Source organism: Corvus cornix, chromosome 3 (assembly GCF_000738735.6).
Source record: "Corvus cornix cornix isolate S_Up_H32 chromosome 3, ASM73873v5, whole genome shotgun sequence".
NCBI classification, from domain to species: Eukaryota; Metazoa; Chordata; class Aves; order Passeriformes; family Corvidae; genus Corvus; species Corvus cornix.
Genome location: NC_047056.1, coordinates 58,855,721 through 58,977,502, shown reverse-complemented (window position 1 = coordinate 58,977,502; position 121,782 = coordinate 58,855,721). Strand labels below are relative to the sequence as shown.

Here is a 121,782-nt window from a genome sequence, read left to right as displayed (position 1 = left end):
TTTTGCTGCAGGAATGCTGAATACATAGTCAATCTATTTTTAAAAGGCTATTTTTATTAGTGATTTATTTTAGCATTGCTACATGTGCAGGTGTTTCCCCCACGATCCCACTAGATGGTGCACTAATAAGAGTATAATGCAAATCCCTTCCAAATGAAGGCCCCGCCTTGATTATCTCTGTTTGTCATGTAAACTCCATTGACTGACCCAGTCACTCCTGCTTTATAAAACTTTAGCTGAGATCATTGTCAGTTTTCCTCCAGAAAACAGTACATCGCCTGCTATGTAATTTCCAAAGTGTATTTCCCATTAAAAAAGTGACCATTCATCAATGAGAAAACTTTTCCTGCAGATCACCACTTGGGTACTTTTCCTTTAGGCTTAGAGGTAAGACACAATCATAACTGATCAATGTGCATTCTCATTTTATGAAAACAAGGTATCAAAATGCTTTCCTAATGAAGCTGTGTGCTTTATGAAGAAAATCCTGGTCCTCACCTGCTGTTAGCTCACTTACCAGAAGCATGCACCTTTTATTGTTAAATATCTAAAAGTCCTTGTGATAGGATTATTTAAAGTAACCAGTTGAAGAATGATGTTACAGCCTAAGAGTGAAAAATGGATTATAAAATAAGCTTTTCATTGAAGTGTCTGTTCTATAAAAATGCTTACATAGCCTTTTTAATAGAATCATAAAATAATTATGAAGGTACAGTTACTAGACTATTGATCATATTTATTGATCAGAACTGCTAAGAGCATGGTACACCCTCAGAATATTTTTGTTAACTCCTATAGATAAGCCATTGAGTGGGAGAACATGCACTGTTTCACCCTTTTAAATAAAACAGCAAGATTCCTGCAGTTTCCTCTACTAGCAATGGTGCATGGACAGGAGTTGTAAAGAAGCCATCTCTAAGTGTTCTCATCAGAGATGCTGATGGAATGATGCTATGCATTTGTGTCCCTAAATGCGTTTCACTGGCTCCTCTCCAGAGCTCTCACACCAGCATTACCTGGGGATTGAGTTCAGAATCATCATTCACCTACCTTTGCTGTTTCTTGTTGAGCATGATCAGATTTCAAATGACTGAATTAAATGGGGAAAGCTCTGGGTGAAGAAAAGGGGAAATGGTTGAGCCCCTGCTATGCACAGTCACTGCATACCATGGAGGATGCTCTGGATATTTACTGATTGAAGGTCAGAGTATTTGTCATTTATATTCTTGTCGTGTGTGTAAAACTGAAATGAAAGGGATGTCACTTCAACCATGTCCTGTTTGAGGATCCAGGCCCAGTGTGGTGTAAAATGTCTGAAAGAGATGGAAGTTAAGCCACACCAGCATAGTGCAATTTTGAAAAAGCACACCTTCCTCCTAGCCCAGTATCCACATCAGGACCCACTTTCCTGACTGTATTTCTGCCTCCCAGCTCCTGCTCCTGCCCTGGCCCCTAACCAGCAAACACACAGGCCCAGCAGCATGGGTGGCACAAGCTCCAGGGCCCCAGTGACGCAGAAACGAGTCACTCATTTCTGTGCAGCTCCCTGGGCCTGCACAGTGTATGATGAAATGAAGGGGAGCAGCCCAACAGTGGCCTCATATTCCTGATGAGTGTCCTCTTTTCAAGGCATGAGCAGTGTGTAAGTGGTGTGTAATTTACCCTATGGGCCAATTTCATTCTCTGCTATCACAACCTCACTTGCGCACATTTAGCTTTACATAGGAAGAGTAATGTTGCCAGTATTTGGCAAAGAGTCTGGCAGAGCTTCCCAGACAGTTATTACTGATGCATTCCACCATCAGCAAGAATTCCTGTTACTATAGCTGTCATCTCTGTTTGCTAATGTAATAAAAATATCCGCTCCAGAACCTGAAATGAGATTAGGTTCCTATTATACCCAGTGCTGTACATAATTATGATGGATGATGATTTCCAGCTTGAACAAATTTATGGGTTAATTATTCTGCAGAATGACCAGTAAAACCTATTTATTTAAAAAAAAGAAAAGCATTGACTGTTTGCATGTTATTTAGGCTGGTACTTGCTCTGCAGCAAGAGTAATTAGCAAAGTATCATATGTTTTAAATAAACAGAGAATTCTATTCTCAATATTGATAATGTTTCCTACAAAAAAGGAAAAAACTCACTAGCAACTTATTTTCAAATCTTTCTTTGCCTTTCGGTTTAATTTTCAAAGACATGTTATACTTTCATCTGCAGTAGTGAAATGAGCTGGCATTATTTTTTCAAAGCCCAAGGTTTAATTAAGTAGTACCTGAAAATACATAATTCCTGTAGCTTCAGACAGACCGTTTTGAAATAACACACATTTATAAAAGGCATAAAATGAAACAGCATTACTTTGTTCAGATATAGAAATACAAACCTACAGAAGAAAAAATAATAAAAATAAAAGAATCTATGGATTGTTGACATCATGGCATCACTGTAAGTTCAGCAGCTAGCTCTGATAGAATCCAGTAGGTCTTTATTTGGAAAATGAGGTCATTGTTGAGCAATCAATATTCATTATTTTACAGCTCATCATCATCTTCATCTCATCATCATCTTTGTCCTCCTCTTCATTTTCAATTCATAATTAACTTAATCTCTTTCTGGAACTATGCAAAATAGAAGAAGAAACTCACACAAAGGGATCCTGACAGATTTTGGCTAGGTAAACCAAGCAGACATCAAATGTAAGGAGGCACAGGGCAGAGTTATAAAGATGAGGAAAAGGTTGTTTCATGATATTTCCAAAATGTAGTGCCAGAAAATTGGGAAAGTGATCTTGGCTACTCCCAGAATTTTAGCAGCATTTCCTCCTTGCTTGTCTGCTTTACCATTGCTATTGTACACATCATTACTCTGAGTTCTGCTTTTCCCTTTCTCCATCACTCCAGCCTGCAGCTTAGCCAAAAAGGAGATCTAGCAACAATCACAAGATGTTATGGCACAGTCCTTACATGGCAGCACAGATGGTGGTCACCCACTGAGGGGCTAAAGCTCATCCACAGAAGAAACCTATAAAGACAGGTTATTCAACAGGACTCAAAAAAAAAAAAAAAAAAAAAAAAAAAAAAAAAAAAGTGACTAATTGAATGCATTCATGGCATATACCCTCTGTAATCCATTGAGAACTGGTAGAAAATATCTCAAAAACCAACCAGCAACTTGGTGGACGTTCCCTTTCTCTAAAACCTTGGCTGCAGTGAGTTCAGAGTAAAAGGTGTCAATGTAAGATGTTGTTAAGTTGCCTCTAGGACAGGACTCAGTTTGAGGCTTGCAGATTTCTACACAGCTAAATGTCAAAACTTCTGTTAGTGCCTCGATTAAGTCTGATGACCCACAGATAAGCATCTAGTGCCATTTTAGATGTCCAGATGTGTCCCATCAGGCTCCCAGCTACTGCTTCACTGGTGCAGGATGCACCAGTGTAGGCATCTCAGGTTCCTAATGACATCTTAGGTGGCATTTGGCAAATGATTCATACCTTCTGCATAGTCACTGACCACTACACCCTGAACTTAAACAGCCATTCCAACTGTAGCTGTAATCAGGACTTAGACACTTACCAGAATTATAAACACCTACCTATAAATTTAAGAGTCTTAATCTCAAAACTCAGCTAATGGTCTAGGTCTTCCACAGCTTTCCTATGTCTTTCTGTGATAATTTGGCACCAGAACTTTTATAAGAATCCTATTCTGCCCTTCACTCTTTAACCTGATCCTGTGGGTTTGGTAACCTTATTATAGAAAATCTGCAAATATGTGCAGAGGGGGCAGGTTTTTACCTTCTGCTACAGCATGAATAGACAGAGGAACAGTAGAAGCAGCTTTGGCTTCTGTTCCAAGAAACAATGTATATTAATTTAGCAAACTGGGGAGACATCAGACACTGGGAGAATGAAGCAAGATTAAATTACATTGCAACTCCAAGCACAAGGCTTCCTATATGTTGCAGTTTAAAACCACCAAAATTTTATGATCATTCTCTATTCAGGAAATCTCCCAAAATATCACATAAGCGTTCTTTCTTGTCTCCTTCCTCCAGATATTTTCTTTAGTTTCAAATATTTTGAATACCCATATTTTCTCTCTCACCATTGTCGTAACCTTATGGACAAAACCAAAAAGGACTTGAAATAAACAAATGTGAGAACATATTACATCATCTCAATGTAACTAAATTGTACTAGGAAAGGAAACTGTTCTTGCCATTCAAAAAAAAAGAAAAAAAAAAGAGAGTTTTACCATTTTTCTTATTGCATATATTAAAACATGTAGCAGCTACAACAATCACTGTATTGCACTGGTGTCCTACAGAATATCTACTGTGCCATTCCTTTTTCTTATTCTTACACATGTAGAGCCTGATTCAATTGCCTGCTGCATGTAGTGAAAAACTGACCACTTTTCAACAAGTTGTCAGGCATCTGTATGTCTCTTACTGTTAGCTGCATGCTTCCTATAGCTGTTTTTCTTCTAGTGTTAGTATTTTTTCCCCTCTCTTCTTATCTGGCCATGGAAAAAGAGACCAGTTCATGATTAAGAGAAGGCTCAAATAATGACAATTTACGTCTTTCTACTTTGGAGCAAGAAGAGCTTTTTAACACATATTAACTTACAAAGTTAAGAATTCTATCACAAAATTTAAAAATGCCCATCATACTGTTCCTTCTCTTTACCCTTCCTTCTTCAGAAAAAATTGCTGTCTTAAACTGAACTTTTGTTGAGTGTGCTATGCAGCCCCGCAATCCACAGGAAAACCCCCAAAAACAGGGTGTGTTATCTGATATGGCTCAATCTGCAGTGAAGTCATGCATAGCCAATGTCTTTTTTTATTGAAACTGCTGCACATAACATCTAAGATCTAAATATCTCTAAGTAACCTCTGAATCTGAGTTCCTTAAAATAGAACAAGACAATTTCAGAGGATTATTGATTTTCTAAAAGGGCCATCATCTGTGCCCCTTTGCTGTGAATATTTTTCCTCACAGCTACCAAAAGAGCTGATTTGGGATCTTTAAACAGAATATAATATTTTGAGAAGGCTATGGGCTTATTAAAATTACCTAAACGGAGCTAGAACACTCATATCTCAAATCTTCTGTCATGTGTATTACAGCCCTATAGCCCATAGTGCTGGCTTTTTCTCTCCCTAAGCAGTGAGCACCTCTGAAGTAGTTAGTTGAGTATTTTATCATTAATGCAGAGTGGTGGGAATGTTTGTAGAGTAAACACTCTCTCAGTTCCATTTAAAATCCTGCTATGTGTAGCACACTCCTCCTCCAAGACAGGGGGTCTCCATAGGGTGTGCTGTGTAATTTCTCTTCATACTTCTTGCACAAATGGCAAGATTTAACCTTAAGCTTTGTAACTGGAAAATTCTGGTCTAAAGTACTCGCAACAAATTCCTCCACCTGCTGCATCCTATTTTTATGTAACTTTTTCTTTTATGTTTTCCTGCTTTTAGTTACATTGGTCTGTGTTCTATCCATTTAAGTACTCATGTAGGACACACCTGTATGATCAGCTTCAGAAGCAGCACCTCGGTAAGCGAACTGTAGAAACTTAAACCATATTTAAAGGTGAATATGGAGAGAAAAGAAATCACTGCCTTCCCCATCTGTAGCATCTTTGTCCAAATTAGTCAGCTGAGAAACTAGAGGACTAAAACCAGAATAATTTAGTTCAGAAAGTCGATAAAAAGAATAAATTCAGATATTTTGTCTCTTATCTTTGAAATTAAGAACTCTTATATTTACTTCACTCTAGGGTTGTCTTGATACAAAAGAAGTGTTCTTTCTTTCAATTTATTGATCTTGTTATCCATTGTCTCTTTTTTAATTTATGACAAATTTGCAGGTATTAATCCCATAATAAAGTGAAAAATCCCAATAGTTCATCATATTCAAAACATTCTATTTCATAATTTTTTTCTGTCCAGACTTTTTTTCTGATTGTGGCCCCAAAGTGCAGTTTTTAGTGGTTAGTGATGAAGTACACGAATTGCAAAATATTGACAGAAAATGCCAAAATACACATAGAAAAGAGTTGAATAGTTGAACGTGACAGCCTCTGGTTCAATAGTTCCCTGCAGAAGAATTAATTAATAGCAGGTGTTAAAAGTAATCCCAAAACTCCACAAGAGTTCTGCAGGTACAACCAATACAGCCCTTCTCCAGAGTTCCCAATTTCCTTTGCTGTTGTTTGCAGTGAGCAAAACATAAGTAAACTGGGAATAATCAAACCAAAATAAGCAAGGTGTTAATAGGACTTGTTAATTCACATTTCAGAACAAAAGGATATTTTGAGCTGACAGAAAAGGAAGGGAGAGGGGAAGGTAAGGTGGTGTGCTTCACAGCACCGGCAGAACAAAATAAATACAAGCCATCAAGTAGTCCAGCCTGTGGAAAGCACCATATACCAAAACATAGCTACCTGGACATGGCCCATGCAAAGCTGCCTTTTTACACTGAGCAGTGTTTTAGTGGTAGAAAAAGGGCAGAGGTAGCTGAACTGGCCTGGGAAAGGGGCAGGAGAGAGCAAGGCAGGTTGAAGCAGACCTCCCCACCACCCATATTCTGCTGGTTCCAGGCACCTGCACAGCCCTGACCTGCAGCCAGACCACTGGTCCCAGGCTGTGCAGATATCACTCACTCCCTGCAATTTCCATCAAAGGAAGCAGAAATGGCCAATATAATTGCCTGCAATTCCTTCCTTGCTTGTCTGATTGTGAGTCTGCGAGATTAGAGGTGATGTTCTGGTCCAGTGCTGCTCCACAGACTTTAAACATAATTTTCAAACTCTGTAGAAACGTATCTTCTTCCTCCCTGAGTGGACCATGCTGCACTGCTGGTGGCATTGCTTGAATGAGATGTTGATTTCTGCTAAATTGTCACAATGAGAAATAAAAATCACTATCACTATTCTTATGGGCTGATAAAAAATGATCAGCCCACAATATCAGAAAAGCCAGATGCACCAGAATGTCCTACGTCACCGAACAGGGTCATCTTCCTTCTCTACTCACACGCTAGAGGAGCTGCATGGCAGCACCCAGCCGTCACTTTGGCATCTTTTCAGTGGGAAAGGGGCACAGTGCAGTAACCACTGGGAAGACAGAGCTGAAGCTTTGCCCATGCAACATTTGACAAGTATGATAGGGTTTTTATTTATATTTCATTTACTCCCTTTTTGAAAATCTAACCTTTAATTCCTCTGAGGGAATGTACCTACCTTCCTAATGATAACATTTGCAGAAGCAGCACAGCGCAGCACATGGAGAGGCAGGCAGTTTTTCAGAAAGTAGACCATCATACCATAAATCAACCCACATTTAAAATATTTTTCAGCTACAGAATGAAAAGTTACATTTATAAAAGCAGACTGAGGTAGGTTTACCATGTCTGCAGTCCTGTGAGTCGGTAAAGATGATGGAGTATTTTCAATTGGAAAAAGTTTTGGCTCCATTCTCCTCCCCTAGTTTGTTTGGAAAGATTGGTGTGACTAGGGTGCTAATTTTCAGGCAATGATAACTAAATAACTACCTCATATGACTTAAGCATGAGTGTTTCCACTGACTCATGGATACAATGGTTCTTCAGTGTCTTGGCCATGTAACTTGTGACTCTGTACGCACAGCAAAGAATCTGGATAATATATCCTGTACATGTTTCAGTGTGCTGGGTCATTTCCTGGAATCTGGCAAGACACTTCTTAGGTTATTATCTTGCTGTATCTAAGTCCACTCATAGGTTACCTGTTACTGTATGTGGCAAATATTTGTATAAATGCAAATACTGAAAACTTAGAAGAACCTATATAAGTATTTGCAAAGTTTTCTGAAAGTAATTCCAGAAGTTGCTAATTAATTTATAATGAATACAACAGGAAGGCAGTAAAGTACACAGAAAATAGCAGTCTGAGTATTGCAACTGCAATGACTATTTTCAAAGTTTTTTTTAATCAAATGATAAAGCATAAATTATAGACCTGCAGGCAGAACTGAAATAACCCGTCCAGAAGGTGGCATTGCACAAGTCCTTAGGTGCTGAGGAGTTAATAAAAATATCAGCTATTGGAGAAAGGCAGTCAAGAACAACAACAAAACCAACCAACAAACCAACAACAACAGCAAAAAAGCCAAACCAGTTAGTGTTTAACCCTGAGAAAACCAAGCTAAAGGTGAGCAAGAATAAAATTGACAGGCTAAGAAAATTCTTTCATAGGGACGTCAGTTTTGGTGATCTAATGCAATGGGTGAAAGATGGTATAATTACAGTCAAGAGAGAGAAATCCAGCAGGAAGGTGAGGTGCTACACACAACTGCATCACAAGATGTGCAGGGTTTGCAGGAGGAAGCCCCAAGGTACCAGCTGGATTTTATGGAGCCGGCTGTGCTGTGGGCCATAGCATAACACTGAGGAAATGTCAGTTTTGACAATGGAGCAGGCCAGAAACTTGGTGGGAGAGTGGATTTCTGGAGATGATGGATGGAAGCACCCACAGACATATTTCCCACCATTTTGGACAGGATGGTTCCCCACCTCTACGTGCACACAGCACAGGGACTAAACCCATGCTTTGCATTTCTGGGCCCTGAAATCTTAACAAAGTCAGACCAATACTACACCAGGTGTGAGGTCCAGAGGCTGGATGAAGTAATGATTTGGCAGCTTGCGATATTCAACAAAGTACTGCAACACAATCAGTCCTTGGGAAGAAAACCAGATAAAACAATTACTTACACATTGAAGAAAAAGATCTGTTGGGGAAAGTTTTCTTGGGAAAAATAGGTCCATTAGTACACTATCCCTTCTTTGAGTCAAATCTTGCCTCTCCTGATTTATTTAGAACATATCTCTATGCCTTCAGAAGATCTTTTAAACCATCATGATTACAGTGTTACATCAGGTCTACCGACAAATATGACAGTCACACGTGCTGTGACAGTTCTGTCAATCAACATCTGATCTGAAGGATGAGGGGACAAAACCTGGCTCTTGGCTCTGCTGGTGTTGGGTACCTGCAGTGTCAGTACACTTCAGTCATGCACAGGCTCTGAAACTAAAGTGTCTGGGGGTAGTATCCCAAGTGCGGGATGGAGGGCAGTCCTGATGGGGGCTGGTGGCTGAGGCCAGCTGCCTCCCTCCCAACTGGTGTCACCTGCAACCTGCTGCAGTGACAGCCTCTGCATGCTGGCACAGAGCAAGAGAAAGCTGTGCTAAATCAGAGTAAAAAACCCTATTTGCCTGTTTTTATTTCCTCTCGTGCTTCAAAAGGCTCCCTTTCTCTTCTTCTCCATCTTGGTCTAGTCTGCACCTCAAAGCACTAACAGATTGCTTTTTTGTGTGTGTTTAACTATCCTTTCTCTTATTAAATAAAACCCAAAGCAGCTTGGACTCCTCTTTTTTCTCCATCCTTCATTTTGGTAGAAATGAGTAATTAAAAATAAAAGTGAAAACATTCCTCCTTTCTTACAGGGAAAACTGGAATGTTCTTGGTTTACGTACAGATAAAAAGATTCATGGCTGTCTTTTGAGAAACTGCACATCTTTTTTTATGTCAGTGTTCCCTGCAAAATCTCATAAATGCTCTGTTGCTGCTGCAGCCATGAAGGCTGACACGCAACTGATCCAGAAGGAAGATAATTTGATTAGGCTATGTAAACAGAAGAATAAATAAATTACTGTAATATATTACTTTTATAGCTATATATGGATTTGTCAGGAACTTCTTGGAGCAGTTACTTTCATTTGCTTAATTTTCACTAAAGCTGATTAAAATGTTGTAGGGTTTTTTGTTAAAAAACATTGTAACTGAAAAATGGATGCTATTAAGTACTGATTCACCTGAACTTTTCTGACTTCTTTGGCATATTTTAGTTTTGAGTAGAAAAATTAATGCCTGTAAACCAAAATTTTTAATTTAAATATTGTATAATTAATTTTGGAGCTTGTAAAATAAAAATAAACACAGAGCTTGCAAAAGTAAACCAATCTATTTCTCAGTTTTCAGATGATGTTTTTGCAACCCAAGGATATAACCTTTTTTTTTTTTACCCTTGTTTTGTTACAAGGTGTTGCTGACCCTTTTTGTTAAAGCTGCTTTTGCCTGTGGATTCCACAAGAGGGTAGGAAATCCTTCCTCAATATTTAGGCTGTGACAAAAAAAGATTAAAAGAAAAGAATAGAATTTAACTCTTCTGACCACAAGCAGGCACTGCAGATATACCTACAAGTTCCTGAGCTGCAAATCATTTGAGAATAAAAATATAGCACTTTTTTGAATAAAAATCACTGGCTTTGAAGAGAACTCTGAATGTTGTTGTTTGAGGCGTTGTAAGAGGGAGGCTGAGTGCAGATTTCCTGGTTGGGATGATTTTAACCACATCTAGCTGTTCTGCATGTTCAGACTGGGATGTACCAGAAAGGAAAAGGATCATCGAACTGCTCTCAGACTGTTGCCCTCGCCTGGATGTGGAAGCTTGAACTTCCTCCTGAAGCCAGAATTGCCCTTCCTCTGAGGGCAACATCAGCTCTTGCTGGAATCAAGACATCCTAACCCTTCTGGCTGTTTCCCTGAGGAATAAGAACACCATCTACATTTGATATAGACCAGAATTAATGCTAAAACAGTCCACTGTGTAGTCTGGAAAAATACATTACTGTATGAGTATGTGTTTCAAGAAAAAAAACCCCAACCACCCCAACAAAAAACCCCAACAAAAAACAAAAAAACCAACACAAACACTCAGGTTCTCCAGTGTACCAGAGGGTGTGGTTCACAGAAAAAAAATCCCTTTTATTCTGGTGTGCTAGGTTTTGTGCCAAGCAGTGGAGTATTTTTTAGCAGCAAGTTTTGCACCATCAAGCTTAACAGCAGGGAGAACAACATGGCATGCCACAGAGTCACTCAGGAGCCAAATTACACTGATCTGACAGATCTGAAAGAGCCCTTGGCCAGAAGAATTACTAAAGACCTACTGACAGGTTACAAGTTGTTTAGCAAAACTAGCTAAGTAGATACTCATTTAACATCCAAGGGCACACAGTGAATGCACAGAAGGACATGACACACTGAAACCTCACAGACAGGTCACTATTGCTCCCTGAAGATGTGCTGTCTGAGACAAAAGTTGTCATTGTAGGAGATGTAATGTATTGGGTTGATTCTAAATTATTTATGCTGTATGTTAATGGAGTAATTTAATCATTACTTAAATGTCTCCAATTGCACTGTGTGTCACCGGCTAGACATTTAATACTTAGAAGAGCTTTTGGAAATACCTGTGTATTTAGAGACTTTAGACACATAACATTAATGCAGCACATTCTTGTGCAACTAACAGAATGGATTTAAACTCTGCAAAATAGTTTTACAGTGGAAAATACTGCTGGCAGCAAACATGAAGACACTTAAAAAGGACCTGTAGTTGTGTCTGAGATTAGTGTTATATATAATTTTTAGTGATCCATCATTTGACTCATGATCTCACTGCTGGGAGGATATCAGGGACCATATATAATTTGTTAACTTTCAATAAAAACCCATCATGGAGCAGTTTTAACACAAAGACAAATCTATTGGCATGTAAATTTCTCTGAAGAAGCCAGGTTGAGCTCCTTGCAAACAATACCTGGCACAGCTGGCTGCAATACCATCTCTGCTGCAGAGAGCTCACCTCTCCCTGCCATAGCTGACACACTGCAGGCTCTATGTATCACCTCCAAACACTCTGTATTTCACATGGCTCAGCTCCAAAAGGGGAACCAGAAAGTTCCTGGTGATATCTCAGATGGTACCCTGGCCCCTATAGTGTTGTGTGAAAGGTGTTTTATGCAAAGGTTGCCCTCTGCTTCTCCAGAGAGCTGGCCTCCAGGAACACACTGCAGGAGCAAAAACAGATTAAGAAGAGTTTAGGCAAACCTGAGGCAACAACACAGGCTCTGAAAGTCAGGGCTAGGCTGTGTTGGAGATCGAGCTCTCCAGGGCTGAGTCACTGGCTGCAAACAACCTGCTTCTCAGTTTTCTTGCTCTCTCTGAGCATGGCTCCAGCAGCCCTCATGTTTAATCCAGAGGTCCTCTTGGGCATGCATGGAGCAATGGTATGGGACAACATATTATCCACCTTCCAGCTGCCTAAAGACTTTATTACATCCAGCCCTGCTCTGTTCCCTGGTCTGGCTGTTCAGCTAGTGACAATTGTGCACAAAGAAAGTATTTGTGTCAACTTAAAGACCTCGGGGGTTATGTTTCTATTGGGAAAGGTGAGAGCCTTACATAACACTTCAGACAAGTCTGTGACCTTTCAGATCCTTCCTGTCTTAAGTGTTTCAAGGTTGGCATGAAACTGGAACTCTTCAGATCCTAAATAGCATGTGTTCGTGTTATCATAGATCTATTAAAAAGTTTTCAGCAAACAAAACAAGCAGCCATCACTGGCATGGCATGGCAGAATAGATGTGATAAGCCAACAAGTGGATAAACATGGATGGCTTTTTGGTACTCACTCTTTAATAAGAGTAGAGTATACACTGTATGCATAGAGAAAAAGGTAAGTTAGAGGTACAACTCGCAATAAAAATGTTGTCATGGCTGTATTCAGTAAAGGAAACTCAATTAAGCTTATTTTAAACGTGTAACTGATGTGAATGTTGACAGTACCTCTTTCTTCTGACTTCAGAGGGAGCTCAGCATGGCAAGGAGCTAAATTAGAGGTCCCAGTTCAGTGTGAAGGTGTGGTGAGCTCTCACCAAGCATATTTTATAACATCTGGAGCCTGACATCTAAACAAAGACAAGCACGGAGCTGAGTGTGAGCCATGCTCTGGTTCCTGAGTACTCCTTCCCAAGTATGAAGCACATGGAAGATAAAGGGTGAAAATCTGATTCAGGGTTTTCAGGGGAAAAGATCAACTTCAAGCCAAAATAACTCTCCCATTCGATTTGCTTGGGAACAGCAGGAGACTATACATCTGCTAATGCCCCCTTCATAAAAGGGTGACAAATACTCACTATGTGTGCCTGGGATATGTTCAGTTTAGGGTTATTAAGAGTGAACCCTAAGAAAGATTAGCTGTATAACTACAAGATTAGGTGAAATATTGAGTTTATGGGCTGTATGTAAATATTTCTGAAATTAAAAAGAAAAACTAATGCATTAAGAGATTCTAGAAGGACTTACATTTCTGAAACACTATCAAGGCATCAAGAGTGAAAACAAGTGATAAATAAAGATCATATGAGTCTAATTTATTAAAGAATTATTAGATGAGATAATTCTACAGGACTGACTCATAAAATCCATATTGCACTCATACGGAAACATGACTATTCAGTAATTGACTGTTTCTTCTTCATTTCTGGAGCTACTCTCACTAGTAGAATCTATTACTGTGACTGATCTTCAGATAAAATTTTTATTGTAGGAAAATGTGGATTAAATATTTTGCCTCTTAAGATATATTTAAGTGTTTTCTGAAACCACTGATAGAAAAATCCATGTAGTAATGGATTGCAGAAAGAATTTAGATACCCAAGCCAGTTTAGAGAATCAAACAGATGTAAAGGAGTAGAAAAAATTAAAAATGGATCAATTAAGATTGCAAAAAACTAGAGAAACCAACATATTAAGAAACCCAACATAACAATAGTCAAAGTCTTAACAGCTTTCCCGTCTTTATTCTTAGAAAGCTCATATTTCTTATTATTTTTTGAGAGCCTGTGTTCCAGGTTCAACTCTGATGTGTGCCTTTGGGAGACTGTAAAAATTTTAACATAAATCCCTATCATAATGCAAGCAGGAGCAAATAAACCAACTATAAACAAAAAAGCCCCCCAGTTAGTTGAACACAATCAGGCACAAGCCCGAGCATTTAATCAGCAATTCATAACCCTCAATTCCAGAAGCGTGAGCTTCTGAGAAAACCACACCAAAAGCAAAAGCAGCGGGCACTGGCCAGCACACGGCTACAATTTGCCTTAAGGCCATGGGAGTCATGGTGCTGGAGTCATGCAGAGGGTGGCACATTGCGTAAAACCAATCCACACCAATTCAACAAAGATGCAAAATGGAAGCTAAACTGAGCCTCGGGTCAAAACTGTAATGAACCCTGCAGAATATAATCCCAAAATCCCAGCAGTTCTCTACAGACCTCACCATACTGTAGGGCATAATGGCAAAGCCCAGTAGGAAATCTGTGACAGCCATGGATAAGATGAGGAAATTGGTTGGAGAATGAAGCTGCTTGAAATATGAAATGGAAATTATTATGGCCAGATTCCCAAAGATGGTGAAAATGAAGACTGCTGTTATGAATAGATACATTACCCCTCGTACTCCCACTGACCTACAGTTCTCAGGACAGGATCTGATTCCAAACTCAGAGCAATCAGTCAAATCCTTTGAGATATTTGGAGAAATCATAATCAATCCTTTATTAGATTTTTCTTTTGGAAGTGCAGTTCCATTCAGCAGATTTAATTTTCATAAGTTTCCAAAATATTCCAAATCCTAACACGAGAATACAAGATAAGGGAAGTCAAGCGCATGAATTTTATTACTAAATGAAATGCAGTAATTCAGAGGAAAATTTTCTCTTGGCTTAAATAGGGACCAACTACAACTAATTATTCTTCTAAAATGGTACCTGAAATTTAGTAACTGGAAGCTATTATAAAACTAATTGCAAATAATACTTAAAACAAAGCAGTTGAAAGTTGAAAGAGTTAAGTTGAAAACTTAATTACCTCTTAAATTAACTAAGCCATATGATAATATACATTTTAATTTGTATCTGGAGAATTTTGTAAAATATGGTTCTTGTATTTTGTATGCATCATAATAATAGTAAATTTAAAGTGATAGAAGAAAAACATACATAGAAAAAGAAACCCCTTAAGTGACTTCGGTCTGTAAATACTACACAGGATTTCTGTGTGTCTTAGAATACTGATTTTTTTCCACAGGAGAAATGTTATGCAAGGTGGTATACCTCAGCTTTCTTGAGATTTCAGTTAACGAGCTACTCACCTAGATGCTCATCTTAAGGGTCAAAAATCAGTTGCCAAACACCCACTTACCAAATTATTTATGCTGCTAAACTCACCTGCTGTGCACTACAAAGTACCAGCAATGAAGGCATTTGATGGAAATCAGTTGTAAAATTGGTATGATAACCAATATTCTTTTCTGTCCCTACATATACACTTGTTTTCTATCATTATAATCCCACTGACTAAAAGGGTGTGGAGACAGGTTGAGGTTTATCTCCTGTAATAGACTGTGGTCCGGCTGCAGAAATTATAAAGGAATACACTAGTGAATAATTTCAAGGGGCAAAAAATTCCTTTCATTTTTTCTGGGAAGAACTGGACCCATTTCTTCCACCTCTTTTCCTGATAACTTGTTTTGGACAAAGAGCAAATTTAGAAGCAGAAAGAAATACTCTTCTCCACAGAAGTTTGACCACTTAAAAGGAACATAGGATGCAGCTCAGACCACTGATCTTTTTTTCCAATAGGTATCACCCTGGAAGGAAGAAAATACAGAAATTGTGCATCAAAAGATTAAAAACAGATATGGGCAGCCAGTTTTATAGGCTAATCCTCCCTGCATCTCTTAATAATACCATAAATAAATTCTTTAAGTAGATATTTTTCTGATCTGCTATTGTACTGCAAAACTGCAATGTGGATAACAGGCAGATCCCCTCAATAATCTGGCTCAGATTAATGAAAGATGGGGATTTATTTTTCTTTTATGACATTACATTTAATTCCCAGTAGATTTTGACTTAAACATATGTATGCAATTTAAGGATTTACACCAACAGGAGATAAAGAAAGCCAACTGTCTGTGTTCCCAACACCATTATTTTTGTTTGCTGTATTAATTCCTTTACCCTCATGTATAGGGGAGCTCTTTTGGTGACTTAAGGTAGACACAAGTCATATTTTGCCTCATTATTTCCATGGTGGGCTTAAATACTGATTGAAGAGAACTATTGGATTATTTTTTACTAAGTACTTTTATTTCTCTGGGCTACTTTCAGTAAAACAACAGTAGCAAAAGACAAGCTCAAGTTTTCTCAAAGATTTGTTTTCTCCTCTTGTAACTAAGGAAGTCCAAAGGGTATGGCATGCACTCTATTTTCAGCGATCCCTCTCTAACTGATAGCTTTTAGTCCGTGTGCTATGAGCACCCAGTGTTGAAGGAAATTGACTTTTCCTATACCTATGGGAAATAAGAAGTCGAGACATCTAGGAGCATGCTGTGGAGTTCCCGTTGTCTAAGTTACGTGTGGATCCAGTCTCTTAAGAAATTAATTTGTTTTACAAAGGCTGTTGCACAATCATTTCATAGAAACATTTTCAATTACCCATGGAGCTAGGATTTAAAGTGGCAGCATGAAGGTGAAAAGATCTTATTAAAAAACCTACAAAGTAGGGAATTAAATGCAACTGGTTATGCAAGACCATGTAACATTATGCAAGACTCAGTAAATATTATGGGAATTGAATTTCACAGAATCACAAAGTCACAGAATTGTTGAGGTTGAAAGGGTATGTCCTGCCCCATCATCCAGATTATTAATGAAGATGTTGAACAGGACTGGACCTAGCATTAACCCTTAGGGTATATCACCAGTTGCTGGCCTTCAATCAGACTTCATGACAATGATCAGCACCCTCTGGACCTGGCCAGTTTTCAATCCACTTCACTGTCTTCTCATCTAGCCCATACTTCATTACTTTCTTTCTGAAAATCTTATGAGAGAAAGTGTTGAAAGCCCTCCTGAAGACTAGGTAGATAATAAGAACTGCTCTTCCTTTGTCTACCACGCCAGTCATTTCATCACAGAAGTTAATAAACTTTAGTCTATGTCTAATGAAAAGAGATTAGTCAAAAAGTGCTTACAAGTAGACAGTCTTTTTCTGAATTAAGTCTTTAAGTGCAGTGTGTGGAAGTAGCATCGTAGGTAATGAAGATGACCAGAAAATCTGCAGAAGTAGAAGAATTTTGTAGAACACTCTGTCTTATGTTTGACTGCATCCAGTATTTTCTCCCTTGTTGAATGGATATTAATGCATTGTAGAGGACAGAGAGTGCACAGTGTGCACTGCCTGAATGAGTTAATGATCTAAGAAAATCCACACATTTTTCAATATTTACACATCTTGACAGCTCAGTTTTTCTGTTTGGACACTACACTAATGTATTTTTTTATCTAGGAGTTTGAAATACTCCATTTTGGAGTGACACTCTCCTTTGTGAGGTTTCCAGAAGGGTCCTGCTTGGACAGTTGGTGCGCTTCTTTTCCCATCCTCTTGCCTCTGGTATCGGAGAGACCATGAGATTTGGACACAGGTGGCACCACCATGCATGAGGCACTACACCAAAACATCAGGCACTAAGGCAGGATACAGGCAGCAGTTCAGGACTCTGGAACTTGCTGTCAGTTTTGTACAAAGTGTGAAGGTGACATTGCAAATGGTCCTCACTGGTGACAAAAGGAACAGACATAAGTTTACTGGTGAAACAGAGCCTTTCATCATACTGGAGAAATTGCTTTGCACAAGTTTTCAGGGAAGTTAAAACATCTGAAATTACCCACAGGGGAATAATTTGTTTTGCAAAACGTAGCCATGTGGAAAGTGTTTAACAAGGTCACTAATTAAACGTGTTGATAAGGAATTTGACAATACCCTTTGCATTTCATTTGCATTATGATACTTTGAGCTTTCAGTGAGGTATATTCTGCTCCACCAGACCTAACTCATAAACTGATTGGACAAAAGCATGAGGCATTTTTCTTATGCTTTCCTAATTTACCCATGTCTTGGGTTCAAATAGAGTCCCTGTGGCCTCATTAACACATCTCATTTGCACATCACCCTCCCACTGAGAAATAGCTTTTCACCATCTGTGATTAGAGCTAATGAGAGAAAGTAACCTGGGACTTCATTACAGCCACTGTGCTAGAGAAGGTTCTCTGTAAATAGAAGGCAAGGAGGCTCTTTGGGAAAGTGCCACCTTTAGGTAATAGGACACCAGAGGAAAAGTTATTTCTGAAACTTTCCGAGTTGGGCCATGCACAAAGCTGGCTTATATTTTAGTTTATTAAGAACAAGGAGGGTGACCTTCTGGGTGTGGGTGAATGTCACCAGCAATGTGTGTGTGGAAACTCCTTCTTAATTCTGCAGAGAATAAATATTGCTGACACCTTGCCTAGACTGGTTTGCCCAGAGAGTTGTTGATCTGTACACTGAAATTTTTTTACTATTTCTATTAACACTAAATAGATTATGGTGATCTCATGCAGCTACAATGTTTGGATGCCCTCTCTACTGGTTTTGGTTTGGATAGGGTTAATTTTCTTTGTAGTAGTTTGTGTGGTGTTATGTTTTGGATTAGTGATGAAAACAATGTTGATAACGCATACACAACCCCCATTTAAGAAAGACTGAGCTGTGCTTACACAGTATTGAGGCCTTCTCTTTGAGTAGCCTGGGGGTGTGCAAGAGTTTGGGAGGGGACATCTGACCCCAGCTGACCAGAGAGATACTCCACACCATAAAATGTTGTGCTCAGCAGTAAAAACCTTACCGGAAGAAGGAGGAACTGGAGAATTGGAAGTTACAGTGTTTGTTTTTCCAAATAACCATTACACATGGTGGAGCCCAGCTTTCCTTGAAATGGCTGAAGATCTGCTTTGCAGACCGGAAGAAGTGATGAATTCTTTAATTTGCTTTACTTGCATGCATGGCTTCTGGCCTACCTATTAGAATGTCTTTATTCACAATTTTTCTCACTTCAGGAATCGGGCTCTGGTTTCTATGGGTTTATAAAAATTAGCTTTGCAGTAGGGTCTAGGCACTGTCTGCAGGGACATGCTCTGTTTGAACTGCAGTCTGTCCTGCAAGCAAGTTGGAATCCTACTAATTTAGAAACTCCTCCTACAAACAGAAAACAATGCCTGAGAGATGCCAGAACAAGTTATGAAAAGAAAATTACCAAATGTAGACTCTGGTAGAGCTGGAATTGTCTGGAAACACAGTAATGTTTCCAGATTTTCAGGGAGATAGACAGGGATATAAGGAATGAGGGAAAAGAAACAACTTCATTGACTTCCTGAAGGGACTACGTTAATATGTGCTGACCTTACTAAATATACTTTAAATGCCTTAGATGGGCATCATTTGTCATAGAGGATCTATCTTTCCTTCAATCTAAAATACGACCAGACGAAAAGAGGTATCACCTGGCAGCGCTTCTGAAATTGTTACTTCAAGTGAGATCAAAGTGTCTAAGTGATCATGCATTTTATTTCAGAAAGTAACACTGAGCATGAGAATATTACCTACATCAGGGCCAGACTCACTGGAGATGAAGGAAGAAAATTATGTACCAGATACATACCCATTATGTATCAGAAAGAGATTTTTTAAATTTTTATCTTGCTTTATTTTTGTAAGATTAAGTATTAAAGTAGTCATATTGTCATTAGCAAAGATCCACAGTAGAAGTGCTGATGTGTAGGTTTCATTGCTCCTTTTCACGTCATTTTTAGGACTGCAAACTTTACAAGATGGCAATGAAACAGTAAAAGAGACAATTTCAGATCCTGATACTTTGCCCTGCTGAAATGTATCATCATTCAACTTTTAAGCTTTTTGGCACAGAGTGCTTCAGTGCTCTACAAAGTACAGAAAACAAAGACAAGACACACATATGATGCACTTTTACAAGCAACACGAATGGAGGATATGCTGCTGAATATAGCTCTTACTTCAGTACAGAGCCAAAAATTTCTTTCCATGGTCTCTTCTGAGAAACTAATAATTTCCCACCCACTCCCAGTACTGTTCCTTCATAATGCAGCTGAGTTCAACCACAGGATTTCTTCACAATTATCTATATGCTTTCCTTGAAAGCTGTCACAGCATTGCCATGAGACAAAATAACGGTATGTCCAAGCAAAAAAAAAGTTCTCTAAGACGCAAAGTAGCAAATAATGTTTTGCATCTAAACATTCATTAGATAGACGTAATTTTCTGGCATTCTCAGGTGCAATGCAGCTTTTTTGCAATTGCTTTTCACTTCATATTTTTTCTTGTCTTTGATCTCATTAAACATGCTTTTGATCTCACCAAGCAGCAAAGCCTTTAAGTGACAAATTTGTAAGTGACAAGTACTAGTTGAAATGGAAACAGAAAGAGCAGCACAACTTTTCTCTGCCTCACCTTCCCTCCATGGAAGCTCATAGGGCTGGTTATTGGCCTGTTTTGAGCTCTGCACACATATGGAAGGGGAAGGACAAAACTTAGAGAGCTTTGGGTTATTAGTCAAAGATGCCAAGAAATTCAAAGGAAAATGTTTTTCTGCTCTTTCTAAAGGAGAACACAAATGAACACAAATACTGTGATATAAACACACCTTGTTCAAGAAATTAATCTGTTGTGTCAGAACAGGTTTTTAATTATGAAGATCAGCGATATAAACTACTGTAAGTTTTTTAAATGGAGGTCTTGCTCTTCTGTGCATTGCAAATAAATAGATATAATCAAAACACCACATGCAAAACCCAGTCTGGAATGAAAGAATATGTAAAGCACAATGGTTGTTTATCTGCTTGAACTACATTTGGTAAATAGGCAAACAAATAGGTGTTTCCTTCCTCCACAGCTCTTATGTCTGGCAGTTGAGCCTCCAGAAAGTGATGAATCCAACCATTTAAAGCATGTTAGTCTGAAAACAAATGAGTCCTGGAAGAGTCCTGTTGAAAAACTTTTCCAAACAGAATAATCTTCAATGCCCTGCGAAACCACATGTAAAAAAATGCATAAACAATTGGGTTAAGTGTAGAATTTAAATAGCCAAACCAAACCAAAGCATCAATGAGAACAGGAGGTATCACATAATTCATAAGTGGATTGGTAGCTGTAAAGAAGAAGAATGGAGTCCAGCAGATGAGAAACGCTCCCATTATTATGCCTAATGTCTTAGCAGCTTTCCTTTCTCTGCAGAATGAAGTGTGGTGCTTCATTTCAAATTGCATCTTTTTTTTGCTAATTGCATCAATGGATCTTGCCTGCTTCTTGGCTACAGAGTATATTTTCCTATATATATACAGCATAACAAATCCAGGGATGTAAAAAGACACTACAGAGGCCACAATACCTGAAGTTTCACTAAAAATGAGAAAGCATCCTCCTGCACAATGGACATGGTTATAAATCTTTTCTGCGCCTCTCAAGTTAAGGTCTAGAAAGATCATCCCAAAAGCAAAAGCAGCAGGGATCATCCAGCTTATGAACACCATGACCACGATGACAAAAGTATTTATCTTTGATTTGTATCTTAAAGGGTCACACACAGCATAGTAACGGTCAATGGATATGAAGGAAAGATGGAAGATAGAAGCTGTGCTCAGCATAATGTCCGTGCTCGTGTGGATCTTGCAGAAGAACTCCCCAAAATACCAGCAGTGCTCAACAGAGCGCACCATACTGCAAGGCATGACGAAGAATCCCAGCAGGAAGTCTACGGTAGCCATTGAAAGTATCAGGAAATTCGTAGGTGTGTGGAGCTGCTTGAAATGTGATATTGAGATGATAACTGTCAAATTTCCAACCACTGTGGCCAGAATAATGCAAACCATGAAGATGTACATGGAAATACGGACACTGTTTGACCAGCTGCTCCTTATGCAAGAGCTATTTACGGATTCACAGCACAGTTGCATCCTTACTGGGGTCCCAAATCCACATAGGTATGCAGCACAGGTACTGTTTTTCCTAATTCTGAGGTACATTTACAATGGGTTTTCCATTTTCTAGATGGGAAGAGCTGCAGAGAGGAAAATGAAAGGGCACTGTAAACACCTTCATTTAGTTGGATGCATAGGAAATTCACATTTCATTATTTATGAAGGATGAAACCATTTTATAATTACATTTAGTAGAATGACATTTTCATCATCTGACTTCCCTAGAAATGGGAATCTCCTTTGATGAAATAAACTGTTTAACGGGGTGTCCTCACATCAGGACAGCAGTGAATCTTAGAGGCCTGCACTGGGCAATGCCTTGTCCAGTGGACAGAGGAGAAGCCCTTTTCAATATTTCCTCTTTCTGCTTTCAGTCCTGGTCTTCTTCATCAATATTGGCTGGAATCCTGTATCTCATGTTGCACTTGAAAATCAGTCATTTTAAATTCTGAAGCTCCCTCAACTTATTTTTTTTTTTTTGATACGTGAGTCTAAAACCTACAAGTCTAAAACAGAAGGCTAAAGCTGAGGAATCCATGCTCGACCTCTCCTCCAGCCCTGTCCTGATAGTGATGACCGAGCAGTTCCAGTTTTACTGGAAAATCTTTGCAGACTCTAGCTGTAAATAGAGATGTAAGGAAAAGATCTAAGAGGAGAAAAAAAATTTCTGCTCTTTTGCTGACAAAATAAAGTGGAAGAATCTGAATAATCCGAAACATTATCTGCTGTATAAGCAAATTTTTTTTTCAGTACTAGTAGTTTAGCATTGCTATGAGTATTGATTATATTAATCTGTTTTTAGATAAGGCACAAACATGGAGAGAAACATTTTCAGAACTTAGGTTTAGGTTGCATCTAAGGCCACAAATATCACTGTCCTCTTGTGGAAGAAGTAGCGTGTCCCTTTTGCAAGTTGCTCTTTTTATGAAAAGTTTTAATGAAAGCAAGCAATGGAAAGCAATATTTATTTTTGAAAAATCTCTTTTCCTTTAAATAACAGAAAGATAGTGTTATTGTGAAAAATAATGATGATTTGCATATGCTATTCGGTAGTACTATCATTATGGTTTAAAATGGTTGTCAAAAAAATATAGACATGGCAATTCAGCCAGTACTGATTTAAGCCATTTGCTTTGGGATTTAGTTGCCTCTGGTTATTCTGGATAGAATACAATAAAAAGAAATAATTTCTTTCCCATATGAAACCAAGTGTTATTACAAACACACCATGGCACTGGAAGCTAAATGAACGTAGATGATAAAAACTGCAGCTTGCAAAACCCTGACAGCTACAACCAGCACCCTGGGTTATGCAGAGGGATTTTGCAAGTGGGGCCAGGCAGTGGCACCCGAGTGCCAGGGACAAGGTGCACCCAAAGGCACTCTCAGCAGTAAGGGACATAGGGAGTCTACTTACGTACTGTTTGGGGTGCTTTTTGCTTCCCCTTTTTTTTTTTCTGCCTACTAATATTTAACACCATCTCTGCTCTTTTCACCTCATTTTAATTATCACTTCATATATCTTTTCCTTCAATTTTTGTCAGTCTCTTCAGGTTTCTTTTCCTGCCTGTCATTCCTTCTTTCAGCACATTTACACCTAAGGCAGAGAAAGCACAGCCAGATGAATATTAATTAACTCAAATTTTCAATTTTCACAGTAGAAAGAATTAAACACCAATTTAAATGTGTATTCTGGGCATCATTATAAAGGTTTTAATCCCATTCAGGTTGTAAATGTGTCACATCTTGAATTTTGTTCGTATAAAAATATAAATAAATTAAACAATTGTGGTAAAGCAGTCTATAAAGCCAATAAAAATGAATTAACATCCTATCTCTAGTTTTCCTTAAGATTTAAAAGATTAATAACTTCTCTGTTGTTTTCTGATAGATAAACTGCTTAGCCTAAAGAAACATGATCTCCTCTGAAAACAGGTTTTCTTAAAAAAACCCAAAAATTCAGGATTTTTTTTTTGTAATAAAAGTAAGTAAGAAACTCCAACCAAAGGATGGAGCACACTGAGATCAAGTGTGTGGCATTGCATTACAGGGAAATAAATACGTCAAAACACGTGGCAAAAAGTGAGCTGAACTCTGAAGAAGTTTTCAAGATGAAAGCAGAATGCTTCCCTTCCATAAATAATTACAAAGGTTAAAATGTAATAAAATGGAAATATGAAGAAGCATACTCTTAAAAACCTGTTCTCCTACCGTTGTCCCTTCACGCTGTGTAGAAGTCTGCTCTTGACACTCATTTGTTTTCTGCTGGTTGAGTGGCACTTCTTCCTTTTAAAGATCATCTCAAAAAGCATCTGAGCCTCTTCACCACCATTACAGTTCTGGGTAACACAAATTTTGAGAGAACAGGCTTTTAATCCACAGCTGGAGCAGCCTCCAGAAACCCCCACGTATTACTGGGGGATGTTGGTGTGCTGAATAGCATTCTTGGCTGTTTGATTCAGTATCAGCTGTTGATGTGAATTTTAGCTCACACTGTTTATTTTGTCACCTACGTAGAGAACAAAATCATGGCTGTAGCACTCATACTTGTTTAATGGGCCTTATTTATAGGTAAATTGAATTAATGTGAAGTATGTTTACTTGTTTGATTAAATGTTACAGTCATATTGTGAGCAGCCCAGTATTATCTAAGCAAAGAACAAAAGACACCCTGCAGTCTACCTCCTGTAAGCCTTCAAAACATGGCAAAATACATAAGTATAGGTTGGTTACAGCAGCATGTATGATTTCCTTGGAAAGGTGTACTGTGAACAGAGTGACACAATGTGTCTTTACGAGACTAGTTATGATTGCTGAACAAACAGGTTTAATCTAACAGCCTCACCAGTTAACAGCTATTTGCAAGATATAGCTACTGAATAATTGTTCTAAGTAAACACCTATTATTGGCTGTACCAGAGTCACAGATGAGGAAGATCAATTTTTTACTCCACTAGGGACCATGCAGCCTTTGAAAACAGTGATACTGCTGAATGTAAAAGACTGGTATTGTGGTTACTATCAGCTAAACCCCAGTTAAGCTGGGTGCCTCAGGGGCATATGCAACAAGGTGGGTTAAGATACTACTTCTTGCAAACTGTTCTGATGACCTGGGTTAGCTACTTTATTATGTTATGTGCACAAAAATCAAAATGAATGCATACAATTCAGTTCTTTTCTTTTTCTTGAGGCTACACTCATAGACAGATGGGGGTCTGTGTTGCACTAAAAGGTTCTCCTTGCTGTAGCAAGAGAGTTTGATGACTAAAAAATGTGCAGAAACAATGATCAGGCTGAATGGAAACCACTGGAGAGAGTTGAGAGGATATGTTGAGAAGTGAGGTTCGATTGCTCAGATTTGGGGAAATGTGAAAAAGACATATTTAGGTACCCAAATACTGGTCTGTGAAGGAGTCCTTCACCCTTCTGAGATGTTGTGTTCTTCCTTGGAGCCAGGCACTTCTCTTTGAGGAGTGAAGGTTTAACCCTTGGTAATTACTCTCTTGGCACATATACATTTTATATGAAGTTAAAATTTAGGGGAACAAAGCTGTGTTACCTTACTCTGTACAGCTCATTGTTACAAAGAAGTCTGGCAGCGACCTCATTATGAGCACTCAGTCCAAGGCCATCCATGCATGCACACACTGCTCTCCCACCATGCTCCATGCTCTCTCCCTCGAGTAACACAGTGACCAAAACTCAAGGGGATGATCTGGAAAGGCAGCTCTGCTTCAAGTGTTGTTCCAGAGGCAGCTCCCTGGCAGCAACGTGAAAACCTCTTGGGGAACCGCTGGGGCTGGGGAGCCTTCCCCTGCCCTGAGCAGGTCTGCCCTGCTGTAGAGGGGCAGGCAGCAGCCAGCTGTGTAGTGTGGGTTTTGCTTTCCTTCCTCTTGTGCCCAGGCTGTGCATCTGGTCAGGAACCGTTTCCTTCCAGCTGCCGGCTTGCAATAAAATTGTACTGCAAGACCCACACACATTGGAAAGGAGTGAATCACAGATGTAGGGGAAGCTGTGAGCATGGGGAGGGTGGTATTTAATGGTGTGTTTGCTGAGAAGAAAGTAAAGCAGGAGGTTTTGAGATATCAAGATAATTAAGTAATTAAGCAGGCCAAATTGTCAACTAATTTAGAGCAAGAAGGAACACTTTTTTAACAAGCTTTCACTGTGTTGGTGCAGACACTTCAAACAGGCATTTTCTTGTGCCTTAATGCTCATGTGGATCATGAAAATATTCTCAGACTTGCTACTTATAATATCAAAGAGAAATATGTCAAACTCTATTTTTGTGAGAACTCAAAGCACACTGTCAGTGTTTAACAGTCTTTTGAGTCTGTAGTATAGTAAAACAAAGTAAAACAAAAATTCAAAGCAAAAACCTTTCTATAAAATTACTGCTGTGGTTTTTTTTTCTGAAAAAATTTTTATTTCTGCAGTAAGTAGTTTTCAGGTTTTGGAAAACCAAGAAAGAGAGCTGTCACAGTGTCTAGAATACTTTGGGTCACCTACTCTCCTTGTTTGTCTTTAAAACATAAAGTAAATAAAATGGAAAACAGCAGAAGGGAATGGAAATAGCCCTTTTGTCAGACATCAAACCTATTTGAAAAATGTGTTGAAAAGTTACTCTGTCCTTCTTACACAGGATTGTGGAAGGGACGCTGGAAATTGGAAGCAACAGAAAAGGACTCGAGAATGAGAACTGTTACTATGAAAAAAAAATGTCAGGACAGCACTGATTTCTACCATGGTTCTTTTAGCTTGCTTTTCTATGGGTACAGTTTGGTCATTCAGCAGAAAGTTTCTCATTTTCACACAGTTCATTTTAAAAACTGTTTCTGTGTGAGGGGAACCATGGATTTATAAGTACTGGAGGCTGCATGGTGACCCCATGGCTGGAGAGGAATTTTGAAAGTGTCTAACTCCACTTATCATTTATGCAGTTCTCAGGAAAAAAAAACCCACAATATTACAAAAAAAACTAACTTCTTAAGTTTCCATTCATATGTTTGACATGTAGGGGGAAATGCCCAAATTCCCAATAAGCTATTAGTACAAAATAATTATTTCTTTGTAGGAGAAAATCAAGAAGAACAAGATCTGGCAACTACTAATCTCAATGCTATTTCTGCAATTCCACCAGTGCAATTCCACTGAAGACAGTCTGAAATTAGCCCAGATTTTTACCAGAGGAATTTAGAGAATATATGAGATAATTGAGCTCTAGATCTTTTCCCATGGTTTCTATTCCTAGTTTTTAGTGGAAAACATCTCTTTTCCTTGCCAAGTAAAACCAGCTGTTTATACAGAGTAATGCAATGTCTGAGTGCTTTCTACAAGTATAGTGCTTAGGATAAACACATATAAATCCAAACCCCAATGTAAATTCAAATCTCGGAGATGCACAGAGGAGTAAGAGATTCCACAGCAAAGCAAAACACATCCATCCAAAGCTGAGAAACTCTCTCTGTACAGGGTGGGGAGATTCTACATATTTGGTAGCCTTGCTGAGGAGTGCCATAACATGGTCCATTGCCTTCACTCAGTAGCAAAAGCTTCTCCCGAGGGCAGGAGCAGTCCCTTGCCTCTCGCTCCAGCAGGGTGAGTAAATCCTTGTGGCTGCTGAGCAGAGGCACGGGCACAGCAGGGCAGGTGCCTTGTGCCTTTCCAGTGCTTCTCTGCACCCACCAATCCAACAGGAATTAATTTAGGACTGTAACTGCTTCGTTGATATTTGCTGGCATCTGATCAACACCTCCAAAAAGAAGGCAAACACAGAGGAGGGAAGCACGAGTAGTAAAAAAGTACAATCCCATTCTGCATCCTTATAGCCATCTAATACTTTCACAGAAAGGAAAGAGCTTTACTCTGAATTCATAGCTGTGTGTGAAAAGAGCTTTGCCCCCTAGCTATGTTTCTCTTTCAGCTATTGGGAATGAATGGCTTTTAAAATCATACTTTAAATCATAGTTACTGCTGTTGGTGCTATTGCTGTTCACTACAGAAAGAACTGTGCAGAACAACAACTATTATCTTCAGTGCTAACCATAGGAGATTCATCTTTGAAAGAAAATAATATCCCAAACTAGCATATTAGCAGCTCACCAGATTCCAGACTGCATGACTTGGAGATGGTACGGCACAGGAGTCATTTCCTCATCACGAACCGGCGCAGGCTGCAGAGACAGCCCAGTACTGACTCATCCCACACCAATTCTCCCAACTAAGTGCCTGCATGCTTGGTCCGACTTGCTTACAGCCTGCTGGGAAAATCTCATCAACAGGATGACGTAAATCTTAAATATCCAGAAAAGATAAGCATGTAATAAATCTATTCTGACAAAAAGCACTAGCATATGCAAAGTAGAATCAATTTGAAGTAAGCTAAAGCCAGGCTTCTTTCATGAAAAGAAGCAAGCAAATGGAAGGAAATGTTTATTATGGTCAAGGTACCGATGGAGGTAATAGCACTGAACTGTTTTTAAGATTGCCTGATATTTCACTTCCTACTTTTAGTTTTGTGTAACCTTAACAAACTTTAACACTTTCAATTACCTTTAAAAATTTGTTTTGGATATTTTCTGAAAACTCTAAGAACAATACTTTGGCAGTGTCTGAGAAAAAGACTGAATAAAAGATATTGTTTCCTTTGAATGAAAAAATTTACTAGCCATTTATTTATGGTGCTCAGGTGTTTATATGATATGCTTTGTAGCAGGGACTTAAGAGACGTTGCTTTCCTATTTATATCCTTTTACCATACCAGATAACTATACCTGCAACTCATTAGCAGCATCCATCATCTTCAAGCAATAGTTTTAGTATTGCTGTGGAACCCAAGAAGGAGCATCCTTCCAGAAAAAAGTAGTCCCAGAGAGGAGAACTGACCCAAAGTGGGTCAGTTTGTATGTGTCAGTTTGTGGGCTCTCCATCAGTAAAGACCCAGGCCTTTCAGCTCCTGCTCCCCAGAGGTTTCTCTTAGCCTGTAGCAGGACCTGTGGGGCTCAGGCTGCAACTTCTTCCCTGGGTATTTGGGGTTAGGATAAGCTTGGGAAGTAGGAAAGTATGGCACTGGCAAGGTGGCACAAGGGGACATAAGGCTGAATGAGAAGGACAACTCCTGGTGAAATGAAAGTCTTGAAATATCACATTCTGGTCTGGAAGAGTGACTACTCTATTGGAAGCCACTGAGAGCTAAAATTGCTAATAAAGACTTATATGTCAATAAGAAATGTCCCGGAGCTTCCTTTCTCATGGACTGTTCTCTGTTCCTTTCACAAATGCTGGACTTGACTACAGCAGACACATACTATTTTCCCAGAAATATTGAATCTGACAATTTCTAATAGTCCATTTGCAAGCCCAACAAGGCTGCAGATGCCAGTGCTACTGCACTGTGGGCCATTTTTAAGGGAGTAACCTGCCAAGGCCATCTTTTGCTTCTGCAGTTGTTTGCCGCTGCAGGAAGCAGCGATGCTGTGCATGAACATCAGTGGTATCATGGCATTGCAGAAACAGCAACACAATTAGTGCAGAAATTACCAGTGTCAGAAGCTGTACCCTTTCTTGCTGACCCTCTGCTGCTCAGTCTCAGGAAGACATGCCTAAGCAGACCATTTTTTTCACCAGAAAAGCTTCATTTATCTTGTCAGTAGGTGCTGTATATCAATTGAATATTGGGTCACTGAAGAAGAGATAAGGGTGCACTGAAGTCGATTTGAATTTGATTTATGATTTGCTGTCAAGCTCTCACTGACAAGCTAGCTCCTGTTCAGTACCCATGACACCGAGAGGGAACAGATGGCAACAGGAGGTTCAGCTGTTTAAACGTCCTTCTACCAGCTTAGGTAACTTTTTATGCATGCAGGTGAGGACTGGTGAAGAGAAAGCATCTCTTTCTTCTCCTCTCTCCCTTTTTTACCCTCTGTAGCCTGTTTTGTTCTTATCTGCAATTGTTATCACTTCTCCCTTCCACTTGCAAATGTTTGTAAGCCATCCAGGTCTAATGATGAACCTTGACAAATCAGGGAGGAATATAGGTCACATCCTTGGTGACTGAAGGGAAAACGATCTATAAGAAAAGACTCAGCAGAAAACAACTGGCGTTGTAAGACTCCCTTGGCAAAATACAGGAGTGGTTGCATTAAGTGTTACTCAACCCTCAAGTACAAGAGCTTTCTGGTTTTGATTAGTCTAATGCTGAATTTGGAAGAATTCCTGCAAGCAGAGGTTAATGTTAACATGAATAAACAACTAAAAAGCCTAGTGTTACATTAAAGATAATCTCAGAAACTCTTCAACAAAATAAACGTTTAAGATCTTTGTTGCTAGGCAAGGATGATTGATCGAACTTAAGCTTTTATATATACACAGTCCTTATACATACAGCCATCTGATACTCTTGAGGTATGGCTAATTGACATCAGTTATGAAAAGACCACACATATTTTTTCACCCACATCTGCCAAAAGCTTTCTGTCGTTCAGCCTAGCTACCAGGAAGTATCTCATTACCTATTAGTGGCCATGTTTTCAGTTTGCTCTTCCCTTCTGTATCTCAGTGTCAGATATATTTGATTTCTTCTTAGGCAAGAATAATTCTTCTTTTCACAAACATGTTCCCATGAATGAATTACAATGTGTTTTCACCATTCGTTTATGGTACCTATTGCAGCCAACTTGGCATAGGAACATCTCTGAGAAAATTGGAGAAGACAACTACTAACCAGGAAGGGGATGGGAAGAAAATAAAGGTTTGTACATTTTTTGGTCAATTTTTGTACACTTTGTCAGCTGGGTGACAAACTAAGGTACTGGGGAATTTTACAGAATCAGTGCACCTAACTTTTGTCAGGATGGGAGTTATATCTGTCACTACCTCTGAACTCTTCAGGGTAGAGTTGATGACTTCCAACTACAACTAAACCCAGTCAAGTGGTGTGAGACCCTCCATGCAGAGGGACTGAAAAAACCCACAGATTATGTCTGTTTGAGTTCAAAGCTAAATGTAGAACAGCTCTGCTCCTGCAGATGCACAATCAGTAGATGCAAACTGATGTAACCACCACTGATTTAAGTGGTAGTATAGCAAACTCACCTACCTCCATTTGACTTTATTGGTTGTCAATGAAAAGAGCGCCAAGTCAAGATTTCTGGCTCCTAGTGGAGACAAAATGAAAGAAAGAGAGAGCTCTAGGTCACTTAGCCAGCACAGGAATAAAGGCTATATATGGAAAACTTAGAAAGATCTCTAAAAGCATGGGAGAGCGTATCCTAAAGAGTCTGTAAGTAACATGGCAACGGCACAGGCCTAGAGTTCACTGTACTTTCTTTGTTCAACTTAATGGAAGCTGTCTGTCTGTATTATATTTTGTCTAAGAATTTCATAAACATTGCAGAATAAATTTTAGACTTTTCCAAACTCATCCATAAGTTTGACAAGAAAGTCTTGCCTGGAAAAACCCCCAGTGCATTTTCCTTAGAGAAACTCTAATGTTGAACTGATTGTCCTTTTTCAGCGTACAAAACCCAATCTCAGATGGCTAGAAAACACAGCAAGGTGAATTGCAGAATAGAAAAATAACCATCTTATAAAAACTGACCTTAATGTTTTCATGTATTTGACTTTGATGAGTTCAAGTATGTCTCATACTCCTAACACTCATTTAGAAGTAAATGTTCAAAATTGCTGTTACAAAAGTCATCATTTGATCATGAGGACTATTTTGAAGGTATTCAAATTATTTTCTTTAGTTTTATGTTATTATGTTTTGCAGTACATAAGCTGGGCAACCAACTGTACGCAAATATTTATTCTCCCTTTTTTCTGAAAAGGGATTTCCTGAAGATTGACTATATGTTTGACATTAAAATCTATCCCTGCTTTGCATACTCCTTGCTCTCTTGCATCCTGACACTATCTCAGCTCCCAGACTATGAGTTCGCCAAAATTAACTTTTAACATTAGAAGCAGCAAATGAAGATGGATAGACAAAGTTAAAACCAAGCAGTTACAATGCATTTCCTATATTGTACATATTTGCAGTAGGAATTCCCTGCTGCCGTGAGAATACCTGAACAGACAATGGATTATTTCCCTTGCAACTTTATAGTAATGAGTGGCTACAAGAAATATTTTGATACTTTGACAGCTGCTAATTCTTTTTGTTTTCCAGACTGAGAGAAAGTGACATAGTGTTGTCAGTATGCAAAGTTGTTTCACCAATTAGCTGGTTCACAGATAGACAGCCCTTGGTAATGTTGTCATGCTCATCTGTGGCTTCAGCAGGAGGTGGTGTTTGTCTACAGGTAAAAAGGTTAATTTTTAGAAGGTGTACTAGAATTACTTCTCTGTTGTGGTCCATGACATCTCATGGCCCATCACAAGCCCCGGAGAAGCATTCCTGTATTAGCTGCAGTAAGCCTTATATTAACTGCTGCTGCCTTTATTGACCCAAGCAAGTTATTTCTCTTTTTCAACTTTGCTGCCCTGATGGTGGACAGTGGCATTGCAAACACTGTTTGGATGAAGTGGGGTTATAATTCAATTGTTGGTTAATTAGAAATTCTGCAATTCAAACTCAGGCCATTGTCATTCTGTTTATCACTCACTATACCTGCACTGATTCAATGTACCTAGGAATGGTGTCCCATACTGCCAGTAATTCACCCATGCTAACATGTTCATAAACATTTAGCTTTGAATTACTTGGTCTAAAAGTCGCACAATCTCTGATTGTACCTCACTGTACCACAATATTTAATGAATAACTTGAGGTTATAATTACTTAAATATATGTGCAAGGACATGGCTGAAGAGTCCTTCTCTGTTTAAAAACCCCAGATTATTAAGATTTTGTTTCTCTATTTTTTCTCAAGGCCTCCTTACTTTAATTCAGTATGTAAAATAAAGTACATTAGATTTTACTCAAAAGTTTCCCCAAAATTGTTACAAGTTTTACTTAAGTTAGCTGCAAGGTTTGGATCATATTTGTTCAAATGGAGTATTTTTCTACCTACATCTGAAGTCTTGAATCAATAAAATCTATTAAGAACTTGTTTTTCTTTCTGTGTGGTCAGAAACACTGTGGACAGGTGGGTCTTGTTTGCTTTGGCCAGCATCAAGGTACAAGAAAGAAATATCGATGTATGAAGAGCACGCTTTTCCAGCTCAGAGAATGATGGGGTTATTAAGATACCATCTGCAGGAGCTTTTGGGGCAGGGTCATTGACGTGAATTACTTATAAATTAATTTGACTTTTCTACCCAGGCGTATCTGTCCCAGAGTCAGTAAATACTGCTGTTAAACGCAATTCGTTGAATCGGGCATTCATTGTCTCTCTACTTCTCTATTCTGAATGTTTCTGTAATTTGAATCATTTGAAACTTCCTTTTATTACAAAACCTCACATTTCCTTAAATTGAACTTCGTCTAGTCACTTGTGACCACCCATCACTGAGGTGAAGATCTGGTTGGTTTTCGCAATCTCTTCAGGGAATCCTCTCCCAAAAGCAGGGGTCGTATTGAAATGTGTATTGTGTATTGAAATGATGGAGCTATTCTGAGGCTGCTGCAAGAGTTCATGTAACTTCATCCTCTGCTTGTCTAAAGTCTTGCTTTGTCATCAGGAATGGGGAAAGGGCTTAATAAACTCCTCAGCAGGCCATTGTATGGCACCCTTGGAATCCTCTCAGAAGAGAAAATTTGTGCAGCACATCCCAAAAACTGCAGGTCAGTCATTCTTCAAATTTGCTTTTAGTGTAATTTTCAGAGAATCCTGGACACCTGCACCCCTAATGAATGAGATATGAGAGTCCTTTCCTGATATCCTATATTAAAATAGCAATATGAATTGTATCCTACCTGTGTCCAGCTCTGACAACCCGAGAAAGTCAGCTCTGCATGTACCTGGGAAGTACCCAGAACTTCAGAAATGCCAGCAAGCAATATGAGAGAGATTTTTGTGTTCAGTTGTGAGGTGCTGAACAAGGCACCAGCAAGCCTGACTTAGAATCCCTGCCTGTTTTCAGTAACTGCTCCCAAGTGGTACAGTTCCTCCACTGCCTGCAAGTTCAGCTGTTTCATTTCCAGGATGAAAAAACTCCCAGAAAGAGCCCCTAAAGTTGAGTGCTGAGAAGCTGCAGCACGGGGAAAACCAAAAATCATGTGATTTCAACAACTTCTGGATAACATATGTAAGTGTGCGTGGGGTGGGAAGCCACAAAGTGTTTCTTAGATGCTGCATTTAGCACAGCTCAGTGCTGAGCATGGAGCAGGCTGTAAGAATGGTAGTAGATGTAAAATGCTATTGGATAAGCGTGGAGGTAGGGATCACTCCAAGGCATATTTGATGCAAACGAAGCTCATTTGCTCCATAACATGACGGACAGAAATCAGGCCCAGGGCTGCCAAGCTAGATATATCATTGCTAGAGATCCAAAATAATGCCCATTTCCCACACTACAGGGTGAAATGTGTTTGAGGTGCTATTTCATATTGCCTATTTCATATGTCTTAACAGTTTTGCAGAAATTATCCACATACCTAGGAGAAGGTGTTGGAGTACTATATATATGCTAAGTCTGAGCTGAAATGCATTGGACCCAACACCCATCTGCCATGTACAAAGAGGTGCAAGATCAGAGGGACTGCAGAAATGGATGTACTTTATGAGCTCAGCCAGATTTAGCACGTGTGGGAGGACCACTTTTTCTCTCTCTAAGACTACACCTAAGATAATTTCAAATCTGGTTTTCTCTTTATTGTACAGTGCCTTGGTCAGGAAGGAGCCAAGGCTCATTGAGTATTAGGGAGGCCCTGTTGATTGTGGTGGAAGGCTGAAAACCACAGACACATAGTGATTATACAGTCTGAAAAACAGGAAGGGGCAAAAGGGACAGAAATGCTTTCTTGGAGAGAATTTATTCTGCAATAAATGACAGATCACATTTCACAGATTTTGGTATTAGTGTTCTTTCTACTGTAATCCTAGCAATCTATATGATATCTTGGGGGAAACAGAATTTCTCATTAGAAGTTTCATGTGACAGAGCTTGCATACTAAAAAATAATGGCACTGGCTCAAGCACTGTTAGAAAGGCATGCACAGCAGAGTGAACACATCACTCTGTCCCACATAGGCTCAACTGCCACCGCTGTTGAGCAGAAGTGCAGTATTGTAGGATAAGAATCATACAGGGTAACTGCTACGGCTCAGGAGGAAATTCCCCTCTGTTCTGTGGTGACTGACATAAGGAGATGTGTTACAGGGAAGTTCGCAGAGGATGTGGCAGGTCCTTCTCATAAAGCCTTCCAAAAAGTGTCGCTGTTACGAGCGGTTTCGATGTGGCATGCTTGCTTTTCAAACGCCCATCACGTAGCACCTGGTGGAAAAGAGAAAGAATGACACTAATAGTCCTCTAACAGAGTGGCAATATTGCATAGCACAGAAAGAGTAGGCCATAGATGCTGAATATTTTGATGCAACACTTTTAAAAACAGTCATGAGAGTGAAAGAAAACAGAACTCCCTCTGGTACTGCCACAGCCTCCCCATTATAGCCTTCCCACATTTCCTTGGACCAAGAAGTCCTTAAACCCTCCTCCAAACCATCTTTGGAAAAAAGACCATTTTCTCTACCTCGTAAGAAGGTGAGAGTGAGAATAACTAGTTTGTTAGGGTCTCATTAGTTACTCATACAAGGCAACAAAGTTTATATACACATCTAGGACATATTTGATACATTTTTTGATTTGTAGGCCCCAAAACAATTTTCAGATGGAAATAGAAAATTTCAGGCTACTGACCATATGTAGCTTTTCTTAGTTACTTTTTACATATCAATTTGAAATCACTGTTCATCAGCTCTGAACACCTGTAACAACTTTTTTTGCCTCTGTCACAAAAGGTAAGCATGTATTTGTTAAGAAAACACAACATTTTGTTTTAAAATAAGACCATGATCATATCTTTAGCATACCAATACATTCTTTGATAAATATATTTTTACAGAAGTCCCATTCAAAAACAAGTATGCGGGGTGAACAATGTTTTTCAATTTCCTACCTTGTAAAAAAAATCACCCTTGTTTCCCCTAAAATTTTTCAGGTCTTTTTCACTGTCTTCATTGTCTCTTGAAAGCTGTTAAATACTTCTTCCAAATCAACTATGATTTCATCTAGCCTATTACATTAAAATAATATAAGGTTTTTGAATGAAAAAATGTTTTGGCAAAAATAAAAGATGAAGTTTCAAATAAAAAAATTAAATAAACCTTACAAACCCCTCTAAAATCCCTGAAAACATTCTTAATTGCACAGAATCTCTGCTCTTACATGTGATACTCCTAAGTAATTTTTCTCATTTGGACAATTTCTCAGAGTATTTTATTTCTTTTTCTCCTAAAATTCCCATCATCAGAAACCTGTAGAAAATAGCTCCTTGAAAGCTGTGGTTTATTGATTTGTGACCTGAAGTGGGAAGGCAGATTTGCTAAAGGAAGCACTGAAGAGATTTTCAGCTCCAGGACTGATATGTTCTCATCAGTAAGGATTGATTCAGTCCATCTGTTTAAATCTCTCCCCTTGGGTTACAGCTTGCAGAACCAAAGAAAGCAACTCTTGGATGGGACTTTGCTGCCAGATCAGTTTTCAGCACCACAGACTGAAAAACCTTGCAACAAAGATCTCTGGGGTGTCCCATTACCTCGAACTCCCCGGGGGCCAGCTGCACCCCGCTGTACAGCACTTCTGGGAAGACGTAGCTGGTGCCGAACGTGCCGCTGAGGGAGAACATCTCAAACTTGGTCTGAGCCGTCTCCACGGGCTGCCCACACGTGCTCAGGTTTGTGCTTGGGCACTTGAGCAGTGTGCAGATCTGCGGGGAGGAGGAGACAGGAAGGTAAAACACCACTAAGCTTTCAGCAGCCAAGCAACAGGTTTAATAGTTCCCAGGATGCAGTAATGGACAAATGTTTTTGAGTGGTTGGCATGTAGCCATACTCACCTCTAAAAATGCAATTACCTGCCAATGGTATTTTATGAGAGAACCATGAAGCCCATCAAATGCACCCAGGACATAAACTTCGTCTTTCCTCTTGTCTGACATCTGGTAGACCAGATGACAGCAAAGGTCTCCTTGGCAAACAGTGTAATTTCCAGCCTTGTTTCTGAGTTCACCGAAAGTGAACATATCCTTCCGGACAGCTCCCAAGAAAGTGTCGTTTTCTCCAGGAAATTTCTTGATGCTGGTGGCATGCAAACTCCAGTTGATGGCAGGAGGGTAGGTGGGAGAAAGACGGGGGTGAGTGCTCAGCTCTGCTAGCAGGAGACGTCCCTCCTCAGTGGCACTGTCATAGTGGTAGGCGGCAGGTCCTTCCGGCGTGAACAGCCCACTGCCTGCCGAGGACACCACCAGCCCTCTGTTAGCCAGCACCCAGAGCACGGCTTGGCAAGGGCACCAGTCGCCCTCCCACGCCACACTGGTATTGTTTTTCAGTGATACTCTATTTATTCAATACATTACTGAGAGTTTTGGAAGAATTTCAAAGCACAGAACAGCTAAAATACGCATCCTAGTGTTAAAACAGAGGTTCATTTAAAAACAAATCAGAAGTCTCAGAGCAGCATATTTGACAAAGAAGGCAGTCATGGGGGTAGTTATGTTTCACTGAAGAAAACACAGGGCTGTGGCCTAAACTCAGCTCAGTCTCTTTAGGGCAGGCAAAAATGTTCCTTTCTGGTTTTCACTTTGCTTCAGGGGAGGGTAACATATGCAACTATGTAAATTTTTCAGTTAAGAGAAAAAAAATAGGTAGTAAATATATATTCAGAGCAAAGCAAAACATAATATCTCTAAGTCTTCAGCAGCCACAAAAAAAAGGAGCATATTTTAGTCAGTATACAAGAGAAATCCTCCTTTTGGTTTTACATTATGATTAAAACATTTTTTCTCCATTTAACTGTCGATTGAATTTTAAACAGAAAATGCTGCCTCTAAATGAGACACTGAAACTTTAAGTGAAATTTTGTGATCTTTTTGAAATAAAATTTCACTTTTAAGTTATCAAAACTTATTACCAAGGGCTTTTTAATTTTACCTTTTTCAGAATATTCAACATTTTCTTACCTGAAGTTGTTTGTTACATTCAGCACCACATCACAAAGATCTTTAGTCCAGTTGAAACACTATTTTTCAGAGACTTCACTATGTCTAAAACATTTCTGCCTGCTTCTGAATCTGGGAACAATTTCCCTGTTCCTGAATGCAACTCACCTGTCATTGCCATGATGGTGTTGTGAGTATTTGCTGAAAGTAAATTAACACGCATGCCCATAGCCCAGGCAGAGTGAAACTCAACTGCAGTCAGAAAAGGCAGGACATTCATCCAAGCTGTTGGGAAGAGCACAGTGTCCACCTGCAGCTTGCTCACCAGGACCACGGCAGGCTCATAGAAGAGGATGTCAAAGCAAGTGAAAATGCCAAACTTCCCAAAAGGAGTCTCAAAGGTGACAGCTTCTGGTTCTTTTGGGTAATTAAACTGAGTTTCTCTTCTAAACAGATTGTACTGCAGGTGAAGAAAATGGCATATTAGAAACTGAAAATAAGGCAAGATTATGAACAGCTTCTGTGTCTGAGATAGGCTTTAATGCATAACTGGGAGTTGAGGTACCTGAGCTGGCTGGCTCAGCTGGTTTGCATCCATCCAGTTGACCCTCTCCCCCCAAAAAAGGGGTGGCTGTGCCCCATCTACCTCCTGGAAGCAATGCCCATCCAATATTAGCTGCTAAACTTCAAGATCCAAGACATCCCTTGCAAAGCACCGTCTAACTTGGTTAGGAACGTATCACGGAAAAGCTAACATTCACTGAGTATGGAAAATTCTGTCACTACTTCTTTACCATTTACTGTCATAAATGTAGCCCTCAGGTGTTTGGCAGCTGGCATGCACTCTGCAGCTGCAGTGCTCCTGGGAATAATTTGTCTGGCTGGTCAGGCAATTGCTTGGTTTTTCTTCTGGCCATAAGATCCCTTCATCAAATCATCCTGGAGTGGTTGTCACTTTATAAAAATGTAAAATTATTGTACAAACCATCCGAAATCGGTGCCGGAGAGCTGGAAAAAATCTTGATAATAAATTAGAGGTTGATGCTGAAACACCTCCCTACCTTGTGGTAACGAGCCACCAGTTTCCCCTGTGGGTCAAAGACAACATCTGTATTGTAGTGGTAGCGACCGTCACTGGGGCATTTGGGATCACTGGAGTTACAGGGCTTCTTGTCCCCAATATTTGCAACCACATAGATGGAGTTATTTCTGGCCATGCAGCTGAGTCGTTCCTGCACTGGTGCTGGACCAAATCTGTCGCATTTTTAGTGAAAGAAAAAAAAATCTTTTAGAAGTTTAAGTGCCCATGTAGAAGAAATGCATTCAAAATTACTATTCCATTAAAAGCACATCCCCAGATGCTGAAAAAACAATAGATCAAATCATAGTTTCTGTTCATTTTCTTCTCTGTTTATAGCATCATTTTAAATTGCCACTCTCTTTTATCTTTAAAAAATAGTCTCCCTGTGTTCTTCTTTCCTGTACCCTTTACAATGTTATTTTCTGTGTGGACAGAATTCCCAGCTAACTTGCATACAAAGATGTGGAGAGCTTCATAAAGCAAAGAGGAGAATAAATCAGTGCAGAGACATAAATCTTAAATAGCTTAAAAACAAATTATCAAGCACCTCTAAGCCCTGATTCAGAAGAGGATTTTAGCCTTTTAAAATAATCTTTGTCTGTAAGCCTTTATTAAAAAGCATTTTATAGAACCGAGGACTCCTGAAATCTAGCTTCATAAGGCCTCAGAAGAGAACAAAAAAGCTTAGCTTAGACATGAACTTGGTCTTTTTGGTGTCCCCAGCTGACACACATTGGGACCACCCCTGTGTGTAACACAGGAGACTGTGCAAGTGGCTGGATTTCCAAAAGACATTTCTTTCAGATCTAGATTAATATTTTGTGCATTTTGGTTTAGAAATCACTCAGACACCTGAACTGAGGACTGAATCAGCTTGTCTGATCTATGCATCTAACATGATAATAAATTAGCTTATACTTACAGAAGGCTTTCACAAGTGATTTGAATTGATAAAGTTGTGCATGTTTTTAAAATAATTATTTTGCCCAAAATGTCCTCATTTTTGTCCTTTTGCGAGTAAAGCTGTCTCAATGCTTTTTACCTGACATATTCCCATCACCATTTAATTAAGAACTGTTTTTGATGCATCTCATTTCTACAGTACTTGTGATTTTTTATAGATTAAAGAATTAGCAGTTCTCAGTCATTTAGTGTGAACTGCTCAAGACTCCAGGAGATAATAGTTTGAAATCACATAAAGCACTGCAGAAGGAATCACCTTGAGGGGTCAGTGCAGGGAATCCAATTCACCACCGGATCAGGGATATCCTCCAGGTAAGGGTAGATGGATTCTCTTGTGAATCGCCAGCCGTAGATGCCATCTTCAGGAGTCACAATGATGTGGGCACCCTGTCACAACAGGCTCCGTTAAAAGGACACCCATCAACAGACAACCAGGAGGGTCAGCAGGAGCAGAAAAACACTGATGGACAACCCTCACGGCACCCCCATACCTTCTGGGCAGCTTCCTTGATGGCCCTTTCCAAGACATCCATGTTTTTGTTCATCAGGGCCAAAGCATCATCGGGGGAAATGGGCTCCTCGGTGGGATCAGGCAGGATGACGGCATGCTCGTAGACGGCTGCGATGAAGGTGTCGGAGGCAAGGGCCTGAAGGGCTGTGAGTGCAAGCACCACAGCAGGCAGGAGAGCCTGGCAAGGGAGCATGGCTGGAACCTCCCAGCTCCTGGATCAGCATGGGGAATATAAACCAGATGGAAAGAGGAGGAGTAAAAACTAATGTTTGTCTTGGAAATTATCTTCCGTTGCATAATATGAGAAGGTACAGTATATTTCTGCCAAAAATCAAAGAAACCTTTCTTGGAATTTGATCTTGTTTCCAGTATGAAATACTTTAAATAAAAGGAGAGCAAAAGGCTAAGAGAGCTTGTCAGAAACAATGTTAATCTACAAGGAGCTCCAATGGAAGGAGCACTTACTTCATTTACACATCCCTCTCCAAGCTTTTAAACCCATCTTGGGGCAAACCCAGACTCCCCTGGTTAGGACACACTACTCCATATCACCTTAGTGCACATGGCTGCCATCAGTGAAAACTTCAGCCAGTGCTGAAGGCAGACCACCTGTGAAGACCCTCTAGCTTCAGAGTGCAGATAGTTCAGCAATGCTTATGAGACACGTGATCCTGCCATACCTCCTGCTTTTGGCCAATGGCTTATTATAGTTGGAGTGGGTGCCTTGAGAGTGTCCTCCCCCCTGGGCTCACACTGCAATATAAAATATCCCTTGAACTGTGCTGACCTCTCTGCCTAGATCTAAGAGACTTGCTTGTTTTGTGAGAAGAATTCAACAATAGATTTTTTTTTTATGATTGTCCTTTCAAAGGGATGTTTCTGCAGAATAAGCAATTTGAAATTACTCATGGAAAGCAGGTTTTTTTTTCCTCATGGAAATCAATTTCTAGCATAGTGTTTCGTAAATAGAATATAACTACTATAGTTTCAGATGATCCCTAGAAAAACCTTAGTTAGAACCTGTGGTATATCCATGAGGGTAAAGGAACATAACCTGACTCATCATTTACCACTTAGCAAGAAATCAAAAAACCTTTCTTTACCCTCATAAAATCTTCCTCTTCACTATGTAGTGTCACCCAAAAGACTGATTCTCTCCATCAGCATCAAGGCCTCCTCAGGAGAAGCCAACACTTCATCAGTTCTATGATTCTGAAATGTCATTGTGCTCATAGACAGCTGCAACATAGGTGTCCACGGCACAGGCCCCCAGAGCAGACAGCACCAAAAGCACAGCAGAGGCACAAGTTTTAGGAAGGCCCATGTCTGGAGCCTGGAAGTCACCCAAGAGGAGGCCTCAGGCAGGCAAAGGCTTTAAAAAGAGGAAGTCTTGCACAAAACCTGGGAATTCCCCAGGCTGGCTGAAAGCTGACACCTGGAGGAGATGCAATCTCCTGTCTGGAAAGACTCAATATTAAAGGCAAGAGAGCTGCCAGCATTGAGCAACTCTGCCTTACAGCAACAGCAGGGAAATCACTGAGAAGTCACCACTGTGCTGCAGCTGAAGAAACATGTTATTTACCAGATATACAAAAAAATCAGGCATAGCATTGCTGTAATAACACAGCTCAAGGCAAGCCTGGGTCACAGCAAGGAAACAAGTTTGGGAAATTGCAGCAGAGACCAGCACAGACACATTCCTGCCCAAACTCAAGGGCATGAGGTACAGGCACGACTGGGGGAGGAGGTGGCCAGCCCCCAGCATGGGTAATACCTATGCCACCCCAGCTCAGCACAGCTCAGACTTGCAGGGAATTTGGGTACTGCTGCACATCCTGGGGGAGATGCTGGGCAGGCTGGTTGTCCGAGCAAAACCATCAGCACACCCACCACTCAATAACCAAGCTCTGAAGATCTCTGGTCCCCAAAGGCATAGGAAGACCATCATGAATAGGAGCTACAATTTCTAGATTTTGCCTATTGCACTGTGCTTTCTTAGATCACTCCAGCTACAGCTGCACGTTCACAAAAATCACTTGTATCTGGTTGCCCAAGTTTCTTACCTTCTTTGGTTCTGATTCAGCAGTCAGAACCAAACTAAGCGGGTTTTTGCTGCACTGCCCTCAAAGAAGTGTTCATTGTTATCGGTGGCCTTGTCTTTATACAGAGTGAGTTGGTATGTGGGTAATGGGTGGACTTGCATAGGATTGCTTTCTGTACGCTTGACTCACTTCTCACAATAACATATTTCACAATGGTAAGTGTTATGCAATCTCTGTAGCAAAAAGAATTTAGTGTCATTATGGCTTCTGCCAGTCTTCTGTAGGAACACACTCAACATACAAATACACCTTAACCAAACCACAATGGCCTTGAACTAAATCCTGGATTCAAGATACTCACCAGATTCAGGGTTGGGATCCTACAGTACCTGCACACATATTCCATTATCCAGAAGACCGGCATCAGCAGTGAACAAAGCCGAAGAAGCCACCTCTCAGCTCTGAGACTGGCCACACACTCCTGCTGAATCCTTTCTGCAAGATGAGACCTTCCTGGGTGACATAACTTCCCTTAAATCCAGATCCTTTCCCCGGGTGCCCTGAGAACAAGTACAGTGTCTGCACTGAGTTTGTACGCATGGGAAGAGGACCACACTGGATAATCCCTTGCTGGACTGAGATCAGTCTGTGGTCACCCAGTAACTGACTCCAGCAGTGAACAAAGTTTTAAGACAATGTGGCCTTAGAAGCAATAATAATGAGCTCCATTGAGTCAGAGAACATTGCCTGGAGCTTATGATAAACATGTAATTAGGTGAGACATGACACTGTGTTATGTCACATGTGAGTATCTATTTACATATGGAAACAAAAAAGGTCATATGATGCACAGCAGTGATAATCAGTGCTGGAGTTTGGAGAGTATTTGCACTCCCAGTGTCTCACCAGCTCCAGAACAGAAGTACATGGGATTGAGGACCTTGAGAGCATAAAAAACTTTGATGGGTAAAAATCTGGCTAGACAACACTAAGTTAGATGGAAGCATTGATCTACTTGAGGGTAGGAAGGGTCTACAGAGAGACCTGGACAGACTCGAGCGAAGGACTAAGGACAGCTGCAGGAGGTTCAAGAAGGTGAAGTGCTGGGTCCTGCACTTGGGTCACAGCAACTGGGGGAGGAGTGGCTCAAGAGGTGTTTGACAGAAAGGGTCTTAGGAGCGCCGGCAGCTGGCTCAATATGAGGCAGCAGTGTGCCCAGGTGGCCAAGAAGGTCAGTTGCACCTGGGCCTGTATCAAGAGCAGTGTGGCCAGCAGGACTAGGGAAGTGATCATCCACTATACTCAGCACTGGTGAGGCTGCACCTTGAATACTGTGTTCTGTTCTGGGACTCTAACAAGGGCATTGAGGTGCTGGAGCCTGTCCAGAGAAGATCGACAAGGCTTGTGAAAGGTCTAGAAAACATGTATTATGAGGAACAGCTGAGGGAGCTGGGTTTGTTTATTCTGGAGAAGAGGACGCTCAGGGGGGACCTCATCACTCTCTACAATTCCTTGAGAGAAGTTTGCACTAAGGTGAGGGCTGGTTTCTCCTGATGTGCCAGCAGTGAGAGGTCCAGAGGGCATGGCCTTAAATTGGGACAGAGGAGATTCAGATTAAATATCAGAAAATTTTTTCACTGTTCAGGTGGTCAGGCATTGGAATAGGTTGCTGTCCTGGGGTGATGTTATGAAGCCGCTTTATTCCTTAACCGTCCGCTCAATGCCCAAGGACGCTGCGCAGGACCGAGTGCGGGGCGGTTGAACGGCTCAGCCCAAGGGCTCAGGGGCTCTGGGGCTGGGCAGGGCTCAGGAGGGAGTGTGCCGGGAGCGCTGTGCTGCTCTTTGGGTTTCCTTTGTGTTCCAGCTAGCTGTAAAAAAGTTCTGTTGTTTTTTTCTTGTTCTTTTTTCCCTTCCCTTCCCCTTCCCTCACTGCCTCCCTTCCCTCCTCGCCAGTCCAGGGAGCCTGCAGGTGGCCCTGGCGGGCCTGTGGGGTGGCCCCAGCTGGTCTGAGCCCATGTGTCTGTTCCTCTCCGGGAATTTGTTGTATTTTGAGGTTTTTTCTATCCCGTTCTACCCTGTTTTGTTTGTGTGCTAATAAACAGTTTGGTTTCTTTTTCCCACTTTCACTTCTTGTGACCCATTTGTCTCATTGATGGAGGAAAAGGGGAGGCCCTTTTCCCTTCAGAGGAGACACTCACTCCGGAGTGTTTCCTCCTGAAGTTTTGTCTCAAAACCCAAGACAGTTGTGCAGGGAGGTGGTGGGGCCCCAGAGATGTTTAAGAGGGGTCTGGATCTGCCACTGTGTGATGGCTTAGTGGTTTAGGGGTTACAGCGGCAATGCCAAGTTTACAGTTGGACTGGATGATCTCAAAGGGCTCTTCCAACCCAGAAGATTCTATGATTCTATGGTGAAACAAGGAATGGTAGCACTGTGGGGAGAAGGAAGGAGAAATTAGACTAACAGAGGTCTCTGACCACTCTTAAGGACGCAGTCACAGAACACGCACATCTTTATACACTGATGTGCTGAAAGAAGGTCACTATGGTCCAGCAGCAGGAAAAGAACATAGGTCACTGGGGAGAAGATGAAGCAAAAATGTGAACAGTGCTGTCTCACCAGGACTAGCTGGTCTGAAATAGAATTCTAAACCACCTAATCCCTACAGCAAACTCATCGGCAGGGCAGCACCACCCAGCATGAACAGGAAGGAGCGAAGGGCAAGGCTTATTTCACATACATTGGTGTTACGTAACTAGAAAGAAAAGAGAAGATGGGAGGGAGGAGCTGCTATGAGATACCAGGTCAGTCAGTGGCTTGTTTACTGGTTGCAGTAACAATTCCATCACTGAATAGCAACTAGTGCAGTCAGGAGGTGTCATCAAGCTGTTTTTCAGAAGTGACAACCAGAATAATTTGAGGTTTCAATTCCAAGTTTTGTTTCAACAGAGGTTTTATATGAATAATGATTCAAATCATGTTCTCATCAAAAAGTGGTGGCACATTTTGTTTCAGGAGGGCTCTTTGACTGGAGTCATCATTCAGCTTCCATGATGCTTCCATGATGTGTTGCCATTTCCTATATGCACCAATGGCATAAAGGATATAAAACCAAAGCAACACAAATAGGGAAAAAAAGGTCTAATTGTGGTAAAAGAGCAGACTGGCATAGGTAAGCACAAGTCATATTCCAGAGATAAAGAAATATTGAGCATGTGTATAGACCTGCCACACATCACATCTTTCACTATTTTATTTACTGGTCCCATAATAATCTGCAATGAAAAAATATGCAATGCTGTTTTAATAGGAATGTATACTCTGGACTGCAATTCAGGTTTTCTGAGGGTTGGAAAAATGAAAATCCAGAAAACAGAAAAACAACTGCTGTTTTGAATTACTAAAATATTAGAAATCTTTTGATATAGAAATAGATTCTTCTCAACAAATGGTAGTAAGAAAATAATATTGCTGCATTATTACAAAACCAAACACATTGATGAGTTTTTATATCTAGAAATGAGAAACATAATTGGAATTGGTGTTGTAGATGATGCTGTATCTCATTTGGACATAAGATTAACAGTGTAGAGCTTCAGTTATGAAAATATCATGGGGAGGTATGTTGGTTGTGGGTCTTGTTTCAGATGATCCCTTTCATACCACTGTCCAAAAAGCATCACAGTAATGACTAATTCCGTAGGGGTTTTTCTTACTAGTCAAGCATCCATCATTCAGGACCTGATTGAAAAAGGTGAAAGAAGGATTTTATTAGAGGAGTACCCATATGAACACACTAAGAGCTCAGAAAAATAGACAAAACAGGAAGAAGGTACTTCAGACCGTATCTTTTACTGAAACTAGTGATTTCATTAAAATAATTTAATAGGTCTGATTAATCACTATGAGCAAGTTCACTTTGGCTGCTTTGAGACAGTTTACTCCACTGCTATCCTGCAGAGGACCTAGCATGACAGAGCTCAAGGATGTCTTAAAAAATGTCTTTATTTTAGTATCTTCATATTCCTCAATTCCTGTGCTATGTGTCAGTATGTGCAGCTTGCTTCTGAGTTTCTTTAGACCAAAGAAATTGCATTAGCATCCCACTGTACCTAGATGTCATACACTCAACACCCCAGCAACAGAACTGTCCCTTGAGTTAATCCCAGTGTCTCTCCCAGTCATTTCTGTTTAGCCGTGCATCACTTTCCAACAGCCTTCCACCAGAAAATATTAATCTGGACAGAATTTTTCCTCTGAAATAAGGCATGGAAGTACCTCATTGCCTGGCTCTTGCTAGCCTGAAGCAAAAGAGCAGGCTATTTCACCTGGTGCAGTAGCATGCCTGCTCCTCTGCACACCCTTCCTGTCCCCAGGAACATGCTCTGCTCACTTTTAATCTTCAATTCATTTCAAATCCATTTCTGGCTGAGACATTTTCCATTTTTTGACTTCCTTGTATTTGCAGTATTCTCATTTGGAAAAGGCTATCTGAGCAGCAGGAAGCAGAACAGGCTGGCTGCTTTCAGCTACAGCAGACTGTCACTGGAGAGCTGATTCAGAAAAGACAGACCTGCGGATGAATGCAGATACCACAGTGGTCTCTCACAGAGTACTGCTGACTGAGAGTTTCAACCATTCGGAACATTGATTTCTATCAATGGTGATGTTCACCCCAAAGTACTTCTCCACACACATTACTAGATACAGCATGCTCAGTCAGTACAATGAATACAAGCCTTTTAAAGGCTGCACTAGAGCTTTCAGTGACACTTGAACTAATGGAGCTTGGAAGCCTTCCTCCCTCCCTCTCTGCCACACTTTTTTACCAAATCAAACATAGGTTGAATCACATCAACCACAGTCAGTGGTTGATATCGGCGTGCAGGAAAAGTAGCAAATGCTGCCTGGTTTAGCACTAGTGAGGACACCAGCCAGAAAGGTGACTGCCCTGCCAGGGCTGAGCAGAAATAGTTACAAACGCAGTTCTAGGGGAATGCTCCACAAAATCCGAGTCCCACTGCTGGGACAAGGTGCAGGGGAGTTGTCCCTGTTTGCCTCTGCACCAGCAAGCACCGCTGCCTCCTTCCTGCAGAGCTGGGAGCTCGCCTAGTGTAGTGGTTTGGTCCAAAATACTCATTACTGTTTATCTGCTGTGAGATAAGAATCAGGAGAATGCGGGCAACGATCTCGCTCCCTCTCGCAGGTTCTATCAGATCCCAGAGGAAGCTGTAAGCACCCCTTAGCAAGGACATCCCTTCCGGGACTATGCTTGCTAACCTATGACACCCAGGAACAAGGAACTGACACCAGTCCACCAAACAAATCCACTGAACAAACTGAAGAAAACTGCCCTGGGCCGGGTTATACGCGCCTGTGGACAATGTAAGGGGAAACTTATCTAGAGCTCCGCCTACTTTCCACCCCTCTCTCCTCCCACTCCACTCTTCCCACGCCTGTACTGCACCTGCCCCCATCCCTGCTACTGCCTGAAGGTGGGGGTTACCTGAGCACTTACTCTGTGAAACAGGATGCGATTTGGTGCTAAATGAGCTCAGCTGCAGAGGGAGTCTGGCGTCAGAGTGCGGTCCTGCTTCTTGTCTTGTGCTTAGGGGGAGCGTGAGGAAGAGCGGTGCGCATTCCAAGGGTTAAGCCTGCCCTGGAGAGGGCTGTGTGAAAGGTCACTCCGGCAGCCACGCAATCACTGCCGGGCACTGAGCGCATGCGAGCGGGAGTCGGGAAGTCAGAAGGCGCTCACTTCTGGCAGCAGCGCTTACTGGGGTTACTTACGCCGTAACAGGACACCTTTTCTAGGGCGCAGATATAAATTTAAAGATACGGTGCTTTTCCTGCCCAAACTCTAGAATGTTTCCCATTACGTCTACTATGTGAATTGCAGAGGGTTTCCCTTTGATACTTCTACTTTGTATTTAAAACATTCCCTTTGTTAAAAAACAAAAAAAGAGATGGATTTTGCCTCCTACAAGTCTTTTTTTTTTTTTAATTTCCTAATTTTTTTGGTCAGATTAAATCAAACAATGTTTGTAATTCCAAACAAACCTGCAGATCAAACAACAGAATTAGGCACGGATAGAAATCTTAGCTGGGACACACAAAGTAATCCAGTCCACTTGCCTAAGAAGTACAGTCTGCCCTGCCCACATCCGCACACGTGCCAGCGTGTCCCACCTGTTCCAGCTGTTCCCTCGCCTCACCCAACACCTGCCGGCACAGTCCCAACTCTCCCTCGCACTGCTACGAGCAACCATTCAATGGGAAGACAGACATGCTCCTGAAAAATTCCCAGTTTTGAGCATTTTTGATGCTCAAACAGTTATCAACAATTCTGTGCTAGGGAAATTTTCCACACCCTAAAAATGTCACCAGAAAGATTTAAGTAGGCTCCTCCAGCTGTGAGTTAGGCCAGGGTGTGGTAACACCCTGCTACAGTGTGCCGAGCTGAAGGACTGTTTCTTGAAGGAACATGTTTTTGAGACTTGTTTACTTTTCCAAAGGAAATAAGAATCCTCAAAGGTTCTGTTAATCTCCTGTTTACAAAAGTGAGTGCTCAGAAGTGGGGTGGGAACAGCGTTGTGGAAATGGCTTCTAATATTCCACCAAAAATTTCAAATAATTAAAGGCTGGTTTTTACTGGGGCACAATCCACTGAATTCACAGCACTAAAGTCAGAGGAATTTATTTTCTATGGTTCCCAGTGTTAAGGCCAAGCTTATGCTGACCAAAGCTATCATATAAAAACACATACACAAGAGTCCAGTGGAATATTTCTTTTTGCTGCAGAATCAAGTCAATAAATCAATGTGCAGTGACTATGCTGTTAGATAAGGCAACTTGAGAAATAGAATGCCATTATAATATGAATATTAGTATTAATTACCATTGTTAGTAATAATTACCATTATTTGTGATTAATTAGCATTACAGAAACAAGCAGATGAAGTCTTAAAGGATCTGCAGTGAAATCATGGTGAAGCTTGATGTGTGTGTGGAGGGTCCTTTTCGTACCACCTCCCAAAGAGTGTTACACTCAAAACTGGCTTTGATGTAGGAGCCCGACTTCTCAGACGTCCATCAGTTAGCACCTGGTTATGAAAAAGGAAAATAAGCAGGAGCATCATCACAGCAGCACTACTGCATGGCAAACACAAAATCCTATCTTCATTAACGCTGATCTAGTTGAGAGAGCTCCAGTCTCAATTGGAGCTAGCAGGACACCTGAGAAGAACTACATTTCTGTGCTGAGGGAGATCTTGTTCTAGAGGTTTTGGGGGAAGAGGGAAGAAGAGAATTGCCAGGGTGGACTTACTGTATGAATACAAGCAGGAAAATCAGACAGAAATAAAGCTGCCTTGAACTCAAGGCAGAGGACAGAGGACACTGATAATAACTAAGTTGCTCCTGTGTCTTGTAGTGGCTTTCTGACCACTGATGTCTGACAAATCACAAGGGTGTCCCATTACCTCGAACTCCCCGGGGGCCAGCTGCACCCCGCTGTACAGCACTTCTGGGAAGACGTAGCTGGTGCCAAACGTGCCGCTGAGGGAGAACATCTCAAACTTGGTCTGAGCCATCTCCACGGGCTGCCCACACGTGCTCAGGTTTGTGCTTGGGCACTTGAGCAGTGTGCAGATCTGCGGGGAGGGGGAGACAGGAAGGTATTTAGCAAGACAGAAACACTGGTAGGAAAGCCTTGTGTTATCAAAGCTAATGTGTGTCAGAGTAGGTGAGAGTCACAGGATCTTTTTCGTAATCCTTAGGTGACTTCTTTTCAGTTGTAGCTTATTTTTTCACCCTTTGATCTGATTGGGAGTATCCCAGACCTGCATTGCCTTAGTCTTATTTTATGAATAGATTGTCTCTGATGTAAGTGTAGCCAGAGCACTTTATTTAATCTCTGAAGCCCAATCCTGTCCCTTCCACTAATTCTTCCAATTGCCAGTTATCTTATTTGAAGGTTTCTTTCCCACATGTCTTAGTAAGATGTGTTTGTGAATGGAAATTTTAGGCAAATGAAACAAAATCCTCCACAAGTACAAGTGTACACCCAGGCCCTCTTACTGATATTTGTACATGTTGCTAATGACACTTCATTAGATGGCCTGGTGTCTATGGGAAGTCTGAATTAGATGTTCTGTGTCCAAATCCTAGTTAATATAGGCCAAGGAGATGAAGTTAGCATCTTTTGTTACAGTTTTGTGTTAGTAGTTGCAGTCCACAGAGGAAAATAGGAATCAAAATGCTGTTTCCCTTTTGTCCTGAGAGCTAATTATCCAGCTGATAAATGTTTATGGTCTTCATGAGGAAATATGAAATAGGGCTAGCACTCCTTTGTTTCAGGAATGATTTGAAGGATGTTGGCTGGTTTTGCTGATAGGTGACAGAGTTTTTTAGTTGTCTGGTGTTGGGGAAAGAAGCATATTTGCAAAAAATCAAAAGTATTATTCATCAGCAAATACAGTTTTGTGTTGAAATGCAAATAAGCAGAGAAATAAGGAATATATTCTGAGGAAATGAAAAAATACTGAGGGAAAAAGGAAGAGTAGAAATTCCTGTATTCTCTAGAACTTTCAATACTGGCAGAGACTATCTGGCAACTTCCATAACCACTGAAATAAATTTTACAACTAAGCTCACCAAGAACTGAATTTATTCAAGCTACCTTCCTAAAAGCATTAGATGAGCTGTTTGCTGGATAACACCTTGTCTCACATCCCGGAGTCTGTACCATCTGGTACACAAAGGCCATGCTGACAGACAGAAGTAACTAAAAAAAAGTATAATCTGCTGGCACAATAACTTAATTATGAAGGCAAAGGATGTTTTCAAATATGGCTTTAAGCAAATACAACCAGGATGTAACTCACTGTCTTCCCACATATTTGATTAAAAGAGAGGAAGAGAGGATATTTCCACTAAAAGACAAAAGCCATTTAAGTAAGCTTCATTGCTATGATTTGGATAATGACAAAAAATTAACATCTCTGTGACTCTAACTTATCAGAGCATCTCATAAAGATAGCTATGATCAACTGATTTTTAACAGTAACTCTTTGATGAAGATGCAGTGAGACCACATCTGGAATACTGTGCCCAGACTCCTCAGTACAAGAAAGACAAGGAGCTACTGGAGAGGGTCCAGCCGAGGCCACAAAGACGATGAAGAGTCTGGAGCATCTCTCTTATGAGGAGAGACTGCGGTAGCTGGGCCTGTTAAGTCTAGAGAAGACTGAGAAGGGATCTCATCAATATATACAAATATCTCAAAGGTGTGTGCCAAGACGATGGTGCCAGACTCTTTTCAGTGGTGCCCAGCAACAGGGTGAGGAGCAATGGCCATACAAACATAAGAAGTTTCACCTCAACATGAGAAAGAACTTTTTTACATTTAGGGTGGCAGAGCACTGGAACAGGCTGCCCAGCGAGGTCTTGGATCCTCCCTCTCTGGAGACACTCAAAACCCACACAAATGCGTTTCTATGTAATCTGCTCTAGGTGATCTTGCCCTGGCAGGGGGATTGGACTATGTGATCTTCAGATGTCACTTTCAACCCTAACTATTCTCTGATTCTGTGAACAGAGGAGATTCAGAACATTTACTGCAGATATTCACAGAAGAGAACTTAAATTTAGCCAATATTTCACACCCCCAAAAATAGTGAGTGCACTCTGGACATTTAAAAGACATTTAGAGACCTCTCCACTGGCTTTGTTGGATTTGAAGGTAAATAGGCTTGGAAGTTTTAGCAGCTTCTTTCCATTACTAACAAACAGGGCACTAGGACTCCAGTGTAGAAGAGGGTCATTGTCTTCTCTTTTTCCATCACAGAGCTGAAGGTTTCTCCCTGTAAATAAGCTTCCTAAAGTAAGTAACCCTCTCCAAGGAATTACCTGCAGATAGTACTGTCCTTCAACAACATGAAGGCCATCAAAAGCACCCAGCACATAAACTTCATCATCTCTTTTCTCTGCCATCTTGTAGCTCAAGTGACAGCAGAGGTCTTTTTGGCAGAGAGTGAGATTCCCCCCAGGCTTAGTGAGCTCAGTGAAAGTAAAGGGGTCTTCAAAGATGATTCCAGTGAATTCATGGTCATTCTGTGAGAATCTTTCAACACTCAAAGCATATGAGTTCCAGCTGACAGCAGGCGGGGAGGCAGGAGAAAGACGAGGGTGTGCATCCAGTTCGGCAATGAGGAGGTGACCGTCTTCAGTTTTCATGTTGTAGGAGTACGCTCTGGCTCCAGCTGGTGCATAAATGCCGCTCCCTGAGGAGAGCGCAATAGTCAGTCCAGGAAGGATTTAAAAAATCATGTTGTCCTTCTAAGTGGCTCTACTGATGGCTTATCCACTATTCTACACAGATTACAGTAATTTTAGTCTCATCAAAGGCGACCATTAGAAACTTGGTACACAGAGCTCATGCTTTGGCAAAGAATAGCATTTATTCCCTTAGATGAGGTCTGCTCAGTATAGCCAAAGGCAGAGAATGTTTGGTTATTTTTATGTTATGTTATGATTATATTTGTGGCCTCCTCAGTTTTCTTTTCTCCTGTATGCAATAGAGTTGATAATTCCTTTTTTCTTGGCTGATTGATGTGAAAGGACCATCTACTGATTGAGATGATCCAAAACACAACACAGGCAAGTATCACAAGCCTGTCCTGGTGAACAGAAGGAGAGAGCAATTATCCAAGCCCCTTTACACTGGCTGAGAACTCCTCCCCACATGGGTGATTCACATCTGAGCAGTACCAAGCAACAGAGGGAATCAAAGGTCTGTCATACCCATCACTGCAGAAGCCTGGCAGGCATTTCAAATGAGAAGTCCCAAGACAGTGCTGTGGTTGCACATCTCAGTGAAGGTACTGCTCTAACTGAAATATACTATTCCGTAAGCTGAGTCTAAAAAAATCAATGCTACATTCTAAAATGAAGATGTGGACTTCTTAGCAGCGTTACTACAACAGGCCTGAATATGTGTTTTTAATGGTTTTCCGCAACAGTGTTAAATATAGCTATACAAATAAGTCTTTCATCTGGCCAGAATGAATGCAACCATGTATATGGTTTACGAGTATATTTACAGTTTGGCATTCACTCATAGACTTAGAAGTGGAGAGAAAAAGAGCCTTAAAAGCCTCAAATATTTCTGTTCTGGTATAAGGGCAGTAACCTACTACTTGTTTAGAGCCATTAAAAGAAAGGATAATCCTAAGAAGCTAGGGCAAAGAAAACACTACGGGTTTTGCTATGTCTTGTATGAAACCAGTAGGAACGAGATCCATCAGGTTTAAAATTTGGTGACTAGACTCTTCACCTTCCAGATAAATACATTATATTCCTCTGCAAAATCACTTTGTAGAACAGGAAATAAGAGATTCATGGTTATAAAGATTTTTCGACAGAATGAAAATTAAATTACCTGTCATTGCCATGCTGGTGTTGTGAGTATTGGCAGCTAAGACATTGACACGCATGCCCATAGCCCAGGCAGAGTGAAACTCAACTGCAGTCAGAAAAGGCAGGACATTCATCCAAGCTGTTGGGAAGAGCACAGTGTCCACCTGCAGCTTGCTCACCAGGACCACGGCAGGCTCATAGAAGAGGATGTCAAAGCAAGTGAAAATGCCAAACTTCCCAAAAGGAGTCTCAAAGGTGACAGCTTCTGGTTCTTTTGGGTAATTAAACTGACTTTCTCCCATAAAAAGATTATACTGCAGGGGAAGGAAAATAGAGAAACCAGTTAGAGGCACTTACTAACCATATGTCTTGGAGTCATTCCCTAAAGCTGTTCAGAATGACTAGAGAAAATTTTTGACCTATGTTGGAAGCCCTCACAGGTAGGAAATCAGGCTAAAATTGTATGATCATAGTACCCAAAATACGGAACACATATTGCATATTGCCCTGGCATCTAGCTAGGAAAGCAGCCAGCTGCCTTCAGGTCTGTTGGTGTCATCTGCATAAGAATAATCTCTCCACTCCCCCCACCTAGTTTATACTTCTGGTGACCCAAATGCAACTAGAAGAGAAATAGTAATGTAAGAGAAGCATGGGGGATCTGGTGCCAAGAGACAAAGTTGGTGACCTTGGTGTGGAGATGCCCAGAAGCACTGGAAGTGCAGAGCACCAGCATGAAGCACAAGGCAGCACTGGGGACACTGCAGAGTAGAAAACAAAGGCTGTGCTGATGGGGGAAAGGCAGATGATCTCAGCCAGCAGAAAAACTGAAGTTTGTGACATTCTCCATTCTCAGCTTTCCAACATTTTCCTTCTTCCTACACATACATGTTTACTAAGAGTCCTTTATCCATGTCCAGATGGTTTGGAAGTAAACATGGACGCCAAGCCAGAAAAGAAGTTCAAGTTTACTTAACTTGTAATTCAGCACCTGGGCCATGGCAGGCTGGGCGACAGACTTGCATTATCAGTGTTTCACTCACCCGGTTTGCTCACAAATTGGTATCTTGGCATCATCTCTGAACAACCAGATGAATACTGGGCCCAAAGTGCATTAAATAAACTGTCTTCACTCTAGCCACATTGGCATGTTATCTGGCACATGATTCATAAACAGCTTTGATGGAATTTGCAGGTAGATACTTAATACTGAAAGAAGAACTGTCATTGGGTGCAAATGTTTTAATGTCTTTATCTCTTTTTACACCTATCCATTGTTTTGTTCAAGTAATTCCCATTGTGCAAAAACTGTGCCAAAACAGCATAAAGAAAAAAAGGTCCTGCCTCTCTGAAATCAGACTACTCATCTATGATGAAATACAGATGAACATTTTGAAACCCTGGAACATGAAGTGGTAGCCTGGTGAAAAGCTGGCACTGAAAACTGAAGCTGCTCAAGCAGCAGAATTTCCAGTAGTAGTGAGTTAATGAACTGAGGAACTCAATCAAAACCATATGCCCCTAAATTGCACCAGAGCAATCATTTTTCATTCCAGTCTGTTCTGAGAAACATGACAGCAAACACAAATTTGGCATCAATGTTTCATAGCAAGAGAGATATTCTTTTAAATTATAAAGAGAAGCAAAACTCTGGCAGGGGACAATGACTGGCATCTAATTCTCTTCTCAAATTGACACATTTTGGAAGTAGTGGGAAATTAGTTCCTGTCTCTCCAAGGCCACTTTACCTTGTGGTAACGAGCCACCAGTTTCCCCTGTGGGTCAAAGACAACATCTGTATTGTAGTGGTAGCGACCGTCACTGGGGCATTTGGGATCACTGGAGTTACAGGGCTTCTTGTCCCCAATATTTGCAACCACATAGATGGAGTTATTTCTGGCCATGCAGCTGAGTCGTTCCTGCACTGGTGCTGGACCAAATCTAATGTATTTTAGGGAAGGAGAAAAAAAAAATTAACAGAACTTGTGCTGTCAGTGGTGTCCATCTCCGAGGTGCTTGAGGTCACACCAGCAGCACCTCCAACCCCGCAGCCACGGCAGGGTAGGCAGATAGACAGAATTGCTGCAGTGCTTCCTCAGATTGGTTCCTGCACCCTGGGGTAGGTCCTGGAGACCTTCCATTGGCCTCTGCAGGGACATGCCTGACAGTCCCCTCCAGCACCTGGAACATGCTCTGCAGTAAACAGATAAACCTCAGGCTGGGCAAGGGCAGGAGAGACATCTCTGGGCAGAGGAAGACACTAGCTTGGTGTCACACAAGCGAATATTTTAGGATCAGGCATACTGACACCTGAGGACTGCAGCTCTGGGCCCTTAGCACGCTAAGCAGAGTTGAGCTGTGGAATAGTGCAGATGCTATGGTCAAGGCAATTCAGCAATTCATCTCCTCCCATGGACAGGAGCACACAGACCTGTAACCATGGCATGAAGAGCAGTGGGCTATTAATTTCAAGATATGTCAGGGTCCATGTGCCAGAAACTGGCAGCACCTCTGAAGCACCCATACCAGGCCATAAAGAGAGCAGCCATCCCCCTCTGTAGTGTGGCAATGCCTACGGCTTTGCAAGGTGTGCGTGGGTCGCACAAGGAGCACCACCATGCAAGATACACATACAGCACCAAGGAATAAGGCATGCCAGACACTGATGGCAAGTGTTATAGTCCCAAAAGCCGCTAGTGAAACCCCTGATTTGGAACAGAGGAGGCATGCAGATCACCTCTGCAAAACCATGTGATGCGCTAGAATAAAGACCTGCTTAGACACGCTGCCACCCCACACTCCACCTTCACTGAAAGACGGTATATTTTAGCTACTTATAGCTCAGGAAAAGGTTGCACATCCTACGCTACTCCCCATTGTGACTCTTCTTCTTGGAAGCACTGAGTTATTATATCCTCACAGATATAATAACATGCTCTAAGCTCCTCCTCATCAAGCAGGTGTAGAAAGCTGTGGTGAAAAGGGCAGACCACGGCTGTAATTCCATGGCTGAACAGTTATTACTTGCTGTAGAAGTCTAGAGTCCAGTGCTCAGCTGTAGGTTGGCTTGTCACTGCTGGCATATGCTGCTTGAATGACAGATCATGTTTTACAGCACAGAGACTCTAGCAGTTCAGACTTTATCTTGCCTTAATTGTGGAAAACCAAGATTAAAAGTTTCTGTGTTGTTATCATTTAGAAGTTTGGACTTTAACTACTGACCTCATCACCTCTTATTATCTGCTCAGCAACTAGTTCTTGGCTGCCCACAAAAATGGTCTGTATGCTTTTGTTTCAACACATCATTTGTAAAGGACAAATAAACCAGAAAACCAAAGAAATACTAGTGTTAATAATTTACGGTCAGTTCTATTCAAAATAGTGTGGAAAAACCAAAAGCAGAATGAGAAGCAGGATATTCTGGCATTGAAAAAAGACATTTACTCAACTTTTAGTAACCCAAATTCTGTATGTTGTTTGAATTTCTCCTTAAAGTGTCTAATTAAAAAAAAAAAAATTTAATGTTTCCCTTATCAATTAGTCATGGACATGCTATATATTTAACCATGTAACTACCTTCATACTCAATTTTAATTAAAACTTACGTCACAGGCATTAGCAGTTCTCAGTCATTTAGTGTGAACTGCTCAAGACTCCAGGAGATAATAGTTTGAAATCACATAAAGCACTGCAGAAGGAATCACCTTGAGGGGTCAGTGCAGGGAATCCAATTCACCACCGGATCAGGGATATCCTCCAGGTAAGGGTAGATGGATTCTCTTGTGAATCGCCAGCCGTAGATGCCATCTTCAGGAGTCACAATGATGTGGGCACCCTGTCACAACAGGCTCCGTTAAAAGGACACCCATCAACAGACAACCAGGAGGGTCAGCAGGAGCAGAAAAACACTGATGGACAACCCTCACGGCACCCCCATACCTTCTGGGCAGCTTCCTTGATGGCCCTTTCCAAGACATCCATGTTTTTGTTCATCAGGGCCAAAGCATCATCGGGGGAAATGGGCTCCTCGGTGGGATCAGGCAGGATGACGGCATGCTCGTAGACGGCTGCGATGAAGGTGTCAGAGGCAAGGGCCTGAAGGGCTGTGAGTGCAAGCACCACAGCAGGCAGGAGAGCCTGGCAAGGGAGCATGGCTGGAACCTCCCAGCTCCTGCAGTGCTCTGGACAAACAGTGCAAAAGGAATATGCACAGAAAAGAGAAAGGGGACAAAGTTTAATTTGAGAGAGGGAGGAATGAACTGCAGGTCTGTTAAAGCACTGCATTGGAACCAAGTGTGACGTATAGGAAAGTATTGCAGTACACAGTAAATCATTTAATAGGTCTGATTAATCACTATGAGCAAGTTCACTTTGGCTGCTTTGAGACAGTTTACTCCACTGCTATCCTGCAGAGGACCTAGCATGACAGAGCTCAAGGATGTCTTAAAAACGTCTTTATTTTAGTATCTTCATATTCCTCAATTCCTGTGCTATGTGTCAGTATGTGCAGCTTGCTTCTGAGTTTCTTTAGACCAAAGAAATTGCATTAGCATCCCACTGTACCTAGATGTCATACACTCAACACCCCAGCAACAGAACTGTCCCTTGAGTTAATCCCAGTGTCTCTCCCAGTCATTTCTGTTTAGCCGTGCATCACTTTCCAACAGCCTTCCACCAGAAAATATTAATCTGGACAGAATTTTTCCTCTGAAATAAGGCATGGAAGTACCTCATTGCCTGGCTCTTGCTAGCCTGAAGCAAAAGAGGCAGGCTATTTCACCTGGTGCAGTAGCATGCCTGCTCCTCTGCACACCCTTCCTGTCCCCAGGAACATGCTCTGCTCACTTTTAATCTTCAATTCATTTCAAATCCATTTCTGGCTGAGACATTTTCCATTTTTTGACTTCCTTGTATTTGCAGTATTCTCATTTGGAAAAGGCTATCTGAGCAGCAGGAAGCAGAACAGGCTGGCTGCTTTTAGCTACAGCAGACTGTCACTGGAGAGCTTGATTCAGAAAAGACAGACCTGCGGATGAATGCAGATACCACAGTGGTCTCTCACAGAGTACTGCTGACTGAGAGTTTCAACCATTCGGAACATTGATTTCTATCAATGGTGATGTTCACCCCAAAGTACTTCTCCACACACATTACTAGATACAGCATGCTCAGTCAGTACAATGAATACAAGCCTTTTAAAGGCTGCACTAGAGCTTTCAGTGACACTTGAACTAATGGAGCTTGGAAGCCTTCCTCCCTCCCTCTCTGCCTCACTTTTTTACCAAATCAAACATAGGTTGAATCACATCAACACACAGTCAGTGGTTGATATCGGCGTGCAGGAAAAGTAGCAAATGCTGCCTGGTTTAGCACTAGTGAGGACACCAGCCAGAAAGGTGACTGCCCTGCCAGGGCTGAGCAGAAATAGTTACAGACGCAGTTCTAGGGGAATGCTCCACAAAATCCGAGTCCCACTGCTGGGACAAGGTGCAGGGGAGTTGTTCCCTGTTTGCCTCTGCACCAGCAAGCACCGCTGCCTCCTTCCTGCAGAGCTGGGAGCTCGCCTAGTGTAGTGGGTTTGGTCCAAAATACTCATTACTGTTTATCTGCTGTGAGATAAGAATCAGGAGAATGCGGGCAACGATCTCGCTCCTCTCGCATGTTCTATCAGATCCCAGAGGAAGCTGTAAGCACCCTTAGCAAGGACATCCCTTCCGGGACTATTGCTTGCTAACCTATGACACCCAGGAACAAGGGAACTGACACCAGTCCACCAAACAAATCCACTGAACAAACTGAAGAAAACTGCCCTGGCCGGGTTATACGCGCCTGTGGACAATGTAAGGGGAAACTTATCCTAGAGCTTCCGCCTACTTTCCCACCCCTCTCTCCTCCCACTCCACTCTTCCCACGCCTGTACTGCACCTGCCCCCATCCCTGCTACTGCCTGAAGGTGGGGGTTACCTGAGCACTTACTCTGTGAAACAGGATGCGATTTGGTGCTAAATGAGCTCAGCTGCAGAGGGAGTCTGGCGTCAGAGTGCGGTCCTGCTTCTTGTCTTGTGCTTAGGGGGAGCGTGAGGAAGAGCGGTGCGCATTCCAAGGGTTTAAGCCTGCCTGGAGAGGGCTGTGTGAAAGGTCACTCCGGCAGCCACGCAATCACTGCCGGGCACTGAGCGCATGCTCATCCCCTTGGAGCGGGAGTCGGGAAGTGTCAGAAGGCGCTCACTTTCTGGCAGCAGCGCTTACTGGGTTACTTACGCGTAACAGGACACCTTTTCTAGGGCGCAGATATAAATTTAAAGATACGGTGCTTTTCCTGCCCAAACTCTAGAATGTTTCCCATTACGTCTACTATGTGAATTGCAGAGGGTTTCCCTTTGATACTTCTACTTTGTATTAAAACATTCCTTTGTTAAAAAACAAAAAAGAGATGGATTTTGCCTCCTACAAGTCTTTTTTTTTTTTTTTTTTTATTTCCTAATTTTTTTGGTCAGATTAAATCAAACAATTGTTTGTAATTCCAACAAACCTGCAGATCAAACAACAGAATTAGGCACGGATAGAAATCTTAGCTAGGAACACACAAAGTAATCCAGTCCACTTGCCTAAGAAGTACAGGTCTGCCCTGCCCACATCTGCACACGTGCCAGCGTGTCCCACCTGTTCCAGCTGTTCCCTCGCCTCACCCAACACCTGCCGGCACAGTCCCAACTCTCCCTCGCACTGCTACGAGCAACCATTCAATGGGGAAGACAGACATGCTCCTGAAAAATTCCCTGTTTTGAGCATTTTTGATGCTCAAACAGTTATCAACAATTCTGTGCTAGGGAAATTTTCCCACACCCTAAAGATGTCACCAGAAAGATTTAAGTAGGCTCCTCCAGCTGTGAGTTAGGCCAGGGTGTGTAACCACCCTGCTACAGTGTGCCGAGCTGAAGGACTGTTTCTTGAAGGAACATGTTTTTGAGACTTGTTTTACTTTTCCAAAGGAAATAAGAATCCTCAAAGGTTCTGTTAATCTCCTGTTTACAAAAAGTGAGTGCTCAGAAGTGGGGTGGGAACAGCGTTGTGGAAAATGGCTTCTAATATTCACCAAAAATTTCAAATAATTAAAGGCTGGTTTTTACTGGGGCACAATCCACTGAATTCACAGCACTAAAGTCAGAGGAATTTATTTTCTATGGTTCCCAGTGTTAAGGCCAAGCTTATGCTGACCAAAGCTATCATATAAAAACACATACACAAGAGTCCAGTGGAATATTTCTTTTGCTGCAGAATCAAGTCAATAAATCAATGTGCAGTGACTATGCTGTTAGATAAGGCAACTTGAGAAATAGAATGCCATTATAATATGAATATTAGTATTAATTACCATTGTTAGTAATAATTACATTATTTGTGATTACTTAGCATTACAGAAACAAGCAGATGAAGTCTTAAAGGATCTGCAGTGAAATCATGGTGAAGCTTGATGTGTGTGTGGAGGGTCCTTTTCGTACCACCTCCCAAAGAGTGTTACACTCAAAACTGGCTTTGATGTAGGAGCCCGACTTCTCAGACGTCCATCAGTTAGCACCTGGTTATGAAAAAGGAAAATAAGCAGGAGCATCATCACAGCAGCACTACTGCATGGCAAACACAAAATCCTATCTTCATTAACGCTGATCTAGTTGAGAGAGCTCCCAGTCTCAATTGGAGCTAGCAGGACACCTGAGAAGAACTACATTTCTGTGCTGAGGGAGATCTTGTTCTAGAGGTTTTGGGGGAAGAGGGAAGAAGAGAATTGCCAGGGTGGACTTACTGTATGAATACAAGCAGGAAAATCAGACAGAAATAAAGCTTGCTTGAACTCAAGGCAGAGGACAGAGGACACTGATAACAACTAAGTTGCTCCTGTGTCTTGTAGTGGCTTTCTGACCACTGATGTCTGACAAATCACAAGGGTGTCCCATTACCTCGAACTCCCCGGGGGCCAGCTGCACCCCGCTGTACAGCACTTCTGGGAAGACGTAGCTGGTGCCAAACGTGCCGCTGAGGGAGAACATCTCAAACTTGGTCTGAGCCATCTCCACGGGCTGCCCACACGTGCTCAGGTTTGTGCTTGGGCACTTGAGCAGTGTGCAGATCTGCGGGGAGGGGGAGACAGGAAGGTATTTAGCAAGACAGAAACACTGGTAGGAAAGCCTTGTGGTTATCAAAGCTAATGTGTGTCAGAGTAGGTGAGAGTCACAGGATCTTTTTCGTAATCCTTAGGTGACTTCTTTTCAGTTGTAGCTTATTTTTTCACCCTTTGATCTGATTGGGAGTATCCCAGACCTGCATTGCTTTAGTCTTATTTTATGAATAGATTGTCTCTGATGTAAGTGTAGGCCAGAGCACTTTATTTAATCTCTGAAGCCCAATCCTGTCCCTTCCACTAATTCTTCCAATTGCCAGTTATCTTATTTGAAGGTTTCTTTCCCACATGTCTTAGTAAGATGTGTTTGTGAATGGAAATTTTAGGCAAATGAAACAAAATCCTCCACAAGTACAAGTGTACACCCAGGCCCTCTTACTGATATTTGTACATGTTGCTAATGACACTTCATTAGATGGCCTGGTGTCTATGGGAAGTCTGAATTAGATGTTCTGTGTCCAAATCCTAGTTAATATAGGCAAGGAGATGAAGTTAGCATCTTTTGTTACAGTTTTGTGTTAGTAGTTGCAGTCCACAGAGGAAAATAGGAATCAAAATGCTGTTTCCCTTTTGTCCTGAGAGCTAATTATCCAGCTGATAAATGTTTATGGTCTTCATGAGGAAATATGAAATAGGGCTAGCACTCCTTTGTTTCAGGAATGATTTGAAGGATGTTGGCTGGTTTTGCTGATAGGTGACAGAGTTTTTTAGTTGTCTGGTGTTGGGGGAAAGAAGCATATTTGCAAAAAATCAAAAGTATTATTCATCAGCAAATACAGTTTTGTGTTGAAATGCAAATAAGCAGAGAAATAAGGAATATATTCTGAGGAAATGAAAAAATACTGAGGGAAAAAGGAAGAGTAGAAATTCCTGTATTCTCTAGAACTTTCAATACTGGCAGAGACTATCTGGCAACTTCCATAACCACTGAAATAAATTTTACAACTAAGCTCACCAAGAACTGAATTTATTCAAGCTACCTTCCTAAAAGCATTAGATGAGCTGTTTGCTGGATAACACCTTGTCTCACATCCCGGAGTCTGTACCATCTGGTACACAAAGGCCATGCTGACAGACAGAAGTAACTAAAAAAAAGTATAATCTGCTGGCACAATAACTTAATTATGAAGGCAAAGGATGTTTTCAAATATGGCTTTAAGCAAATACAACCAGGATGTAACTCACTGTCTTCCCACATATTTGATTAAAAGAGAGGAAGAGAGGATATTTCCACTAAAAAGACATAAGCCATTTTAAGTAAGCTTCATTGCTTATGATTTGGATAATGACAAAAAATTAACATCTCTGTGACTCTAACTTATCAGAGCATCTCATAAAGATAGCTATGATCAACTGATTTTTAACAGTAACTCTTTGATGAAGATGCAGTGAGACCACATCTGGAATACTGTGCCCAGACTCCTCAGTACAAGAAAGACAAGGAGCTACTGGAGAGTGTCCAGCCGAGGCCACAAAGACGATGAAGAGTCTGGAGCATCTCTCTTATGAGGAGAGACTGCGGTAGCTGGGCCTGTTAAGTCTAGAGAAGACTGAGAAGGGATCTCATCAATATATACAAATATCTCAAAGGTGTGTGCCAAGACGATGGTGGCCAGACTCTTTTCAGTGGTGCCCAGCAACAGGGTGAGGAGCAATGGCCATACAAACATAAGAAGTTTCACCTCAACATGAGAAAGAACTTTTTTACATTTAGGGTGGCAGAGCACTGGAACAGGCTGCCCAGCGAGGTCTTGGATCCTCCCTCTCCGGAGACACTCAAAACCCACACAAATGCGTTTCTATGTAATCTGCTCTAGGTGATCTTGCCCTGGCAGGGGGATTGGACTATGTGATCTTCAGATGTCACTTTCAACCCTAACTATTCTCTGATTCTGTGAACAGAGGAGATTCAGAACATTTACTGCAGATATTCACAGAAGAGAACTTAAATTTAGCCAATATTTCACACCCCCAAAAATAGTGAGTGCACTCTGGACATTTAAAAGACATTTAGAGACCTCTCCACTGGCTTTGCTGGACTTGAAGGTAAATAGGCTTGGAAGTTTTAGCAGCTTCTTTCCATTACTAACAAACAGGGCACTAGGACTCCAGTGTAGAAGAGGGTCATTGTCTTCTCTTTTTCCATCACAGAGCTGAAGGTTTCTCCCTGTAAATAATCTTCCTAAAGTAAGTAACCCTCTCCAAGGAATTACCTGCAGATAGTACTGTCCTTCAACAACATGAAGGCCATCAAAAGCACCCAGCACATAAACTTCATCATCTCTTTTCTCTGCCATCTTGTAGCTCAAGTGACAGCAGAGGTCTTTTTGGCAGAGAGTGAGATTCCCCCCAGGCTTAGTGAGCTCAGTGAAAGTAAAGGGGGTCTTCAAAGATGATTCCAGTGAATTCATGGTCATTCTGTGAGAAATCTTTCAACACTCAAAGCATATGAGTTCCAGCTGACAGCAGGCGGGGAGGCAGGGAGAAAGACGAGGGTGTGCATCCAGTTCGGCAATGAGGAGGTGGCCGTCTTCAGTTTTCATGTTGTAGGAGTACGCTCTGGCTCCAGCTGGTGCATAAATGCCGCTCCCTGAGGAGAGCGCAATAGTCAGTCCAGGAAGGATTTAAAAAATCATGTTGTCCTTCTAAGTGGCTCTACTGATGGCTTATCCACTATTCTACACAGATTACAGTAATTTTAGTCTCATCAAAGGCGACCATTAGAAACTTGGTACACAGAGCTCATGCTTTGGCAAAGAATAGCATTTATTCCCTTAGATGAGGTCTGCTCAGTATAGCCAAAGGCAGAGAATGTTTGGTTATTTTTATGTTATGTTATGATTATATTTGTGGCCTCCTCAGTTTTCTTTTCTCCTGTATGCAATAGAGTTGATAATTCCTTTTTCTTGGCTGATTGATGTGAAAGGACCATCTACTGATTGAGATGATCCAAAACACAACACAGGCAAGTATCACAAGCCTGTCCTGGTGAACAGAAGGAGAGAGCAATTATCCAAGCCCCTTTACACTGGCTGAGAACTCCTCCCCACATGGGTGATTCACATCTGAGCAGTACCAAGCAACAGAGGGAATCAAAGGTCTGTCATACCCATCACTGCAGAAGCCTGGCAGGCATTTCAAATGAGAAGTCCCAAGACAGTGCTGTGGTTGCACATCTCAGTGAAGGTACTGCTCTAACTGAAATATACTACTCCGTAAGCTGAGTCTAAAAAAATCAATGCTACATTCTAAAATGAAGATGTGGACTTCTTAGCAGCGTTACTACAACAGGCCTGAATATGTGTTTTTAATGGTTTTCCGCAACAGTGTTAAATATAGCTATACAAATAAGTCTTTCATCTGGCCAGAATGAATGCAACCATGTATATGGTTTACGAGTATATTTACAGTTTGGCATTCACTCATAGACTTAGAAGTGGAGAGAAAAAGAGCCTTAAAAGCCTCAAATATTTCTGTTCTGGTATAAGGGCAGTAACCTACTACTTGTTTAGAGCCATTAAAAGAAAGGATAATCCTAAGAAGCTAGGGCAAAGAAAACACTACGGGTTTTGCTATGTCTTGTATGAAACCAGTAGGAACGAGATCCATCAGGTTTAAAATTTGGTGACTAGACTCTTCACCTTCCAGATAAATACATTATATTCCTCTGCAAAATCACTTTGTAGAACAGGAAATAAGAGATTCATGGTTATAAAGATTTTTCGACAGAATGAAAATTAAATTACCTGTCATTGCCATGCTGGTGTTGTGAGTATTGGCAGCTAAGACATTGACACGCATGCCCATAGCCCAGGCAGAGTGAAACTCAACTGCAGTCAGAAAAGGCAGGACATTCATCCAAGCTGTTGGGAAGAGCACAGTGTCCACCTGCAGCTTGCTCACCAGGACCACGGCAGGCTCATAGAAGAGGATGTCAAAGCAAGTGAAAATGCCAAACTTCCCAAAAGGAGTCTCAAAGGTGACAGCTTCTGGTTCTTTTGGGTAATTAAAACTGACTTTCTCCCATAAAAAGATTATACTGCAGGGGAAGGAAAATAGAGAAACCAGTTAGAGGCACTTACTAACCATATGTCTTGGAGTCATTCCCTAAAGCTGTTCAGAATGACTAGAGAAAATTTTTGACCTATGTTGGAAGCCCTCACAGGTAGGAAATCAGGCTAAAATTGTATGATCATAGTACCCAAAATACGGAACACATATTGCATATTGCCTGGCATCTAGCTAGGAAAGCAGCCAGCTGCCTTCAGGTCTGTTGGTGTCATCTGCATAAGAATAATCTCTCCACTCCCCCCACCTAGTTTATACTTCTGGTGACCCAAATGCAACTAGAAGAGAAATAGTAATGTAAGAGAAGCATGGGGGATCTGGTGCCAAGAGACAAAGTTGGTGACCTTGGTGTGGAGATGCCCAGAAGCACTGGAAGTGCAGAGCACCAGCATGAAGCACAAGGCAGCACTGGGGACACTGCAGAGTAGAAAACAAAGGCTGTGCTGATGGGGGAAAGGCAGATGATCTCAGCCAGCAGAAAAAACTGAAGTTTGTGACATTCTCCATTCTCAGCTTTCCAACATTTTCCTTCTTCCTACACATACATGTTTACTAAGAGTCCTTTATCCATGTCCAGATGGTTTGGAAGTAAACATGGACGCCAAGCCAGAAAAGAAGTTCAAGTTTACTTAACTTGTAATTCAGCACCTGGGCCATGGCAGGCTGGGCGACAGACTTGCATTATCAGTGTTTCACTCACCCGGTTTGCTCACAAATTGGTATCTTGGCATCATCTCTGAACAACCAGATGAATACTGGGCCCAAAGTGCATTAAATAAACTGTCTTCACTCTAGCCACATTGGCATGTTATCTGGCACATGATTCATAAACAGCTTTGATGGAATTTGCAGGTAGATACTTAATACTGAAAGAAGAACTGTCATTGGGTGCAAATGTTTTAATGTCTTTATCTCTTTTTACACCTATCCATTGTTTTGTTCAAGTAATTCCCATTGTGCAAAAACTGTGCCAAACAGCATAAAGAAAAAAAGGTCCTGCCTCTCTGAAATCAGACTACTCATCTATGATGAAATACAGATGAACATTTTGAAACCCTGGAACATGAAGTGGTAGCCTGGTGAAAAGCTGGCACTGAAAACTGAAGCTGCTCAAGCAGCAGAATTTCCAGTAGTAGTGAGTTAATGAACTGAGGAACTCAATCAAAACCATATGCCCCTAAATTGCACCAGAGCAATCATTTTTCATTCCAGTCTGTTCTGAGAAACATGACAGCAAACACAAATTTGGCATCAATGTTTCATAGCAAGAGAGATATTCTTTTAAATTATAAAGAGAAGCAAAACTCTGGCAGGGGACAATGACTGGCATCTAATTCTCTTCTCAAATTGACACATTTTGGAAGTAGTGGGAAATTAGTTCCTGTCTCTCCAAGGCCACTTTACCTTGTGGTAACGAGCCACCAGTTTCCCCTGTGGGTCAAAGACAACATCTGTATTGTAGTGGTAGCGACCGTCACTGGGGCATTTGGGATCACTGGAGTTACAGGGCTTCTTGTCCCCAATATTTGCAACCACATAGATGGAGTTATTTCTGGCCATGCAGCTGAGTCGTTCCTGCACTGGTGCTGGACCCAAATCTAATGTATTTTAGGGAAGGAGAAAAAAAAAATTAACAGAACTTGTGCTGTCAGTGGTGTCCATCTCCGAGGTGCTTGAGGTCACACCAGCAGCACCTCCAACCCCGCAGCCACGGCAGGGTAGGCAGATAGACAGAATTGCTGCAGTGCTTCCTCAGATTGGTTCCTGCACCCTGGGGTAGGTCCTGGAGACCTTCCATTGGCCTCTGCAGGGACATGCCTGACAGTCCCCTCCAGCACCTGGAACATGCTCTGCAGTAAACAGATAAACCTCAGGCTGGGCAAGGGCAGGAGAGACATCTCTGGGCAGAGGAAGACACTAGCTTGGTGTCACACAAGCGAATATTTTAGGATCAGGCATACTGACACCTGAGGACTGCAGCTCTGGGCCCTTAGCACGCTAAGCAGAGTTGAGCTGTGGAATAGTGCAGATGCTATGGTCAAGGCAATTCAGCAATTCATCTCCTCCCATGGACAGGAGCACACAGACCTGTAACCATGGCATGAAGAGCAGTGGGCTATTAATTTCAAGATATGTCAGGGTCCATGTGCCAGAAACTGGCAGCACCTCTGAAGCACCCATACCAGGCCATAAAGAGAGCAGCCATCCCCCTCTGTAGTGTGGCAATGCCTACGGCTTTGCAAGGTGTGCGTGGGTCGCACAAGGAGCACCACCATGCAAGATACACATACAGCACCAAGGAATAAGGCATGCCAGACACTGATGGCAAGTGTTATAGTCCCAAAAGCCGCTAGTGAAACCCCTGATTTGGAACAGAGGAGGCATGCAGATCACCTCTGCAAAACCCATGTGATGCGCTAGAATAAAGACCTGCTTAGACACGCTGCCACCCCACACTCCACCTTCACTGAAAGACGGTATATTTTAGCTACTTATAGCTCAGAAAAAGGTTGCACATCCTACGCTACTCCCCATTGTGACTCTTCTTCTTGGAAGCACTGAGTTATTATATCCTCACAGATATAATAACATGCTCTAAGCTCCTCCTCATCAAGCAGGTGTAGAAAGCTGTGGTGAAAAGGGCGGACCACGGCTGTAATTCCATGGCTGAACAGTTATTACTTGCTGTAGAAGTCTAGAGTCCAGTGCTCAGCTGTAGGTTGGCTTGTCACTGCTGGCATATGCTGCTTGAATGACAGATCATGTTTTACAGCACAGAGACTCTAGCAGTTCAGACTTTATCTTGCCTTAATTGTGGAAAACCAAGATTAAAAGTTTCTGTGTTGTTATCATTTAGAAGTTTGGACTTTAACTACTGACCTCATCACCTCTTATTATCTGCTCAGCAACTAGTTCTTGGCTGCCCACAAAAATGGTCTGTATGCTTTTGTTTCAACACATCATTTGTAAAGGACAAATAAACCAGAAAACCAAAGAAATACTAGTGTTAATAATTTACGGTCAGTTCTATTCAAAATAGTGTGGAAAAACCAAAAGCAGAATGAGAAGCAGGATATTCTGGCATTGAAAAAAGACATTTACTCAACTTTTAGTAACCCAAATTCTGTATGTTGTTTGAATTTCTCCTTAAAGTGTCTAATTAAAAAAAAAAAATTTAATGTTTCCCTTATCAATTAGTCATGGACATGCTATATATTTAACCATGTAACTACCTTCATACTCAATTTTAATTAAAACTTACGTCACAGGCATTAGCAGTTCTCAGTCATTTAGTGTGAGCTGCTCAAGACTCCAGGAGATAATAGTTTGAAATCACATAAAGCACTGCAGAAGGAATCACCTTGAGGGGTCAGTGCAGGGAATCCAATTCACCACCGGATCAGGGATATCCTCCAGGTAAGGGTAGATGGATTCTCTTGTGAATCGCCAGCCGTAGATGCCATCTTCAGGAGTCACAATGATGTGGGCACCCTGTCACAACAGGCTCCGTTAAAAGGACACCCATCAACAGACAACCAGGAGGGTCAGCAGGAGCAGAAAAACACTGATGGACAACCCTCACGGCACCCCCATACCTTCTGGGCAGCTTCCTTGATGGCCCTTTCCAAGACATCCATGTTTTTGTTCATCAGGGCCAAAGCATCATCGGGGGAAATGGGCTCCTCGGTGGGATCAGGCAGGATGACGGCATGCTCGTAGACGGCTGCGATGAAGGTGTCAGAGGCAAGGGCCTGAAGGGCTGTGAGTGCAAGCACCACAGCAGGCAGGAGAGCCTGGCAAGGGAGCATGGCTGGAACCTCCCAGCTCCTGCAGTGCTCTGGACAAACAGTGCAAAAGGAATATGCACAGAAAAGAGAAAGGGGACAAAGTTTAATTTGAGAGAGGGAGGAATGAACTGCAGGTCTGTTAAAGCACTGCATTGGAACCAAGTGTGACGTATAGGAAAGTATTGCAGTACACAGTAAATCATTTAATAGGTCTGATTAATCACTATGAGCAAGTTCACTTTGGCTGCTTTGAGACAGTTTACTCCACTGCTATCCTGCAGAGGACCTAGCATGACAGAGCTCAAGGATGTCTTAAAAACGTCTTTATTTTAGTATCTTCATATTCCTCAATTCCTGTGCTATGTGTCAGTATGTGCAGCTTGCTTCTGAGTTTCTTTAGACCAAAGAAATTGCATTAGCATCCCACTGTACCTAGATGTCATACACTCAACACCCCAGCAACAGAACTGTCCCTTGAGTTAATCCCAGTGTCTCTCCCAGTCATTTCTGTTTAGCCGTGCATCACTTTCCAACAGCCTTCCACCAGAAAATATTAATCTGGACAGAATTTTTCCTCTGAAATAAGGCATGGAAGTACCTCATTGCCTGGCTCTTGCTAGCCTGAAGCAAAAGAGCAGGCTATTTCACCTGGTGCAGTAGCATGCCTGCTCCTCTGCACACCCTTCCTGTCCCCAGGAACATGCTCTGCTCACTTTTAATCTTCAATTCATTTCAAATCCATTTCTGGCTGAGACATTTTCCATTTTTTGACTTCCTTGTATTTGCAGTATTCTCATTTGGAAAAGGCTATCTGAGCAGCAGGAAGCAGAACAGGCTGGCTGCTTTCAGCTACAGCAGACTGTCACTGGAGAGCTGATTCAGAAAAGACAGACCTGCGGATGAATGCAGATACCACAGTGGTCTCTCACAGAGTACTGCTGACTGAGAGTTTCAACCATTCGGAACATTGATTTCTATCAATGGTGATGTTCACCCCAAAGTACTTCTCCACACACATTACTAGATACAGCATGCTCAGTCAGTACAATGAATACAAGCCTTTTAAAGGCTGCACTAGAGCTTTCAGTGACACTTGAACTAATGGAGCTTGGAAGCCTTCCTCCCTCCCTCTCTGCCTCACTTTTTTACCAAATCAAACATAGGTTGAATCACATCAACACACAGTCAGTGGTTGATATCGGCGTGCAGGAAAAGTAGCAAATGCTGCCTGGTTTAGCACTAGTGAGGACACCAGCCAGAAAGGTGACTGCCCTGCCAGGGCTGAGCAGAAATAGTTACAGACGCAGTTCTAGGGGAATGCTCCACAAAATCCGAGTCCCACTGCTGGGACAAGGTGCAGGGGAGTTGTCCCTGTTTGCCTCTGCACCAGCAAGCACCGCTGCCTCCTTCCTGCAGAGCTGGGAGCTCGCCTAGTGTAGTGGTTTGGTCCAAAATACTCATTACTGTTTATCTGCTGTGAGATAAGAATCAGGAGAATGCGGGCAACGATCTCGCTCCCTCTCGCATGTTCTATCAGATCCCAGAGGAAGCTGTAAGCACCCCTTAGCAAGGACATCCCTTCCGGGACTATGCTTGCTAACCTATGACACCCAGGAACAAGGAACTGACACCAGTCCACCAAACAAATCCACTGAACAAACTGAAGAAAACTGCCCTGGGCCGGGTTATACGCGCCTGTGGACAATGTAAGGGGAAACTTATCTAGAGCTCCGCCTACTTTCCACCCCTCTCTCCTCCCACTCCACTCTTCCCACGCCTGTACTGCACCTGCCCCCATCCCTGCTACTGCCTGAAGGTGGGGGTTACCTGAGCACTTACTCTGTGAAACAGGATGCGATTTGGTGCTAAATGAGCTCAGCTGCAGAGGGAGTCTGGCGTCAGAGTGCGGTCCTGCTTCTTGTCTTGTGCTTAGGGGGAGCGTGAGGAAGAGCGGTGCGCATTCCAAGGGTTAAGCCTGCCCTGGAGAGGGCTGTGTGAAAGGTCACTCCGGCAGCCACGCAATCACTGCCGGGCACTGAGCGCATGCTCATCCCCTTGGAGCGGGAGTCGGGAAGTCAGAAGGCGCTCACTTCTGGCAGCAGCGCTTACTGGGGTTACTTACGCCGTAACAGGACACCTTTTCTAGGGCGCAGATATAAATTTAAAGATACGGTGCTTTTCCTGCCCAAACTCTAGAATGTTTCCCATTACGTCTACTATGTGAATTGCAGAGGGTTTCCCTTTGATACTTCTACTTTGTATTTAAAACATTCCCTTTGTTAAAAAACAAAAAAAGAGATGGATTTTGCCTCCTACAAGTCTTTTTTTTTTTTTTTTTTTTTCCTAATTTTTTTGGTCAGATTAAATCAAACAATGTTTGTAATTCCAAACAAACCTGCAGATCAAACAACAGAATTAGGCACGGATAGAAATCTTAGCTAGGACACACAAAGTAATCCAGTCCACTTGCCTAAGAAGTACAGTCTGCCCTGCCCACATCTGCACACGTGCCAGCGTGTCCCACCTGTTCCAGCTGTTCCCTCGCCTCACCCAACACCTGCCGGCACAGTCCCAACTCTCCCTCGCACTGCTACGAGCAACCATTCAATGGGAAGACAGACATGCTCCTGAAAAATTCCCTGTTTTGAGCATTTTTGATGCTCAAACAGTTATCAACAATTCTGTGCTAGGGAAATTTTCCACACCCTAAAGATGTCACCAGAAAGATTTAAGTAGGCTCCTCCAGCTGTGAGTTAGGCCAGGGTGTGGTAACACCCTGCTACAGTGTGCCGAGCTGAAGGACTGTTTCTTGAAGGAACATGTTTTTGAGACTTGTTTACTTTTCCAAAGGAAATAAGAATCCTCAAAGGTTCTGTTAATCTCCTGTTTACAAAAGTGAGTGCTCAGAAGTGGGGTGGGAACAGCGTTGTGGAAATGGCTTCTAATATTCCACCAAAAATTTCAAATAATTAAAGGCTGGTTTTTACTGGGGCACAATCCACTGAATTCACAGCACTAAAGTCAGAGGAATTTATTTTCTATGGTTCCCAGTGTTAAGGCCAAGCTTATGCTGACCAAAGCTATCATATAAAAACACATACACAAGAGTCCAGTGGAATATTTCTTTTTGCTGCAGAATCAAGTCAATAAATCAATGTGCAGTGACTATGCTGTTAGATAAGGCAACTTGAGAAATAGAATGCCATTATAATATGAATATTAGTATTAATTACCATTGTTAGTAATAATTACCATTATTTGTGATTACTTAGCATTACAGAAACAAGCAGATGAAGTCTTAAAGGATCTGCAGTGAAATCATGGTGAAGCTTGATGTGTGTGTGGAGGGTCCTTTTCGTACCACCTCCCAAAGAGTGTTACACTCAAAACTGGCTTTGATGTAGGAGCCCGACTTCTCAGACGTCCATCAGTTAGCACCTGGTTATGAAAAAGGAAAATAAGCAGGAGCATCATCACAGCAGCACTACTGCATGGCAAACACAAAATCCTATCTTCATTAACGCTGATCTAGTTGAGAGAGCTCCAGTCTCAATTGGAGCTAGCAGGACACCTGAGAAGAACTACATTTCTGTGCTGAGGGAGATCTTGTTCTAGAGGTTTTGGGGGAAGAGGGAAGAAGAGAATTGCCAGGGTGGACTTACTGTATGAATACAAGCAGGAAAATCAGACAGAAATAAAGCTGCCTTGAACTCAAGGCAGAGGACAGAGGACACTGATAACAACTAAGTTGCTCCTGTGTCTTGTAGTGGCTTTCTGACCACTGATGTCTGACAAATCACAAGGGTGTCCCATTACCTCGAACTCCCCGGGGGCCAGCTGCACCCCGCTGTACAGCACTTCTGGGAAGACGTAGCTGGTGCCAAACGTGCCGCTGAGGGAGAACATCTCAAACTTGGTCTGAGCCATCTCCACGGGCTGCCCACACGTGCTCAGGTTTGTGCTTGGGCACTTGAGCAGTGTGCAGATCTGCGGGGAGGGGGAGACAGGAAGGTATTTAGCAAGACAGAAACACTGGTAGGAAAGCCTTGTGTTATCAAAGCTAATGTGTGTCAGAGTAGGTGAGAGTCACAGGATCTTTTTCGTAATCCTTAGGTGACTTCTTTTCAGTTGTAGCTTATTTTTTCACCCTTTGATCTGATTGGGAGTATCCCAGACCTGCATTGCTTTAGTCTTATTTTATGAATAGATTGTCTCTGATGTAAGTGTAGCCAGAGCACTTTATTTAATCTCTGAAGCCCAATCCTGTCCCTTCCACTAATTCTTCCAATTGCCAGTTATCTTATTTGAAGGTTTCTTTCCCACATGTCTTAGTAAGATGTGTTTGTGAATGGAAATTTTAGGCAAATGAAACAAAATCCTCCACAAGTACAAGTGTACACCCAGGCCCTCTTACTGATATTTGTACATGTTGCTAATGACACTTCATTAGATGGCCTGGTGTCTATGGGAAGTCTGAATTAGATGTTCTGTGTCCAAATCCTAGTTAATATAGGCCAAGGAGATGAAGTTAGCATCTTTTGTTACAGTTTTGTGTTAGTAGTTGCAGTCCACAGAGGAAAATAGGAATCAAAATGCTGTTTCCCTTTTGTCCTGAGAGCTAATTATCCAGCTGATAAATGTTTATGGTCTTCATGAGGAAATATGAAATAGGGCTAGCACTCCTTTGTTTCAGGAATGATTTGAAGGATGTTGGCTGGTTTTGCTGATAGGTGACAGAGTTTTTTAGTTGTCTGGTGTTGGGGGAAAGAAGCATATTTGCAAAAAATCAAAAGTATTATTCATCAGCAAATACAGTTTTGTGTTGAAATGCAAATAAGCAGAGAAATAAGGAATATATTCTGAGGAAATGAAAAAATACTGAGGGAAAAAGGAAGAGTAGAAATTCCTGTATTCTCTAGAACTTTCAATACTGGCAGAGACTATCTGGCAACTTCCATAACCACTGAAATAAATTTTACAACTAAGCTCACCAAGAACTGAATTTATTCAAGCTACCTTCCTAAAAGCATTAGATGAGCTGTTTGCTGGATAACACCTTGTCTCACATCCCGGAGTCTGTACCATCTGGTACACAAAGGCCATGCTGACAGACAGAAGTAACTAAAAAAAAGTATAATCTGCTGGCACAATAACTTAATTATGAAGGCAAAGGATGTTTTCAAATATGGCTTTAAGCAAATACAACCAGGATGTAACTCACTGTCTTCCCACATATTTGATTAAAAGAGAGGAAGAGAGGATATTTCCACTAAAAGACATAAGCCATTTAAGTAAGCTTCATTGCTATGATTTGGATAATGACAAAAAATTAACATCTCTGTGACTCTAACTTATCAGAGCATCTCATAAAGATAGCTATGATCAACTGATTTTTAACAGTAACTCTTTGATGAAGATGCAGTGAGACCACATCTGGAATACTGTGCCCAGACTCCTCAGTACAAGAAAGACAAGGAGCTACTGGAGAGTGTCCAGCCGAGGCCACAAAGACGATGAAGAGTCTGGAGCATCTCTCTTATGAGGAGAGACTGCGGTAGCTGGGCCTGTTAAGTCTAGAGAAGACTGAGAAGGGATCTCATCAATATATACAAATATCTCAAAGGTGTGTGCCAAGACGATGGTGCCAGACTCTTTTCAGTGGTGCCCAGCAACAGGGTGAGGAGCAATGGCCATACAAACATAAGAAGTTTCACCTCAACATGAGAAAGAACTTTTTTACATTTAGGGTGGCAGAGCACTGGAACAGGCTGCCCAGCGAGGTCTTGGATCCTCCCTCTCCGGAGACACTCAAAACCCACACAAATGCGTTTCTATGTAATCTGCTCTAGGTGATCTTGCCCTGGCAGGGGGATTGGACTATGTGATCTTCAGATGTCACTTTCAACCCTAACTATTCTCTGATTCTGTGAACAGAGGAGATTCAGAACATTTACTGCAGATATTCACAGAAGAGAACTTAAATTTAGCCAATATTTCACACCCCCAAAAATAGTGAGTGCACTCTGGACATTTAAAAGACATTTAGAGACCTCTCCACTGGCTTTGCTGGACTTGAAGGTAAATAGGCTTGGAAGTTTTAGCAGCTTCTTTCCATTACTAACAAACAGGGCACTAGGACTCCAGTGTAGAAGAGGGTCATTGTCTTCTCTTTTTCCATCACAGAGCTGAAGGTTTCTCCCTGTAAATAATCTTCCTAAAGTAAGTAACCCTCTCCAAGGAATTACCTGCAGATAGTACTGTCCTTCAACAACATGAAGGCCATCAAAAGCACCCAGCACATAAACTTCATCATCTCTTTTCTCTGCCATCTTGTAGCTCAAGTGACAGCAGAGGTCTTTTTGGCAGAGAGTGAGATTCCCCCCAGGCTTAGTGAGCTCAGTGAAAGTAAAGGGGTCTTCAAAGATGATTCCAGTGAATTCATGGTCATTCTGTGAGAATCTTTCAACACTCAAAGCATATGAGTTCCAGCTGACAGCAGGCGGGGAGGCAGGAGAAAGACGAGGGTGTGCATCCAGTTCGGCAATGAGGAGGTGGCCGTCTTCAGTTTTCATGTTGTAGGAGTACGCTCTGGCTCCAGCTGGTGCATAAATGCCGCTCCCTGAGGAGAGCGCAATAGTCAGTCCAGGAAGGATTTAAAAAATCATGTTGTCCTTCTAAGTGGCTCTACTGATGGCTTATCCACTATTCTACACAGATTACAGTAATTTTAGTCTCATCAAAGGCGACCATTAGAAACTTGGTACACAGAGCTCATGCTTTGGCAAAGAATAGCATTTATTCCCTTAGATGAGGTCTGCTCAGTATAGCCAAAGGCAGAGAATGTTTGGTTATTTTTATGTTATGTTATGATTATATTTGTGGCCTCCTCAGTTTTCTTTTCTCCTGTATGCAATAGAGTTGATAATTCCTTTTTTCTTGGCTGATTGATGTGAAAGGACCATCTACTGATTGAGATGATCCAAAACACAACACAGGCAAGTATCACAAGCCTGTCCTGGTGAACAGAAGGAGAGAGCAATTATCCAAGCCCCTTTACACTGGCTGAGAACTCCTCCCCACATGGGTGATTCACATCTGAGCAGTACCAAGCAACAGAGGGAATCAAAGGTCTGTCATACCCATCACTGCAGAAGCCTGGCAGGCATTTCAAATGAGAAGTCCCAAGACAGTGCTGTGGTTGCACATCTCAGTGAAGGTACTGCTCTAACTGAAATATACTACTTCCGTAAGCTGAGTCTAAAAAAATCAATGCTACATTCTAAAATGAAGATGTGGACTTCTTAGCAGCGTTACTACAACAGGCCTGAATATGTGTTTTTAATGGTTTTCCGCAACAGTGTTAAATATAGCTATACAAATAAGTCTTTCATCTGGCCAGAATGAATGCAACCATGTATATGGTTTACGAGTATATTTACAGTTTGGCATTCACTCATAGACTTAGAAGTGGAGAGAAAAAGAGCCTTAAAAGCCTCAAATATTTCTGTTCTGGTATAAGGGCAGTAACCTACTACTTGTTTAGAGCCATTAAAAGAAAGGATAATCCTAAGAAGCTAGGGCAAAGAAAACACTACGGGTTTTGCTATGTCTTGTATGAAACCAGTAGGAACGAGATCCATCAGGTTTAAAATTTGGTGACTAGACTCTTCACCTTCCAGATAAATACATTATATTCCTCTGCAAAATCACTTTGTAGAACAGGAAATAAGAGATTCATGGTTATAAAGATTTTTCGACAGAATGAAAATTAAATTACCTGTCATTGCCATGCTGGTGTTGTGAGTATTGGCAGCTAAGACATTGACACGCATGCCCATAGCCCAGGCAGAGTGAAACTCAACTGCAGTCAGAAAAGGCAGGACATTCATCCAAGCTGTTGGGAAGAGCACAGTGTCCACCTGCAGCTTGCTCACCAGGACCACGGCAGGCTCATAGAAGAGGATGTCAAAGCAAGTGAAAATGCCAAACTTCCCAAAAGGAGTCTCAAAGGTGACAGCTTCTGGTTCTTTTGGGTAATTAAACTGACTTTCTCCCATAAAAAGATTATACTGCAGGGGAAGGAAAATAGAGAAACCAGTTAGAGGCACTTACTAACCATATGTCTTGGAGTCATTCCCTAAAGCTGTTCAGAATGACTAGAGAAAATTTTTGACCTATGTTGGAAGCCCTCACAGGTAGGAAATCAGGCTAAAATTGTATGATCATAGTACCCAAAATACGGAACACATATTGCATATTGCCCTGGCATCTAGCTAGGAAAGCAGCCAGCTGCCTTCAGGTCTGTTGGTGTCATCTGCATAAGAATAATCTCTCCACTCCCCCCACCTAGTTTATACTTCTGGTGACCCAAATGCAACTAGAAGAGAAATAGTAATGTAAGAGAAGCATGGGGGATCTGGTGCCAAGAGACAAAGTTGGTGACCTTGGTGTGGAGATGCCCAGAAGCACTGGAAGTGCAGAGCACCAGCATGAAGCACAAGGCAGTACTGGGGACACTGCAGAGTAGAAAACAAAGGCTGTGCTGATGGGGGAAAGGCAGATGATCTCAGCCAGCAGAAAAACTGAAGTTTGTGACATTCTCCATTCTCAGCTTTCCAACATTTTCCTTCTTCCTACACATACATGTTTACTAAGAGTCCTTTATCCATGTCCAGATGGTTTGGAAGTAAACATGGACGCCAAGCCAGAAAAGAAGTTCAAGTTTACTTAACTTGTAATTCAGCACCTGGGCCATGGCAGGCTGGGCGACAGACTTGCATTATCAGTGTTTCACTCACCCGGTTTGCTCACAAATTGGTATCTTGGCATCATCTCTGAACAACCAGATGAATACTGGGCCCAAAGTGCATTAAATAAACTGTCTTCACTCTAGCCACATTGGCATGTTATCTGGCACATGATTCATAAACAGCTTTGATGGAATTTGCAGGTAGATACTTAATACTGAAAGAAGAACTGTCATTGGGTGCAAATGTTTTAATGTCTTTATCTCTTTTTACACCTATCCATTGTTTTGTTCAAGTAATTCCCATTGTGCAAAAACTGTGCCAAAACAGCATAAAGAAAAAAAGGTCCTGCCTCTCTGAAATCAGACTACTCATCTATGATGAAATACAGATGAACATTTTGAAACCCTGGAACATGAAGTGGTAGCCTGGTGAAAAGCTGGCACTGAAAACTGAAGCTGCTCAAGCAGCAGAATTTCCAGTAGTAGTGAGTTAATGAACTGAGGAACTCAATCAAAACCATATGCCCCTAAATTGCACCAGAGCAATCATTTTTCATTCCAGTCTGTTCTGAGAAACATGACAGCAAACACAAATTTGGCATCAATGTTTCATAGCAAGAGAGATATTCTTTTAAATTATAAAGAGAAGCAAAACTCTGGCAGGGGACAATGACTGGCATCTAATTCTCTTCTCAAATTGACACATTTTGGAAGTAGTGGGAAATTAGTTCCTGTCTCTCCAAGGCCACTTTACCTTGTGGTAACGAGCCACCAGTTTCCCCTGTGGGTCAAAGACAACATCTGTATTGTAGTGGTAGCGACCGTCACTGGGGCATTTGGATCACTGGAGTTACAGGGCTTCTTGTCCCCAATATTTGCAACCACATAGATGGAGTTATTTCTGGCCATGCAGCTGAGTCGTTCCTGCACTGGTGCTGGACCAAATCTAATGTATTTTAGGGAAGGAGAAAAAAAAAATTAACAGAACTTGTGCTGTCAGTGGTGTCCATCTCCGAGGTGCTTGAGGTCACACCAGCAGCACCTCCAACCCCGCAGCCACGGCAGGGTAGGCAGATAGACAGAATTGCTGCAGTGCTTCCTCAGATTGGTTCCTGCACCCTGGGGTAGGTCCTGGAGACCTTCCATTGGCCTCTGCAGGGACATGCCTGACAGTCCCCTCCAGCACCTGGAACATGCTCTGCAGTAAACAGATAAACCTCAGGCTGGGCAAGGGCAGGAGAGACATCTCTGGGCAGAGGAAGACACTAGCTTGGTGTCACACAAGCGAATATTTTAGGATCAGGCATACTGACACCTGAGGACTGCAGCTCTGGGCCCTTAGCACGCTAAGCAGAGTTGAGCTGTGGAATAGTGCAGATGCTATGGTCAAGGCAATTCAGCAATTCATCTCCTCCCATGGACAGGAGCACACAGACCTGTAACCATGGCATGAAGAGCAGTGGGCTATTAATTTCAAGATATGTCAGGGTCCATGTGCCAGAAACTGGCAGCACCTCTGAAGCACCCATACCAGGCCATAAAGAGAGCAGCCATCCCCCTCTGTAGTGTGGCAATGCCTACGGCTTTGCAAGGTGTGCGTGGGTCGCACAAGGAGCACCACCATGCAAGATACACATACAGCACCAAGGAATAAGGCATGCCAGACACTGATGGCAAGTGTTATAGTCCCAAAAGCCGCTAGTGAAACCCCTGATTTGGAACAGAGGAGGCATGCAGATCACCTCTGCAAAACCCGTGTGATGCGCGAGAATAAAGACCTGCTTAGACACGCTGCCACCCCACACTCCACCTTCACTGAAAGACGGTATATTTTAGCTACTTATAGCTCAGAAAAAGGTTGCACATCCTACGCTACTCCCCATTGTGACTCTTCTTCTTGGAAGCACTGAGTTATTATATCCTCACAGATATAATAACATGCTCTAAGCTCCTCCTCATCAAGCAGGTGTAGAAAGCTGTGGTGAAAAGGGCAGACCACGGCTGTAATTCCATGGCTGAACAGTTATTACTTGCTGTAGAAGTCTAGAGTCCAGTGCTCAGCTGTAGGTTGGCTTGTCACTGCTGGCATATGCTGCTTGAATGACAGATCATGTTTTACAGCACAGAGACTCTAGCAGTTCAGACTTTATCTTGCCTTAATTGTGGAAAACCAAGATTAAAAGTTTCTGTGTTGTTATCATTTAGAAGTTTGGACTTTAACTACTGACCTCATCACCTCTTATTATCTGCTCAGCAACTAGTTCTTGGCTGCCCACAAAAATGGTCTGTATGCTTTTGTTTCAACACATCATTTGTAAAGGACAAATAAACCAGAAAACCAAAGAAATACTAGTGTTAATAATTTACGGTCAGTTCTATTCAAAATAGTGTGGAAAAACCAAAAGCAGAATGAGAAGCAGGATATTCTGGCATTGAAAAAAGACATTTACTCAACTTTTAGTAACCCAAATTCTGTATGTTGTTTGAATTTCTCCTTAAAGTGTCTAATTAAAAAAAAAAAAATTTAATGTTTCCCTTATCAATTAGTCATGGACATGCTATATATTTAACCATGTAACTACCTTCATACTCAATTTTAATTAAAACTTACGTCACAGGCATTAGCAGTTCTCAGTCATTTAGTGTGAGCTGCTCAAGACTCCAGGAGATAATAGTTTGAAATCACATAAAGCACTGCAGAAGGAATCACCTTGAGGGGTCAGTGCAGGGAATCCAATTCACCACCGGATCAGGGATATCCTCCAGGTAAGGGTAGATGGATTCTCTTGTGAATCGCCAGCCGTAGATGCCATCTTCAGGAGTCACAATGATGTGGGCACCCTGTCACAACAGGCTCCGTTAAAAGGACACCCATCAACAGACAACCAGGAGGGTCAGCAGGAGCAGAAAAACACTGATGGACAACCCTCACGGCACCCCCATACCTTCTGGGCAGCTTCCTTGATGGCCCTTTCCAAGACATCCATGTTTTTGTTCATCAGGGCCAAAGCATCATCGGGGGAAATGGGCTCCTCGGTGGGATCAGGCAGGATGACGGCATGCTCGTAGACGGCTGCGATGAAGGTGTCAGAGGCAAGGGCCTGAAGGGCTGTGAGTGCAAGCACCACAGCAGGCAGGAGAGCCTGGCAAGGGAGCATGGCTGGAACCTCCCAGCTCCTGCAGTGCTCTGGACAAACAGTGCAAAAGGAATATGCACAGAAAAGAGAAAGGGGACAAAGTTTAATTTGAGAGAGGGAGGAATGAACTGCAGGTCTGTTAAAGCACTGCATTGGAACCAAGTGTGACGTATAGGAAAGTATTGCAGTACACAGTAAATCATTTAATAGGTCTGATTAATCACTATGAGCAAGTTCACTTTGGCTGCTTTGAGACAGTTTACTCCACTGCTATCCTGCAGAGGACCTAGCATGACAGAGCTCAAGGATGTCTTAAAAACGTCTTTATTTTAGTATCTTCATATTCCTCAATTCCTGTGCTATGTGTCAGTATGTGCAGCTTGCTTCTGAGTTTCTTTAGACCAAAGAAATTGCATTAGCATCCCACTGTACCTAGATGTCATACACTCAACACCCCAGCAACAGAACTGTCCCTTGAGTTAATCCCAGTGTCTCTCCCAGTCATTTCTGTTTAGCCGTGCATCACTTTCCAACAGCCTTCCACCAGAAAATATTAATCTGGACAGAATTTTTCCTCTGAAATAAGGCATGGAAGTACCTCATTGCCTGGCTCTTGCTAGCCTGAAGCAAAAGAGCAGGCTATTTCACCTGGTGCAGTAGCATGCCTGCTCCTCTGCACACCCTTCCTGTCCCCAGGAACATGCTCTGCTCACTTTTAATCTTCAATTCATTTCAAATCCATTTCTGGCTGAGACATTTTCCATTTTTTGACTTCCTTGTATTTGCAGTATTCTCATTTGGAAAAGGCTATCTGAGCAGCAGGAAGCAGAACAGGCTGGCTGCTTTCAGCTACAGCAGACTGTCACTGGAGAGCTGATTCAGAAAAGACAGACCTGCGGATGAATGCAGATACCACAGTGGTCTCTCACAGAGTACTGCTGACTGAGAGTTTCAACCATTCGGAACATTGATTTCTATCAATGGTGATGTTCACCCCAAAGTACTTCTCCACACACATTACTAGATACAGCATGCTCAGTCAGTACAATGAATACAAGCCTTTTAAAGGCTGCACTAGAGCTTTCAGTGACACTTGAACTAATGGAGCTTGGAAGCCTTCCTCCCTCCCTCTCTGCCTCACTTTTTTACCAAATCAAACATAGGTTGAATCACATCAACCACAGTCAGTGGTTGATATCGGCGTGCAGGAAAAGTAGCAAATGCTGCCTGGTTTAGCACTAGTGAGGACACCAGCCAGAAAGGTGACTGCCCTGCCAGGGCTGAGCAGAAATAGTTACAGACGCAGTTCTAGGGGAATGCTCCACAAAATCCGAGTCCCACTGCTGGGACAAGGTGCAGGGGAGTTGTCCCTGTTTGCCTCTGCACCAGCAAGCACCGCTGCCCTCCTTCCTGCAGAGCTGGGAGCTCGCCTAGTGTAGTGGTTTGGTCCAAAATACTCATTACTGTTTATCTGCTGTGAGATAAGAATCAGGAGAATGCGGGCAACGATCTCGCTCCCTCTCGCAGGTTCTATCAGATCCCAGAGGAAGCTGTAAGCACCCCTTAGCAAGGACATCCCTTCCGGGACTATGCTTGCTAACCTATGACACCCAGGAACAAGGAACTGACACCAGTCCACCAAACAAATCCACTGAACAAACTGAAGAAAACTGCCCTGGGCCGGGTTATACGCGCCTGTGGACAATGTAAGGGGAAACTTATCTAGAGCTCCGCCTACTTTCCACCCCTCTCTCCTCCCACTCCACTCTTCCCACGCCTGTACTGCACCTGCCCCCATCCCTGCTACTGCCTGAAGGTGGGGGTTACCTGAGCACTTACTCTGTGAAACAGGATGCGATTTGGTGCTAAATGAGCTCAGCTGCAGAGGGAGTCTGGCGTCAGAGTGCGGTCCTGCTTCTTGTCTTGTGCTTAGGGGGAGCGTGAGGAAGAGCGGTGCGCATTCCAAGGGTTAAGCCTGCCCTGGAGAGGGCTGTGTGAAAGGTCACTCCGGCAGCCACGCAATCACTGCCGGGCACTGAGCGCATGCGAGCGGGAGTCGGGAAGTCAGAAGGCGCTCACTTCTGGCAGCAGCGCTTACTGGGGTTACTTACGCCGTAACAGGACACCTTTTCTAGGGCGCAGATATAAATTTAAAGATACGGTGCTTTTCCTGCCCAAACTCTAGAATGTTTCCCATTACGTCTACTATGTGAATTGCAGAGGGTTTCCCTTTGATACTTCTACTTTGTATTTAAAACATTCCCTTTGTTAAAAAACAAAAAAAGAGATGGATTTTGCCTCCTACAAGTCTTTTTTTTTTTTTTTTTATTTCCTAATTTTTTTGGTCAGATTAAATCAAACAATGTTTGTAATTCCAAACAAACCTGCAGATCAAACAACAGAATTAGGCACGGATAGAAATCTTAGCTGGGACACACAAAGTAATCCAGTCCACTTGCCTAAGAAGTACAGTCTGCCCTGCCCACATCCGCACACGTGCCAGCGTGTCCCACCTGTTCCAGCTGTTCCCTCGCCTCACCCAACACCTGCCGGCACAGTCCCAACTCTCCCTCGCACTGCTACGAGCAACCATTCAATGGGAAGACAGACATGCTCCTGAAAAATTCCCTGTTTTGAGCATTTTTGATGCTCAAACAGTTATCAACAATTCTGTGCTAGGGAAATTTTCCACACCCTAAAAATGTCACCAGAAAGATTTAAGTAGGCTCCTCCAGCTGTGAGTTAGGCCAGGGTGTGGTAACACCCTGCTACAGTGTGCCGAGCTGAAGGACTGTTTCTTGAAGGAACATGTTTTTGAGACTTGTTTACTTTTCCAAAGGAAATAAGAATCCTCAAAGGTTCTGTTAATCTCCTGTTTACAAAAGTGTATGTTCAGAAGTGGGGTGGGAACAGCGTTGTGGAAATGGCTTCTAATATTCCACCAAAAATTTCAAATAATTAAAGGCTGGTTTTTACTGGGGCACAATCCACTGAATTCACAGCACTAAAGTCAGAGGAATTTATTTTCTATGGTTCCCAGTGTTAAGGCCAAGCTTATGCTGACCAAAGCTATCATATAAAAACACATACACAAGAGTCCAGTGGAATATTTCTTTTAGCTGCAGAATCAAGTCAATAAATCAATGTGCAGTGACTATGCTGTTAGATAAGGCAACTTGAGAAATAGAATGCCGTTATAATATGAATATTAGTATTAATTACCATTGTTAGTAATAATTACCATTATTTGTGATTAATTAGCATTACAGAAACAAGCAGATGAAGTCTTAAAGGATCTGCAGTGAAATCATGGTGAAGCTTGATGTGTGTGTGGAGGGTCCTTTTCGTACCACCTCCCAAAGAGTGTTACACTCAAAACTGGCTTTGATGTAGGAGCCCGACTTCTCAGACGTCCATCAGTTAGCACCTGGTTATGAAAAAGGAAAATAAGCAGGAGCATCATCACAGCAGCACTACTGCATGGCAAACACAAAATCCTATCTTCATTAACGCTGATCTAGTTGAGAGAGCTCCAGTCTCAATTGGAGCTAGCAGGACACCTGAGAAGAACTACATTTCTGTGCTGAGGGAGATCTTGTTCTAGAGGTTTTGGGGGAAGAGGGAAGAAGAGAATTGCCAGGGTGGACTTACTGTATGAATACAAGCAGGAAAATCAGACAGAAATAAAGCTGCCTTGAACTCAAGGCAGAGGACAGAGGACACTGATAACAACTAAGTTGCTCCTGTGTCTTGTAGTGGCTTTCTGACCACTGATGTCTGACAAATCACAAGGGTGTCCCATTACCTCGAACTCCCCGGGGGCCAGCTGCACCCCGCTGTACAGCACTTCTGGGAAGACGTAGCTGGTGCCAAACGTGCCGCTGAGGGAGAACATCTCAAACTTGGTCTGAGCCATCTCCACGGGCTGCCCACACGTGCTCAGGTTTGTGCTTGGGCACTTGAGCAGTGTGCAGATCTGCGGGGAGGAGGAGACAGGAAGGTAAAACACCACTAAGCTTTCAGCAACTGAGAGCTGGATTTGATAGAAGAAAAGCTATCATGATGAAAAAATGCTCTGATACATCTATGCATTTATTTATTATACAGTCCATATAGTTCTCTATATATATTTCTGTGTATATAGAAAAGATTTATATCACACTAAAAAAAAGCCTAACCATAATTTTGAAGAACCAATACACTGCCAAGCCAAGTGAATACAAATGGTATATCCTTATTTATTGTCTTAATTTTTTTAGATAACCACATTTTAGATAATCGCATCAGCACAATGGTACAAACCACTGAGCAGAAAACAGCTTTCTTTTTACAAGAGCATCCCTATGAAGACAGAGAGAGCAATATGTTCTTCTCTCCTTTTTGTACACATATACAGAAACCTCCTTACAATCATAAAATCATTTAGGTTAAAAAGACCTTTAAGATATGAAGTGCAAGCATTACCCAGCACTGCCAAACCAACCACTAAACCATGTCCCTAAGCACCACATCTACACATTCTTTAAATACTTCAGGGATGGTTACTCAACCACTTCCCTGGGCAGCCTGTTCCAATGCTTGACAATCCTTTCAGTGAAGATATTTTTATCAGTAACCAATCTAAACCTCCCCTGGCACAACTTGAGGCCACTTCTTCATGTCCTGTCACTTGGGAGAAGAGACTGACCTAACCTCCACCTCACCACAACCTCCTTTCAGGTAGCTGCAGGGAGCAATAAGGTCTCTCCTCAGCAATAAATCAATCCTGCCAAACCTACAACCTGAAAAACCTGAAGAGCAACTTCTGAAAGATGTGTTGCAGAAATTACAATCAGCACAGAGAAGCATACATACCTATCTTGTCCTGTTCTTGCCAAAACTGCTGGGTGACCTCACCTTTAAGAGTGTTACAGCATAGGGTCAACCCAGGGTCTACACTTCCATCATTTATAACACAGAAAAGCAGATTAACACCCCTAATGAAGTAAAAATGTATCATGAAGAGAACAAATGTTTGGGGGGGGGGGGGAGGCTGAAAAATGCCTTGTCTTAAATGCCCCAAATAAAAAAAATAAAACAAATGCAAACAGACTGCAAAGAGAGTATTGCAGCCTTCCCACTGTTCAAGTAAGAGCAAAAAATTCCTACCTGCAAATAATATTCTCCTTCAACAACATGTAGACCATCAAAGGCACCCAGGACATAAACTTCGTCTTGCTGCTTCTCTACCATCTTGTAACTCAGATGGCAACAGAGGTCGGGCTGGCAAATGGCACAATTTCCCTCAGATTCAGTGAGTTCCGTAAAGGAGAAGAGATCATGGTAAACGACCCCACTGAAAGAGTGTTTATTTGATGGAAGCTGTTTGGTCTGGCTGGCGTACAATGTCCAGTTAACAGCAGCAGGATAGTCGGGAGAGAGACGTGGGCGTGAACTCAGTTCTGTCACCAAAAGGTGACCATTATCCATTTCAGTACTGTAGTAATATGCTTTTGGACCATCTGGGGCATAAATACCACTCCCTGCAAACACATAACACCAGAAAGTTTCTAATCTGAAAGCAAATATATGGGACAGGTAAGCATAAGTCACTAATTATGTATGTGCAAAATTTAATTCTAACATTTACCAGACTGTTTTGAAACTAAATTGACCCTTCACAGACTGCAATCTTAACCTAATGTTTTTTGCCATCAATGGAAAGTAGGGCAAACTCTGATGTTTCATGTATTGTAAGTGACAAGATTAGTGTCCTGATTATATATGATTTAAGTGGCTGAAGTTTTGCATTCTTCTTTAACTGCATTAGAAATCAGCAGTTCTGATTAAAATGGGTGGTAATACTGTCAAATCAAAAAGTTCTGTAAGGAAAAGATATTACCAAAATTCACATCTTTATGCAAGCACTTTACATAACTAGAGAAATCTTTAAAGTCCAGAGTAAAACCTATTTGTAAAGAGTATGAGTTGTATGACATAGGGTCATCAACAAGTGAGAACTAAAGGAATGGCTCATATCTCCTTTTATTTGGATGGCAAAGTTTAAAGCTACATTTTAGCAGTAAGTTTCTCCCAATTCTGCAAACAGATGCACACAAAATTTGTGCTTGGCTTCTAGCATCTGCTCAGGAAAAATTTACAGTGGAAACAAAGCCTGCCAAGAAAATGTGACACAAGGTCCCCAGCCCAGAAGTACTAGTTGCAGAACTCAAAGGAACATTTCTCAGAGTTAGGGTTCCATCTAGTGGAGAAAACGAAGTTTGGGTCTTCACGTGGCCAAAACATCTATAAACATCAGGGTCAGAAGATGAAAAGTAACACTCATAAACTCACAGGACTGATTATTTAACAAAGACTAGAGGCGTTGTAGTCAACTTAAGCATTTCCAAGTTCTTACACAGCACAATTTTATTTCCTTTACATCAAGAACTTTACAAGTTCTCTTGTCCTAATCCTGTTGACACGAGTATGCATGCTTAAAGCTGATGGCAATTTCTGCTCAGGTCAGCTGCACTACTCAGATACAAGTGTTGCCCATGAGAACGAGGATCAATGAGAGCACTGTCATGTTACCTGTCATATCTAAAGTGGAGTTGTGCGTATTTGCTGAAAGGAAGTTGACGCCCATTCCCATGGCCCACGCGGAATGGAACTGGACTGCTGATAACAGTGGAAGGGTGTTCACCCAGGCAGTTGGGAACAGAATGGTGTCAACCTGAAATCTGCTTGCCAAGACCACAGCTGGGTCATGGTAGAGTATGTCTGCACAAGTGAAAATGCCAAAGTAGCCAAAGGATGTGTTGAAAGTCACAAATCCTGGATCCTTGGGGTAATTAAACTGTTTCTCTGTCACAAAAAGGTTGTACTGCTCATGGAAAAGAAAAAAAGAATGGAGAAAATAAAATATTAGAAAATAAATCAAACCATCTGAGTTAAATGAACATTGAATCATTCACATAAATACAAGTAATGGAAAATATGTTTTGTGCGTGTGCTATATGTTAATTTCAAATAGGAGAACTCCTACCACTGCAAGAGAAGTCAACCACAAATATCTGGTGCTTCTGATTTGACCAGTACAGGGGATTTGTATTTAGTTAGGATGAGTTTATTTAGGATGTTAATGTTTAAATATCTTATGTGTCACTCCCTATAGAGATGCAGTAAAAAATAGAGTTTATTGAGCTTTACTACTCATTTAATTACTTGCTTTTAAATTCAGAATAGTGGCAGTGGCTTCCACCTGCCCTCTTACACTTGGTCTATTATGACTCTATGTAGAAATACATTTAAGCCCAGGAAGCATCTTCTGTTCACATCTTCAATCTCCTGAGAATCATGCACTTAACTGAACATTGTAAAATTCTCTCACCTTGTGATAACGAGCCACCAGTTTCCCTTCTGAGTCAAAGACTACATTGGTATTGTACTGATAGTGGCCATCACTTGGGCACCTCGGATCACTGGAATTACATGGTTTCTTGTCCCCCATATTTGCAACCACATAGATAGAGTTACTCCTCGCCAGACAGCTCAGTCTTTCCAGCACAGGTGAGGGAGCAAACCTAATCAGCAGGGAAGGAAGACAGAAGTAGAACATCAAAACCATTCAAAATGAAAATATTCCAATGTTAAGACCACAGATCACCAGACCAATAGATCTTATAGTCATATCTGAAAGGAGACTTGTTTCTTGTTACTTGACAGAAGAGAGCCCCGCTTCAGAGCTTAGCAGCTGAAATGCTCCCATCACCTCACATTAACTGAGGAACACAGGGGCTTCCTTGCAGTGGAAGCAGATCTTCACACCTTCAAGTCTCCGTTCTGGTGCCGGTGTGTGGCACAGCGCTGAAGTTACACCCACACATGGGCTAATTTCAGCCGTTCTGCTCCAGCTCTCCATGTGGCTGATGTGCCAAGGTAGCTTAGGATTTGTTTCTTCTGTGGTGTGTTTTGTTACCTGTCTACTGCAGCTTCAAAAAATGGTGCAATTTATTAAGGAAAATAACAGAATAAAAAGGCTGCCATAACACAATTCAAAAATGCAAGTTTTAAATTGAGCAGTATACTCTTTCAGTAGTATCTGTTATTTTATTCACAAATATTCCTAATATTCCTATATTTTAAACGTTTTCTACAACATGCATAGAATACCTTACTAAAATGTAGATTCTGTGTATTTATTTTTCTCTTAAATAAATCTCAACCTTCCTGGTATACTAAACTAGAATAAAAAGAATTACAGTGAGAAAAAAATGGCAGAGAAAAATTATGAAGAAAGTTGTCCAAAGCTATTTTTGGCAACTACATGATGTCTTAACTTGGCTTCATTTCACAGAACGTGCTCCAAGACATTTAAAACTATCAACAACCACTCCTAGCTGTCTTTCCCTTCAGACTGTTCCCCCATGTATAACAGGGATGATACCTTCCAGGATGAACACACGGAATCCAGTCCACCTGTGGGTCTGGGATATCCTCAAGATAAGGGTATATTGTTTCCCTTGTGAAGACCCATCCGTAAATGCCGTCTTCAGGAGTCACAATGATATTGGCACCCTGGTACCAACATACAAACACCATTAAGACAATAAAAAATGGTCAGCGTTCACTCAAAGGAACGTCTCTTAATGATTTCATAATACCTGTCTGGCTGCTTCCTTGACAGCTGCTTCCAAAATTGCGATATTTTTCTCCATCAGCATCAAGGCCTCCTCAGAAGAAACTGGCACTTCAGTGTCCTCTGACAAGACCACGTTGTGCTCATAGACAGCTGCAACATAGGTGTCCATGGCACAGGCCCCCAGAGCAGACAGCACCAAAAGCACAGCAGAGGCACAAGTTTTAGGAAGGCCCATGTCTGGAGCCTGGAAGTCACCCAAGAGGAGGCCTCAGGCAGGCAAAGGCAGGGGGCTTTAAAAAGAGGAAGTCTTGCACAAAACCTGGGAATTCCCCAGGGTGGCTGAAAGCTGACACCTGGAGATGCAATCACCTTGCCTGGAAAGTCTCACAATATCAAAGGCAAGAGAGCTGCCAGCATTGAGCAATGCTGCCTTACACTGTGGCAGGGAAATCACCGATGTGCTGCAGCCAAAGACAAGCATCATCTGCCAGACCTGTGAATCAGCCAGGCATGGCACTGCTGGTAGTTACACAGCTCAAGGCAAGCCTGGGTCACAGCAGGAAAACAAGTTTGGAAAATCTCAGCAGAGACCAGCACTGCCCAAACTTAAGGGCACAGGCATGGCTGTGGGAGGCAGGCAGGCAGATGATCCAGAGCTCAGTGCTCCCACACAGGCTCCTGCTCAGGGCTGCCCTGGTCCAGCCAATTATAGTTTGGCTAGACCTGGCACAGTCACATATAGGTGACACATGGGGGGTGGCTTAGCTTCCCTCAGAAGCCCCCATTGCTCTGTTAGTTAGAGGTGTTGGTTAAGCCTGTCTAGCTTCTACTGGGGGTCTGGTGAAGTTCACACATTGCAGGGCAGTTCATTAATTCCAGTGGCATTTGTGCCCCTTCTGGTCATCCTGGCCCCTCTGAAGTCCTAACAGCACATATCAGCTAAGTGAACAAGTCATTGCACAAAACAAGCGAAGTTTCATGTCTACATGTCTGTATCTTGCATCCAGCTCTAGTCCTCTCAGCTCCTTCTCACCTGGCTCATCATCAGCACTGGCATGATCAGCATTTCCAAATAAGTTGAGGTATACATTCCTGGTTTCAGTAAAGTCTAACACCTGATACAAAAAGGAAGGAAGCATTAACAAGATGTCCCATGGGGAAGCCTGCCCTTTGGCACCCTGAAGTTTCACAGCTCAGTTGGCTACCAGAGCAGTTGTTCTTGCTAGTCCAAAAGAGCTCTGCCAGAGAAAGAAGTATTTCTGATGTAAAATCCAGGAACTATTCACAAAAGAAACTGACTGGAAATTTCTAGACAGACCACTTTTCTTATTTGTGGGAAAAAGGGCACCACAGAGAACCCCTTCTAGAAGCCAGTTAGGGGCTCAAGGACAAATTAAAAGACTTTTGCCACAACCAAGGTTGTCTAGACCAAGAAGTCTAGTGTGAGTTTGTCAGGAGTGTCCCTGTCCCCTTGAGGATCTTTAGCTGACCATCTGGAAGAAGTGAGATTTTTTTTCCCCATAGTAGCCTTAGACTCTCGATAGATTTGCTGTTGCAGAAGCAATTAGTACAACACATTCCAACTAGCATTTATTAGCAAAATAAATCTCACAACCACCAAGCTGAGTCTTCATATATAATACAAACACTCATCTGTGTGTGTATGTATACCAATGTATACACAAGGTGCCAAGTCTCCTCCAGAGCTGAAGATCAGTTTTTTCTGTGTAGACATGGCAACTTTTCTCCTCATTACTTTTGCCTCTCATTTTCAGGCACTCTCAAGGTAACATAAATGCTGGTAGACAAGAAGTATTTTAGACTCTTGTTTTCTAAGAAAATTAACAAAACTTAGGAAAAAGTTGCTTTATTGAAAACAATATTGTTTTTATATTTGAAACTTGATTTGAAAATTGATTTATATTTATTGAAAACAATATTAGTCCTTTATAATTTCGAATTCTGTTTTTACAAGATAATGAACTTCCTTTAAAAAAGTACAGAAAATCATGGCAGCAAAATAGTACCTTTACCGAAGAATAATGCACAGCACACACAAGTATAGAAACCAGACATTTAAAACAACATCTTTTCACATACAGTGGTGCACTGTACATGGAACACAATTAAACAGGCTGACAGCTGAGGGTTACTCATCACTTAGGAGAACTTCCAAAAGAAAGGCAGTCATTGTTTAGTGTTTCAAAACAGTAATGCCTCTACAATTAAACCACAACTGGTTGTTCACTAAGGGATCATGTCCCAGCTCCAGAATAATGAAGCACTGTTAAGTCCAGTCACCTCAATACCAGGGTAAACTACAATAGCAAACAGAGAACTCGAAGTACGTCTGGCTATGTTTCATTGCCCATTAGACGAGTCCTTTCTTCATTATCAAAATCAGGAGCATTTTGCAGGCTGGAACTGGAACTGTTTGCATAAGAAAAAGAACAGGAGAGATAACACAAATTTTATATTCCATAGATACTTCTATGCGATACCTACATTATAAGCAAAATAGTACATTACATGCAAAGAGCTACATGGATCACTGGATTTGGTTCCCTGCTACTGCACAGAACCATGTACTGTTCATTCCCATGATCATACAATGGTTCAGAATGAAAGGGACCTTTAAAGGTCAGCTAGTCCAGCTACCTGCCATGGGTAGGAACATCTTAAACTAGACCAAGTTGCTCAGAGCCATGTACAATCTGGGTATGAATGTTTCCAGGGATGAGGCTTCCACTACCTCTCTGGGCAATCTGGACCAGTGCTTTACTACCCTCATAGTAAAAAAACTTTTTCTTCATATCTAGTCTGAATCTACCTTCTTTCAGTTGTTGGTGAGGATACTAAATAGTACTGGTCCCAAGGCAGACCTCTGAGGGACACCACTCATCACTGGTCTGCATCTGGACATTGAACCATTGACCACTGTTCTCTGCATGTGACCATCCAACCAACTCCAGCTCACAAACACCCTCCTGGAGGAACCATCAGTTCGGTTTACTCATTCATGCTATGGTCCTGCTGCTGGTATGGAATAGGCATTGCCTGGTTTAGTTGTCTGTTTAGGTCAGTAGGGATTTAGGAAACCATACAGACAAATTATTTAAGCAATATTTTTATTGCTTATCTTATTAGGTTGGTAGTGAGGAAAAAATGCAAGCACAGATTTCAAAGGTTTGCTTTATATGACTGCAAGCAAAATAAAGAATAAATATCTCAGCATACCTTTTTCTTATTGCCTCAATGATGTAAAATATTCCAGTTGCAAGACCCTTTGAAGAAACAGCCAGTTACAATTGTAGTAATTATAACAACCTTATGCAGTAGCTCATAACTGCACTAGATATAAAAAAAAAAGTGTAATTACTTACACTTAACAGTGGCCATCCTCCTTGGATGGCTGCAGCCCATTCAAAACCCAGCTCTTCATTTAGAAATCCTCCCAGAACTGGACCTACAAATGCCCTGCATCAAATCAAAATCAGGTATTGGCATCCCAAACAAAAAGGGTACGTATCATATTCTTAGAGAACTGTTTTATTGGGTTTTGTGGCCTTCCTTCATAGACTCTTATCTTTGACAACAAAGAGATTTTCTTCCAGAGACCTAACTTTCCTAAAATTCACAGTAAGTACGAATTTTTTATTTGCCAAGGCCCCAGTAAATCTAGTTACCTCCTCATCTGGAAACAAGATCCACATCAGACAGCTGAATGCAGTCTTCTTCAGTAGAGAGACCCCATTAAGGACCATGCTCTAAGAAAATATCTACATTGATCAATTCTATCATAAGAGAAATTCAAAGTCGCATCCCTCTGAACACAAAGTTTCCAAACTTCAAGACAAAGGACTGATGAATATAAGCAGGTGGGGAGGCACATTGTGACAGACACAGTCACTGCAAAGTTGAGCTGTCTGTAACTGCCCTGCACCTTTATGCCTGTCTAGAAAATGCAGGTTATAAAGGTTATGTTGTCTCCTAATGAAAAGTCTTACATGATATGGTCTCTCATGACAGAAAGGCACAAAACTGTGTAAAACTAGAGAGACTTCCTGGAAGCAAGTTACATTATAAAACCAGGCTCGATAGCAGCATAAACCTGGGGTTTGGTACCTTTATAATACCTGTGTCTGTACTGAAATAAACAGGACTGCTAGACAGCTGGAGCTTGGAAAAAAAATGGTGCAAATTTGTGCCACTGAAACATACCTGCAGCCACAGAGGACTACAAGGACAGATAAAAATATCCTGTAAGTGGCTGCCAATAGGGGCACTCTGTCACTTCCCACTGAGCGACAACTCTGAAGGGTCACTGAGCCAATAGCACCTTTCACTTGTTTTTGTGACAATGACCCTGATTAATAAACACAGACACACTCTGCTAAGCTGTGCAAACGTAGACCTTACATAGTTGCTGTGGCTGAAAAAGAAGAGAAGATTCTACCCTAAGGTATCCCAAACAACATGAGGAAATGTGGAAAATGGAAAAAGGAAAATAGAATTAGTCAGGAGCAGACACCTAGCTCACTCCATGGGGGTGGACTTAGCTTTGTAAAAAAATAAGGTCCACATCTTTCTGTACTGAGCATTAGATATCTTTAGTGACAAGAAAAGTGACCACACAGAAGTGCAAGCAAACATCCACTTAATCACTACAATTTTTTGATATGCAGAACAGTATGTTTCAAGGAAGACAAGTTCAGAGCATTGTCAAAACAAAAGTTTTACCTTTTGTTGGGTAAAAAGCTTTGTTTTAACATGTCTATCAGGCACCTGTCAAGCAAGAAACTTTTGAAACAAGGTCAACACTGTGACTGCAATGCAAGGGTTCTGGTTGTAGTGCAGCCAGGTTTCCATGGGGCAAGAATGTGGAACAGCTGAACTCTCACAGCTTAGAAAAAGGGGTACACCTACCCAAGGGACCACATGGCATTGAAGAGCCCAGAAACCAATCCCAGCAGACTCAGACCTTCTTCAAATCCATTCTCACTGCAGAAAGACAGACCAGTTAGAGTTGTACAATACATACTGTGTCCCAGTCTGTAGCCTTTCCCTATAGACTTTTTCCCCTCCTTTTAATTTGCACACCACATAAATAGTTAACAAGCAAAAGTGTCCAGTAGAATGTCTGTCTACCCAGTACATTCTTCTTTGCTGCCTCTCTGGATGATTGCAGTGCTACTCCTCATCTCTGATTTCTCCCAAGTAAGATCACACCATCGCACTAATTCCTCATGTCTCATATGGCAAGTGTGAAACTGTGACAGTGGCTTTTTAGAAGCAAAGACCTTGTTCCAAAAGGAACATAATAATAAGAGTAAATCAAGACCCTTCTAGATCATTACTGAGGTACACATTTACAAAGTTATACTGGGAGGATAATGACTGGGATGCTCAGTCAGAAAAAACTAAGACAATAGAGTAGTGGAAGCATTTAAGTGTTACTATCTGCCTTTGCCTCAAAAAGGGGTAAAAAAGCCATGCTTCATATTCACCCCTGAAAAACAGTTTCAAGTTCCTAGTGTCAGTAACATGAAAGAAGGTTTGGACTAAGTTACTTACTACGCACATTGCAGGATCTCTGGAAACAAGGGCATAGCACTCATGCCAAGGGAAAAGCCAATCAAAACCAACACTAGCACAAACATCCACAGCTGACTGAAAGAGAGGCATTTACAAGAAGTTAGCTGCTGAAGACTCTTTCCAAGCAAGGACTCCATTTTGACTGAAAGCTGCTATATTAGCTCTCTCAGACTGATCAGCAAACTATGCGTCTTGAAGCCAGTACTAAGACTTGAAAAATCCAGTTCTATGCTTTAAAAAAAAGACTTTGTAAAGGACTATGAAAAACCTGTGCTCAAATTATAAATTTTCTTAGCAAATGCAGTTCATTTTATGAGGCGCATATAGGGAAGAGGTAGACAGATGAGGTTAACTCAGCAATGCCTGTGTGCAAGCACCAGACTTGGTTTGTTGCAGAAGTGAAGGATTTTGAAGTTAAAATTTTGTAGCCTAACATATTACAACCAAATAGACTTAGCTAAAGAACCTTGAAAACTTGACTGATTTCTTTTTCTCCCCAGCTCAAATGTGTCACTGCACCAGTTTCAAATCTATGATCTTTAAAAATTAGCAGCCTAGGAGGAGTTGTATGCATTAACAAGCCTATTATCATCTTCAGCAGTGTCTAACCAAGGACAAAAGAACGGTACAGTTGTTTTGTAAATGTAGCAGTGTGTTTTGCTGTGAATTAACTTGAGAAATATGGCATTACAGCATTCAGGTCCAAGAGACATTGTCTTTACTTTGCTAGTGAAAACAAAGCTATAATCTGTCACTTTTCTCAACAGGCTATATACTGAGAGAAGCAAAATCAGTACTGCTGCACTGCCATGCAAATAAACCCCATAGTTTAAAAACACTGATGAAATAGAAAAATTTGGAAATTAAGACAAAACGAGAACTTTGTTTTGCTGAACTGGAAACGCCACATAACTGGAAAGGAAGGAAAATAAAAAGCAACATTCTTCCTACCATACACATTAACATGAACACAGTAACAGTAGAAAGCAAAAGAATAGGATCTATTTTATGAAGCTGTAAAATCTCCATTTTTAGATGCTTTCACTGTTTTACATTCCCAGTCTCATGCTAGACATCAAAAAACCACCATGTTTCACGGTCAAAGGTAGAAGTTAAAAACCAAATCTCTTTCATGGTCAGAGCTGCTGATTACAGACTTGTGGACATACATGACCATGGCTGAAAACATCATATAAGGGGACAGGCTCAGGAAGAGGCAGTACCTTTCAATGTGCAGTACAGGAGCAGGTCCTAGCATGAAAAAGCACACTGCTGTCATTAAGTCTCCAGATATCAGCAGCCACTTCCTGATGTACTGTGTAAGAAAAGGAAAAGCTATGCAATTTAAAATTGGGAATTTGTCATGTACATCAAGAAACAATAAATTCATGTTTCCTCACCCCAGATGCCACCACTGGCAGCAGCTGCTTAATACAGAGATTTCAGGATACTGACCAATGGGCATTACTAGTTTGTGTCAGGAAAAAAGGTGTCAGAAAACTGTCACTGTCCTTCAGGCACAGCATTCAAAGTGTAGGTTTTCTTGATCAATTAGCGCTGGCTATCAAACAGGCAGTTTTAGGTGTCCCACTGTCAAAGGCTCTTTCTATGGTGCTGTGAAGAGCTAAAAGACCAGGCTAAAGGATAGGTGGCCAGTGCGCTGATCTGATCTGGATATTGTGCTTTTCAAGAGATAAAGTCAACACAGCTAACCAGAACATCTTTATTCCTCTTCTCAAAAGCTAATAGAATTAGATGTGGTTAAAAGCATGGATAACTGGGACATACTTTCCCACTCTCTATTCCATATTGCGTGGAAAAAGATTGTGCTTAGTCCACTAGAAAAGCTCAGCACACTTCAGCTGCTTGTCTGATGTCCTTTACTGACTTGGGCACTCTTAAATTATCCTGGACCTTGCAAAAGACACCTTCCATGTGGCAGTAATGGGTGCATGTGCAAGGTCTTGAAAGGCAGATCCCTTTACAGGACCAGGCCTACATCCAGGGATTCAGTATGAGATGCTCTCCACCTTTAAGCAAATGCAGAGAGTGCTTTAGTAACCCTGCACACACAGCAGGGTAGGACTCACCGGCAGTTTGTCGCTTACAAGTCCAAGGAGGGGAGAAGACAGGGAGTAAGAGAGTGCCAAACCAAGGAACACCAAGCCCACATAACCAGCTGGGAGTTTGAACTATGGAAAGGCAGACAAAACAAAAACCAAGACAAACCAGATATGTTACATTCATTGAAGGACAATTCAAGAATTATAAATTAAGTCAAAATACTGAAATGCATGATTTTAAGCATTTTACTGATACCATACAGAGTTTTTTCAAGTATTTGAAATCATCCAGAGAGCTTCAGTTTCACTGCTTTCAGCAACACTTTTAAGCATGAAGTGGTGGAAACACCTGACACAACTGTACTCATATAAAGCCTAAATAATGTCAGGAGGAAGCACTATGCTATGTCCCCTACACCTGCATGCTGGATTTTAACATTACAATCCGACACACTTGAAACAGACACTTCAGACACTGAAATTTAGATGGATTTAGACTCTACCTCTCCAATCTTTAGTTTTATTTGCATTAGAAAAGCCAAAGTGCTGTATTCATCCATTGTTAATCAGCACATCTTAAAAGTAAATAGTGCTATAAAAATCAACTCCAACTTTTCAACCAAAGGGTAATTTTTATGATAATGAATAAGAGGTTTTTTGAAAACACCCTGAGGCCCATATTTTCCTAATGCAGACACACATTTCTGTATTGAAACAGAATGTGAAATGAATCAAAAACATATTAGTTTCTCAAATGAGTGCCTTAACTAAGAGTTAGAAGGTATTCCAAGATGTTTCATGTGGCATAGACTACATAAATATTCACTATTTCCTTTCCATAAGCAAGTACATGATAATAACTCTAATTTAGTGGTTAGAATGCCTGCCAAGAGGGCTACAGCCCTTTCACAGCAAGTATCTGCTAGCACAGGGCAGAGGGAAAGCAGAAGAGCCATAGAAGCACACCGATTCTACAGTGGGATAATTTCAGATCCCTCCTGGGAGATCAAAGATGTACATTCACATCTCCACTGATGAAAGAGGTTATCATCAAGTCCCCTCCACCTTGGACAAATGCTGTAAGGACAGACTAGACAGACAAAAAGTAGTACAGCCATCTGTGAAACACTGTGCCTTGGAAAAACAATTAATAAATAAAGCCCTCAAAGACCATTGCTTAATTTTACACAGGAACAGAATCTTAAACTGCTTACTTCAAATCCATTATCTTAAACACTACTGGGAAAATAAATAAATAAGCATTAAAATAAATTTAAAAATAAATAAAATGGCATTTGCCTGTTTAAGGAGTGAGTGAAGAAGTCAGCTGACAGGTTACACAGTTGCAATTAATTTAATTTTAGCAAAGCTGTAAGAGAATGCAGAGCTGTGACATCACCTTGTGGAAAGCATGGGTTCACATCAAGAGATGTAACACTGTCAGTGACTGTGACAGCTTTCAAAAATTTGATTTCAGGAAGGAAGAAAAAGGTCCCTTGTTTACAAAAGCTGTTTCTGTGCCCTATTCAGAGACAGTACTTTGCAGCTGAAAGACATTTAAGTGGAGAAAGTCCAGTTTTAAAGGCTTACATTTCTTCATTCTCAAAGTTATTGAGACCCAGCAGGAAGAGATGGTGCAATGGATATTGACTTGTCAGTACTGTGGAAATCAAATTATTTGGAATTCATACAACTAACAGTTAACTAAAGCAGTGTTAATTGGATAAAGGTCAATTTTGTTTAGGATATTTACATTTATAACCAGTTACTTCCTATTTATTAAGTCTTCACTGCATGTTAGCAGGACTTACCTTCTTTAGGATAAATAGAGACATTGTGGGATCCAAAAAACCTAAGCATGCACTTAGGGAAAATATACTGAGACAGAGTATTAAAACTTTTGGCAGAAGAATAAGCTTCCAAAATGATTCCTTCCTAGGAGACGAATCTGTTTCAATACGAAAGGGGGGGAAACTGCATTATTTTCAGCAGCATAAGCTCATGATTGATCTTCTTGCTTTAGAAAAGAAACAGTATTTCCCTTTTGTTAGTTTGTAACTCCAGTTACACAACAGATGAAAGTCAATAGTAGATTATTATATGCTATACTATTTTTATAGTAAAAACCAAAATTTGATAGGTGAAGAAGTATACAATTTAGATTCCAACACAACAAATTCCCACCTTGAAAAGAACTAAAGGATGTACTACTCCAATTATGTGAAAAAAGTGACTTGGATCAGACTCCAGAAGCTGACACTTTTTAAAAGACACTTAAATACATGAGAAGTTAAGGTTTTATGAATGAGGGAGGCAGGTAGAAGGAAGCTTACCATATTTTGGCAATATGCATATATTCACAGGCACCAAAGCCAACACTATGCATCCCAGTGTAATGAAAGGGACCTCATAACCAAATGATTGATACAAGAAGCCACCCAAAGGTGGGCCCAGCACCAGTCCGAGCCCTGTAAAAATTTCAAGGCTGCCCTAAAGGATAAAAAACAAGCAGAAAGGAAGTCAGTGTGTTAAGAAAATACAATGCAACAATAAAAAGCAAACTTCGTGTCTAAGGAGCAGCACAACATAGCCAGGGTAGTGAAAAGCAAGACTAGGACATCGCTTGGACAAGAGCTAATAGTGACCTTCTCAAGCTGGGATAGCAAAAGGAATTCCACAGTTATCTGTGTGATAGCCATGACTTCTCTTGCTTTGCTACAGGGAACCACCTGTACTGCAGCATTCACCACTCTGCTGTCACCTAACAGATCCCAGTCTTGAGGCAAGGCAAATGCTCCAGTGGCAGAAAGCATCCACAGGACAACTCAGGCTGAAGGGATCACCTCCCCCACCTGCCATTACACGCCAGCCTGAGGGAAAGGATCTAAACAAACCTACTCAGATGGGTCATTATCTCATGGGACGAAGTACATGTGCCAAGTTAAAGCTTTCTCTTCATAACCAACTGTTTGGATTCACTCCCTAGGGGTAGGAAAAAATAATGAAATTGCAGTGGGGATAACTCAGATTGTTTTGGTTATAACTTAATAATCTGGTATCTTTTATAAGATACTAATTTGTAAAAGGACAGTAATACAGTTACATCTTGTGCTACAACATCGTAGTCACCACTGTCAATATCTGCCTCAACACTCAATTAATCAATGCTTACACCACCAGTGAGAGCTGGCAGTAATAACTGCTTACAGATAAAGTTTTGATAACTTCTGTGTGGAGGGCTATGAGCCCTTGGCACAAGAGCCCTCTGCACTCCCTTGGAGGAGAGAAGCCTGAGGGCAAGACGACTTTCCCCAGAGATAAGCAACCTTCCTCAGGTCGTGGTGAGAAAGTGAACCACCCCCAGCATGCCCTGTTTCTATATGGGAATAGCCTGTACCCAGCTGGCTAGTTGGTTTCTACCCCACCCCCTGCCTTTCCCACAAAAAGCCCCCTGTTTCTGCCCCTCAAGAGGGAGCCTTGTCCGTGGCCTTCCCTTCACCGGGGCTGCTGGACGGTAAAACCCACCTCTGTGGAATAGCCATATGAGGCTCCTGTCTCTCTGTCCCCAAGTTTGCCTTGGGTGATTTCACAAAGAGCTGAATCACAAGAGCTGGTATCACTTGTAGCAGAGAAATCACTACACCTGCTGAAATCACCTACTGCCCAGGGAGGCCTGCCACTGCCCTGGAAGAGTTGTTCCTTGCAGGGTGCTCTCTCTAGGAAGGTCGCAGCACTCCAGGTTGTCCACCCCCGGCTCTCTGGAAGCAATACTTCTGGTACCCAGAAAGATACTATAGGGACTCATCCTCATCTTTAGTGTTACTGATACAAGTCAGAGTGGTCAAATGTCCTGAAAACAGGCAGAATCAGCAATAGCCAAGTTCTTTATCCCTGGTCAGTCTAGAATTGCAACCTTTTTCTTCCCTAGCAAAGAAAATAACTAGTAACGACATATGACTAGTAAGTTTCAAAATTTTCAGATAGATTTGAGACATTCTGATAAACTCTGATTATGTGGAATTGCCATTAACATCACTGCATCCACATAATGCTTTCACTTTTGTTGCTCACCAACCACAAAAAATATTTCATTTGTGAGAGAGACTTTGGTTCAGATAACTTACATGATTTGGGGCTGTACATCATTTAGCCCTTCTAAGTTAATGAAGTGGGGAGGGCATGGGGGGGGAAGCTGAGGCATTGCAGTAGTATGGATCAGAGGACAAGATAAACCTGATACTGTAAGAGAAGTGAGGTTGCTTATGTTCTGAAGTCCATAGTGCCTCCCACAGAGGGATCATATTGACAGATGTTCAACTTCCCACTACAACAAGGCTGATGTGCCTACATTTGATAACTTCCCCATACATTCTCTGGGGTACTCAACAAGTAAAAGGAAGGCTGAAAACTGGTACCAAAATGGTAGAGAGGAAAAGTGCTTTTCAGCATCTAGCACTATCAAGAAAGACAATGGAGAACAAAGCTAAAAATGCCTCATCCACTCCTTCAGGCTTTCCAATTTTACCCTAGGATGCACCTCGCTCAAACAATCAGCTCTTTCTTTTGCCTCCTGCCTCAGAACTCACAGTAATAAGAACTGTCCATCATGTCCATTTAAGAACACTAAATCCACATTAATAAATCTGAAGAGGTTTTATTCTCATGCAGAACAATATATTAGAGTGCACAATATGGTAAAAAGACAAACATTTAGAAGTCATCTGTCTTTTTACAGCACCCTTTCTAGATTTCAAACAAAGGCAGCTGCCAAGCCACAGCTGTGAAGCATTTCTGACTGTGGTCTTGAGATGACCTTCACCACCACATACCATTTTCAGCCATGCATCGTGGTTACTGTGCTGCCATACCAGAATTTCTTTTCTTTTTAATTCTGATTATAAAATGTGTAGCTAAGTCCCTTTAAGTCTACTTTACTTACCTATTTAAATTACATTTTAAAATTTGCAAATAGGAAATCTTAACCTTACTGACTGAATAAATCCAAAACATGATTACAATATAAAAGCTGCTCTCCAATTAAAATGCCAGCTAATCATTGCTGATACAATTTAGTAGGTTTTTTCTAGTTAGAAGGACATATTTTTACAGATGCTAATTTATAGAAGCAATTAAACAGCTTAACAACAATATTAATAAAGGCAGCAACTCTTCAAATTTTATTTAAAGTTCCCAAGTAAGTTCTCAACATTTGTTCACTCATTAAAATTTAACCCAGTTATTTCTGCAAGTTTGTATTTGGACTGAAAACAGAATTTATTGAAAAACAGAAAGACAAAGCAGCATTTTATTAAACACAAAACTTTTCTTCCTAACACCATAAAACTCCAGTTAAGTAAGGGTAATATCTCTGGTTGAAATGAATTGTTGATGATCAGAAATACTGCCCTCCAGATTTCAAGACGTTCTAGCTCTCATCTTCTCATACATAACTATAATCAGCAGATTAGAAAAATTAAGCCAAAATAGTTTCCAGTTTTGCAGCTTTCAGTCATTTAAATCAACACTATTTGAATTAATTTATTTTTTAAAAATCAATTCACATGGATCCTTACTATCCAGGTAGCAGTAGTCACTAAAACCTGTACTAGTATTTTATTAGTATTTTGTTTGATTTTCACTGAAGAGATAACTACTGCCACTAATGGTCAGCTGTCTTCAAAGCACAAGCAACCAACATATACTGCTTAATTTATATTTAACCAGAGTTGTGCTAAGGTCTAAACTCGTTCTAGGGTTGTGATTCTAGATTACAAACAAAACATGACGTGATGGTTTCAAATAAGCCTGCATATGAGACAACAGATTTTTCTCCTCCTGCTTTTAGGCTGCCTACTGGCAATTTGTCATATTGCTGGTACTCAGCTCTAACACTGCTTTTTGAACTTACCAGGACAGTAGCTATATTAGTGGGAAATGCCTTTGCAAGAATTGAGAACGATGCTGTAATTGCTGCTGCAAAGCCTATTGCATCCATTGCTCTTACTAAAAAGCAGAAACCTATGAACATTGGTCCACTTGGCACCTTGTCCAGCATTCTGGAAAAGAAAAATCCCAACAGTAAATTGGACTTCTGTCAGGATGGAAGAAGCCATCTACTAAAGGACATAGAGCATCATTTCTTACTCATTAAAGGACACAGTTACAAGATACTCAATGCTTTCTATTACCACTTATCTTTGAACCACATCAGTGAAATCACTAAAACTCTACCAAACTATTCTGGCAGCATTCTCCTTTTCCCCTTTGTTTGGCAGTGAAAAGAGCATGAAAAACTCCAATGCCACCTTTGTTGTATTTCACAGCTTTTCCAAGCACCTGTGCAAGGAGTCTGACGCACTGTGTTAGAACTAACTAATAAGAGATTCCTTCATTGTTAATAAAGCCTTTATTTTGCTAAATTGAGTGACTTAGTCTCTTCACCTGCCAGGCAAAGCTTCCCATTTAAGCCAAATAGTTTTAAGAAAAGTATAATTAAAACATTATGCAGAAATAGTTCTCTTATTGCTGCACTTTGACAGGCCTCTCACTGTCCATGAACTGTAGTAGTTATTTAAATACACAGAACCTACCTCCTCTGCTTTCAAAGTAGTAAACAGACTCTGAAACCTAGTGAAAGGGAGAAGTGTTCATTCTGCTTTACAAGGGGTAAATAAAAATTAAAGATGAAAGAAGTTAGATGACCTAACCAACACACAAAAGATGCCCAAGGGTTTCTACACTTGTGTCCATCTTTTCGTACGGATTAAAATGATCAGAAGACAAATGCAACAACACCAAGCAACAGAAATTACTTACCCAAACAGAATAGTCACACATCCTGAAACAAACATCCCTGCCACAAATATGAATTTTGCTCCAATTTGTGAAAGCTGAAAAATTAAATACCATTTTTACATGTTAGTATTCCAAGAAAAGATCAAAAATTTTCAACATACGTTACTGTTAAGAAATCCCAAAACTATGGGAACTTTATAGCACCTGTAGCTAAAAGATCTGGAAACACTGCTCCTGCTGGTGTGGCTCCATTCAACACTGAACCTAAAAATACTCTGAACAGTTAAGTGACTTAACCCAGTTTTAGAAAGGTAAGACAGTGCTGCAGTTAACTATTTCAACGCAGCATGCTGCAGCTTCTGCAGAGCAGCAGGTTACAGAAGCATTCATCACTATAAACAAGCAGAAAGCTTGTTTCCAAAGCTTCCCTCCAGCACCATCACTGAGGCAAGGCCAGCAATACCTGTCATGTATCCAGATAGCCAGAGTCAATGCAAGCTGATTTTTAAGCAAATTTATCACAACCCTTAGCAGCACAAAGCTTTGGCATGGGAAGCATGGCAGTTTCAGGCCTCTCCATTCATTATCAGGGAAGACCCCATCTTTCTTCATTTCAGACTCTATCACCAGAGCAAGGGACAATGTGAGGCATACCATAAAGCAAACTCAATCCTGCAACAATGTACAACTGAGCTTCTAATTCCATGATGCAACTTCCCCTAAGGACAGTAGGCATTTCAGGCTCCTTTTGTGTTCAGGCCTGGACGAAGTCCCTGCCTTTCAGCCATTATCACTAAAGCCCCTATTTTGCTGAGTTTCACTGAAACCCTCAGGATCTCTGATTGCTGCATTGCCCACATCTATTGATGCTCACTTCAGCTGTCTGCAGTGAGGATGGCACACTCACTCTCTCCCCTGTGAAGTACCTGGTGAGGCTTGTGCCATAGCTGAATGCCACTACAGGCATGAAGACTTGGATTTAGTAATGGCACTTGTGTGACACTTTACGAGCCACCTCAGCACCAGAGAAAAGCACTCACCATAGGGTCAGCAAAGAGGCTGCCAAGCCAAAGACAGAGACAATTCTGACTCTGCAATAGCCCCAGCTTAGGGAATGATCCTGAGCAGCCCTAGCCAATAAGGCATAGACAGCAGTGCCCCAGCACACAAACAAACAATCAAACATTTCTATAGTTTGTGATTTCTCCAACATGAGAAAAAACCTGAATCTGTGGGAAAACTCAAATTACAAGAACTGGAGACATTTATCTCACATTACTATAGAATGAAGTTGGAAGTTCAGGAAACTGAGTTAAGCAGCAGAGAGTCATAACAGGAGGAAACGCTAAAAAAAAGAGACAACATACCAGGAAAGAAGAAGAGGTGCAGCTAACCAAAGAAAAAACAAAACAAAAACAAAACACCTTAAGAATGTCGCCAAAGGCAAACAGAATATATAAGTAAGTGCAACAAATAAAATGGGGGTAGGAGAAAGGAGGTCATAGAAAGCAGAATTGATCAGCAGATTATGCTAAAGCAAACAGAAGAGTTAACCAGAGAAACAAAATAGTTACATGTCCATCGCCCTATGCTACCCTCAGGAACAACAGAAGAGTACTGACAAGACTTAGATCACATTCAGACTGACTGGCCAGACTCCAGTTACTGCAGACACAAACTTGCAGGAGCGCTAGTGAAGAGACATCTCTTTGCTCAGCGTTGCAGAACTGTCTTCATGTACCAACCTGTGTCATCACAGAAAAAAGTTACAGCTTCAATTATACTTACATAGTTTCCCAATATTAAAGAAGTCAAGAAATTGAACAAAGCAAAACATCCAAAAATCAGGCCAACAATGGTGTTACTGGCACCTTTTTTTTCTGCCTGCAAAAAAGATCACAACCATGTAAAGATACAGTCAAATTCTTGAGATGAGTAACATTCATGCCTTGCACATTTGAATCTTTTTGTCTATTAATGCAGTTAGAAAACAATTTCCTTTCTCAAAGGCAGTAGGGGCTCATAAGGTAACAATACAATTTAAAGACACGTTGTGCTTCTAATATGTAGTCAAGGGAAAAGCAATATTAATTTGTCAGTGAATGGAAACATTATGTTATTTGCTGATCAGGAAGCCAGACTATGTAAAGTTGCCTTCAATTGGTGTGCAAGGGCACTAGCTACAAATATTTGATCCCTTGCACAGTGAGAGGGCAATAAACGGACATATCTGTTATCTTCACTGTATCATGCCGCCCCATAACAAGCACCAGACAATTTTTTACTTATTTGTCTGGCCAAATATACTCACTTGGGCACAAGTAATACATAGGAATATTTAGACAAAAAAGTATTTCTTTGTAAATACTTGGTAACAGTTTGGTCATGAGAGAAATGGACTTCTGCTACAAAGGCACCAGGACCATCTTTTTCATCCTATATTTAAACATTGTATTCATTCAACATAAACAGAGATTCTTTTTGTCCCCTTCCTAGGCCAGGAAGTTAGTACAGTTAATGATGGCCCAGAATGAGTTAACAGAGGTAGCTATGAATAAAAAGTCATGGAGTGGCTAGGGCACAGGAATGCAAGTCAGGACATTGGCAGAGTTTAATCTCAGCTCTACAAAACTACTATGCAATGCAGAGCAAAAAATTATTTCACTTCACCAAGAATCCACTTTGACTTCTATCTCATCTCATTAGTTTGCTGTCTTCTCTGCAGTCACAGGGAGGATTAGTCCGTGGACAAGATCCAGGCCACCATTTTATGCACTCTATCTACACCGGCATCACACTATCACTGAATTCCCACAACTGAAAAGTCTTAACTCAGAAATTACAGCCAGTCATAAATGTCCCATGGAGTTCAAGATATTTCTAAAAGCTTCAACATGCAAAAAAGTAATGTAGAGAGTAGCTGACTAAGTTGCTGGTTTACCTCTGAAGGGAAAAAGGGTCCCAGGATTGAGAAGCATATCATTGAACTGAAGTTTATAGAAGCTGTCGCAACTATTGTAAAAAGCTGGTCTCTGGTAAGCCGTCTTGGTTCCTCACCAACTGCTTCTGACACGCCATCATCTAAAAACACAAAATAAAAATAATAACAAATTATTATAAGCTGATTTATAGGGGAACTATTTACAAATCGGGTTGGAAAATTAAAACCCCCCCAAAACCTGTATCCCCCGGCTCCGAGAACTGAGCGAAGCCGTGCTGCCTTTTGCCCCGTGCAGGAGCGCAGAGCTGGCCGTGGCGCGGGTGCCGGCAGCCGCCCCTCAGCCCACTCGGAAGGCGCTGGGGCTGCAGCCGGAGCTGCCCCGCTGGGCTCCCGGCCCGGCCCCGCGCCGTGCGCGCTCCTCCTCAGCGGGACAGCTCCCTGCGCTCCCTGCGCTCCCTGCGCTCCCGTTCCCGCTCCCGGCTCGGCCGCAGCCCGCGGCGGAGCAGCTGCCCCCGCCCCGGGCCGTGCCGCCGGAGGAACGCGAGGCGCCCCCGCCTCGCACCTTGGGGCTGCTCGCCGCCAGCCGCCCGGCTGCCCATGGGAACGCAGCGGCACCTCCTGCCGCCCGTGTGGCAGCGGCCGCGGGGTCAGCGAGCACCGGGCCCAGCGCCAGCCCGGCCTCCGGCACTGAGCATGCCCGGCCTGCGGGAGCGGCCGCCGCGCCCCGGGCCCGGAGCTGCCGCCGGGGCTGCCCACACGGGCCGGGAGAGCGCCGGGCGTGCGGCGGTCCGAGGACAACCTGCCGGGTGCCGGGGTGCGCCGCGCACCTGGCCCAGGGAACGCACACCTGGCTCAGGGTATTCACGATACACTGTTAAGATTGGTAGACTAAGCAGGATCGCCGGTTATTACACAGCCTCCAGCAAGTTGCGGGACTCATGAAACAGAGACACAACGGCTTAACGACAACGTTGTCACAAGAATTAATAGCTGTAAACTGGCCAGGAGTAAATTCAAGCTGGAGATGAGGAAGAGGTGTAATAATCAGTGTATTTGGCACATGTTCCTATCCACAGGGTGGGAAAGTAAGCAAGGAGACGAGGTGTGAGCTGAGGATCACTTCCAAACATAATAATAAGAGACAGACCGCCTGTTGCTTGAAGAGAAAAAGCAGTAATTACATCTTAAAAGCACTATTTTAACTAAGCTATCAGTATTCTATCTAGTCACTAGTTACAGTATTAAGATGCTTAAAAAGGACATTTCAGAACAAATGTTGCCATGTAACTAACTTTAGAATCTCACATTCTACATGACAGGAAAAAAGCAGAACTACTTTCTTACCACAAGATTAGGAAACTTAAAAGCTATTTAGCAGCCACAAACATGTAACATGTTCCTTTGCTGAAGCCTATTTTGACAATATATTTTGTGTGGCATGTATTATGGGTATTGAAAAGTCCCTAAGAACTACTGTGATATTTTCCTGTCTGCCTCTAGAAAAAGACATAAACGTAAATCCTTTCCATAGATATTGCTTCTTGAGCAGCCTTACCTCCCTTCCACAAAAAAAAAAAAAAAAAAAAAAAAAAAAAAAAAAAAAGAGGAAGAGCACTTGCAAGTCATCATGAGTTCACAAAAGGATAATAACAAAAACATCATATATGCAAAGTATGACACACAAATAGAGTGAATAAGAGAAACTTGTAGAGAAAGATTAAAATTGTGGCAAGAGATTAAAGCATTCATTTTTGTGGCTAGAGATGCAGTCAACTATGTTCAGGAGATGAAAGAGTTCTTACTCCAACTACTTGCTCTTTCCATCCTAGACTCTTAACTCTACAGCTTCCAGCTACTTTCAAAACCCAATCCTCCTCTCATTAATAATTACATGTGAGTAATCCAACAAAGCCCATGGAGTGAGATTTCCACAAAGTCAGTGTGCGCAGAAGGCTGAAGTGTGGGAGGTAGCAGTGATGCATGACTCCAATGATGAAACATGGCTATGAACTTCCTTGCTCATGCACTGCTAATTATTGCCAAAAGAAACTTGTTGATAGAACACACTTGTTAATTCTTCACATATTCTTAGTAACCTACCATTGTGGTTTAACACCAGCCAGCAACTCAGCCCCACACATCCTCTCATTCACTCCCTCCCAGTGGGATTGGACAAAGAATAAGAAGAGTAAAAGTTAGAAAACCTATGTGTTGAGATAAAGACAGTTTAACTGGTGAAGCAAGAGCTATGCACGCAAGCAAAGCAAAACAAAGAATTTCTTCACCAGTTCCCATGGGCAGGCAGGTGTTCAGCAATGTCCAGGAATGCAGGGCTCCATCACATTTAACCATTACTTGGGAAGACAATGCCATCACTCCAAATGTCCCCCACTTTCTTCTCCTTCCCCCAGCTCTACATATGGTGAGCAGGACACCATACAGTATGGGATATCCCTGTGGTCAGCTGGGGTCAGCTGTCCCAGCTGAATCCCCCCCAGCTCCTTGTGCATCCCCAGTCTCCTCACTGTTGCAGTGGGCTGAGAAGCAGAAAAGGCTCTGTGCAAGCTCTGCTCAGCAGTAACTAAAACATCACTGTGTTATCAACACTGTTTTCAGCACAAATCCAAAACACAGCCCCATAGCAGCTACAGTGAAGACAACGCTACCCCAGCCAAAACTAGTACAGCAAAAATACTTGCTAACCTTTGCACCAGGACCTGTTACCAGCCTATTACAACAGTTTATCAAGTCTAACAAAAATATATATTTTTTAAAAGCATACAAGCCTTTCTTGCTTATGTCACATCTGCAACAACTTTAATAAAATGTATTTTTTTTTCAGATCCCAAATTGTATGTAGAATTCAAGGCTTAGAGCACTAGTTCCCTATAACTACTAGACATAGAGTCAAATTCATGGCTTATGTTCACAAGGTGAAAACATATTAAGGACAATTGCTTTAAGAGTGGCTTCCTTCTTGGATATCCAGGACATTATGAAATACTCAGCACATGTGGGAATACATATTCCTTATTATTGCTCTGTATAGTTGTAGAGATCTTAGAAAGACTTTTGCATTGCAATCAAGAAATCCTTAGTGCATATTTACATCATATTAATATTTTTTTGTCAGCAGCTGCACAATGTTATTGGGAAATAGTTTAAAATTACTCTAACGTGACCACATGATAACCACATCCTTTGAACATCTAATGCAAAATCTGTGGAAGGCAACAGAAACCAGCAAGCTGTTTTGCTCCGTTATCATGAATCAAGGCCTTACTTAATTTCAAATTGGTATTGAAATACCATAGCTTGTCCTCTCTCTGAGACTCCAGAACGGTCTTTCCATAATTCCTCCAAGCACTTGAAACTTGACACAGACATCTCTTGCACATGGGTGGCTGCTTTTTTCTGCACCTGGAGGCACTCGGAAATACATATCTCTCCCCTCTGGGCTGGTGAGCAGCACTACTGTGGATATAGAACAAGAAGACTTCCAGCTTGATTTTCCACAAGACTGAGAAATCATTTCTGTTTTGCAAGGAAAATGAAATAATTCTTCCTATGACATTTACTTATTGCACATGCGTGTGTTTTGTATTTCTAGAGACAGATGTCAGATGAAAGTACGTTTTTGCAAGGATTGTTCAGAACTGAAATTCAGAACTGATTGTTCAGTTTAGCAATGTCATGGACCTCTCTTGGGAGTTTGCAATACCTGATACTTTCATCTGCCTATGTGGCTGCCTCACCACACTGTGCCACTGTCTGTACTGCTCATTACTCAGTTCCTGAGTCCCCACAATTTACAATATGGCACTTAAACTACCCTTGAAGTCTGACATTTTGAAGAAAATATGGGTTGTGGTTGCCAGGGTGAGCTAAAGGGAAAGGTAAAGGTTACCAGAGCAAAAGACAAGGAGAGAAATATATAATGGGGAAAAGGAGCAGGAAGAGGATCGCTGAGACAACAGTGAACTATTATAGCCTCACTGCAGTACTGCTCTTCTGAAAAAGTCCCCAAGTTCAGTTCCCATTTTGATCAGAGTGGAAAAAAAGAGGAAGGCTGCCAGCCTGGAAAGGGAGACAGTCAGGGAGAGTCAAGGAGCTGAATGGCAAGCACAAAGGGTAGTAGCTATAATCAAGGGATTTTTAAATATATGCAGCAAGAGTCCAAATGGATCACTCAGAACAGCAGGCTGGAGAGAATCAAAATTCTTGAATGCCATGTGACAGTAGCTTGTCTTCCTCTCCCCAAATCCAAGTTTATAGGTAGCATGTTATGCTGTTTATAATATAACCAAATTGTGAGAGGACCAAGTTCCTCTTCTGGGGCTAGCTGCTCAGTGAAGCTGCAGGTCAGTGTCTGCACTGACACCACCTCAGCCCTTTAGAACCCAGGCAGGCTCTTGCCCTGCATCTGGCAGCTCCTCATTTTCTAGCACTCTGGTTACACCACTCACCCAACCTCAAGTGCACTAGAAGTACTTTTAGCACAGGACTGCAATCCTTGGCTTAAACACGTCATTCCCCATGGCTGTATGCTGGCATTTGAACTGCAGGGTGCTCAATGAACATAACTCCAAGGGAAAATGCAGAGCTTAAGAAACTAGCTACTCCTTCTAGGAATATGAGCAGAAAGGTGGAGCAGGTGGAGTAGTGCCAACAGCATGCAAAACACCCACATGATTGCTAAGCTTACACTGTGCAGTGAAGCAGACCTTCCAACAGGATCACACACTTCCATTAGTTATTACACACAAATAACATGCTCCTACTAGGCTATACCAACATTTCCACACAGAGTTCAGTGTCAGTGAAAACCTCCTCTCTACACATACATAGCTTTTATCTCAGCACAGCTTTGTTTTCTTGCAACTGTGCAAGGAAAACTGCTTTTGAATGTTCTGCTGCTAGAACAAACTATACTTTGACTGTTATTATCATTTTTGCTGTAACACAAAGCTTTCAGACATGCATACTTCCATCTCCTGGGCTGAATGTGTATAGCTCTTCCTAGAGATACTGATGTGTCTTAGGCTGCATACAGACTTCTTATCCTTTCAAGACCTTTAGAGGAGATAATGGTATATTGTTCCATTCAGTACAAAAACTACTCTATAGATAAGGTGCCTTTGGGGCTTTTCAAGGGCACAAGAAGATTAAATGATGGATGGATATAGGGAAAAACATTCTCCCCTGAAGAGATGGGGAAAAAAGTGGGCAGTATAATTTGTGTGTGCTTGCATGCTTTCTGGGGTCTGAGCAGAATAAAAGAAATTACATGTTCGCACTTCTTGCGGACGAAGGAGGGAAGAAGTGAGGACCACATGTCTCAGAGGAGCTGCTAAATTAGAGTATCTGTGTTGGGACTGCAGTGGTTGCAACCCACTGGGGTATTGCAACAGGAGCTGCAGTTCAGAGTTTCAAGCAAGATACGGCAGGGCTGGAGGTGCCAAACGCACCTCAGAGGCTGCCCGCGTTAGCAGTGGGCAGCATCGTTCCTACCCATTTTGTCCTTGGTAGCTCTGCTTGCAGGGAGAGGAGAGCCTCTGTACTGTGCTTCTCTCTCCATGATTTTCTCAGAGGTTGGCTTCTGCCCCTTCTAGATCTCTGTAATGCAAATGTATGTGACTGCCTCAGAGTTGACATAAGCTGTGTCTCAGCTGGAGCCTGGAATTCCTGCAGCCCCCAGCCAGGCCTTTGCCCCAGGCAGGCTCTGAAAGGCTGTGCTGCCTGAGCTGCAGGCAAGTGGGGTGGCACCGAGACGGCTGAGCAGGTTCCACTTTCCCTCTCTGTCCTCCCCTGCCCTGCCCAGCTCTGGTGAGTCGCTTTGTGCACAGTGTCTCTTCCCTACCTGGATTTAGCCTACATCCTGCTGCTTGGCAACACCAGGAAGATTTAAGAAGAACATATTGTGGAAAAGGTGGCTGACAATGCTGGTGACAAATGTGTTTGATTGCATTAGCCACAAACCATGGCTATTGATATTTGTTACCTATTTCTCTTATATTTTGTCACTATGTACTTTTTACAAAGATGGTGACATGTAGCATCCCCAACAGTCAAGTCATCCAGTCTGAGGCAGCTGGGATGGACAGAGCCCCGTGTCAGACTGACAGCACCCACACAAGGAACACGTTTCAACGCGGTGGCTGTGATGACCTCTCAATCAGCTGAATCACCCGTGTGTGTGAGCCCCTGGCAGGAACAGGGGTGAGCAGTCACACTTGTGAGGTTTCCGAGCTACAGCTCAGTGCTGCGACCCGCTGGCAGAGGAGGGAATTAAGGTGTGTTCCCCATGCTCCTCCCCATCTCTTGGCCATCAGCGACAAAGGAACAGTGCCAGGCGAGGCCGGACTGCTTTGGCAGCACCAGGTGTACTTCCTGCTCTAAGGAAGCAGCCCTGGTGACCCCTGTCCAGCTGTCGCAGTTAGTTTTCCCCCCGGAGACTGCTCCCCCAAATCAAATGGATGGTTTAAGCACTTAAAAGTGGTTTTTTCATTAAAAGAACAATGTTCCTTTTTAAGGAGCCTCTTGGGTGATAGTTTTCCTTCGGAGACTTAACCTGCACCACTCTTTCCCTGCAAAATAACAAACCGACTTTCTTGCGAAGCTTTACTTAATCCTGATTGAAGATCCTGCTGGGGCTGCAGGCTGGGGTCAAGTCATTGATAACAGCAGAGGTACCTCCCATAGAGTATTTGTTTGACAAAGCCAATTTGCAGTTGTTGCTTACAGCGATTCACTTTCATCCGTTAATTGCTGTTGCACACCACTTCCCAATTCGCGGTTCCAAACGCGCACAAATCTCCCATGCACACCGGACGAGCACGCTGATGATCAGGCACCGCGGCGGGCAGCCCCGGCGCGCGCAGGCGCGCAGGTCGGGGCCCTGTCGCAGTATAAGAGCGCGCGGCGGCGGGCACGCCCTCTCTCTGTGCAGCGGCGCGCGGCGGTGCCGGGTGAGTGTCCGCGATGGCGCCGGGGCCCGGCCGGGCGGGATCCCCCCGGCCCTCGGGGCATCGCGGCGGGAGCGGGCCGGGCGGGAGCCCCGGGGCGGCCGGCGCCGCTCACCGGGGCGGCCTGTGTCTGTATTTGCAGCAGGAACCCGGGCGGGGACCGTACCCACCGAGAGCGCCATGGCCGAGGAAGGGTGAGCAGGGCCTGGGGCGTCGGGGGCGGCGGGCGGAGGGGCCGGGTCGCTCCGTTGCGCGTCGGGCTTGGGAGCTCCGGCTGTGCCATGTGCACAGGCCCCGGCGTGGTGCTGCTGCATGCTTCTTGCAGGCCGGGAGATGGGCGCTGGGTCCGCCAGGCAGGGCCTCTGGGCGCCTGGCGCCCTCGTGTCCCTTAAAGGAGCATGGAGATAGCACGGCCCGGTGGTTCGCCAGGAGGATTTAATGCCTTAGCTTCTTTCCCGTTCATCCTTTGTCACTTATCGCTTTGGCTTTGTTCTTTAACTTGCTTATCTGTACTTTTTAATGGCTGGATGCTTGCGGGTGAACGGGAAGCTTTTGCTTTTAGTTGTAACGTGTTGGCGCGATCAGAACATTATGTGTCTTCTCTTTAGCATTACTGCTGGAGGTGTAATGGATGTTAACACTGCTCTGCAAGAAGTGCTGAAGACCGCACTTATCCATGATGGCCTTGCTCGCGGTATACGTGAAGCAGCCAAAGCCTTGGACAAGTAAGTGTGGTGTCACCAGTTTCTATGCTGTGAATAGTAAAACTGGGTGAGACCTTGTGATGAGGTATATTGAACACCTGCAGTGGTGTCCAGGTGCTCAGTTTAAAACTTACTTAAGATTATAGTTTTCTGGCAGTAACTTTTGTCTTTTGTAACCTCTGTTTTGGGGTCTTAAAGTGGGATCTTAAAATATAGGAACTAAACTCGATGATTCAAGAACAGCAGCATCTGGTGTATTACATTCTGTCATTTTGTGGCCCCAGTGCCATCGAGTGTTTTGTGTGGGTGTATGGGTTTTGTGAAGAAAATTGAATGGTGTTCGCTGTTTGTAGCTATGAAAATCTGGGGCTCAGGAACCTTACGTTTTGAGAAGTGATAAAGTCGTCTCAAAGCTTTGTAAAATTTGAATCGGGTTAATATGTATTTCACACTTAACCTGGAAGAGTTGATTATGTTTTTATGAAAAAGCCTTAAATTCATAGCTTTCTTATACTCTTTAAGTTTTTTTTTTAATTTTTTTTGGTGTGTTGCAACAGTAAGTAATTGTCAAGGTGCAGTATCGAAACAGTATTGAGCTTCTTAGGTGTCAGCCATGGGGTAATTAGTTATGGTCTTTTAAAGGGCAAAGTATATCTTTATATATATAGGCATACATACACACCTCTGTGTGTTTATGTGCAAATCTATACTTTCCTTGAGAGAAAAAGCTACTTAAATGTAAAGCTGCAGTGTTTGGGTGATGACTTCAGTATGTCGGATACCCCTGCACTCGTCCTATGAGTGATAACTGCTGTCTGACAAACCTGTATGCAGAAACCTCTGAGACAAGGCACTAAACAAGGGCAGAGAAATACAACTTGTGTGTCTGACAACCAGTTTGTATGAGTTCTTCTGAGTTCAGCTACAGCTTCATAAGTGACATTGTGTTAAAAAGGATGATGTATGTATGAGGTTGTACACGTTTGTGTGTGATGGTTCTTACTTGAGAACGTTTCTGGCATTCTGGTGACACTCCTGATAAAGAAGGTCTTTTTAGGAAAAACTGACTTTGCAGAGGTCACATTGCATTAGGTTAAGCATAGAAGACCTACTCAGCTCTCTCTGTTGTCAGGTATCCCTTTGGTATCTTAAGATTGTACCACAGTGTACAAAGATGCTAATTAGAATTGGGGCCCTGTCATAACAGCTTCTTTGAACGTAAGTAGAAAAGATTGTTCTGAAGAACTTATAACGCCTTGACATGGAAATTCAAGCTTTTAGTTTTTACAATTCTAATGTTAAATTACTGTAACCTGTGGTAAATAAGAAAAAGCAGCTTGTAACTTGGTTGCTTTGTAGCAATGACACCAGTTCTCTAGGGGACCTGGTGTTTATCCAGTCATTAGATCTTTTTTCAGTGGCTGAGAATTTATTTAGTGGGATTTTTAGAAGCTCTCAAAATGAGAATAGAATCTGAGGATAAAGCTAACAATGTATGGATAACCTGTTAGATATGTATGACAAACATAAAAAGTGACAAATCACATCAAAAGTATATTTAGTATTTCAGAAGCTTATGGTGTCTTGTAACCAAAAATTAAAACTTAGGAAGTGGTTCTCTAGAAATGCATGTGCTGAATTCAGTTATTTTCAGTTTTGATGATCAGGAAACTTCAGGTAGTATCTGAAGTAACATCTGTCAGTTCTCATTTTCTTTTAGACGCCAAGCCCATCTCTGTGTTCTGGCTTCAAATTGTGATGAACCCACATATGTAAAATTAGTTGAAGCACTCTGTGCAGAACATCAGATCAACTTAATAAAGGTGAGTGGCAACTTAAGACACAAGTTTGGAACAGTTATGCTTATTTCAGTATGTAGAGAGCTGAACCTTTAGAACACTGCTGTAATTCTGCGTATGGCTTACCTAGGCAGAATTTCCCTTAGCAGCAGATTGTTCTAGTTCTGTGTGATTGCCATTTTGGCACAGCAAAAACCTGTGGATGTAAATGGCAAGGGGTATAGACTGGTTATTTTGCACAGTTAAAAGTGAATTCTGGTGTCCTGTTGAATAAGAAACAGAATTGTTGCTGGGAGTGTGGGAGGAGGGTCCCTGTGACTCCAGGGAGGCTCATGCTGTACGATGATGATACTTTGGCTCCCTCTGCTGATGCCTGTGAGGAAAGCAGCCATCCGTTACCCAATGCTTCTGACAGTACAGCAGCTGCTGGGCTTGGACCCTGGTATGCCAGAAATGGCAAGTTCTCATGTGATGTGATGCCCTGCACAGGTTGATGACAACAAGAAGCTGGGCGAATGGGTGGGTCTCTGCAAGATCGACAGAGAAGGAAAGCCTCGCAAAGTGGTGGGCTGCAGCTGTGTGGTTGTCAAGGTAAGATTGCTAATTATGTCTTATTTCTTGACTTCTGAAGTACGTAGTGTACTCAAGGTTGCTTTACGTAAGGAACCGTTAAATACAGCTCCTAAATCTTTTTTTTTAAACAGTTGCTTTATATTGTTGATAGTGAACATAAGCCACTTTCATGTTTTATATTCCCTGTTGTGTTTATATACTCATATACATTTTGTGAGTTAATGGTTGAGTCCTCAAAGTATCTGTGCCTACCTACCAATAATCATTAAAAGCAAAGTCCTACCTTAGAGGATAGGAAGCTTTGCTTCAGAAAAAAATGCCAGTTCAGCATGTCCGCTCAACTTGAAAATGTTTTGCGGAGCTTATTTCACAATAACACTGGCAAAATAAAGCCACAGTACGAGCCTTGAAGACTTTGTGGTCTCTGAGGTCCCAAGAGATGGCTACATCTTCACAATCAAGACTAGTGTCTTCTGCATGCATTTTCATAATTATGCTACTTTTTCACATACTTGGCTTGAGTTTCTTTAAGCCGAAAAGGTTTTGTTTGCATCCCTGTCAATGGGTGTTATATTTGAATGAAATAGAACAGTGCTTTATCTGAGTAGCCTTACTAAAGAACAAGGGAAAAACTGGCAGATTGCTTGAGCTTACTTGTGTGGAATTTTGGAAATTCCTTGTGATAAAGTGTCAGAATCCCATTTGTTCTTGTAAAAAATCAGTTTGTAAAATTTAGGATGGGTCTGTATGTTAATGGGTTATTTTGTGTTACAGGACTATGGCAAGGAATCTCAGGCCAAAGATGTCATCGAAGAGTACTTCAAGTGCAAGAAATGAATGACAAATAAATTTTGAACCAGTCTAGTGTATGTGTGATTAATGATTCGGTGTTTGTGGAACAGTTCTTTTGAGTTGCAAAGGATAGCATCAGAAGATGCAAGAACTTAGCAAATGTTGGTGTAGTTTATTAGTATTTTAACTCTGTCAGTTTGCTGAAAAGATTGTGGGGATCCCTGCCATTCTTATTTTAGGGTAATTCTGTTTGCTGTTCCTACCCCAGAAGTTACCAGCTAGAGCATGGCACAGATTCAAGTTGCAATAATACAGACATTTGATTACTGTCCTTGCTTGGTAATGCTTTGGTCTGTATTTCTAGGATTCTGAGTAACTTGTCTAAAGTATTGCTGCATCCGTGATAAAAATTTGGCTCCCTCTGCTGAGACAAATGAAGATAATGGCCTTAACTGTCACCCAAATCTTCTGAGATGTTGCAGGATTTCTATAAATGCTTTCTTAATTTATTTAGGGAACTTAATGGACACAAGATGTGTTCTACTTGTTCCTCTGCCTTGAACTGTGAGTGATAGCATCTTCTAACTAGTATTGTCATGTAGATTGATTCTGTAGTTCTCTGTAGGTAGGGTAGCCAAGTAGTTAAGTTCTCACTTGCTCAGATGAGGCAGTGTTGAGCTCCTAACTTGCCCAGTGTTGGTTTCTGTAGTAGTTAATTGATGTTCAAAACTTGTTTCTGTCAGTTTTTTGTTTTTTAGAAACAAGGGATTTAGATTGGAAGGTATGGTTTGTTTCTCTCCTGCAAGTTCTTTTATATGTCTTAAATTTTCTGCAGAGCAGCTCTTAAGTGAAGTGAGTCATAAGGAGTTGCTCTGTTGTGCTGATGTGTAAGATATGAATGTGAGTTATGTGGGGCTGAGCGCCTGTGGCTGAGCAGATGGGAATGTTTATCTGTTTTCAGGCACTTCAACTTAAATTTTCATTGTGGTTTTTAACCCCTTGTGATATCCCTGGTCATAAGTGTGAGAGTGAAGACAGGCGTGTTTTCCAGCTGGGCTCAGATGCACTTCTCTTACAGCACTTCTTTAGGCTCTTGAAGGGTCTCAGTTTTTGCCCTGTCCCAGCTTTATAGTAACTTGATCTTGGTGACTTGGGTTGTTGGAGAGGTTTCTCTAATATTTTCAGGTGTACTCAATGAAGTCACCTGTTCAAGTCTGCAAGGTCTATATCCTTTTGCTAAGCTGTGTGTTCAGTCTCATCTCTGAAATTCTCCATTAAGGTAGTTTTTACAACTAATGTCGAGCTAGTATTGCAAATTAAGAGAAGTTAGCTCAAATGTACACATGTTTCTTGAATGCTGAATCTATAGTTGTTTAAATGTTTAGTTGAAGTTACAGGAGTAATCTCTAGAGAGGAGCCTTAGTTGCAGATCCTGTTTCATTAAACTACTGGAGGCTTCTCAATACTGAGAATAGGGATAATTTTAAGAATATTTCTTGACTAGAGTTAAAAGACAAATATTGAAAGAACTTTTTCAGGTGAGTTTGGTTAATAATTTTGAATATATGATTCATATACAGAAGCACACCAAAGCATGCTTCATCTTTTGTCTGGTCTTAAAAACTGCATCTTCCAAAGATTTTTAGATAAAATAGTTTTGCAATTTGTTCTTCATATTTTTACAATGCTTGTATCTACGTTCTGTAGAAAGAATTGTCTGAAGGTGTGGTAGGAGTCTCATGGGATTTATAGTTTGCTTTTCCTTGTCTGGCTTTTACATTCAGTTTAATTCACAAAGGGAATTGGCATCTAAAAGTGGAGCTCAGTACTTGAGTTCAGTGGCATGTGTGTTGCTGAGGTTAAAATTTGTTTACCTGAAAATGCTTCTACTAGAACATTTTTTACCTGTTGAGAGTAGTTTTAATTCCTTGCATCTCTGGATGCAGTGTAATAAATGTGTGATTCAATAAGCCTCTCCTGAATAGTGGGTAAAAAGATGCAAGCAAATGGCTTTTTGAAATGCTTGGCTTTTTGGCAAAAATATATGGCTTTTCATTGTTATTTTTGACAAAAATATTACCTAGTGGAATGGAGAAGGCACATCTCTTTTCTCACACACCTACTATTGATGTCTTGTGATGTGAAGCACTTCATACCAACACATAGGGGACTATTTTATGATTTGCTACTGAAAAAATTAGGATATTGGAAGGTATGTATATGTTCTGGTGAATTGTAATTCTAGGATGATGATCTTGGAGTGAAGAGACAAGGAACTGCCACTGAAATGGATGAGTAAACAGCGGATAGCCTTCAGTAAAAGTTCTGAAGAAGGTGTCTGGCTGTTAGTATTTTACTTAGAGCATGTGGAATGTTTTATGCCTACTGTAATACCTGAGGTAGTTACCTTTTTCATTTCCCCAATATTTATGGAGAAATCTGATTCAAAATACACATTTTGGTACCATTACTAGCTTTCCTATCCACCTCTTAGCGCTCTGGAGAGGCAGGATATGCTGGGTAAGCAAAAAGATGTTCTGTGAACATTCACATGAAGTTCACTTTTGGGGCCCTCAGATGACAGACCGTAAGGTGCTGGAGTGTGTCCAGAGGAGGATGGCAAATCTTGTGAAGGGTCTGGAGCCACTGAGGAAGCTGGGGTTTGGCCTGGAGGAGGCTTAGGAAACCTTGCCACTCTCTGCAACCATCTGAAATGTTGCAATGAGGTGGGGGTCTTTTCTCCTAAGTAGCAAGTTACAGTTTAAGAGAAAATGGCCAGGGAGGCTTAGACTGGGTATTAAGTATGGTCAGGCATTGGAGCTGGCTGCCCAGGGAAGTAGTGGAATAACCAGTCCTGGAGGCAGTTTAAAGACTTGAAGACGTAACACTTAGGAACATGGTTTAGTGGTGGGCTTGGCAGTGTTTGGTTTGCAGTTGAAACCATGATCTCTTTCAACCTAATTTATTCCATGATTTAATTCATACATGTTAAGCCTGCAAGTAAATTGAGTCCAGCTCACACAAACTGTTTAGGTTTACAAAATAGCCATTTAACACATTTTAGCTTGGTGTGAGAAAAATAACATCATCAAAATGTTTTTTGTGCTTGATTT

At 41.8% G+C, this 121,782-nt stretch overlaps 7 protein-coding genes, 4 non-coding genes and 2 pseudogenes across 18 annotated transcripts; 5 read left to right on the top strand and 8 right to left on the bottom strand.

The window, feature by feature from the left end:
* Positions 1-13,402: 13,402 nt before the first annotated feature.
* Positions 13,403-14,438, bottom strand: TAAR2 (trace amine associated receptor 2). The gene is given in 2 exon segments (XM_010406915.1): positions 13,403-13,856; positions 13,858-14,438. Coding segments are annotated over 2 exon segments (1,035 nt in total).
* Positions 14,439-14,470: 32 nt separating this feature from the next.
* On the bottom strand, positions 14,471-28,174 carry LOC104690586 (trace amine-associated receptor 1). Of its 2 annotated transcripts, XM_019290477.3 has the most exons (3): positions 27,886-28,174; positions 23,995-24,122; positions 14,471-21,863 (listed from the first exon to the last, which is right to left on the bottom strand). In XM_019290477.3, exon 3 carries the CDS (start codon positions 21,826-21,828, stop codon positions 20,758-20,760), a length of 1,071 nt encoding a protein of 356 aa, XP_019146022.1. In that variant the 5' UTR covers positions 21,829-21,863; positions 23,995-24,122; positions 27,886-28,174; the 3' UTR covers positions 14,471-20,757. The 2 variants fall into 2 exon arrangements, with proteins under 2 accessions (XP_019146022.1, XP_019146036.1); XM_019290491.3 differs by lacking the exon at positions 23,995-24,122.
* Positions 28,175-34,683: 6,509 nt separating this feature from the next.
* On the bottom strand, positions 34,684-59,883 carry LOC104690581 (pantetheinase-like). Of its 4 annotated transcripts, XM_039569430.1 has the most exons (9): positions 59,875-59,883; positions 58,060-58,079; positions 40,421-40,642; positions 40,186-40,316; positions 38,947-39,139; positions 38,054-38,345; positions 36,803-37,176; positions 36,485-36,655; positions 34,684-35,163 (listed from the first exon to the last, which is right to left on the bottom strand). In XM_039569430.1, the coding sequence occupies exons 3-9, from the start codon at positions 40,631-40,633 to the stop codon at positions 35,044-35,046; spliced, it is 1,494 nt and encodes a 497-aa protein (XP_039425364.1). In that variant the 5' UTR covers positions 40,634-40,642; positions 58,060-58,079; positions 59,875-59,883; the 3' UTR covers positions 34,684-35,043. The 4 variants fall into 4 exon arrangements, with proteins under 4 accessions (XP_039425364.1, XP_039425363.1, XP_019141549.1 ...); XM_039569429.1 differs by lacking the exon at positions 59,875-59,883 and having other exon boundaries at positions 58,060-58,605; XM_019286004.3 differs by lacking the exons at positions 58,060-58,079; positions 59,875-59,883 and adding an exon at positions 42,844-43,027 and having other exon boundaries at positions 40,421-40,652.
* Positions 49,152-58,073, bottom strand: LOC120411723 (pantetheinase-like). Of its 2 annotated transcripts, XM_039569431.1 has the most exons (7): positions 57,838-58,073; positions 57,603-57,733; positions 55,647-55,839; positions 53,921-54,212; positions 52,390-52,763; positions 49,962-50,132; positions 49,162-49,583 (listed from the first exon to the last, which is right to left on the bottom strand). In XM_039569431.1, the coding sequence occupies exons 1-7, from the start codon at positions 58,048-58,050 to the stop codon at positions 49,464-49,466; spliced, it is 1,494 nt and encodes a 497-aa protein (XP_039425365.1). In that variant the 5' UTR covers positions 58,051-58,073; the 3' UTR covers positions 49,162-49,463. The 2 variants fall into 2 exon arrangements, with proteins under 2 accessions (XP_039425366.1, XP_039425365.1); XM_039569432.1 differs by lacking the exons at positions 55,647-55,839; positions 57,838-58,073 and having other exon boundaries at positions 49,152-49,583; positions 57,603-57,691.
* A 1,164-nt stretch (positions 59,884-61,047) lies between the features above and the next one.
* LOC120411717 lies at positions 61,048-71,902 on the bottom strand (annotated as a pseudogene).
* Positions 71,903-72,949: 1,047 nt separating this feature from the next.
* Positions 72,950-81,941, bottom strand: LOC120411716 (annotated as a pseudogene).
* A 2,873-nt stretch (positions 81,942-84,814) lies between these two features.
* Positions 84,815-90,692, bottom strand: LOC104690571 (pantetheinase-like). The gene is made up of 7 exons (XM_010401518.4): positions 90,465-90,692; positions 90,248-90,378; positions 89,192-89,384; positions 88,393-88,684; positions 86,968-87,341; positions 85,625-85,795; positions 84,815-85,246 (listed from the first exon to the last, which is right to left on the bottom strand). The coding sequence occupies exons 1-7, from the start codon at positions 90,675-90,677 to the stop codon at positions 85,127-85,129; spliced, it is 1,494 nt and encodes a 497-aa protein (XP_010399820.3). The 5' UTR covers positions 90,678-90,692; the 3' UTR covers positions 84,815-85,126.
* Positions 90,693-92,019: 1,327 nt separating this feature from the next.
* On the bottom strand, positions 92,020-114,678 carry SLC18B1 (solute carrier family 18 member B1). 3 transcript variants are annotated; one of them, XM_039568905.1, is made up of 14 exons: positions 108,399-108,518; positions 107,837-107,976; positions 106,684-106,779; positions 104,917-104,990; positions 104,009-104,156; positions 100,434-100,590; positions 99,912-100,048; positions 98,128-98,229; positions 97,261-97,352; positions 96,017-96,112; positions 95,369-95,443; positions 93,826-93,919; positions 93,680-93,726; positions 92,020-92,872 (listed from the first exon to the last, which is right to left on the bottom strand). In XM_039568905.1, exons 1-14 carry the CDS (start codon positions 108,433-108,435, stop codon positions 92,797-92,799), a joined length of 1,371 nt encoding a protein of 456 aa, XP_039424839.1. In that variant the 5' UTR covers positions 108,436-108,518; the 3' UTR covers positions 92,020-92,796. The 3 variants fall into 3 exon arrangements, with proteins under 3 accessions (XP_039424839.1, XP_039424840.1, XP_010399798.1); XM_010401496.4 differs by lacking the exon at positions 108,399-108,518 and adding an exon at positions 114,579-114,678 and having other exon boundaries at positions 92,655-92,872; XM_039568906.1 differs by lacking the exon at positions 93,680-93,726 and having other exon boundaries at positions 108,399-108,519.
* Positions 114,679-114,748: 70 nt separating this feature from the next.
* On the top strand, positions 114,749-118,746 carry RPS12 (ribosomal protein S12). Its single transcript, XM_039568907.1, has 6 exons — positions 114,749-114,804; positions 114,944-114,995; positions 115,410-115,526; positions 117,226-117,328; positions 117,794-117,895; positions 118,652-118,746. Exons 2-6 carry the CDS (start codon positions 114,982-114,984, stop codon positions 118,712-118,714), a joined length of 399 nt encoding a protein of 132 aa, XP_039424841.1. The 5' UTR covers positions 114,749-114,804; positions 114,944-114,981; the 3' UTR covers positions 118,715-118,746.
* Positions 116,257-116,329, top strand: LOC120411819. The gene has a single exon (XR_005604370.1). It is a non-coding gene; the product is annotated as a small nucleolar RNA SNORD101 (small nucleolar RNA).
* LOC120411829 lies at positions 117,639-117,725 on the top strand. The gene has a single exon (XR_005604380.1). It is a non-coding gene; the product is annotated as a small nucleolar RNA SNORD100 (small nucleolar RNA).
* Positions 118,194-118,328, top strand: LOC120411828. Its single transcript, XR_005604379.1, has one exon. It is a non-coding gene; the product is annotated as a small nucleolar RNA SNORA33 (small nucleolar RNA).
* Positions 118,747-119,062: 316 nt separating the features above from the next.
* Positions 119,063-119,147, top strand: LOC120411830. Its single transcript, XR_005604381.1, has one exon. It is a non-coding gene; the product is annotated as a small nucleolar RNA SNORD100 (small nucleolar RNA).
* The last annotated feature ends 2,635 nt before the right edge of the window (positions 119,148-121,782 follow it).

What these genes read in the sequence shown, in the direction of transcription:
- SLC18B1 (XM_039568905.1), bottom strand. Translation starts at nt 108,435, where the DNA reads ATGGGCAGCCGGGCGGCTGGCGGCGAGCAGCCCCAAG. An exon ending in CTAATATAGCTACTGTCCTG is followed by an intron (nt 100,591 to 104,008) that starts GTAAGTTCAAAA and finishes TTTATCCTTTAG; the next exon opens with GGCAGCCTTGAAATTTTTAC. An exon ending in GAGGATGGCCACTGTTAAGT is followed by an intron (nt 93,727 to 93,825) that starts GTAAGTAATTAC and finishes GTTTCTTCAAAG; the next exon opens with GGTCTTGCAACTGGAATATT.
- LOC104690581 (XM_039569429.1), bottom strand. Translation starts at nt 58,182, where the DNA reads ATGCAGTGCTTTAACAGACCTGCAGTTCATTCCTCCCTCTCTCAAATT. An exon ending in TCAAGGAAGCTGCCCAGAAG is followed by an intron (nt 40,317 to 40,420) that starts GTATGGGGGTGC and finishes CTGTTGTGACAG; the next exon opens with GGTGCCCACATCATTGTGAC. An exon ending in TGGCCCCCGGGGAGTTCGAG is followed by an intron (nt 35,164 to 36,484) that starts GTAATGGGACAC and finishes CTTTTCCACCAG; the next exon opens with GTGCTACGTGATGGGCGTTT.
- LOC120411723 (XM_039569431.1), bottom strand. Translation starts at nt 58,050, where the DNA reads ATGCTCCCTTGCCAGGCTCTCCTGCCTGCTGTGGTGCTTGCACTCACA. An exon ending in TCAAGGAAGCTGCCCAGAAG is followed by an intron (nt 57,734 to 57,837) that starts GTATGGGGGTGC and finishes CTGTTGTGACAG; the next exon opens with GGTGCCCACATCATTGTGAC. An exon ending in CACCAGCATGGCAATGACAG is followed by an intron (nt 52,764 to 53,920) that starts GTAATTTAATTT and finishes CGCTCTCCTCAG; the next exon opens with GGAGCGGCATTTATGCACCA.
- LOC104690586 (XM_019290477.3), bottom strand. Translation starts at nt 21,828, where the DNA reads ATGTACCTCAGAATTAGGAAAAACAGTACCTGTGCTGCATACCTATGT.
- LOC104690571 (XM_010401518.4), bottom strand. Translation starts at nt 90,677, where the DNA reads ATGGGCCTTCCTAAAACTTGTGCCTCTGCTGTGCTTTTGGTGCTGTCT. An exon ending in CCGTGTGTTCATCCTGGAAG is followed by an intron (nt 89,385 to 90,247) that starts GTATCATCCCTG and finishes CCTGCTGATTAG; the next exon opens with GTTTGCTCCCTCACCTGTGC. An exon ending in AAGGAGAATATTATTTGCAG is followed by an intron (nt 85,796 to 86,967) that starts GTAGGAATTTTT and finishes TCCTCCCCGCAG; the next exon opens with ATCTGCACACTGCTCAAGTG.
- RPS12 (XM_039568907.1), top strand. An exon ending in ATCAGATCAACTTAATAAAG is followed by an intron (nt 117,329 to 117,793) that starts GTGAGTGGCAAC and finishes TGCCCTGCACAG; the next exon opens with GTTGATGACAACAAGAAGCT. An exon ending in GCAGCTGTGTGGTTGTCAAG is followed by an intron (nt 117,896 to 118,651) that starts GTAAGATTGCTA and finishes TTTGTGTTACAG; the next exon opens with GACTATGGCAAGGAATCTCA.